This window comes from Budorcas taxicolor, chromosome 7 (assembly GCF_023091745.1).
Source record: "Budorcas taxicolor isolate Tak-1 chromosome 7, Takin1.1, whole genome shotgun sequence".
NCBI lineage: Eukaryota > Metazoa > Chordata > Mammalia > Artiodactyla > Bovidae > Budorcas > Budorcas taxicolor.
The window spans coordinates 100,577,183-100,721,361 of record NC_068916.1 but is presented as its reverse complement, the minus strand read 5'-3'; the positions used below and the strand labels follow the sequence as shown (position 1 = coordinate 100,721,361).

Here is a 144,179-nt window from a genome sequence, read left to right as displayed (position 1 = left end):
AGAAATAGTCTATTTTGAAGCTAAGAGATAGTTTAAGGGTTTGGATGGTCAGTCAGTGTCAGTTTGAAATAATTATTTCTTGTCCTGTGTGAATAAACATTATCGTGGGAATTATGCTAGTGATAAAGGCGTATGAAATGGATGTTTTTACGTAAAGTGGGTAGTTGGTGGATTTATGGATGTTGAGACTAGTTATTATGATGGGTACGGTTAGTAGAATTAGGGTGGTTAGTGTGAGGGAAGGGAATAGGTTTATTACTTTTATTTGGAGTTGCACCAATTTTTTGGTTCCTAAGACCAATGGATAACTACCATCCTTTAAAAGTTTGAAAAAGCGATGTTGTTAGACATGGGAGCATAGAATTAGCAGTTCTTGCACACTTTTTCGGTAAATAAGAAGGTGATAGGCTTCTATTGTTAGATTCACAATCTAATGTTTTTTTAAACTATATTTACAGTATAGGGGTCCTAGGATAATTTTTGGGTTTAGGGATAGAAGCAGTAGTGGCAGTATATGCAGTGATATGAGTGCGTTTTCTCGTGTGAAGGAAGGTGAGATGTTATTGATGTGATGAGTGTATTTGCCCCGTTGTGCTGTGATTAGTATGTAGAGGGAATATAGAGCAGTGATTACCATGTTAAGTCCTATTAGAATAATTGTGATGTTAGATCATGAAAAGGTTGATATTACTACAAATAGTTCTCCGATTAGGTTGATTGTCGGGGGTAGAGCCAGGTTAGTTAGACTTGCTAGGAGTCATCAGGTAGCCATTAGTGGAAGAAGTGTTTGTAGGCCACGGGCTAAGATTATTGTACGGCTGTGAATTCGTTCATAATTGGAGTTTGCTAGGCAGAAAAGTATGGAGGACGTGAGGCCGTGGGCGATTATCAGGGCGGTGGCTCCTATGTAGCTTCAAGGTGTTTGGATAAGGATCCCGACGATGACAAGTGCTATGTGGCTGACAGAGGAGTATGCGATGAGTGATTTCAAGTCCGTTTGACGAAGGCAAATTGAGCTGGTTATGATTATGCCTCATAATGATAACATGATGAATGGGTATGCTATGAAGTCGGTGGTTGGATTTAGGAGTAGTGTAATTCGTAGCATGCCGTATCCTCCTAGTTTTAGTAGGATTGCTGCAAGAACTATGGAGCCTGCAATTGGGGCTTCTACGTGGGCTTTGGGTAGTCAAAGGTGAAGTCCGTATAGTGGTATTTTTACTATAAAGGCTATTATGCATGCTAGTCATATGAAGGTGTTGGATCAGGAGCTGGGTATTGGTTGTACCCAGTATTGAAGGATTAGGAAGTTTAGGGATCCTATTGTGTTTTGAATGTAAATTAGTGCGACTAGTAAGGGTAGGGACCCTGCTAGTGTGTAAAACAAGAAATAGAGACCGGCATTTAGGCGTTCTGTTTGGTTTCCTCATCGGGTAATAATAATGAGTGTGGGGACTAGTGTTACTTCAAATATGATATAAAAGAAGATTAGTTCTGTAGCAGAGAATGTCATAATCAGAAATAGTTGTAGTAGGATTAGTATTGAGATGAAAAGTTTTTTTCGGGCTGGCCTTTCTTTTGATAGGTGGTGTTGGCTAGCTATAAGTGTTAAGGGAAGAAGTCATATGGTTAGGATTAGTAGTGGTGTAGATAAAGAGTCGGAGAAGAAAGTTAATGAGAAGTTGAGGCTGTTATCGCCAAATTGGTTTATAAGGAGTAGGCTCGTAAGGCTAATTAGTAAGCTATGGAGCATGGAGTTAATTCAGATTATGCTATTTTTTGATAGCCAGGTTAGGGGTATAAGTATTATTGTGGAAATAATATATTTTAGCATTGTAGTAGATTAAGGTTTTGTACGTAGTCGGTGCTGTATGTGTTTGACACCATTACTAGTAAGGATAGGCCTAGTGCTGCTTCGCAGGCTGCGAAAACTAGTAGGATGATAGGCATCATACTGGCTAAGGTGAAGTGTGAGTTTAGGATTATTAGGGTAGCTATAACAAATAAGGATAGTATTATTCCTTCTAGACATAGGAGGGAGGATATTAGGTGGGATCGGTATATCAGTAGTCCTGTGAGAGACACTATGAATGCTATTATAATATTTATGTATACGAGGGACATTTGGTAATTATGAGTTTAATCATAATCTAATGAGTCAAAATCATTTATTTTGTCTTAAACTAAGTACCATATTCGGTTCATTCTAGTCCTTTTTGGGTTCACTCATAGGCTAGGCTTACGGCTAGTAGGAAAATTAGGAGAAGGGCTATGGTAAGTATTGTGTTAAGGTTAGTTGTTTGTGAGGCTCATGGTAGTGGTAGGAGTAGTGCAATTTCTAGATCGAAGAGGAGAAATGTGATGGCTACTAGAAAAAATTTTATGGAGAAGGGAAGGCGAGCAGATCCCATGGGGTCAAATCCGCATTCATATGGGCTTGTTTTTTCTGAGTATACGTTCAGTTGGGGGAGTCAGAATGCGATAGTTGACGAGCAACATAGCTAGCGTAAAATTAGTTAGGAGAGTAATTATAAGGTTTATTGTTCTTTTTCGGGCTAGACTGAAACTAACTGATTGGAAGTCAGCCGTACTGATTAATACTAAAAGAACATGAGCCTCATCAATAGATGGAAACATAGAGGAAAAGTCATACTACGTCCACGAAGTGTCAATATCAGGCAGCGGCTTCGAAACCGAAATGGTGACTAGAGGTGAAGTGAAATTTTAGTTGGCGGAAGAAGCAGACAATTAAGAAAGTGGATCCGATAATGACATGGAGGCCGTGGAATCCTGTGGCTACGAAGAAGGTTGAACCGTAAACTCCATCTGAGATTGTAAAGGGTGCTTCATAATATTCTGATGCCTGTAGTAGTGTAAAGTATACACCTAGTGCAATGGTGATGAATAGGGCTTGTAGCATGTGGTTACGATTTCCTTCTATGAGGCTATGGTGAGCTCAGGTAATGGAGACTCCTGAGGCCAGAAGGACAGAGGTATTGAGTAGTGGAACTTCTATGGGATTAAGTGGGTGAATGCCTGTTGGGTGTCAGCAGCCGCCTAGTTGGGGTGTAGGAGCAAGGCTTGAGTGATAGAAGGCTCAGAAGAACCCAGTGAAGAATAAGACTTCGGAGATAATAAAGAGAATCATCCCGTAGCGAAGGCCTTTTTGGACAGCTGGAGTATGGTGGCCTTGAAAGGTACTTTCTCGGATCACATCTCATCGTCATTGATATATTGTAAGTATATTTGTTGTTAGGCCTAGGGTCAGTAGAGTTGTTGAGTTGAAGTGAAATCATATGGTGAGGCCAGATGTTATTAGGAGGGCAGATAGTGCTCCTGTGAGGGGTCAGGGGCTTGGATTTACTATGTGATAAGCATGGGTTTGGTGTGTCATTATGTGTTGCCATGCAGATACAAGCTAACTAGAAGGGTGAATACGTAGGCTTGAATTATAGCTACTGCGAATTCGAGGATCGTTAGTAGGACTAGAATAGTAAATGTAATGAGTGCTGTTGTGGTATTGATGCTTGTTAATGCAAGGGTGGCTCCTCCGATCAAGTGAATTAATAAGTGTCCTGCTGTGATGTTGGCTGTCAATCGTACGGCAAGGGCTACTGGTTGGATGAAGAGGCTGATGGTTTCAATAATCACCAGTGCTGGGATCAGTGGGGTGGGTGTCCCTTGTGGTAAGAAATGGGCGAGTGATGCTTTAGTTTTGTTGCGAAAGCCTGTAATTACGGCTCCCGCTCATAGGGGGATAGCCATGCCTAAATTTATTGACAGTTGTGTAGTTGGTGTAAATGAATGGGGTAGTAAGCCTAATGAATTTGTGGACCCAATAAATAGGATTAGGGACATTAATATTAATGTTCACGTTTGTCCTTTGGTGTTGTGAGTGCTTATTATTTGTTTTGATACAAGTTGAAGTGTTCACTGTTGAAGGGAGATGAGGCGGTTATTGATTAGTCGGTTTGATGTAGGAAATAGTAAGCTAGGGAATAAAACAATGAGAGTAACAAGGGGAAGGCCTAGTATTATAGGGGTAATGAAAGAGGTAAATAGATTTTTGTTCATTTTGTTTCTCAAGGGGTGTCTTGTTTTGGTATTTTTGTTGTTATTAATTCTGGGTTGTAGTAGAAATCGTGTTTTGAGATTTTTAACTGGAGAATAATAAAGAGGACTAAAAATATTGATAGAATTATTGTAAGTCACGTTGATGTGTCTAGTTGTGGCATGTCATCAAGGAGAGTGTTATGCTCTCAGTCTTTAACTTAAAAGGTTAACGCTGGCATAGCTTCTTGATGATTTTATAATATTGATGCAGATCATTTTTCAAAGTATTCTAGTGGGACTAGTTCGAGAACGATTGGTATAAAACTGTGGTTTGATCCGCAGATTTCTGAGCATTGACCGTAAAATAGGCCTGGACGAGTTGACATAAGGGTTGTTTGATTTAAACGACCTGGAATTGCATCTGTTTTTAGTCCTAGAGAAGGAACTGCTCATGAGTGCAGAACGTCTTCAGAAGAGATTAGTATTCGAATTGTTATTTCTATAGGCAATACAACTCGGTTATCTACTTCTAGTAATCGTAGTTCTCCTGGTTTTAATTCTGATGTTGGAATCATATAGGAATCGAAGCTTAAGTCTTCATAGTCTGTGTATTCATAGCTTCAGTATCATTGATGTCCTGTGGTCTTTACTGTGAGAGATGGGTTGTTGATTTCATCTATTATGTATAGAATTGCATAGATGTATAGATGTATAGATATGTTGTTTGAATCACGTTAAATCACAATAAATCACATTTTATTGTGATTAAAAATCACAATAAATCACATTAAATTTTGGCAATTTTCAGTTACCAGAAAAGGAAAGCAACCTGTGTTAGTCATGGCTACTTGATAATACAAAATCTTCATGTCCCTTCAAGATACTTCATGACAATGGCAATTATAATACACATTTCTGTATCCTGTTTTCTTATTTCCCCAGAGAGCAAGATACTTAGGATGAATCATAGAGACTCTGTTCATTATTTACCATCTCCATTAAAGGGTAAAAATAATGTTTTTTTTTTTTTTTTATCACGGTCCTAAATTGCTGTGGTGATCTATGAAAGTAGGTCATTTAATTTAAAATTAACATATTATAACACTTTATAGCACATATAAAACTGCCTAATGATATGTATGAGCTCACGTCTTCTTCTTGAGTCTTGTTTTTTTACTGTTTCTTTAGATTCATTTACATTCTAGTTGTGGCAAAGCACGGGAAATTCCCAGATGTGCTCACCTTTTATACATGAACATGATTTTGTGTGTTGCTGTCTACCTGCCTTATCAGTCTTTGTCTGCCATACACACTCTTGATCTAAGGAAATCCAGTAATACCCCATCCACAGCCCTTGGAGCCTCGCCCTGACCTAACTCCGGTTCCCATTTCCTCCCCCACTGCTCCTTAGGTTATCCTTAGGTTAATTTGGTGAAACCAAGGCACTGAAACATTACAAGGAGTGGGTATATGATGTAGTCAATTCAGGCTGATGAATGTCCATACTCACCTTTTTAATCATTATGTTAACTCATTTAAGGAGCTTCCCTTGTAGCTCAGTCAATAAAGAGTCTGTCTGCAATGCAGGAGACCTGGGTTTGATCCCTGGGTCTGGAAGATCCCCTGGAGGAGGAAATGGCAGCCCAGTACTGCCATTTCCAGGAAATTCTCCAGTACTTTTGCCTGGAGAATCCCATGGACAGAGGAGCCTGGCAACCTATGGTCCATGGAGTCGAAAGAGTCTGACACGACTTAGTGACTAAACCACCACCACCATGGAATGAATAAATAAATGATTATTGAGAATCAGCCCTGATACTATGCTATGACTGACTGAGAGAAAAAAAAGGAGCTAAAGTTAAAAAGAAATCAAAATGGTTTCACTCAAAAAGAAGACAGAGAAGGCAACCCTTTCACATTTCATTAATGGAATGTCTTTGGTCAAAGCCCTTAGAGTAACATGAGGGTATTTTTGTAGAGTAAGTTATATGTGTCTGGGGGAAAATTTTTGATCTTTAAGAATCATAGAATTTGATTTAAACACACACACACACATACATACAATCAACGTTCCAGTATTTCCTGTGAATTCAATATATACATTTAATATTTAATTTTTTCCTTGAGGCAAGAGTCAAATGTAAGGTAACCTACATGCATTTATTTTTTCTCTCACAAAATGTCACTTAATGTTTGTCCTTTGACATTTTAGGAATAAGGTCTTCTGACAATGCTGCTGAATCAGTGTCTACTTTGGATGAAAATTCAGCTGTGTTTAGTGAGGTGTGACACACAGCTATCTGAAAACTGGCATGTGGCTATTTCTGCCTGAATAACACTAACTTTCAAAGCAAACATTTGAAATGGATTGGATAATAATAAAAATTCTAATAAATGCAGGTAAAGACAGATGATGGATTCATGCAGAAAAACAAAACAAAACCCATATTACCCTTAAAAGCAATCCTATAATCTCTGCAGGAGCAGAATTTTTGTCTGAAAATTTATAAGCTTTAGACTCCAAATAGTATCATTCTTAGCATATACCATGGGCTTCCCTGATAGCTCAGTTGGTAAAGAATCTGCCTACAATGCAGGAGACTCCAGTTCAGTTCCTGGGTTGGGAAGATCCCCTGGAGAAGGGATAGGCTACCCACTCCAGTATTCTTGGGCTTCCGTTGTGGCTCAGCTGGTAAAGAATCTGCCTGCAATGTGGGAGACCTGGGTTCGATCCCTGGGTTGGGAAGATTCCTCTGGAGAAGGGAAAGGCTACCCACCTGGAGAATTACATAGACTGTATAGTCCACGGGGTCTCAAAGAGTTAGACTTGACTGAGTGATTTTCACTAGCATATACCACATCCAGGAGAACTTTTCCTGTGCTCATTTAACAATTATCTTTATGAAATTCCAAGTCCAATCTCATTTAGAAGATCATCATTCATTCTCATTTGCTGGCTTCTCTACAGATAATGCTGAATATTTCTATTTTTATCTTAACTCTGCCAGTAACCTGAAGAATCTTTCACTGTCAATTCAAATATATTATTCCCTACCAAGAACTTCATTGCCTCTTCTTTATTCTTTAAATAAGTCACTCTATTTTTGACTCTTCATATTATATATTTTGAGATAAATTGCAAATAAGTGGTCAGAGAAGAATAATTTTACTTAGGTGTAGGTGCTTTTAAAAATAAATCATGTTCATCACCAAATCTGATCTCCTCATTTAAAAGATCATCATTCATTCTCATTTGCTGGCTTCTCCACAGATAATGCTGGATATTCCTATTTTTATCTTAACTCTGCCAGTTACCTGATGCATCTCTCACTGTTGATTCACATATATTATTCCCTACCAAGAACTTCATTGCCTTTTCTTTATTCTTTAAATAAGTCACTCTAATTTTGACTCTTCATGTTATATATCTTGAGATAAATGGCAAATAAGTGGTCAAAGAAGAATAATTTTATTTAGGTGCTTAAAAAAAATTGTCTTCATCAAATACCAAGTCTTTAGAATCATGTCTCTAAATCCTTTGCTTTTAAAACTCAACATATAAGGTTTACTTAGTCTGTTCACCTCACATAAAATCAGCAGGCATGAGAGAGAGCCATGGAAAATTGTCTCCCAACACTCAGGGTTGTTTTCCCACAATGTTCTCCAATGATTCCTTCATTATTTGGCTAATTTGTCCCACTGCAAAGATATACTAGTACTGGCTATACTATACTCACACGTATATTCCTATTTCAGTGTATTCACACTCCTTTTCCCATACATCATGGGTTTGCCCAGGGAAACATGGCAGTAGGTGATAATTCCAAGGATCCTATTAAGGGTTGAATTTTATCCCCTAGCACCAAATTCATACTTTGAAATTCTAGCCCCTGGTACCTCAGGTTATTACCTTATTTGGAAATAGACTCTTTGCGACCTGCCAGGCTGCTCTGTCCATGGAATTCTCCAGGCAAGAATACTGGAGACGGTTGCCATTCCCTTCTCCAGGAGATTTTCCTGACCCAAGGATTGAACCCACATCTCCTGTATGGGCAGATGGATTCTTTATCACTCAGCCACCTGGGAAGCCCTAGAGTCATTGCTGCTGCTGCTAAGTCGTTTCAGTCATGTCCGATTCTGTGCGACCCCATAGACGGCAGCCCACCAGGCTCCCCCGTTCCTGGGATTCTCCAGGCAAGAACACTGGAGTAGGTTGCCATTTCCTTCTCCAATGCATGAAAGTGAAAAGTGAAAGTGAAGTCGCTCAGTCGTGACCGACTCTTTGTGACCCCATGGACTGTAGCCCACCAGGCTCCTCCTCCCATGGGATTCTCCAGGCAAGAGCACTGGAGTGGGGTGCCATTTCCTTCTCCAATGCATGAAAGTGAAAAGTGAAAGTGAAGTTGCTCAGTCGTGTCCGACTCTTCACGACCCCATGGACTGCAGCCCACCAGGCTCCTCCATCCATGGGAATTTCCAGGCAAGAGCACTGGAGTGGGGTGCCATTGCCTTCTCCGAGAGTCACTGCAGATGTGATTAAATAAGAGGAGGTCAGACTGTAGCAGAGTCGGCCTCTAATCCCATGTGACTGGAGCCCTTATAAACATGGGAAACTTGGACACATACGTGCACAAAGGGAGAACACCCTGTGAAAATAAAGGCAGAGATTAAGGTGAGGCTTTTACAAGCCAAGCAATAAGCCGAAGACTATGAGCAAACAATTAGAAGCTAAAAAGAGACATGCAATAGAGTCTCTCACAGCCTCAGAAGAAACCAACTCTACTGACACCTTGGTCTCAGATTTCTGGTCTGCAGAATGCTGACACAGGACATTTCTGTGGCTTACGTCTCCTAGTTTGTGGTCTTTTGTTAAAGAAGCCCTAGAAAACTAATACAAACAGGCCTACACAGACTCTTAGAATGGACAGTTGGTGGAAACCTTAAAGTGGTTCTCCAACTGGGCCCACCCCCAACTTCGTGTTACAATTTGGTGAATCCCTCAAACTCAGCAGAGCCTATACTTATGTTATGGCCTAGCAGCCGGAAAGAATGCCAGTAATCTCCATTGGCCTCTTTAATGTTAGGATTTTAGTGCTGAAGCAACCCTTCAGACCTGTACTGTTAGTATTATTGATGTGCCTCTCCGGGACTCTTGACCAAGCTTCCTTTGCTCTCAGCTCTTGTAAAACCCAGTCTGTCACAGTTCTGCCCACTACCTTCCTTTCTTGTCTTTGATCCACTAGATTGTTCCCAAACCTTGCCTTATTCATACCATCATCATTATCTTTACAGTGAGATATGTAGCCCTGTTTCTAGCTATCTACACATGAACAAGAGAGTGCCCATTGAAAACTGACAAGGTGAAAGAATGGGATTACATTTTTGTTCCTTGACAAAAAGATAAATGGTTACTAATACTCGGGTTCATGTGTGACATACCCTGTGTTTCCAACTTAAATAACATTGAACGAGAAGTTCCATGCCTCTAGAATGATAACAGCACCTTGCGTACATTGAGTTCCAACTGTTTGCATTATGTTCTGCACCAGGCATTTAGCTAAAGATTTCTAGTTGATTCTGATAATGTCCACCATTGTCCTGGTTTACTCAGTATACACAGTTCATTTACAACAGTAATTTTTAATGCACTTAGTTTTAACTCATACCCAGCATGAAGTCAGCCAGGTATTGTTCTCCACATTTTACAGATAAGGAAACTGAGGTTCAGAGATGTCAAATATTTACAGTGCCAAAGTGGGACTTCTGCCTGACAAGATTCATGCCCTGACAACCTGGGATGAAGTTGTAAACATGAAAAGACTACCTCCTCCCCCTCAAAAAGGAAATTTAATGGGCTGAAGAAGGCAATGGCAACCCACTCCAGTACTCTTGCCTGGAAAATCCCATGGATGGGAGAGCCTGGTAGGCTGCAGTCCATGGGGTCGCGAAGAGTCGGACACGACTGAGCAGCTTCACGTTCACTTTTCACTTTCAGGCACTGGAGAAGGAAATGGCAACCCACTCCAGTGTTCTTGCCTGGAGAATCCCAGGGATGGAGGAGCCTGGTGGGCTGCCGTCTATGGGGTCACACAGAGTCGGACACGACTGAAGCGACTTAGGAGCAGCAGCAGCAGCAGCAGAAGTCTCTACTACATTGTTTATAGTCAAAGAGGTTTATTACCATGTTGGACACACTAATGATCAATAGCATCTCACATCTGAAAGTAATAGCATAATGAGCCTGATTCTCTCTGTATTTAACATGCTAAACTCTCAATGACAGTTTCCCCCACTTCAGGGTCAACTTGTTGTGTTTAGTCCCTCTCTCCATCCCCAAGCATGGGTACGGTCCTGGCCTGAACTATCACAAGAGCAGACAGAATGTACAATATAGGCAGTGCTTTCCAGTATGTGGCTCATACTGTTATTATCCTTCTTCTTGTTTCCATTCTCTCTGACAAGTGACTCTTTCCTGGAACTCTAAATGACAGCTGATTTCTACCAAAAAATTCGCAGTCGCCTGCTGCGTTACTACCGAAATGCAACAGAGTGTGGCTAAATCTACTGTCTTTGTGTCTGTGGGAAATGGAGTTTCCTGAAGCTCATAAGGTTAACACTACTCGCGGGAAGATGATTTCCCCAGAGATTATGCTTCAAGATGGAATACCCTCGATTTATGGCACAGTTCCAATCTAGGTTTTGGATTCTTTCTACAGATACCCTCATAGATTTTTGAATCAACACACAAATTTAGAAATTAATGGAGGCATGACTCTGAAGATAACAATTCCAAAAGTCCGCTTGTCTTTTAGTGTCATGCAGAAAAAAATAAATTACTCTCAATGGGAACTTAGTTTAATTTACTGCTCAAATATTCAGTTGTAAGCATTAAGTATACTTTAAATAGATTCTTTCAAAAGTAGTTCATAAAAAATTTGTTGGGAGATGGCTAAGAAAAATTGATAAATCAGATATGACACAAAGTAAAATGGTCACTCACTCCCTATTTGAGGAAAAAAAAAAATAAGAAGAAGCTGATCTATTCCTTTTCTTGTGAGCAAAAGAGAAAAAAAAAAATTCTTCCAAGAATTGCAATAACATAGTTTCAGGAAATCGTATCTCCCAAAGACACTAATTGCACATTTTCTTTATTTTTGCTCTTGAGACAATGGGATGAATGTGAATCAAGAACTGGGGAAGAGAGATACTGATTTGTATTCATGTTTTCCTTCCTGGCAGCTTTTTCTGGTGCCAGCAAGAAGGAAGAGTAAAATAAAGATTTTAGCAAGTAGAAAAACTGTAGGCTCTAAAAATTATTACCAAAGGGTAGTACGAGATAAAGAGAGAAAATTCAACCGAATGATGTAATATTCATGGTTATAAATTTCTATGAATTAAATAAATTGTAATATTAAATTAAGTACACAGTATTAGGCATTTAGAAGGAATAGTCTTTGAGTTCATTAAAAATTTCCTTTACTCTCAGCTAACATTAATTTTTCCTTCCTATTTTTTTTTCTGATATGTGGCTTTAAAGCAAGATGTTGTATACATGTATTTACAGTGTGTATAAGAGATATTCAAGAGAGTGCCCAAGAATGTGGGCTTTAGAGAAAACTTGAATGTAAATCCAGCTATACTAGCTGGTAAGTTTTATGACCTTGGACAACTGATATTACATCTTTTCCTCCAAATGTTCTAATGAGTAAAATGGATTTCTAATAGCACGTACTTCATGGTGTTGTTCTAAGGATAAAATAAGTTAATATGGTGGCCTGAACCAGGTGCATGAACCCTTCAAAGAGTGTGGATGGTCTTAAAGGTATCGCTTTCCTGATCCTGAACTCAACAATGCTCTGCCTGAGAACTTGTGGCTCGAAAAGTGATCCTGTTAGAGTGTCATGTCTATTTTCCTATCTTTTCCCACAACTCTTCTTTATCACATTCCAAAGTAGGTACACTTCTTAGCCATCCAGAATGCTATGGTGCTGCTTTCATTTAATGCCGAAATCCTCCAGGGCCAAATAAAGGGACTACATGAAATAGTGTTGTTATTGTTCAGATAGTGAGTGATGCTAATGAGCGAAATTATGTTTTTTTGAAAGTCTGGTGAGTTCCAGTTCTTTGCTTTCAACAAAATTGAAGGAAGACCTAATAGAGATTTTAGCTGACAGATCATTAGAAATAATTAAGGATGACAAGAACAGGGGATTCTTCTCTTCCTCTCTACCTCTGAACAAATTTCTTAGCTTGTTATGTGTCCTGGGTAACAATTTTAACAAATTTTTAAATAAATATATATATTATTTGCATGCATATGTATACACACACACCTGAATATAATCTATTGCACTGGGGATGGTAGGTATCAAAAGGCTTCATGACCTAACCTCAGAAGACAGAAGGTATCACTGTCGCAGTCACAGCCCATCCAAGGGGAAGATATATAGATCCCAACTCTTGCTGGAGAACTGTCAATATCACATTGTGATGGAGCTTGCTGGGTAGCATGTATTTTTGCAGTTATCACTGAAAAAATATAAACTATCTCATATTAGGAAGGAAAAAATTCTACTATTTTAAAGTTGCATACAGTTTTTTTTTCTTTTTTCTATAAATGGAGAAGCTTGAATTTACCTTTGAGGTCAGCAATCTTTGTTTTAGGGAAGAAATCTAAGCAGTGTAATAGGGCTTTTTCTATGGTAGGCCAATATACCAGTTTGAAGTGAAGGGATATGTTATTAATATAGTAAGCAGTGAAATTACTCTGCATTATCAATAAAAGTTTTTTTTTTTCTTAGAATTGGAACCATATCTCTGAAGTTTGTTTCCTTTTCAGAAAGAAAAATTTCCTATTTTCTCCCTTTTTGAATTCCAGGCAGGAGTGTTGATGCTGCAGGACATTCATATGTCAGAAGCTGAATCAAATGTGATGGGAGACTAGGGACTGAAGGAGAGGCATCCACATGCCCTTGCACTGGGGTGGTCTGACCAGGGGACTCTAAGTAGCAGGAATGTGTAATGTATGGTTTTGAGTTCTTCTTCGATATTTCTGTCTTCTGATATCCAGACTTCAGTGCCATTCAGTTTGTTACATGATATACATCTTTTTTTCCCTTGTGGAATTAAGGGGATGAGCTTGTGTTAGGATAAACAACTTGTCTGATTCACCAAGGTTTAATACCAAAGTCCCATGTCTCAGGAAACTCCTCAGATTCAGGCAAATAGGAATGGTTGGTGGTCCCTCTAACTGGAGTCTATACTTGAAATTACTTGTTGAGAGTGAAGGGTAACAGCTTGGAGAAAGCTGCTTAAAGATCAGTTAGTGGTAACTTTCAGAAAAGGTATACCATATCTTCTTTGCATGAATGGGGCGGAAACTTAGGTAACTAGTAAAATGTTAAGAACAATATCCAAATCTTAAAACCACATAAAAGAGATTACTATTTCTTTGGAGTCATGTTAGGAATTGTCTCGGAGAAGGCAATGGCACCCCACTCCAGTACTCTTGCATGGACAATCCCATGGACAGAGGAGCCTGGTGGGCTGCAGTCCATGGGGTCGCTAGGAGTCGGACACGACTGAGCCACTTCACTTTCACGCACTGGAAGTAAATGGCAATCCACTCCAGTGTTCTTGCCTGGAGAATCCCAGGGACGGGGGAGCCTGGTGGGCTGCCGTCTATGGGGTCGCACAGAGTCGGACATGACTGAAGCGACTTAGCTTAGCTAGCTCAGCTTAGGAATTGTCTAGCTGGTCCATGGAAGTATTATCTAACTCTCTAGGAGTTAATAACTATTTTCACTGCTATTTTAATAGTGATTAGGACATTTTATATCCCTGTAGAAATTGTTGCTGACTTGTAGAAGCTGACACACATGATTTCTTTTTTTGATAGCAATACAAATGAATTTTGTTCAAGAGATGAAATGATTTTTACCTTGTAAAAAGATGAACCTCAGAAGTTGCAGGTTTGTAGCCATGTAGGCTATTTGTATTGAAGTTAGCCCCACTACTTGTACTGTCTTCTCTATAAACCACTATAAATACTGGGATTTTTTTCCAATTCTTTTTGCACTAGCTTCACCATCTTTCTGGTTCCCTCATTAATGAGGTAAAACACACATGGGACTTTATTTGGGTAAGTGATGCTTTTGTTTTTTTTTTAAATTATATTTTGACATTGAAGATTTGTAGAAAGTGTTACTATGACTTAAAGATGTCTTAGAAATTCATGGAGGGAATGAACTTGGTAAAAGCCTGGTTTTCCTACATCCTCTCTCTATCAGGGTTAAGGAGACAATGAATATGAAGAAGAGACCGGGTGTGCCTACAGTGAGGAAGCCCCTCTGTCCGTCCGTCTTCATTGTCGGTCCCCCTGGGCCTTCTCCCCTTTGTGGAGGGTTCCTCCTCTTAGTCCGTGGATTCTGTAAATGTGGTGGGGTGACGGCTGGCAGTTCCTTTACAGCCTTCTAACCAAAATATCTGCAAGTCACATCTTTTCTCTCACCGAGATGGATTTCTACCACATTATGATCCCCAAAGAGTTTCTATTACTTTCCTCAGCCTCGCCAAAGATGCTTTCCCGGGAGGAAGTTGGAGATAGACTCAGAATCAAAATCAGACTACATACACACACATATACGCATATATGCACATTTTATATGTTGTGAGAGTCCTAAGGGGAGGGGGTAAAAAGAAAGAAACCTGGGACCACTCTACAGTTTCTTTTGAAAGAAGTTAATACCAGGAATTGGTTAAATAGGTGATGGAAGGAGTGACAAGCCAAATAGCGGAGAGTGAGGCACTTGATTAGCACCAGCAGGAGGCTGCTTCAGCCCTGGAGGGAGACAAGGAGGCAGCTTTCCTGATGCCCAGGGGCTGGGCTTAAATGGCAGACACTGGATCCATGGGGAAGAGGCAGCTGTTGGCAGAGGAACTGCCGAGGCAGAGAGAGGAGAGAAATGTTGTGGTTTCCTCTTTCCTCCCACCTTCCCACTGGCCAAACCGAACAGAGAGCAGTGGATTAAAAAGCCTGCAGGACCAGCACCCTTGAGAGGAGACAGTTTAGTTACAGTTCAGTTGCTCAGTCCTGTCTGATTCTTTGCGAACCCATGGACTGCAGCACGCCAAGCCTCCCTGTCCATCACCAACTCCCAGAGTTTACTCAAACACATGTCCATTTAGTAAGTGATGCCATCGAACCATCTCATCCTCTGTCATCTCCTTCTCCCGCCTTCAATCTTTCCCAGGATCAGGGTCTTTTCTAGTGATCAGTTCTTCTCATCAGGTGGCCAAAGTATTGGAGTTTCAGCTTCAGCATCAGTCCTTCCAATGAATATTCAGGACTGATGTCCTTTAGGATGGACGGATTGGATCTCCTTGCAGTTCAAGAGACTCTCAAGAGTCTTCTCCAACATCACAGTTCAAAAATATCAGTTCTTTGGCACTCAGCTTTCTTTATAGTCCAACTCTCACATCCATACATGACTACTGGAAAAACCATGGCTTTGACTAGACAGACACTTGTTGGCATAGTAATGTCTCTGCTCTTTAATATGCTGTCTAGGTTGATCATAGCTTTTCTTCCAAGGAACAAGCGTCTTTTAATTTCATGGTTGCAGTCACCATCTGCAGTGATTTTGGAGCTCTGAAACATAAAGTCTGTCACTGTTTCTACTGTTTCCCAATCTATTTGCCATGAAGTGATGGGACCAGATGCCATAATCTTCATTTTCTGAGTGCTGAGTTTTAAGCAAGCTTTTTCACTCTCCTCTTTCACCAAGAGGCTCTTTAGTTCTTCTTCACTTTCTGCCATCAGCGTGGTGTCATCTGTGTATCTGAGGTTATTGATATTTCTCCTGGCAATCTTAATTCCAGCTGTGCTTCATCCAGCTTGGCATTTCACATGATGTACCCTGCATATAATTTAAATAAGCAGGGTGACAATATACAGCTTTGATGTACTCCTTTCCTGATTTAGAACCAATCTGTTGTTCCATGTTTAGTTTTTTTTTTTTTCCCCATGTTTAGTTTTAATTGTTGACCTGAATACAGATTTATCAGGAGGCAGGTCAGGATGTCTGGTATTTCCAACTCTTGAAGAATTTTCCACAGTTCATTGTGATCCGCACAGTCAAAGGCATTGGCATAGTCAATAAAGCAGAAGTAGTTGTTTATCTGGACCTCTTTTGCTTTTTAAATGATCCAACAGATGTTGGCAGTTTCATCTGTTTCCTCTGCCTTTTCTAACCAGCTTGATCATATGGAAGTTCATGGTTCACATATTGCTGAAGCCTGGCTTGGAGAATTTTGAGCATTACTTTACTAGCGTGTGAAATGAGTGCAATTGTGCAGTAGTTTGAACATTCTTTGGCATTGCCTTTCTTTGGGATTGGAATGAAAACTGACCTTTTCCAGTCCTGTGGCCATTGCTGAGTTATCCAAATTTGCTGGCATATTGAATGCAGCACTTTAACAGCATCATCTTTTAAGATTTGAAATAGCTCAACTGGAATTCCATCACCTCCACTAGCTTTATTTGTAGTGCTGCTTCCTAATGCTCACTTGACTTCACATTCCAGGATGTCTGGCTCTAGGGGAGTGATCACACCATCACTGTTATCTGGGTCATGAAGATCTTTTTTGTACAGTTCTTTTGTGTATTCTTGCCACCTCTTCTTAATATTTTCTGCTTCTGTTAGGTCCCTACCATTTCTGTCCTTTATCGAGCCCATCTTTGCATGAAATGTTCCCTTGGTATCTCTAATTTTCTTGACGAGGTCTTTAGTCTTTCCCATTCTATTGTGTTCTTCTACTTCTTTTCATTGATCACTGAGGAAGGCTTTCTAATCTCTCCTTGCTATTCTTTGGAATTCTGCATTCAGGTGGGTATATCTTTCCTTTTCTTCTTTGCCTTTCACTTCTCTTCTTTTCTCAGCTATTTGTAAGGCCTCCTCAGACAACCATTTTGCATTTTTGCATTTCTTTTTCTTGGGAATGGTCTGACCGCTGCCTCCTGTATAATGTCATGCACCTCTGTCCATAGTTCTTCAGGCACTCTGTCTATCATATCTAATCCCTTGAATCTATTTGTCACTTCCACTGTATAATTGTGGAAGGGATTTGATTTAGATCATATCTGAATGGTCAAGTGGTTTTCCTTACTTTCTAAAATTTAAGCCTAAATTTGGCAATAAGGAGTTCATGATCTGAGCCACAGTCAGCTCCCAATCTTGTTTTTGCTGACTGTATAGGGCTTCTACATCTTTGGCTGCAAAGAATATAATCAGTCTGATTTCGGTGTTGACCATCTGGTGATGTCCATGTGTAGAGTCTTCTCTTGTGTTGTTGGAAGAGGGTGTTTGCTATGACCAGTGCGTTCTCTTTGCAAAACTCTATTAGCCGTTGTCCTGATTCATTCTGCACTCCAAGGCCATATTTGCCTGTTACTCCAGGTATTTCTTGACTCCCTACTTTTGTATTCGAGCCCCCTATAATGAAAAGGATATCCTTTTGGGGTGTTAGTTCTAGAAGGTCTTGTAGGTCTTCATAGAACTGTTCAACTTCAGCTTCTTCAGCATTACTGGTCAGGGCATCGACTTGGATTACCGTGATATTGAATGGTTTGCCTTGGAAACAAACAGAGATCATTCTGTCATTTTTGAGACTGCATCCAAGTACCTCATTTCTGACTCTTTTGTTGACTATGATGGCTACTCCATTTCTTCTGAGGGATTCTTGCCCACAGTAGTAGATATAATGGTCATCTGGGTTAAATTCACCCATTTCAGTCCATTTTAGTTCACTGATCCTAAAATGTCAACGTTCACTCTTGCCATCTCCTGTTTGACCACTTCCAATTTGTCTTGATTCATGGACCTAACATTCCAGGTTCCTATGCAATATTGCTCTTTACAGCACTGGACTTTACTTCCATCACCAGTCACATCCATCCCTGGGTATTATTTTTGCTTTGGCTCCATCCCTTCATTCTTTCTGGAGTTATTTCTTCACTGATTTCCAGTAGCATATTGGTCACCTGGACTGGAAGAAACACAAGCTGAAATCAAGAGTGCCGGGAGAAATATCAATAACCTCAGATATGTAGATGACACCACCCTTATGGCAGAAAGTGAAGAGGAACTAAAAAGCCTCTTGATGAAAGTGAAAGAGGAGAGTGAAAAAGTTGGCCTAAAGTTCAACATTCAGAAAACGAAGATCATGGCATCCTGTCCCATCTCTTCATGGGAAATAGATGGGGAAACAGTGGAAACAGTGTCAGACTTTATTTTTTTGGGCTCCAGAATCACTGCAGTTGGTGACTGCAAGCCATGAAATTAAAAGACGCTTACTCCTTGGAAGAAAAGTTATGACCAACCTAGATAGCATATTCAAAAGCAGAGACATTACTTTGCCGACTAAGGTCCGTCTAGTCAAGGCTGTGGTTTTTCCTGTGGTCATGTATGGATGTGAGAGTTGGACTGTGAAGAAGGCTGAGCGCTGAAGAATTGATGCTTTTGAACTGTGGTGTTGGAGAAGACTCTTGAGAGTCCCTTGGACTGCAAGGGGATCCAACCAGTCCATTCTGAGGGAGATCAACCCTGGGATTTCTTTGGAAGGAATGATGCTAAAGCTGAAACTCCAGTACTTTGGCCACCTCATGAGAGGAGTTGACTCATTGGAAAAAAACTCTGATGCTGGGAGGGATTGGGGGCAGGAGGAGAAGGGGACGACAGAGGATGAGATGGCTGGATGGCATCACGGACTCGATGGACGTGAGTCTGATTGAACTTCGGGAGATGGTGATGAACAGGGAGGCCTGGCGTGCTGCGATTCATGGGGTCGCAAGGAGTCGGACTCGACTGAGCGACTGAACTGAACTGAACCGACCTGGCGAGTTCATCTTTTACTGTCCTGTCTTTTTGCCTTTTCATACCTTTCATAGGGTTCTCCAGGCAAGAATACTGAAGTGGTTTGCCATTCCCTTCTCCAGGGGACGTTGTTTTGTCAGAACTCTCCACCGTGACCCACCCATCTTGGGTGGCCTTACATGGCATGGCTAATAGTTTCGTTAAGTTAGACAAGGCTGTAGTCCATGTGATCAGTTTGGTTAGTTTGTTGTGACTGTGATTTTCATTCTGTCTGCCCTCTGATGGAGAAGAATAAGAGGCTTATGGAAGCTTCTTGATAGGAGAGGCTGACTGAGGGGGAAACTGGGTCTTGTTCTGATGGGTGGGGCCATGCTCAGTTTAGTTCAGTTCAGTTCAGTCGCTCAGTCGAGTCTGACTCTTTGCGACCCCATGAATTTCAGCACGCCAGGCCTCCCTGTCCATCACCATCTCCCAGAGTTCACTCAGACTCACGTCCATCGAGTCCATGATACCATCCAGCCATCTCATCCTGGGTCGTCCCCTTCTCCTCCTGCCCCCAATCTCTCCAATCTCTCTCATCAGAGTCTTTTCCAATGAGTCAATTCTTCGCATGAGGTGGCCAAAGTACTGGAGCAGCTTTAGCATCATTCCTTCCAAAGAAATCCCAGGGTTGATCTTCAGAATGGACTGGTTGGATCTCCTTGCAGTCCAAGGGACCCTCAAGAGTCTTCTCCAACACCACAGTTCAAAAGCATCAATTCTTCGGCGCTCAGCCTTCTTCACAATCCACCTCTCACATCCATACATGACCACAGGAAAAACCACAGCCTTGACTAGACGGACCTTAGTCAGCAAAGTAATGTCTCTGATTTTGAATATGCTGTCTAGGTTGGTCATAACTTTTCTTCCAAGGAGTAAGCGTCTTTTAATTTCATGGCTGCAGTCACCAGGGCCATGCTCAGTAAATCTTTAACTCAATTTTCTGTTGATGGGAGGGGATATATTCCCTCCCCCTTATTTGACCTGAGGCCAAACTACAGTGGAGGTAACGAAAATAATGGTGACCTCCTTCAACAGGTCTCATGCACCCACTGTTACACTCAGTGCCCCCAGCCCTGCAGCCAGCCCTCACTGACCCACGCCTCCGCCGGAGACTCTGGACACTCATGGGCAAGTCTTGGTCAGTCTCTTGTGGGGTCACTGCTCTTTTCTCCTGGGTCCTGTTGCACACAAGGTTCTGTTTGTCTCCTCTAAGAGTCTGTTTCCCCAGAACACATATTAGGCCAACAATGCTATGTTTTTTTTCCTTCCAATTTTGTGCTTTTATAATATATTCCAGGACACTGAGTCAGGTGAAAAACTTTCTAGGAATACAAATGTCTGTTTCACTCTGAATTTCTTGAAAATATCTGTATTTGAGGATGGTCAGCTTTGTCAAGCTAAATAGTCACTCTCTCAGATTCTACAGTAACTTCAGTACTTTTACAATAATTCTCGTTTGGCCTCCCAAAGATGATCTTTCTCTATTTATGACTCATCCTTAAATCCCACAGAAGGAAACTTTTTGCCATAGATTTCTCTTCCTCTAATTCAACTGCTGTCCTATTTTATACATTTAAGGGGCTTCCCTGGTGGCTCTGTTGGTAAAGAATCTGCCTGCAATGAAGGAGACCTGGGTTCAACCCCTGGGTTGGGAAGATCCCCTGGAGAAGGGCACGGCTACCCACTCCAGTACTCTTGCCTGGAGAATCCCATGGACAGAGGAGCTGGGCAGGTTACAGTCCATGGGATTGCAAAGAGTTGGACATGACTGTGTGACTAACTTTCACTTTTTCACACATATAAATGCAAATACTGGGTTTTGTGGTACTACTGATTCCACCCTCTTTTGCCTTTGAGTTCTGAATACACTAAAGATGATACAGAAATACAGTAAGGAACAAAATATTAGCTGTACTATTGGAAAAGCCATATTGTAGAGCACAACTGGAACTCGAAAGTGAAATATGCTTCTTGTTCTTCCCACTGAATTGAGCTTCCTATATTGTCATAGGCAGACTGAACGAACACTGCAGGCTACTGAACAGACACCGCAGGTCACTGAACAGACACCGCAGGTCACTGAAAGGACACCGCATGTCACTGAACGGACACCGCAGGTCACTGAATGGACATTGAATGTCACTGAACAGACACTGCAGGTCACTGAAAGGACATCACAGGTCACTGAACGGACACCGCAGGTCACTGAACAGACACTGCATGTCACTGAAAGGACATTGAATGTCACTGAACAGACACTGCAGGTCACTGAAAGGACATCACAGGTCACTGAACGGACACTGCATGTCACTGAACGGACATCGCAGGTCACTGAACAGACACCGCATGTCACTGAAAGGACACCGCAGGTCACTGAACAGACATTGAATGTCACTGAACGGACACCGCAGGTCACTGAACAGACATTGAATGTCACTGAACAGACACCGCATGTCACTGAAAGGACACCGCAGGTCACTGAACGGACACTGCATGTCACTGAACGGACACCGCAGGTCACTGAACGGACATTGAATGTCACTGAACAGACACTGCAGGTCACTGAAAGGACACCACAGGTCACTGAACGGACATTGAATGTCACTGAAAGGACATTGAATGTCACTGAACAGACACCGCAGGTCACTGAAAGGACACCGCAGGTCACTGAAGGGACACCGCATGTCACTGAAAGGACATTGAATGTCACTGAACAGACACCGCAGGTCACTGAAAGGACACCGCAGGTCACTGAACAGACACCGCAGGTCACTGAAAGGACACCGCAGGTCACTGAACGGACACCGCATGTCACTGAAAGGACATTGAATGTCACTGAACAGACACCGCAGGTCACTGAAAGGACACCGCAGGTCACTGAACAGACACCGCAGGTCACTGAAAGGACACCGCAGGTCACTGAACAGACACCGCAGGTCACTGAAAGGACACCGCAGGTCACTGAATGGACACCGCAGGTCACTGAAGGGACGCCGCATGTCACTGAAAGGACATTGAATGTCACTGAACAGACACCGCAGGTCACTGAAAGGACACCGCAGGTCACTGAACAGACACCGCAGGTCACTGAAAGGACACCGCAGGTCACTGAATGGACACCGCAGGTCACTGAAGGGACGCCGCATGTCACTGAAAGGACATTGAATGTCACTGAACAGACACCGCAGGTCACTGAAAGGACACCGCAGGTCACTGAACAGACACCGCAGGTCACTGAAAGGACACCGCAGGTCACTGAACAGACACCGCAGGTAACTGAACGGACACCGCAGGTCACTGAAAGGACACCGCAGGTCACTGAAGGGACACCGCATGTCACTGAAAGGACACCGCATGTCACTGAACGGACACCGCATGTCACTGAACGGACACCGCAGGTCACTGAACAGACACCGCATGTCACTGAAAGGACACCGCAGGTCACTGAGCGGACACTGCATGTCACTGAACGGACACCGCAGGTCACTGAACGGACATTGAATGTCACTGAACAGACACTGCAGGTCACTGAAAGGACACCGCAGGTCACTGAACAGACACCGCAGGTAACTGAACGGACACCGCAGGTCACTGAAAGGACACCGCAGGTCACTGAAGGGACACCGCATGTCACTGAAAGGACATTGAATGTCACTGAACGGACACCGCAGGTCACTGAACGGACACCACAGGTCACTGAACGGACACCGCATGTCACTGAAAGGACATTGAATGTCACTGAACAGACACCGCAGGTCACTGAACGGACACCGCAGGTCACTGAACGGACACCGCAGGTCACTGAACGGACACCGCATGTCACTGAACAGACACCGCAGGTCACTGAAAGGACACTGCAGGTCACTGAACGGACACCACATGTCACTGAACAGACACCGCAGGTCACTGAAAGGACACTGCAGGTCACTGAACGGACACCGCATGTCACTGAACAGACACCGCAGGTCACTGAAAGGACACTGCAGGTCACTGAACGGACACCGCATGTCACTGAAAGGACATTGAATGTCACTGAACAGACACCGCAGGTCACTGAACAGACACCGCAGGTCACTGAACGGACACCGCAGGTCACTGAACGGACACCGCATGTCACTGAAAGGACACTGCATGTCACTGAAAGGACATTGAATGTCACTGAACAGACACCGCAGGTCACTGAACGGACACCGCAGGTCACTGAACAGACACCGCAGGTCACTGAACGGACACCGCAGGTCACTGAAAGGACACCGCAGGTCACTGAAAGGACATTGAATGTCACTGAACAGACACCGCAGGTCACTGAAAGGACACCGCAGGTCACTGAACGGACACCGCAGGTCAGGGTTCTGTACGCTCAGTGTCCTTACCCTACTTTCACCAGTTTGATGAGTCAGTCCTTCTTCAGGGATAGTCAAGTAATGAGGTGACAGGAGTAAGCAGAAGTAATCTCGATGTTTTTTCCTCAGGAATACGAGACCTCTCTTTTTGTAGACATGAGAGAAGGGTGATAGTGATAGATATTTCCTCCCGTCAAATTATCAGCTTCATAAAATGTCAATCAATGAGCTAAAATCTAATTATGGGCCAGTTTGGCCCCATTGCTTATCAGTATGTATGTAATCAATTCCTGCCTTAAAGTTGTGTAAATCAGGTATTCCTGACTAAAAGAATTTTAAAATCTTGAGTCAAAGAGTTAAAATTTTTTCTTTAAAAATGTTTTGCTTTAAAACTCAAGTTTTAAATACAGTGTGTGCTGTTTAAAAGGTTGGCATGGTGTAAACAAAAATATACTGTTTTACCCTGAATATATTCAGCAACTCCAGTTCAGCTCTCATGGAATCCTGGGGGCATGATTAGGAACATTAAATCATTTTGTGAAAGTGACTGAAGATATTTTCCCCAAAGAAAGGTAACTTAAAAATGTGACAGCATGTGGTCTGTTTTAAACATCTAAACCCTTTCTTTTACATTTAATATAAAAATGAAAGTATATGCCCACTAGATGGCAGCAAACTAAATCTTTTAAAACGTGTGCAGATGTGCACACGTTGGGTCCCACTCTTTGTGACCCCATGGACCATAGCCTGCCAGGCTCCTCTGTCCATGGGATTCTCCAGGCAAGAACACTGGGGTGCAGTGCCTCTGATGAAGTTGGGCTTCCCTACGGCTCAGCAGGTAAAGAATCTGTCTGCAATTCAGGAGACATAGGAGCCACGGATTCGATCCCTGGGTCGGGAAGATACCCTGGAGGAGGAAATGGTAACTCATTCCAGTGTTCTTGCCTGAAAAATCCCATGGACAGAGGAGCATGGTGACCTCCAGTCCAAAGGGTCCCTAAGAGTTGGACACGACTGAGTGACTAAGCATGGAAGCATGAGGTAGAGGGCAATGGGAGTCCCTGCTGGCAGTGAAGTTGTCAGGGGAGAAGTAGGCATTTAGACAAGCTCTGACTTGTAAAATGCACTGGTAAATCAGATTAACTCTATCAAATTGTTGGAGAAGGAAATGGCAACCCACTCCAGGATTCTTGCCTGGAGAATCCCATGGACAGAGGAGCCTGGTGGGCTACAGTCCATGGGGTTGGAAAAAGTCAGGCATGACTGATTGACTATCAAACTGTGGTTACAGACTATCTATACTGGTCTCCCAAAGTTAAACTCTTTTTAATACCAATTCCTTTGAACACATATGTTATAAGAAAGTACCACAGACAATGTGAGCCAACTCGCCATAGTCTTCTGAGTTCTGAAAATATGGTCATTGACAATGACAGAGGCTGGCCCAGTTTGCAGATTCTGAGTAATCCTTGCCAAGGTTTACTGTGAATTATTCTAGCACTCCAAACCCTTTTGGGACCCTTCCCTACTTCCCCACTTTAGGTATGCATTCTCTCTTGCTTCAGTTAGACTTATGGAGGTGTTCTTATTGGTACTGGTTGATGAGCTTCAATATATCAATGAGACATGAGATTATCAAACTTATTAAGAAATTATTTTCAAAGTTCCTATATACTGAAATATATTTATTACATAGCAAATTAAATACAACCTGTATAAATATAGAAACAACCAAAAAGAAACATTTAAAAACCAAACCGGTCTGCTCTTCATTACCCTCAAATTTTGAGCTGGATTACATGATGATAAATAAATACAAAAATCTTAAATAAAGATAATATGTGCTGCAACTAAATATGCAGCACTGTATTCAAATAATATATTTCATCTAGTAGAAGATGGGGCTTCCCAGGTGGCTCTAGGGGTAAAGAACCCACCTGCCAATGCAGGAGACACAAGAGACATGGGTTCAATCCCTGGGCCGGGAAGATACCCTGGAGAGGGGCATGGCAACCCACTCCAGTATTCTTGCCTGAATCCCATGGACAGAGGAGCCTGGTGGGCTACAGTCCATAGGGTCACCAAGAGTTGGACATCACTGAAGCAACTTAGCACAGTGCAGTAGAAGATAGTTGTAAATGAAAAACGTACTATATTTGGAATCAGAGACCTAGGTCAAAAATCTATCTTCCTTGGTTATTAACCTTGTATCTTTGACAATATATCTTCAATGGTTGAGAAAAGTAGTACTTAAATAGCACCCACATTTTAAACATTCTTAACAGTATATTGCATTTTTCAGTATACTACATTTTGAAGTATTTTGCATATATTGCATCCTCAGTGTAGAACCTGAGGATGTTATATTTTGTGCAGAATATGTAATAAATTTAATTATATAGACTATGAAAGGCAACATATTGGAAACAAAAAGTAGCGAAAATTCACTACTTTTAACCAGAGAGGAAGCAAGAATCATTTACTAAGCTAAGCAAACGAAGGCAGTTTACTAAAGGAGAACACAGTTCTATTCTCCAAGCCAGGCTTCATCAGTATGTGAACCATGAACTTCCAGATATTCAAGCTTGATTCAGAAAAGGCAGAGGAACAAGGGATCAAATTGCCAACATCCTCTGGATCATTGAAAAAGCAAGAGAACTCCAGAAAAACATCTACTTTTGTTTCATTGATTATGCCAAAGCCTTTGACTATGTGGATCACAAAAACTGTGGAAAATTCTTAAAGAGACAGGAATACCAGACCACATGACCTGCCTTCTGAGAAATCTGAATGCAGGTCAAGAAGCAACAGTTAGAAGTGGACATGGAACAACAGACTGGTTCCAAATCGGAAAAGGAGTACATCAAGGCTGTATATTGTCACCTTGCTTATTTAACTGATATGCAGAGTACATCATGCAAAATGCTGGGTTGGCTAAAGCACAAGCTGGAATCAAGATTGCCAGGAGAAATATCAGTAACCTCAGATATGCAGATGACACCATCCTTATGGCAGAAAGTGAAGAGGAACTAAAGAGCCTTTAGATGAAAGTGAAAGTGGAGAGTGAAAATGTTGGCTTAAAACTCAACATTCAGAAAACTAAGATCATGGCATCCAGTCCCATCAGTTCATGGCAAATAGATGCAGCAACAATGGAAACAGTGACAGACTTTATTTTTCTGGGCTCCAAAATCACTGCAGATGGTGATTGCAGCCATGAAATTAAAAGACACTTGCTCCTTGGAAGAAAAGCTATGACCAACTTAGACAGAGTATTAAAAAGCAGAGACATTACTTTGCCAACAAAGGTCCATCTAGTCAAAGCCATGGTTTTTCCAGTGGTCATGTGTGAATGTGAGAGTTAGACTGGAAAGAAAGCTGAGCGCTGAAGAATTGATGCTTTTGAACTGTGATGTTGGAGAAGACTCTTAAGAGTCCCTTGGACTGCAAGGAGATCCAACCAGTCAGTCCTAAAGATAATCAGTCCTGAATATTCATTGGAAGGACTGATGCTAAAGCTGAAACTCCAATACTTTGGCCATCTGATGCGAAGAACTGAGTCACTGGATAAGACTCTGATGCTGGGAAAGATTGAAGGCAGGAGGAGAAGGGGACAACAGAGAATGAAATGGTTGGATGGCATCACTGATGTGATGCACATGATTTTGAGTAGACTCCCGGAGTTGGTGATGGACAGGGAGGCCTGACGTGCTGCAGTCCATAGGGTCGCAAAGAGTGACTGAGTGACTGAACTGAACACAGTTCTATATCCCTTAATAGTTGAGGTCATTCCTGTATTAAACTATGTTACAGTAATCTGTACCATCATGTATCTGATTTGTGATTCATTTGTCAAAAAGAGTTATATGAATTACTCTTAACAGGTTACTTTAGTGAGTCAGTTCAGTTCAGTTGCTCAGTCTTGTCCGACTCTTTGCGATCCCATGAATTGCAGCATGCCAGGCCTCCCTGTCCATCACCAACTCCTGGAGTCCACCCAAACCCATGTCCATCAAGTCAGTGATGCCATCCAGCCATCTCATCCTCTGTCGTCCCCTTCTCCTCCCGCCCCCAATCCCTCCCAGCATCAGAGTCTTTTCCAATGAGTCAATTCTTCGCATCAGGTGGCCAAAGTATTGGAGTTTCAGCTTTAGTATCAGTCCTTCCAATGAACACCCAGGACTGATCTCCTTTAGAATGGACTGGTTGGATCTCCTTGCAGGGACTCTCAAGAGTCTTCTCCAACACCCCAGTTCAAAACCATCAGTTCTTCTGTGCTCAGCTTTCTTCACAGTCCAACTCTCACATCCATACATGACTAGGAAAAACCATAGCCCTGACTAGACGGACCTTTGCTGGCAAAATAATGTCTTTGCTTCTGAATATGCTATCTAGGTTGGTCATAACTTTCCTTAGTTCTTCCTATATACAAGTTTAGAGATTTTAGCCAAAATAAATCTTAGATGGGGGATATTTACCAGCACATTATAAACATTCATTGTTTTATTCAAGCTGATCTCTTGCAATATCTCAAGGTCTTGGTTTGCTTAATTTATCAGGGGCTGCTTTATTCAGCAGCTGCATTTTAATACCTACATTGAAATTTTATGCAATAGTAACTTGTTAACTTCTAGAAAACATGCAAAAGAATTTTAATATCCATACTTTTCTAGATTCAAAGATAGTTTATTCATATTTAGTATTACTATAACTGGAATATGTTTTATAATTCTTATTTACATTTTCTATGAAATGCTACTAACTCAGCAATCTGTCTTTTGGGAAAATATTCTACGCATGAAGATATTCATTTCAGTACTGTCAGAGCAAAAATTGGAAACAAGCCAATTTCATCAATATGAGAGTGGCTAAATAAATTATATTAAATCCATACAATGAAATTCCTTGTAGATATTGTGCCACCATTAAAACAGAATCAACATGGAGTTTTCAGTATGATATTTACTGAGGTTAAATGTATAAGGCAGGAAAGAGCCACTGTTTCTTCTTAAATACTTGGCTACAGTTCTTGCAACTGGATGACAGTGCCCTCTATTACATAATAAGTGAAGTGAAGTCTCTCAGTCGTGTCTGACTCTTTGCGACCCCATAGACTGTAGCCTACCATGCTCCTCCATCCATGGGATTTTCCAGGCAAAAGTACTGGAATGGATTGCCATTTCCTTCTCCAGAGGACCTTCCCGACCCAGGGATCGAACCCAGGTCTCCTGCATTGTAGGCAGATGCTTTACCATCTGAGCCACAAGGGAAGTCCTCTATTACATAATAAATCTTGTGATTAGACACTTCTCGAATTGAATAAACCCTGAGATTAAAAAAAAGACACAACTAAGTAATTTAGCTTGACTTAAAAAAAACAAATTTGTTTATAAAAATGGAAAAAGCCTCATTTTATGTTAAATTATGAAAGAACACAAAAGCATTGGTTAAATAATGAATAACTAAAAAAAATTATTTTTAATTCTGTGATTTAAATTCTAGCCTTAAAATAACTTATAGACTTAGATTTTCAAACTAAAAATGAACCTCTGTAACTGCACTCCCTGCTATAGCAGCCACCAGCCACATGTGGCTACTGAGTGCTTGGAATGTGGCCAGTACATACTGAGATGTGCTCCAAGTGTAAAATACACACTAAATGCTGAAGAGTTAGTTGGAATAAAAGAATGTAAATTATCTTCTTATAGTTAATGCCTTAAAAATATTGATTACATGCTGAAAGGTCAGTATTTTGAGCATATTTGGTTAAAGGAAATATTATTTTTTATGGTGGTACTATAAAATTCTTTTTTGTACTTTTACAAATCTTTTTAAAAATTTTATTTTTAATTTAAGGATAGTTGCTTTATAGAATTTTGTTTGTTTCTGCTAAACATCAGCATGAGCCAGCCATAGGTACACATATGTCCCCTCCCTCTTGACTAGAAAATTTTTAATTACACATGTGCTGAGATTTTGTTTCTATTGGACAGCACTGCTTTATAACTTTTGTTTCTTAGAGACTTAGAAACTTAAAAGGTCTCATTTCTGGCTAAAGTTAAAAAAGAATCATATATTATTTCTTTTTGACACTCATTTAGACTTAAAAAATTTTGTAATCAGAACACCCACCACAAAAGTTAAGCCATGGGCAGAACTTCCCCCTTGGACTTCCTCTTTCCTTTAGGGTGCAGTTATGCTAATAAATAACACTGGTGCTGTTGCAATGACCTTCTAACACATGTTGTCTTGCACAGTGAAAAGGACATATCTCTTTAAGTCTGCCACCTACTGCTTTCAGTAGTGATGTCCAGATTTACATTCTTAAGGGGGTAAATCATTTTTTTTCCTCCATGGATACTTTAAACATCATTGGTTATTTAAAATATGACTGCATGGTCATATAGTTGTATCTTTGCATAAAGGATGACTCAAATAACCTTGAAGACAAGTCAAAGATCAATAAATCAGCATCAGCAGAAAGGAGATCATCTCTGTCAGTTTCCTTGATAAGGAAGGCATTGCTATCCAAGTCAGTAATGTGATTAATAATCCAGATATATGCAGATATTAAAGGCTAACATGTTATTTCCAGAATCATAGCTGGTCTAATATTTCTAGCTAAAAATGGTTCTTATAAAATCTTCTGTTCATGGAATGAATGCTCTTTTGTTTTCTGCACAGCTTTCCCAGGGTAAATTAATCCAAAGACAATAGTTCTCTGGTTTTATCTTCAGCCCAGTAATACGCTCCATGCCCCTTTAAAGATTTTCTTAACTATTACTAATAGTTTCCACTGGTTTAGTCATTTGCTTCATGTAGCATTCACTTTTAATTAGTTAATTAATCAATTGCTAATCAAATATTAATTAAATTCTCCAAAGTGCTAAGTACTGTGCCCTCAAGATGCTTTTGGCTTAGTGGAGAAAACTATATACAAAAACAACCAGATGTTTTGTTTTGTTTTTGTTGTTGTTTAATAATGTTAACTAATATTTTCTGCATGTTTCTTATGTACCAGGATCTCTGTGCTAAGTAATTTTTTTGATGCGGTCCATTTTTAAAGACTTTATTGAATTTGTTACAATATTGCTTCTGTTTTATGTTTCGGTTTTTTGGCTATGAGGCACATGGGATCTTAGCTCTCCAACCAGGGATTGAACCCGTACCCTGTGCATTGGAAGGCAAAGTCTTAACCACTGGACCTACAGGGAAGTCCCTGAGATGCTTGTTTTAATGGAGATTTATGTGGTCAAACTGAAATGGTAGCATGAACTCTCTGGGAAGTCACAATGAACTGAATAGAGCAGGAACCTGAAGATCAAAGTCATATAAAGTCAGTCAGAAGGCAGCAGTCAGAGCAGGAAGAGCCCCGCAGATCTCAACCTGGAAAAGCACAGACTTCAAATAACTTTTCCACTATGGACTCCTTTATTCCAATTAAATATTACATAGAGTCTCTGCGAGTAAAGCATGTAAATAGATTGCAATACTAGAAAACCTCTTCTATCACTGGGTTTGAAGAGTTCCAAGGAGTTAGGAAGAAGAAGAAATTACAGATGACTACCAAGACTTGTCCCCTGGTGGCTCAGATGGTGAAGAATTTGGCGGCAATCAAGGAGACCGAGGTTTGATCTCTGGGTTGGGAAGATCCCCTGGAGAAAGGAATGGCTACCCACTCCAGTATTCCTGCCTGGAGAATTCCATTCTTTTCTGGAGAGTGACAGCTATAGTCCATGGGGTTGCAAAAGTCGGACACAACTGAGTGACTAACACTTTCAATTTTTTTTTTTCACCAAGACTTGTAACTGAGTGGATGTTGGTACAATTCACAGAGTCAAGGAATACAAAAATATTGGCTTTATAGACTTCTCTTTTCTAGCTCTAGAATTATCATTGGCTGCCAAACCTCTATGAAAGTATTTTAAAGCTACAGGTTCTTGGACACCATTAAGCTCCAGTGTGATCTGCTTCCAAATGTGAAGTTCTTCTGACCCAAACTTAGGTTCGGGCACAGAACTGCTCTTTTCATGTTCCTGCATCATTTTCCGAGAAGCCACTCCAAATAGGAATAGTATTCTTTCCTCTCTTTGGTATTCAAAGAGAGGGAAGCTTCATAAAAAACTCCTTTAGTGTTTGCTTGCGTTCCTCTCTCACTAGGACACAGTGCTGTCTGGTGGGGGTGAGGGAGAAGAAGCCAGGATGTGATTTGAGTAACAGGCCTCCAGCCTTTCTCAAAATCATCCTTGCTCTCTGACCTCAAGTCATTTTCCTTGGACTGATTAGCATGAACATTTTCCAGAAGCCTTCTTTACTGCTTGAATAAAAAGATAATTTAGTGGGATCTTAAAATGGAGTTTCCCAAACAGACTCAAAACAGAATATATCTAAGGCTGTACCTGGTACATCTGTGACAGCTCAGTGTTGTGGAATAAACATGGAAATAGCTTTTATTTTCAACCTTACATGGTAGAGTGAGCATGAGCTTTGAAATCTGACCAAGACATTTTAATCTCGGCACTATTGACATTTAGAGCTTGATAATTATTTGTTGTGGAAGCTGTTCCTATGCATTGTGGGATATTCAGCAGAATCCTACTCCTCACCCTGAACTGTGACAGACAAACATGTCTGTAGACATTGTCAAGTGAACCCCAGGGGCAAAATAGCCCCTTGTCAAGAACCCTTGAAACTACATCAAATACAGAAATACTTCCTCCTGATTCATGTGATATTTTAAGCAAAAGGCTTAACTTTCCTGAGCCAGTATATCTGAAAAACTGAGTGAAATGCTAAATACCTAGCACAGTGATTGATAGATAGTAGGCAGGGAACGAATTTCAGTTCTTTTTGCTTCCTCCTTCTTTTCAGTTTTGAAAATCCAACAAGTTATCCTAGACTCTAGAAATGGAAACATATGCTAACAAAGCAGTTTACCCTTTAAGATCTTAGTGCGGTAAATAATGAGACTTTATTTTAAACTAGAAGTAAATCCTGGCAGTAGGCATTGAAGAAAGAGTTGTGGTAATTTTGTTAACATTTTCTTTTTATATTTTTAAATTTAAATTACTTAAAAATTTTATTTTAATATTTATTTTTAAATTTACAATGTATATATTTTGTAGTTATAATTCATTTTAATTTGTATTGTCACCCCTGATTTTTCACAACAACCATATGAAATAAGTAAGATAGGAAGAATCTCATTTTATAAATAAAGATTCTTGGGTTAAGAAAATTTAAGTGACTTGTCAAAGACAATGTTAATAAGTAAGGAAGACAGATATTGACCTAGGTCTCTGATTTCAAATGTAGTATGTTTTCCATTTATTATAATAACTATTTTCTGTTAAAATATATTAGCTTAAATATATTTTATTTGAATATATTTGCTGCATATTTAGTTCCATCACATTATCTTAATTTAAAGATTTTTATATTTACTTATCATCATGTAACCTAGTTCAAAATTTGAGGGTTATGAAGAGTAGAATGATTTGTTTTTTTAATATTTCTTTTTGATTGTTTTAAAATTTATACAGGTTGAACTTAATTTGCCATGTAATAAAAGTTATGAAAAAAAATCACACAGAAATGTGAAACGGACTTTGTCCAAATGTACAATTCTCTGTACAAACTCATGGACAGGTTTTTTTTTTGAAACCTGTTAGTAAGCCAAGACTTCACAATGAAAACGTGCTCTTAATTGTTGGAAAAGAGCTTTCAAATCACTAGTTAAAAATGTTCCTATCTAAGAAGAAACCAGTCTGTCACTTGCATAATAACAACTTGTGGTATTATTTTTATAATTTACCATTATGACACACTTGAAAGTCTTAGAAGAGGTTTTTGGAATCAAATGAGAAATATTAGGAGACAGAATACTAAGATATTAGGTGAAAAAAAGTTGAAGTTCAAAAAAATACCTTAAGTCAAAATTGTACAACTTTGAAAAGTTATGAAGGATGGAAAATAAAATGGTATTTGTTCTCAAAATAAAGACTGATGAGAAAGGTCTAACTAGTTAACCTCAAAGCTCACTGACACAAGGAAAAGATTGTGCTTTAATTTTAGTTTAAGTGAAGAATTTTAGAATTCCCCTTGTGATACCTTGGGATCTATTGTATTCCTTTTATTAGAGAGGAAAAGGAGAAAGCTCCATAACCAATACTACCTGGGAATTCTAATAAAATAAAGGTAAATTTGACAACTCTTCTGGTAATCTGTGGAGATTACTATACCAAAGATGAAACAGTTTATGAGTCTCTTGATGTTTCTGAAGCTAAATGTCTAGAACTCTCTCTAAGGATGACTGATGTCAAATGAAAAATGATCCAGAACAAGTAGAGGGGGAGAAAGGGAAAGAAGGAGGGAAAAAGAAATAAAGGGACTGGGTGAAGGCAGTTGATCAGTTGAGTTCTAAAGGATATATATTCACTGTTTTCTGTACACTCAGAGTGTTGATGGTATATCTTTATAAGGTAGTGTAAGCATCAACTTCATTCTTAGTATTAAATGTAAGGACAAGTAACATTCTGAAAGCTGATACTTCATATAATTCTGAAAGCTGATACTGACATTCAGGAGCTGTCTACCGACATTTCATTACTTTATCCATCCCTTTCCACTTCATTTTCACTCTCTCAACTAACCTGTGACCAAAACATCAAATCAGTAAGAAGTATGGAGAAAGTTTCTATTGTGTAGTTCTTATAGGGTTATTTTAGGACTTTGATATTTCAGGGTTCACAGTTCATATTTACAACTCGAAGCACAGGAATGAAGACCACAGGAGAGGGAAGAAAGTTTACAGGATGATACGTGTCATAAATAAACATTATTCTTGAGGCTCTTCACCCTCTTTTTCTTAACAGACAAAGGATGAGATGGTTGGATGGCATCACCAACTCAATGGACATGAGTTTGAGTAAACTCCGGGACTTGATGATGGACAGGGAGGCCTGGAGTGCTGCAGTCCATGGGGTCGCAAAGGGTCAAATATGACTGAGCGACTGAACTGAACTGATACCATTTCAAAGGGATCTTTAGAGGTGGCCACATTCTTGCATCAGTGGTTCTCAAACTCTGCCAAAGATGAAACGGTTTGTCTCATCCCTCTTCCCAGGTATGTTACCCTTGGAGTCATTTCACCTGATTGCTTTGGAAATATAGTTCTCTGATAGGCTCAAAAAAGTGATAATTTTAAAAATATTATTTCTAGTTTTCTTTTGGCTTTTTTCTTTTGGTTATTGTCATTGGTAGAGTGGGGGTAACATTCATTACGGCTCTTTGTATTTTTGAGTAGAAGCAAAAGTACTAGCATCATTTATTTTGATCAGTGTTGACTTTTTCCTTCTTTCAGGTAGTGCCCAGTCTGGTACCAAAGCACAATAAAAAGAGTTACCCCTTTCCTACCTCCTGTTTCCTTTACGCTTATTAATGTCATGAAGCAATATGAAGGGAGAATCCTATTTGAGTATGATTGTTGCTGTTCAGTTGCTAAGTCGTGTCTGACTCTTTGCAACCCCATGGACTGCAGCATGCCAGGCCTCCCTGTCCTTCACTATCTCCCAGAGTTTGCTCAAACTGATGTCCAGGGTTGGTGACGCTCTCTAACCATTGTGTCCTCTGCTGTCCTCTTCTCCTTTTGCCTTCTATCTTCCCCAGCATCAGGGTCTTTTCCAGTGCGTCAGCTCTTCACATCAGGTGGCCAAAGTATCGAAACTTCAGCTTCAGCATCAGTCCTTCCAATGAATATTCATCATAGAGATGAAGATGGGAAAACTAGGACATTGCTCCTCTATGGAGTTACACGTATTTGACAAGGTAAGTTTCTTAGTATAGGAAAAATAACATTTCCGTTCACCCATATGCATATAGATCTGTTGAGGAAACCCTGGCCTCAGGTCAGCGGTGGTGTGTGGGCTGCCTTCTTTTTCAGCTCTTCTCAGAGCCCCAGTACCATTAGAGCAGCCCTAGTACCATGCTAGCAGCACAAAATCTTGTTGTTCTGGTGGGTTGTTTTTGATAATACAACATCTAATCCATGGGAGGAATGAAAGTTTAATTTTCTCCTGGAAAGTCATCCTCCCCAAATGTTATGTCCCAAATAACATATTTTTGCCTATGGGGGAAAAAAAAAACAGTAAGAATTTGCATTTTTACATAAAAACACATTTCATATCCTGGTAATATTCTCTTCCCTCTTTTCTCTTCAGAAAAAAATTTTATACCTGGGAAAGTACATTGTCTCTTCATCTTTGCTGGTTTTCATCCATTTGCTAGGTGTTTTTCACATAGAAATTATTGTCCCAGAATCTGTATACCTCATTAAGAACAGAAAGGATTATTATTTTCTTCCCTACATAGGGGGATGGGACCTAGCATGTGATTTATTTTCCAGGTACAAAAACAACCTGCTCTAATGGAAAAGAAAATCCCTCCACCCCCCCCATGTCTTCTGATTCCCCAGTTATTTAACAATGTTCAGATTGTATCTCGGAGAAGACAATGGCACCCCACTCCAGTACTCTTGCCTGGAAAATCCCCTGGATGGAGGAGCCTGGAAGGCTGCAGTCCATGGGGTCGCTAAGAGTCGGACATGACTGAGCGACTTCACTTTCACTTTTCACTTTCCACTTTCATGCATTGGAGAAGGAAATGGCAACCCACTCCAGTGTTCTTTCCTGGAGAATCCCAGGGACTAGGGAGCCTGGTGGGCTGACGTCTATGGGGTCGCACAGAGTCGGACACGACTGAAGTGACTTAGCAGCAGCAGCAGCAGCAGCAGCAGCAGCAGCAGCATCCTTCAATCGTGGTGGATTGAAGGCACTAATGGATCTCTTCCATCCAAGTTTCTCTGGGGGCCCCTGTCCATGCGAGCAGTTATAATAATCTAGCAAAACTGAGGGGACTTCCCTGATGGCTCAGACAGTAAAGAATCGGCCTGCAAAGCAGGAAACTGTGGGTTCGATCCCTGGGTTGGGAAGATCCCCTGGATAAGGAAATGGCTACCCACTCCAGTACGCTTGCCTGGAGAATCCATGGACAGAGGAGCTGGTGGATGGGCTACAGTCCATGGGGTCGCAAAGTCGGACACGACCTAGTTACTCTCTCTCTCTCTCTCTCTGTCACACACACACACATACGCAGTAGGACTAGCGTTCCCTCCACCCCACCCCCTGCCCCACGTGGAAGCAAAGCAGGAAGCAGCCCCGGACGTTCTCCTGGGGCAACTGCCAACCTCCCCGCGGGACGTTTGCCTCCTGCCCAAGGAGAAACGTTCCCCCTGAAGGCTGGGGTTGCAGGCGGCCCTGGTGGCCCACCGGTCCCCGACCTCCAGGCCTGGCAGGCTTATTTCTGGCTGAGACCAGCCACGGCCCCGGCTCAGCGTGATGCAGCGGAGCCTGGTGCAGGTGCAGCCGGAGGTGGCGCAGGCCCAGGAGCAGGTGCAGTCGCAGGCCGAGCAGGGCGCACCCTCCGGGCCACCCGCGGCCAAGGCCAAGAAGGCCGGACTGAGGCGCCCGCACCTCAGGATCTTCCCGGTTAGCCTCCTGAAGCTCGGCGCTTTCAGCAAACAGGGAGGCGGCCAGGCTGGGGCCACGCGGCGCGGCGCCAAAACGGGACTTGGACACCAGAAAGGGACTTTGGAGGGGCCCTGCGGTTGGAGCTGTCTGGTTTTCCCCTGGTGTCAGCGTTTTAACAACGTCCGTTGCTTCCTGATTTTCTTCTGCATTCTGGTGATGGCTCAATGTAAGCGCACCGAGGGGGCTGCGTCGAGGAGAGCGCGTTCTGGCGTGGGCTGAAGGGGGCGCCAGAGGGCCCCCTACACTGAGGAGGCGGACGAGGGGCGAGGCGCCCGGGGAGGGCTGAGGGGGGCGCCAGAGGGCCCCCTACACTGAGGAGGCGGACGAGGGGCGAGGCGCCCGGGGAGGGCTGAGGGGGGCGCCAGAGGGCCCCCTACACTGAGGAGGCGGACGAGGGGCGAGGCGCCCGGGGAGGGCTGAGGGGGGCGCCAGAGGGCCCCCTACACTGAGGAGGCGGACGAGGGGCGAGGCGCCCGGGGAGGGCTGAGGGGGGCGCCAGAGGGCCCCCTGCCCTGAGGAGGCGGACGAGGGGCGAGGCGCCCGGGGAGGGCTGAGGGGGGCGCCAGAGGGCCCCCTGCCCTGAGGAGGCGGACGAGGGGCGAGGTGCCCGGGGAGGGCTGAGGGGGGCGCCAGAGGGCCCCCTGCCCTGAGGAGGCGGACGAGGGGCGAGGCGCCCGGGGAGGGCTGAGGGGGGCGCCAGAGGGCCCCCTACACTGAGGAGGCGGACGAGGGGCGAGGCGCCCGGGGAGGGCTGAGGGGGGCGCCAGAGGGCCCCCTGCCCTGAGGAGGCGGACGAGGGGCGAGGCGCCCGGGGAGGGCTGAGGGGGGCGCCAGAGGGCCCCCTGCCCTGAGGAGGCGGACGAGGGGCGAGAGCCCCAGGAGGGCTGAGGGGGGCGCCAGAGGGCCCCCTACACTGAGGAGGTGGACAAGGGGCGAGAGCCCCAGGAGGGCTGAGGGGGGCGCCAGAGGGCCCCCTGCCCTGAGGAGGTGGACAAGGGGCGAGAGCCCCAGGAGGGCTGAGGGGGGCGCCAGAGAGCAGAGGCCGCTCTACCCTGCGGAAGTGGTGTGGTGGGGAGGCCCGGCTCCATGTGGATGTGCTCGCCAGCGTTCTCCAGGCGCGTCTGGAATCCGCGCAGGTTCACAGGGCCCCGCCCTGGTTTACTTCAGCTCCACTGGCCCCCGGTTTGACCTAATTCTTCCTCATAGTGGGGCCTGGCCACCAGGTAACTTGACGGGATGAGGGTGTTGTTGAGTCATTTCGCCAGGTGTGTTTGGTCACCAACCCAGAGAAGCTCCTTCACTCAAGGTCGAGTCACTTAGAGGATTAAAATAAGGTCAGAAAGAACGTGATCACCAGGTGGTTTCTGCTTCTACCCATGTTTTGAGACGCCCTGACAGAGCCACTTCCCTCCAGGATCTTGTTTCCTCGTGTGTGAATTAAAGAGGTGGTGTGGGACCTCAGACGATATCAGAGAACCCAAACTCTAAGGTGTTTATGTTTGTCCGCACAGCTGGACGAAAAATGTGAATCTGAATGCCTTTAGAGGGTCACGTTGGAGAAAGTGAAAGTGAGGTCGCTCAGTCGTGTCCGACTCTTTGCGACCCCGTGGACTGTAGCCCAACAGGCTCCGCTGTCCATGGGATTCTCCAGGCAAGAACGCTGGAGTGGGTTGCCATTTCCTTCTCCAGGGGATCTTCCCGACCCAGGGATCGAACCCAGGTCTCCTGCATTGCAGGAAATGGCAACCCACTCTAGTATCCTTGCCTGGAAAATGCGTGTACAGAAGCATCTGGCAGGCTACAGCCTTTGGGGTTGCAAAGGGTTGAGTGCGACTTAGCGACTAAACAATAGAGGGGGCATATATTTTCTGCTTGGCCACAACCCTCACCACTCCCATGACATGTAAATTCTTCACGAGCCTTTTTACACTGATGATATTGGAAGCTGCCAAACATGGTCTGTTTTGGCTGTAAAATGCTGTATCTAAATAACATCAGTAAAAAGGATGTATGTGATAAGAACCATATGAGAGGAACAAATATTGATAAATAGTCATCAGTTTGTCTTGAAAAATCATCAAAGACATTTCTTTGGGAAAGAAGAATTTGAATTATGCCTTGACAAATAGGTACAGTAATAGCTGGGGATGTAGAATACTTTTTGAATCAGGAAATGAATGAGTGTTTTGGTAAACAAACAGATACAGGAAAACCTTGCTTCAGAATGGTGAGTGACAAAATTGAGATCTTAACAATATCGAGTGTTTTGATACCTGACCGTTGTGTATCTGTTTACTTAGGTCTTCACTCCTGCAGGTTTGCTATAGTAATTTATTACTTTTAGGAGCCTTTTGGCAGATTCCTTAGAATTTTTAACTACATGATCATTTCATCTGTGAATCAGGACAATTTTACTTCTTTCTTCCCAGTCTGTATGCTTTTTATTTCTTTTTCTTGATTTCTTGCAGTGACTAGGACCTCCAGTACAGTGTTGAATAGAAGTTTTGAAAGAGATATTAATTTATTTTTCCTGATTTTAGGTAGAAATCATTTAGCCTTTCACAATTAAACATATTTACTGCAGATTTTTTGTGGATACTTGTTACCGATTCGCAGATGTTCCCTTTTATTTTTAGTTAGTTGGGAATTTTTTTTTATCATCAATGGTGTTACGTTTTATCAAGTGTTTTCTTCCTGTATCAGTTGAGACCATCATATTCATTTATTTATTCTACTAACATTATATATTGTGCTTTTTGATTTTTGGATGTTTAATCAACCGTGTATTCCTGGGATAAACCCTTATTGCTATCTTATTTTCTTTCTTTTTAATAGATTGCTGGATTCAGTTTGTGAACATTTTGCTAAGAATTTTTTTTTTTAGTGAGGATATTGGTTTGTAGTTTCCTTGGAATGTTTTAGCCTGTCTTTAGTATGAGGTTATACTGGCTTCATTAAATGTGGGTACATTCCTTTCTCTTGTTTTTTCTGAAAGAGTTTATGTAAGATTGGGTGCCTGCATGAACTCTTTCAGAATCAATTTGTCAATTTATTGCCTCTCAGTTCCAAACATCCATTTTGCCTACTCTGTGGAAATGGACCGTGGCCCTCTAATTTTTTTTTTTCCCCCTAGCAGTAAGAGTGTTCAATTTTGGCAGTAGGAGGTACTGGAGAGCCACTGCACAGGAAATATTGCTTCTTGGTTCCAGGGTGTTTGCTTGGTGAGCCTCTGCAGTGTGTACAGCTTTCTCTATCGTCAGGCTCCTGCGTGTTTGCATCTTCTCTGGTATCCCTCTCCTGCAGTACATGGTGGCCAGAAGCCCTCAGTGGCTGGCAGCTCCCTCTGGTATCTCTCATGAAGAGATCTCCCCACCACATAGAAGGAGACCTACCACAAAGTTTTAGAGTATAGATTTCCTGCTAGTTTTGTTAGCATGGCATCACAGTGACTTCTCGGTCATTCAGTAAGCCACGGCTGTGCACTATTCACAAGGTCTGGCTTTTAGCCCTTGAATGCTCTCTCTCAGTCCTAAGGGAAATGACTCTTCCTCATACTGGCTGTTTCTATGTTTAGCATTCTCTTTACTTGTAACTATAATGCCTTGTTTTGCAAATATCCCATTATAGCTAATGATTCTTTATGTTAAACTTTTCTTGTTCAAATTGCTGTATGGTTTCTCTCTTCTGATTGGATTAAGAATAGTATGGAATTGGTATCAGGAGTAGTACCAGAAGATATATACTCATAAAGCTGGGATTTTAGGGTTGGTTTTGTTGGGCCTTTAATCTTGAGTGAAATGCTGAGCTCTTTGACAGTGGAAAATGGCTGGTAATTCTTGGCATGTGGTAGTATCATAATTAATCAAGGTATCCCCTGTGCTTGACTGGGATGAAATGCCAGGTGAAGCATGTACCTTGAAAGCTGAGTGGATGCTACAGTTTACCTTATGATAGTAATGATGACTATAAGGACCCTGGTATTGGATGGAATGTTTTGAGTGCCCTTTGGGAATACCAGACCACCTGACTTGCCTCTTGAGAAACCTGTACTCAGGTCAGGAAGCAACAGTTAGAACTGGACATGGAACAACAGACTGGTTCCAATTAGGAAAAGGAGTACGTGAAGGCTGTATACTGTTGTCACCCTGCTTATTTAACTTCTATGAAGAGTATATCATGGGAAATGTTGGGCTGGAGGAAGCACAAGCTGGAATCAAGATTGCTGGGAGAAATATTAATAACCTCAGATATGCAGATGACACCACCCTTATAGCAGAAAGTGAAGAAGAACAAAAGAGCCTCTTGATGAAAGTGAAAGAGGAGAGTGAAAAACTTGGCTCAACATTCAGAAAACGAAGATCATGGCATCCGGTCCCATCACTTCATGGGAAATAGATGGGGAAACAGTGGAAACAGTGGCTGACTTTATTTTTCTGGGCTCCCAAATCACAGCAGATGGTGATTGCAGCCATGAAATTGAAAGACATTTACTCCTTGGAAGGAAAGTTATGACCAACCTAGATAGCATATTAAAAAGCAGAGACGTTACTTTGTCAACAAAGGTCCATCTGGTCAAGGCTATGGCTTTTTCAGTACTCATGTATAGATGTGAGAGTTGGACTATAAAGCTGAGCGCTGAAGAATTGATGCTTTTGAACTGTGGTGCTGGAGAAGACTCTTGAGAGTCCTTTGGACTGCAATGAGATCCAACCAGTCCATCCTAGAGGAGATCAGTCCTGGGTGTTCATTGGAAGGACTGATGTTGAAGCTGAAGCTCCAATACTTTGGCCACCTGATGTGAAGAGCTGACTCATTTGAAAAGACCCTGATGCTGGGAAAGATTGAAGGCAGGAGGAGAAGGGAACGATAGAGGATTAGATGGTTGGATGGCATCACCGACTCAATGGACATGAGTTTGGGTAAACTCTGGGAGTTGGTGATGGGCAGGGAGGCCTGGCCTGCTGCAGTTCATGGAGTCGCAAAGAGTCGGACATGACTGAGTGACTGAACTGAACTGAACTGAGCTGAAGCACTTGTGAAGGAAAAATGACAGACTTGGGTTTGTTAACTCTCAGCTCAAGTTTTCATCTGAAAATTCGAGGGCTCCCATGAAAGCCCTGAAATAAGCTATCACTTTTTTTAACCACATATTTTTGGAAATCAAACACAAAATTAAATGTATGGGTTAATGAATTGTGATGACAGTTGAATTCAAAATTTTGTCAAGTTTGCCCTGTGTCTTCCCATCTTTAAACATCCTTAAACATGGAACTGGAACTGTGTGTAAATATTTGCGTGGACACATGTTTTCATTTCTCTGGAATTTATACCTAGGAGTGAAATTTCTGGATCATATGCTACATCTGTAGTTAAATTTTTCAGTATGCTGTAGGTTTTGCATATATGTACTTCATTAATTTATGAAGTTCTCCTTCTCTCAAAGGAGTGTTTCATGTGTTTTTGAATTATGTTTTCATCAAGCGTTTTTATTACAGAAAGGTGTTAGATTTTGTCAAATGTTTTTTATGCATTTGTTCATGTGGCCTTTTGTTTTTAAAATTTAGTAAATTACGATGATTCATTTTCATATATTGAATTGAAATTAAGGAGACCTATGAATCTGGACACTTAAACTTGGTGAAATATTGAAAATAATCACAAACAGAGACAATTTATTTGAAGAGCTTTGTTTTGTAAAGTATTCATCAAAGAAAGATTTTCTAAACTGAGTGTTAGGCTGAAATATTTTTGTGCAAAGATATAACTGAAGGTATTCTTTATTTAGTAGTGTTTTCTTTAGCTTGTTAGATACTTACATACTTATAAAGAGTGTTTTCTCAATGAAAATATTATGCTTTGCCATAAAGAGTCATTTGGAGGCCTTAGCCACTTCAAAATTTATTAACTATTATTTTGGACATCTCTAAAACCTCACTCAGCCTAAGTGATTCACTAGAAGGACTCAGAGAAAGATGTTATACTCATGAATATCATTTATTATAGTGAAAGTATACAGATTGAAATTAACAAAGGGAAAAGGCACATGAGACAATGTCCAGAAGAAACCAGGCCAAGCTTCCATTGTCCATTCCCAGTGGAGTCACAGGGACTGCTTAACACTTTCAGCAATAATGTATGACAACACTTGCAAAGAGTTACCAACCAAGGAAGCTCAACCATGTGAACCTGGGTATTCGGGGTTTTTTTTTTTTTTTTTTGAGGGGGGAGGTCTCAGGCATGTAAACATGCAACATCTGTGTGACTGACCTCAGCTACTCAGACTCTATTATCCCACCCCCACACACAACAGAAAAGGCATTCACTGCAAATCATGTTGCTAACATAAACTATCTGACCAAAATGGTACTTTGTGGCCCAAGGCCTCCAGCATATAAAAAGTACTCTTATATGGCAGAATATTCTATGGGCTCAGAGTCCTCTCCTCGGAGCCCTCCAAAGACCAGCCCTGAAGCCAGGCCTTCTTTGAATAACCCAGGCCTTCTGAGTTAACTCTTACTGTAAAGCTATGAAAGCATCTTTGTTGAATAAGTTAATCTTATAAGAACAATTAGAAATAGTTCAGTTTAGTTGCTCAGTTGTGTCCAACTCTTGTGACCCCATGGACTGCAGCAGGCAAGGCCTCCCTGTCCATCACCAACTCCCAGAGTTTATCCAAACTCATGTCCATTGAATCAGTGATGCCATCTAACCATCTCATCCTCTGTCGTCCCATTCTCCTCCTGCCTTCAATCTTTCCCAGCATCAGGGTCTTTTCAAAAGAGTCAGCTCTTCACATCAGGTGGCCAAAGTATTGGAGATTCAGCTTCAACTTCAATCTTCAACCTTTCCAACGAACACCCAGGACTGATCTCCTTTAGGATAGACTGGATGGATCTTCTTGCAGTCCAAGGGACTCCTAAGAGTCTTCTCCAGCACCACAGTTCAAAAGCATCAGTTCTTTGGCACTGATTTCTTTATAGTCCAACCCTCACATCCATGCATGACTACTGAAAAAACCATAGCCTTGACTAGACAGACCTTTGTTGACAAAATAATGTCTCTGCTTTTTAATATGCTGTCTAGGTTGGTCATAACTTTCCTTCCAAGGAGTAAGCGTCTTTTAATTTCATAGCTGCAATCACCATCTGCAGTGATTTTGGAGCGCCCAAAAATAAAGTCAGCCACTGTTTCCACTGTTTCCCCATCTATTTGCCATGAAGTGATGGGACCGGATGCCATGATCTTAGTTTTCTGGATGTTGAGCTTTAAGCCAACTTTTTCACTCTCTTCTTTAACTTCATCAAGAGGCTCTTTAGTTCTTCTTCATTTTCTGCCATAAGGCTGGTGTCATCTGCATATCTGAGGTTATTAATATTTCTCCCAGCAATCTTGATTCCAGCTTGTGCTTCTTCCAGCCCAGCATTTCTCATGATGTACTCTGCATATAAGTTAAATAAGCAGGGTGACAGTATACAGCCTTGACGTACTCCTTTTCCTATTTGGAACCAGTCTGTTGTTCCATGTACACTTCTGACTGTTGCTTCCTGACCTGCATGCAGATTTCTCAAGAGGCAGGTCAAGTGGTCTGGTATTCACATTTCTTTCAGAATTTATGACAGTTTATTGTGATCCACACAGTCAAAGACTTTGGGATAGTCAAAAGCAGAAATAGATGTTTTTCTGGAAAGCACTTGCTTTTTCAATGATCCAGCAGATGTTGGCAATTTGATCTCAGGCTCCTCTGCCTTTTCTAAAACCAGCTTGAACATCTGGGGTTCACAGTTCATGTATTGCTGAAGCCTGGCTTGGAGAATTTGAGCATTACTTTACCTAGCGTGTGAGATGAGTGCAATTATGCAGTAGTTTGAGCATTCTTTGGCATTGCCTTTCTTAGGGATTGAAATGAAAACTGACCTTTTTCAGTCCTGTGGCCACTGATGAGTTTTCCAAATTTGCTGACATATTAAGTGCAGCACTTTCACAGCATCATCTTTTAGGATTTGAAAGAACTCAGCTGGAATTCCATCACCTTCACTAGCTTTGTTCATAGTGATGCTTCCTGTTACTCACTTGACTTCACATTACAGGATGTCTGGCTCTAGGTGAGTGATCACACCATTGTGATTATCTGGGTCATGAAGATCTTTTTTGTACAGTTTTTTTGTGTATTCCTGCCACCTCTTCTTAATATCTTAATATCTTCTGCTTCCTACCATTTCTGTCCTTTATTGAGCCCATATTTGCATGAAATGTTCCCTTGGTATCTCTAATTTTCTTGAAGACATCTCTAGTCTTTCCCAGTCTATTGTTTTCCTCTATTTTTTGCACTGATCTCTGAGGAAGGCTTTCTTATCTCTCCTTGCTATTCTTTGGAACTCTGCACTCACCTGGGTGGTCTATCTTTCCTTTTTTCCTTTTGTCTTTCACTTTTCTTCTTTTCACAGCTATTTGTCAGGCCTCCTCAGACAGTCATTTTGCTTTTTTTGCATTTCTTTTCCATGGGGATGGTCTTGATCCCTTTCTTCTGTACAATGTCACAAACCTTCATCCGTAGTTCATCAGGCACTCTATCAGATCTAGTCCCTTAAATCTATTTCTCACTTCCACTGTATAATCGTAAGGGATTTGATTTAGGTCATACTTGAATGGTCTAGTGGTTTTCCCCACTTTCTTCAATTTAAGTCTGAATTTGGCATAAGGATTTCATCATCTGAGCCACAGTCAACTCCTGGTCTCCTTTTTGCTGACTGTATAGAGTGTCTCCATCTTTGGCTGCAAAAAATATAATCAATATTGTTGGCCATCTGGTGGTGTCCATGTGTAGAGTCTTCTCTTGTGTTGTTGGAAGAGGGTGTTTGCTATGACCATTGCATTCTCTTTGCAAAGTAGCCTTTGCCCTACTTCATTCTGTATTCCAAGGCCAAATTTGCCTCTTACTCCAGGTGTTTCTTGACTTCTTACTTTTGCATTCCAGTCCCCTGTAATGAAAAGGACATCTGTTTTTGGTGTTAGTTCTAAAAGGTCTTGTAGGTCTTCATAGAACTATTCAATTTCAGCTTCTTCAATGTTACTGGTTGGGTCTTAAATTTGGATTACCATGATATTGAATGGTTTACCCTGGAAATGAACAGAGATCAATTCTGTCATTTTTGAGATTGAATCTAAGTACTGTATTTCTGGCTCTTTTGTTGACTATGATGGCTACTCCATTTCCTCTAAGGGATTCTCGCCCACAGTAGTAGATATAATGGTCATCTGAAGTAAATTCACCCATTCCAGTCCATTTTCGTTCAGTTAGAAATAAGATCACATTAAAAACATATTCTTTGGAAAAATTATGAATTGAGGTGGCCAAGAAATCGGTTAAGGTATCTGATGTGTAACGGGAATAATATTCCTTTATCTTGTAAATATCATGATCTATAAAGATATTTGAAAAGGGTTTTTACTAAATTTTTGGCTTCATTAATGTAATAAAACTAGTTTCTCTATAAATGCAAAAATTATATGATTTTTTAATGTAGTACTCCATACCAGGCATTGAGGCAGGAAAAATACAAATAAATCAACCCTCAAAGATAGGAATCCAAAATTGGTTATCTGACTTGACTGGGCTTGAAAGTAATGAAAAAAACAGTATTTGTGCCTGTGGAAAATGGTACATTGGAAGTCAACACATGAAGTGACTTTAGAGTTATTTAAAATGTTGCTGGGGTAAAGTTATTATTAGACTCAAGATTTTGGGAGACCAATAGCTTCTGCAGTTAACTCCTATGGCGGTATTATTGACTACAAGGGTTTTGGGATTGACTGTTTCTCACTTCACTGAAAAAGTTACAGAAAGAAAATGAGAATTTTAGGGCATGAGTAGAAAATGTGTGAGGTTCTGTGATGGTCCTGTGAGAATTTTCCCTTTTTGCCTCATACTGTGTATTTGGAACAATAGCAAGCCTTATCCACACTTGCAGAACTGCAGCATAAGTTGAATTCACAAATTCATGTGATCTCCTGTGTGAGAGTTGGGACAATAATTGGAGGAGAGAGGAACCCTGAGAACTGGGCCAAAAGCATTAGTGTGGATTTCCATGAATCCAACAACTATAATCCCTGAATCCTGAACCTCCTTTCCCAGTATAGGCATCTATTCTTCTATGTCTCAAAAAAGCAATTGCTTGCTTGCAGACACTGAATTTACTTCACCTGAGTTAAGGGAATACTGATTGCTCTCTTGACCCATCCTACCTCTCAATGCTACTAGACTCGTAGCTAGAATCAGATTCTAGCCTTCTTAGAATGACTAACATAAAATCTGTCATGGGAGATAATATCTTATATACCCAAAATTTGCCTGCCACTTCAGCAATGCCTCTAGGGATATGCTGATATATCAGCATATAACTGATAGGCTGCAGGGCTACATCTTCTAAAATGAAGGAAAAGTTTCTTCATTTCTACCATCTACTACTAAGAAAGAACATAATCTTTGGTGAACCTGTGGTTTTTTGAAGGCCAAAGTATGCTACAGTATAATGTTATATGTAGCAGCATAGCCCTGAAAAACAGAGGAGAAAGGAAATCCTTCCAGTGGGCAAAACATTGGAGAGTATGTCTGATTGTCTGTATTGCTTAGATACCATGCTGCCATTGTTAATGGTTTGACCAGTTGGTGACTAGGAAAGTGCTGGGTAAGTAGTATGTGTCTCTGAATGGGCAAAGTTATCCTATTTGAATGGTTCACCAAAAGAAATCCACTGCAGAGGATGCTATCAATAATGAAGTAGATAGATAAACTATTCTGTGAATATTAATCAGCCTCTTTTCCCTGCCATTGTATGTGTTCTCAATGGGCTCATGTTTATAGTGATAATTGCATTTGAGAAAAAGTTTATATGAGAGATGAATGCAAGGATTTATCTTCACCAGAGCTGATCTGACTATTGCATTTTTGAGTGCCTGAATTGCTACCAGGAAAATTCAATACAATCCAGGAAATAACTTAATTCCCTAGAGAAACCAACCAGCTACCTAGAAGCAGGTTGATTATGTTGCTTGTTTAATTTCTCCCTACTGAAATAGATGTTTAGATCTGGGTTCTTTTAGCACCACGGTTCTGCCAGAACAACTATAATTGGAATTGATGAGTGCCTCATGCACCATCATAATCATCTTATGTATTATCACATTGCTTTTAATGAAGGAACTCCTCTTACAGATGTACATCAAGAGGTTCATGTTCATGGAATTCACTGGCCTTACTACACAGCTCATGAACTAGAAACGCTTAGCTTTACATATTGTTATATTGTCCTGTTAAAGACTCAGATGAGACTTCAGCTAGGAGACAGCAATCAAAAGTTTGGGTACTATCCTAAAGAGGGAGGCATATACTTTATGATAGTAACCTACATATGTGTTATATGAGACCTAGAGGAAGAAGAAAGGGTAAATAATGGAAAAAGGAAGTTATGAATATCAACTGTGGTATATTCAGATTTAAATAAAATAGGTAGCAACTGTGCATTTTTCTCTTGTTTTATGTGTGCACACACATAAACATATATACATTTGTGTGTATTTCAATTTTTAAGTTTTTCTCTTCCTCTTTCCCTTACTATTTAACAGAGTAGTATTGTGGAAGAGAACTTTACAAATTTGTCTCTAGGTTGCAAAGTATTCATGACTTAGGGGGGGAACTAATGCCCCAACCCGAGAGATGGACACAGTTACTAACAGGACATTCTTTGCCTTGGCCATTATCCTCCTTGGCCACATCTAAAATGAGAGTTGAAAAAATTCTTTTAGGTACAGAAAAATGTTTATATCTTGTTTCTTGCTAATTTAGGTCCGTTAAACTGTGGTTCTAAGTCCGAGTATGATTTCTTTTGCAGTATAGTTCCCTCACAGTTTTAGTTAGGCCTACATCTTTGCTGACTTATTTACTTACTTATACCACTTATACCTTGCAACTCATTTTTATATTGAAGAAATGCATTCAGGTTTGTGATTGGATTGAAGAAGGGTGAAATGACCTTTCTGGGGAAAGAGTGAGAACATTTTTGTTTGTAAGAATTATTATTGTGGCATATTTGGGAGAAGCATGATTACGTTGCTGTTAATTTGGTATGGAAGTTTAAACATGGAAAGAAGGGTGAAAATGTGTCCTGAGTGTGAGCACATTTCAAGAGGGTGAGCTCTTCAAGTTGTCTGTTGCCCATAAGCTCCACTGTTGCCCTTCTGTTTTCAAGGGGACTGGCAGCCTGTAAACTACATTTACCAGACTTCCTTGACAGTTGGCTTCCACTTAGGTGTTGCCAGTAAGAGGCTGCAGCAGAACATTTGAGAAAGGGACAGGGGGAGCTTTTCTCTTTTTTCTCTCTCTATTCTGGTGATAATTTTGGCAACAGCAGCAGTACTGGGTAAGTGAGGCGCCTGGGTTTATAGTCAGCAGTGAATAGAGCTCCAACAGCCTCAAGAAACTGCAAGAGCTGTGGGAATAGCACGTGACTATGAGGTAGCCAGCTTTCATAGTATTATTAGGTGTGTGGGTCATGGCTTCCTGCAAGAGGCAGTGGTTGCAGTTCCAATAGCAGTAGCAGCAGCAGTAGCTGTTGCCACCCCAGTCACTACTCCAGTTAGTGGCATATATTTCATGAGTTTTGATTAGTAACTTTTTTCTTTTCATTCCAACAAATGTATTACTTTTGTAACCAACCCCTAGATCAATTTCTTTCTGTTTCAAATATTTAGTATGTTTATTTTTCCCAGTTGGATGCTGAGTTATAGAAATGCACCTATATGATACCATTTACTTAATGTTCAAAGAAATAACAAATGATACTCTATATTGTCTAAGGATGTATATATGCATTGTCAAAAAAAGTGTTAAAATGGCTCAGAAATGGTAAACTTCAAATATAGGATATGAATTGTGGCATGAGAGTGAAGAATGTGTTTAGGGAGTACATGTGGAGTTTCAACTATTTTGGTAAAGTTTCATTTCCTATTCTGGATGGGAGATAAAATTATATTCATTAGATTGTTATTTATTGTTTTTTAAATGATTAAAACATAATACATTGAAATAAGAAGGTTTCCCTGTTGGCTCAGACAGTAAAGCGTCTGCCTGCAATGTAGGAGACCTGGGTTTGATTCCTGGGTCAGGAAGATCCCCTGGAGAAGGAAATGGCAATCCACTCCAGCACTCTTGCCTGGAAAATCCCATGGATGGAGGGAAATAAAGATTGAAATAAAGATCAGTACTAAGTGAAATGATTAAAAAGAGCACATTCTTTAGTAAATTACTCATGAATACTGTTTAAAATAGTTACAAAAAAGTTCAATAGCAAATCAGAGAGGTTAGGAGAAGACTCTTGAGTGTCTCTTGGACTGCAAGGAGATCCAACCAGTCCATCCTAAAGGAAATCAGTCCTGGATATTCACTGGAAGGACTGATGCTGAAGCTGAAGCTACAATACTTTGGCTACCTGATGTGAAGAACTGACACATTGGAAAAGACCATGATGCTGGGAAAGATTGGAGGCAGGAGAAGGGGACAACAGAGGATGAGATGGTTGGATGGCATCACTGACTTGATGGACGTGAGTTTAAGCAAGCTCTGGGAGTTGGTGACGGACAGGGAGCCCTGACATGCTGCAGTCCGTGGGGTCACAAACAGTCCAACATGAACTGAACTGAACTTAAGTCTTATTAGTATTTTGGAAAAGAAGTTATTAGGCTTTTATAGATCTTAAGCATTCAGAGTAATTTAAAAGAAACTTAAATCATTGTGAATTGTTTTTTAATGATTATAATGATCTATTATTTTGTCTTTATAAAGATTGTTTAATGCATATTATTTTTTCTTTGTTACATTTTAGGTATTGTGTTTGGTCTTGTAGATCTGAGCACCGACAGTTTTAAGAAGGAAAATAATTTGAACATCATTGAGAATATATTCTTGTCATTGACTTATGATATTTCATCTTGCCTGTTAGTAGTGTTTATAGCATACTATGGAGGAAAAGGAAACATACCAAGATGGATTACCGTTTCCTCCTTTTTAGTAGGATATGGATCACTCTTATTTGCTTTTCCATACTTTAATGTTGAAGATTCTCAAATGAATGTAGAATTTGAAGGTAAGATTTTAAAAGATACTGTCATCCATCAAATCATTATTCATTTAAACCGTTGACTCTAGGAATTTAATGTAAACAGTGATACTTGTCTGTACATTCATTCATCTGTATCTATTTATGTGATCAAGTTTACTTAGCTAATTAATGGTGGCTCCCTAATAACATATATGCCATTCTTCCATCTTTTCATGAACATATATCCTTTCATCTAAGAGAAGGGCCTAGGAAAATGAAAGAATATTTAGGACAATATTTGGGATAATTATTTCGTGAAGTTGTTTTTCTTCTGTCAGTTTTCATATATATTATAAATCTTTTGAGAACTTTTTCTTACGTCTTCTACAATATATTTTAACTGATCCCTTTATTTTGACCTCAACACGTGTATATAAATACAAAGGCAAAGATATACACTTACAGACATACTCAAAAAGTCAGAACTTTTCTAGCTATTTCTACAATTTCAAAAATGGGTGCTGCCTTTTGGCATAGGACTTTGAAAAGATAGGTGGCATCTTTGCTTTTTTAATTTTTTTGATTTATTCCACATTTTTAAAATCTACCCCCAGTAGATAAAAACACTATTTGAAGTTTTAAAGCAATATTTTTGACATTTTTATGTCAGATACTTTCTTATGTATAGGTGTGTAAAAATGTTGAAAAGCATTTACCCATTTGTAATCTTTAGACTGGGCTTAAGCAAGAAATGATGGAAAAGGCATGAAGATATCTTTATGCATGTGTGTGTGTATATATGTGTATATACATGTTTATGATGTTTAAAAGTATATTTATGGTGTGTGTTTATAACATAAAATAGTTCATATTAAATTTAATAATTTATGTGTTGATATTATACTATAATTCATATTATAAATAATATGTATCATATATCACTAATTTATGAAGTATATAATGTTCACATATATTTATAATCTGTATATTTACATAATGTATATAGAATGAATATTTATTAATTTATAGGATATATTTGTAATATATTTATTGTATTTATAGAATGGACAGCTAATTGGACTAGAAGATGACTTATGGAAAGAAGGGAATGGAGAACATTTTGCTTTCATTTTTCCTTTAACCCTGTTCTGGCCAGAAAGGATGAAAAGTTAGGAAGCACTGTTTGAGATATTGAAAATGCTGCTTGATGAGTCCTCAGGAGTAATGAGAGTAGATATAGTATAGTTGTTCTTCCTTTGTCTTCTTTATATTATCTAGATTCTACTTATTTTATTTTCTCTTTGTGATTAGGAACATGAAATTTATCTAACAACATTCATTCAGTGTGTTGACTGGGTAACCCTTTGGTTGGTATTAGAAAAACAGAAATAAAGTAAATGAATGATCTTTGCAAGAAGTGCTCATTTCATCCATCTGTCTATGTAGCTGTTTTGCTCATTTTGTTTAGAAGTTTAGTTTTTACATAACTAATTTTCTGCACTATGCCCACAATTCAGTTTACACATATATATATTTTTAATTTCTTTATCTTCTTTCATCTTATTTTGGGGACAGTCCATCTCTTCCTCTTTTCTGAATATCTCTCCTGTTCTATTTGGTCTGTATTCCCCAGTTACCTGCCGTACTCATCTTCCTGTACGACTGGTCTGAAGCTTGAAGTACCATTTACCACTACCTCCCATTCCCTTTCTCTTCCCCTCTACCCTGTCTCAGTTTTAAGTATTCATAAGAAATTGGTCTTCATCCCCTATGTCCTAATTAACATGTAGAAATCATACTCCACCAAATCCTTGAGAAGTTAAAAACTAATTTTCCCCTCTAGTTTATGGAAGCAGTTGTATCACACTCTGGCCTTTAGTTTCTAAATCTCTACATATAATTGAATACCTACCATATCAGTGGTTTCAGGGCATTGTCAGTTTACTAAGAACTTCCTAAATATCTCTGGTCTTGCTCTCTGATTATATCCACTAGTTCTCCTAGCTCACTCATGCAACCGAGACTTCGGTTCTCTCCTTCCATTGAAACTTTTAGTACATTGCAATCTACTTTCTCCCTTTATCAGGTTCTCCTTGTTGCTACTTTCTTTCATTGGTAGCTTGCTTTGTGTCCCTTAATATGACATGTTAGAGTATTTCAAACACACTCTAATGATTATACTAAGCTCTCTGTCTCATTGTCCTTTCTTGTTCCTGGTCTGGAAAACTTTTGATCAAACCATACACCTCTCTTTTATATCTCTACCTGGTGCTGATGAGTATTTTAGAGAAAAAATATCACACAAGAGGACTGCTTAGTCCCACAGTGAATTTACTACTTTCAACCTCAGTTATATTTTCAAATGGATCTATTCCCCTGACTTTTTTTTGACTCCCTTCTGTAATTCACAACAAAGATTTTCGATTTTCCTCATGTCTTAGTTTGTGCTGCCATAGCAAAAACATCATAGACTGCTGTAACAAAATCATTTCTCACAGCCCTGAAGGCTGAGAGTTCAAGATCCATGTGCCAGCTGATTCATTTCAGGTTATATTCTCATATAACAGAGAGAGAGAAAGCAAGCCCTCATGTGTCCTCTCTTCTTATAAGGGTACCAATCCCACTCATGAGGGTCCTACCTTCATGAGCTACTTACTATTCAAAACCCCTGTCTCCAAATGTCATCACATTGGGGATTCAGTTCAGTTCAGTTCAGTCGCTCAGTTGTGTCCAACTCTTTGCGGCCCAATGAATTGCAGCACACCAGGCCTCCCTGTCCATCACCAACTCCTGGAGTTCACTCAGACTCACGTCCATCGAGTCCGTGATGCCATCCAGCCATCTCATCCTCTGTCGTCCCCTTCTCCTCCTGCCCCCAATCCCTCCCAGCATCAGAGTCTTTTCCAATGAGTCTACTCTTCGCATGAGGTGGCCAAAGTACTGGAGTTTCAGCTTTAGCATCATTCCTTCCAAAGAAATCCCAGGGCTGATCTCCCTCAGAATGGACTAGTTGGATCTCCTTGCAGTCCAAGGGACTCTCAAGAGTCTTAGACAGCAAAGTAATGTCTCTGCTTTTGAATATGCTATCAAGGTTGGTCATAACTTTTCTTCCAAGGAGTAAGCGTCTTTTAATTTCATGGCTGCAATCACCATCTGCAGTGATTTTGGAGCCCCCCCAAATAAAGTGTGACACTGTTTCCCCTGTTCCCCATCTATTTCCCATGAAGTGATGGGACCGGATGCCATTATCTTCGTTTTCTGAATGTTGAGCTTTAAGCCAACTTTTTCACTCTTCTCTTTCACTTACATCAAGAGGCTCTTTAGTTCTTCTTCACTTTCTGCCATAAGGCTGGTGTCATCTGCATATCTGAGGTTATTGGTATTTCTCCCGGCAATCCTGATTCCAGCTTGTGCTTCTTCCAGTCCAGCGTTTCTCATGATGTACTCTGCATAGAAGTTAAATAAGCAGGGTGACAATATACAGCCTTGATGTACTCCTTTTCCTATTTGGAACCAGTCTGTTGTTCCATGTCCAGTTCTAACTGTTGCTTTCTGACCTGCATACAGATTTCTCAAGAGGCAGGTCAGGTGGTCTGGTATTCCCATCTCTCTCAGAATTTTCCACAGTGTATTGTGATCCATACAGTCAAAGGGTTTGGCATAGTCAATAAAGCAGAAATAGATGTTTTTCTGGAACTCTCTTGCTTTTTCCGTGATTCAGCGGATGTTGGCTATTTGATCCTGGTTCCCCTGCCTTTTCTAAAACCAGCTTGAACATCAGGAAGTTGACGGTTCACATACTGTTGAAGCCTGGCTTGGAGAATTTTGAGCATTACTTTACTAGTGTGTGAGATGAGTGCAACTGTTTGGTAGTTTGAGCATTCTTTGGCATTGCCTTTCTTAGGGATTGGAATGAAAACTGACCTTTTCCAGTCCTGTGGCCACTGCTGAGTTTTCCAAATTTGCTGGCATACTAAGTGCAGCACTTTCACAGCATCATCTTTCAGGATTTGAAATAGCTCCACTGGAATTCCATCACCTCCACTAGCTTTGTTCGTAGTGATAGGGTTTCAATATATGAAACTCTAAACATTCAGCCTATAACATCTCACTTAACTCTTACCTTTTGTGTTGGATGGAAAATACTGCCATAGTAGAAATTTTCCTTAAATTTTTTCCCATAGAAACTATAATTTCACCTATAACTTCATATTGGCACTCTTCTTCCTTCCTGTTAAAATGGAAGAGCTGTCCTCCCGCTAAATATCCTGTGCTCTTTTAACTCCATGGGGACTTTATTCCATGGGTGGTCTCCTTGCCCCTCTTTCTGCAACTTCTCCTTCTCTTTTGCTTCTCGTGTATTTGCATTTAAACGTGCTCAGGGTTTTTCCTATTCTTAAACAACTGAAACAACAATAGACATAAGCAACAGTATCCCTTAGCACTACTTACTCATTTTCATTGAAAAATTTGGAAAGAATTCCAGAATGCTTTCTGGCTTTACCTCATATTCTTCACTCAACACACTTTAACATGGCCCTCACTATAAACACTGCAACAGATATATTTTCACCAAACTATAGTAATAATTTGTTATTTAATATAATTAAAAGTTTTATTCATTACATTTCTTGCCTGCCACCCTTCTTGAAATTATAGTCCAATCAAAGGATATTTTTTAAGATGAAGAAGGGTACCAAAAGATTAGTTGTATCCTACTGATGGAAAAACTTGTTTTCAAATGTTGGACGTTTGAATCTCAGGCCAACGATCCTTAGGAGAAGGGAAACAAGTTGAATTTCCTAGGAGAAGCCAAGAGTGGTCAATTAGGGACATATTTGATTATCAAAAGGGTGAAGGGCCTAGTTGAGATTAACAATCATGCATTCAAAGTGAGATTTGCCTCATTGTATGTTTCCCTCCAGCCACATTCAGCTTTAAACGTGTAGGTGTAGAGTAGGGAACAGAGTTTAATTGACTGAAAGGCTGAAATTTTACTAAGGGATTGCATGATATAAAAGAGAACAAAGGTTTTAAAAGTGCTAAGATGACTATGAAAGTAAGGCGATGGAGGTGACATTGAGATAGTGAAACGGAGTGGGCTCAGTGGGTTGATTATAGATCCGGGTGGTTTTTAAGGAGTGTAGCAACTTGGTTGCTAGAAGGAGTGATCTGGAAAGGTGGAAATAGTTTGAGTGTAGGATGCTTGGAATTGCAATTAAGGAAGGTTTGTAGTTATTGTTTCCAAAAGTTTAAAATGAATAGCTAAGGTAAATGGAGTACATGTACAAGGACAGAGTGAAATTCAAGAAACTAAGAGGCTAGGGTGTTGAAAATGTCAGATTGATTGTGATATCACCACTAGTTAATACGTTTATGTAAAATTGAATCATTTGTAGTTTGGATCACAGTTCTAGAAACCTCCTCCCATTTGACATGTGGATACTGGACCAGCTGAAAACTTCCACTTGTGTACTCTTTTGCAGTCTGTACTTTTGCCAGTTTTAAAAAAGCAAGAGAGTTCCAGAAAAACATCTATTTCTGCTTTATTGACTATGCCAAAGCCTCTGACTGTGTGGATCACAATAAACTGTGGAAAATTCTGAAACAGGTGGGAATACGAGACCACCTGACCTGCCTCTTGAGAAACCTGTATGCAGTCAGGAAGCAACAGTTAGAACTGGACATGGAACAGCAGACTGATTCCAAATAGGAAAAGGAGTACATCAAGGCTGTATATTGTCACCCTGCTTATTTAACTTCTATGCAGAGTACATCATGAGAAACGCTGCGCTAGAGGAAGCACAAGCTGGAATCAAGATTGCCAGGAGAAATATCAATAACCTCAGATATGCAGATGACACCACCCTTATGGTATAAAGTGAAGAAGAACTAAAGAGCCTCTTGATGAAAGTGAAAGAGGAGAGTGAAAAAGTTGGCTTCAATCTCAACATTCAGAAAATGAAGATCATGGCGTCCGGTCCCATCACTTCATGGCAAATAGATGGGGAAACTGTGGAAAGAGTGGCTGACTTTATTTTTCTAGGCTACCAAATCACTGCAGATGGTGATTGCAGCCATGAAATTAAAAGATGCTTACTCCTTGGAAGGAAAGTTATGACCAACCTAGACAGCCTATTAAAAAGCAGAGACATTAGTTTGTCAACAAATGTCTGTCTAGTCAAGGCTATGGTTTTTCCTGTGGTCATGTATGGATGTGAGAGTTGGACTGTGAAGAAGACTGAGTGCCGAAGAATTGATGCTTTTGAACTGTGGTGTTGGAGAAGACTCTTGAGAGTCCCTTGGACAGCAAGGAGATCCAACCAGTCCATTCTAAAGGAGATCAGTCCTGGGTGTTCATTGGAAGGATTCATGTTGAAGCTGAAACTCCAATACTTTGGTCATCTGATGCAAAGAGCTGACTCATTTGATAAGACCCTGATGGTGGGAAAGACTGAGGGAAGGAAGAGAAGGGGATGAGAGGATGAGATGGCTGGATAGCATCACTGACTCAATGGACATGGATTTGGGTGGACTCCGGCAGTTGGTGATGGACAGGGAGGCCTGGCGTGCTGCAGTTCATGGGGTCACAAAGAGTTGGACATGCCTGAGCGACTGAACTGAACTGAACTAATATTTTAAGAATATTTTATTATATAGACACATTTGAATCAAAATAGACAATCAGAATGGTTTAATAGCATTGCTTGGATATACCAATCTAACAACAAATGTAATTCCAACAAACATCTGTTGACTATTGAGCTACAGTCATGTGAATTTGAGAAAGCATAAGAAATAGAATGTCACTTCATAGAATTTAAAATATAGTACATTGCTGTATTATGAGTAACTCTAATAGAGAGAAATTTTATTGTATAATGCCTTTTCCTTATGCATGTGTATTCCAGAAGTTAAGGGGTTTAGAATGGAAAACTATATAGTGACATGAAGTTAACTTTAAGATTGCTGAAGAAGTTGATCTACAATTAATCTCAGAAAGTAATCTTTAGTAATTCAGATAACTTAGGACATCAGAAATACTTTTCTTCTGGGGTTGAAACTCAGGGGTACCAGATGCCAGATTTAAGAGGAATATGTGTGTATGTGTGGTTATATATATACACTTATGCACACATAAGTGGGTATACAAATATAATCATGCAATAAAGATTTATATTTGGTTTGTAATATGTGCATCTTTTCCAGTATTCCCACAAATTTTCTTTTATCATTGTTTTTTTCTGAGAACAGAATGATTTACTGTAGAACTACTGCATTAAATATAAATGAGATGTTAACTAAAATTAAAGCATTATGGTAGAAATAGCTTATAAAAGGTAAAACATTTCATAGAATACACTGCATATCTGTTGTATGTTTAACTTTTGACCCATTTAACAAAAATGTAATTATCTTCAAAAGATATTTGCCAAGAAGTGAAGATTGTCAAGCCTTGCTCGAAAACTTCATTCTCATTCCGATCAAACTACATGACTTTCTTCATCCTCGGGCAGAGTGTGCAGGGAATAGCAGCCATACCTCTTTATATCCTTGGAGTAACCTTTATTTACAACAGCGTTGCCACACACTCAGCTGGTATTTATCTAGGCAAGTTCTTTTCCCTTGTAATATGATTTTTATATATTTTCATCCTATCAAACTAGGTTGTAGTTCATTTCTCTAGGAAATAAACAACTCAAATTACTGGATTAAATTGCTTGAATATTTGTATGCTTAAGCTTTGAAGATATAGTGGGATTTGCTGCCATCATGTCCTTAAGGGAATGAAAACATCGTTTTATGCTTCCTCAGAACTAGATTCAGTGCAGTGCTGAAATAATTATTATTGTACTAAGTTCTCTACATATACCAACTCAGTCTTTTTGAAGGGCTTTGACATTTTGAAGTTAATGAATTTATAACAGTTCTTGTTGTAATCTTGTTCATCCTATCAAGGAGAGGAGTGGCATGCTATCTAATTAGCTACAATGTAGAATCCACTTTTATAATATTTCATGCTAGTGTGTCATACAAAAAGTAACCCTGAGTGTATCTCACAATAATCTGTACTCCTTTATATTGTAATAGTTTCTGGTCCCAGTAGATTATCTATTTGTACAGGGTTATCTAACTTTCCTTTTTGAAAAAAATTAGGTTGTTTTTACATACCTGTTGTGAAGGTGACTTAACAAGAAAATAACATTTTACACCAAAATAATAATTTTTCCACCAGAGATAAGGAAAGTCATGTCAATAAACTAAAATAGATGACATTCATATTTATGCTTGCTTTTAGAACAAAATTGCAGCAATTTATTAGTGTTGGCTGATGGTAGCAACAAATCTGTTTGTTTTGCTTTTAGTTTTACGGAATAGCAATTAAAAGCATACATGTATATATTACAGAGAATAGATTACTTTATTATTACCTCCTGCCTCCCTGGCAGCTATAGTGAAGGATGCAAAAATGATGTTTATATTGAAATATCATCTTGCTTTAGTACCACAAATTAAAGTGAAATACTTTTGAATTATATTAAATATATGTATATTTATTTAAATTATATTAAAATATAGATTAAATGTTATAGTGAATTATAAAATTATCTGAATTTCTCTATGTGCGTTGAGTAATATGCATGATTAATTTTATGTGTCAGCTTGGCTAGGTTATGATAACTAGTTCTTTTATCAAACACCAGGCTAGATATTTCTGTGATATGTTTTAGATGTGACCAGTATTTACAGTCAGTACGCTTTGAGTCAAGATTACCCTCAATAATATGGATGAGCCTCATCCAATCAGCTGAAGCCTTGCAGAACAGACAGGTTTCCCAAGGGAGAAACAATTCTGTCTCCAGACTGCAATGTACAAACTCTGTCTGAGTTTTCCCATCCTACTGGCCTGCCCTGTGGATTTAACCTTTTGAACTCAAGACTGTAACATTAACTCTTACCTGAATTTTCAGCCTGAGAGCCTGCCCTACAAATTTGGACTTGTCAGCCCTACAATTTCATGAGCCACTTCCTTGAAATCTCTGTCTCTGTCTCTCTTTCTCTCTCAATATTCTATTTGTTCTGTTTCTTTGGAGACTAACAAAGTATGCAATGAAGCTGTTAGAAGTAACCCATTTCCATTAGATAATTTTTATCATTTTGCAACAAAGCTGGGTTATGTAGTTATTTGATGTTCAGTATTCATTTTATAGGCATTGTGGAAGCTGTAGGAATACTTGGATATTCTTTGGGTTATACTCTAGGAGCACCCCTAATTAAGGTCTCTGTGCTATCTGTGAATAGTACTTTTGAGAAAAGGTAAGCTGTTTTTTTGCCTTTCTTTCTGGTTTACATTGTATAAAATATTTATTGAATAGATACTGTAGCTTATAAATGTATATTTAATTTATAATCATTATATTTTTTAAAGTATATAAATGTGACTAGTATGCACATATATGTACATATAAATACATCTAAATACACTGTGCTGTTTGAAATGTAATTTAAAAAGTGGCTTATGATGAGAGCCTTACTACTAATTCTGCATAGTTTTTTTAATTGTGTTAAAAAACACATAGTATAAAATTTACCATTCTAACCATTTTTAAGTGTATAATATAATAATATTAGCTATATGCATAATATTGTGCAGCTTATCTCTAAAATTTTTTGTCTTGGAAAGCTGAAACTTTATACCCATTATACAATTGGGACCTCTCTGGGAATCCAGTGGTTAAGACTCTGAGCTTTCAGTTCAGGGGGCACAGGTTCAATCCCTGGTCAGAGAATTAAGATTCCACATGCTGTGCAGCACAGCCAAAAACAAAAATCTGAAAAATACAAGTAAGAAATGATGTTCATTATACAACAACATTTCCCTCTTCCCCTCAGCCCCTGTTTACTTTCTGTTTCTAAGAGTTTGACTACTTTAGATACTTTACATAAATGGAATCATGAAGTAATTGTCTTTTTATGACTGGCTTATTTCACTTAGGATAATGTCTTCAAGACTCATCCATGTTGTGACATATAACAGTATTTCCTTCTGTTTTAAGTGAAAGTGAAGTCAATCAGTCATGTCCGACTCTTTGCGACCCCATGGACTGCAGCCTACCAGGCTTCTCTGTTTTAAGGATAAATAGTATTTCATTGTATGTATGAACCACATTTTCTTTATCTATTTGTCAGTTGACCTTTAGGTTACTTCAACATGGATGTGTGAATATCTCTTTGAGATTCTATCTTCAATATTTTGGGGATATATATACCCAGATTATTAGATTGTATGGTATTCCTATTTTTAATTTTTTGAGGAACTTCCATATTGTTTTCCACAGTGGCTGTATCATTTTACATTCCCACTAATAGTGCATAGTGCTTCCAGTTTCTCAATATCTTTGCCAACACTTATTATTTTCTCTTTTTTTAAGTGGCTATCCTAATAGGTGTGTACGAGGTGATATTTTGTTGTGGTTTTGATTTTCATTTTCCTGATGATTAGTGATGTTCAAATACTTGTTGGTCATTTGTATATCTTTTTTGGAGGAATATCTTTTCAAGTCCTTGCACATTTTTAAAATCAGATTTTTGTTCTTATTGAGTTGACATAATTCTTTCTATATTCTGGATATTAGCTTTACTCCAGATAAGTGGTTTGCCTATATTTTCTCCCATTCTGTAGTTTCTCTGTTCACTCTGTTGTTTCCTTTGCTGTCCAGTTTAAGTTCAATGTAGTCCCATTGCTCTAATCTTATTTTTGTTGCCTGTGCTTTTGGTGTCATATCAAAAATTAACTCCCAAAATCAACACCATGAAGATTTTCTCATATATTATCTTCTGGGAGCTTTATTGTTGCAAGTTTTATGTTTAGATATTTAATCCATTTTGAGTTATTTTCATATATATTGTAAGGAAAGGATCTCACTTCATTCTTTTGCACATGAATATTTAGTTTTTCCAGCACCATTTATTCAAGAGGTTATCCTTTCCATGTTGTATATTCTTATTCTTTCTGTAAAATATGATTTGTCTCATATTTATGAGAATATATTACTTGGATCTTTATTCTCTTCCATTGTTCTAGATTCTGGAACCAGTACCATACTTTATACCAGTACCATACTGTTTTGATTACTATAGCTTTATAATATATTTTGAAACCAGGACATATGAAGTCTCTGACTTTGTTTTTTCTTTCTCTGGATTGTTTTGACTATTTGGGGTCTTTTGAGATTCCATATGAAATTTTAGGATTTTTTTCTGATTCTGTGAAAAATTCTGTTGGGGTTTTGATAAGGGATTGCATTGAATCTGTAGGTCACTTTGGGTATTAAGGGCATTTTAGCAATACTGAGTTTCAGATCTATGAGCATGTCTTTCTTCCATTTATTTGTATCTTCTTTAATTCTTTCAGCAATGTTTTGGAGTTTTCAGTGTACAGGTCTTTGCCTTGCATGTTGCTCATTGTTAGTGTATAGAACTACACTTGAGTTGTATTAACTTTGTATCCTGCAACTTTGCTCAATTCATTTATCAGTTCTAACAGTTTTTTTCCTTTGGAGTGTTTAGCACTTTCTCAGAAGTTCATATCATCTTCACACAGAGATAATTTTACCTCTTCCTTCCAATGTGGATGCCTTTTATTTCTTTTTCTTGCCTATTTGTTTTGGTTAGAATTTGAGTATTATGTTGAATAGAAGTGGTAAAAGTAAGTAGATATCTTTACCTTGTTCCAGATATTAGAGGGAGAACTTTCAGTTTTTCACATTTAATACAATATTAGAAGTGGGCTTGGCATATATAGCTTTTATTATGTTGGCATAATTTCCTTCTGTTCATAGTTTGTTGAATGTTTTTTTATAATGAAATGGTGTTAAACTTTGTTGAATGCTTTTTCTGAATCCTTTAAGATGATCATGTTTTTGTCCTTTATTCTGTTAATGTGGTATATCACATTAACTGATAATTATATGTTGAATTTTTCTTGCATGCTGTAATACATATAGCTTCTTTTAATAATACTGGAAAATATTCCAGGTAAAAGGAAACATTTAAATGTGTGAATATAAAGTTCTCTTACTGAAATGAAAAAAAGGATAGCCAGTATATTACAGTGGCTGCTCAACAGTGGCCTTGAAATACAGGAAATCATGCTAGTGAATGTCAGGCTGTTGACCACTTAGCATAGAAGGGATACCCTGAAGTATGCTATGCTTAGTTGCTCAGTTGTGTCCAACACTTTGCAACCCCATTGACTGTAGCCTGCCAGGCTCCTCCGTCCATGGGATTCTCCAGGCAAGAATACTGGAGTGGGTTGCCATACCCTCCTCCAGGGGATCTTCCCAACCCAGGGATTGAACCAGGTCTCCTGTATTTTAGGCAGATACTTTACGTTTTGAGCCACCAGGGAAGCCCAAGAATACTGGAGTGGGTAGCCTTCTTCAGGGGAACTTTCTGACCCAGGAATCAAATGGGGTCTCCTGCACTGCAAGAGGATTCTTTACCAGCTGAGTCACCCAGGAGGTATAAATTTATACTAATTTTTATAGGTATTCAGTTCAGTTCAGTTCAGTCACTCAGTTGTGTCCAACTCTTTGCGACCCCATGACTGCAGCACACCAGGCCTCCCTGACAATCACCAACCCCAGGAGTTTACCCAGACTCATGTCCATTGAATCATGTCATTGATGCCATCCAACCATCTTATCCTCTGATACTAAATTTATACTGAGGTATAGATTTATACTAATGTATGGTTAGAACCTAGAGCAATATAAAAATTATGTAACCAGGAGAATATCTAGATGAACCTCTTGCAACTAGCACATGAAAATTGTATGCATTTTTAAGAGGCTCTTTAGCAGTTGGACAGGGTGACCCATCCTGTCAATGTTAATCAGCCTCTCTCATTTTTTTCTAACTACTCTAAATTCTTCCTCAGTAAGCTCATGTAAAAAGAGCTGGTTAGAGTAATAATGACTTTGCATGAATGCACTACTTGGACTTCTTCACACTAAGGACAATCTGTCAACAAGAATATTTACCAGGATATAATTATTAATACTGCTTATTGTCCAATTCATCAATAGTAGCCGTAAACCGTGAGTTCCAGATATGATACTTTCATCAGAAGACAAGCTTTTATCAGGTTGATTACTTTGTCATCAGGTTGGCCCTCCATTAACCAAGAGATTTATCTTTATAGGGAAAGATACATATCCTGGTTATGTTCTTTGCAGCCAAAGATGTAGAAACTCTACAGACAGTAAAACCAAGACCTGGAACAGACTGTGGCTCAGATCACGAACTCTTTATTGCAAAATTCAGGCTTAAATTGAGGAAAGTGGGGAAAATATCTAGGCTCTTCTGGTGTGAGCTAAATCAAATCCTTTATGATTATACAGTGGAAGTGATGAATAGATTCCAAGGATTAGATCTGGTAGAGAGAGTGCCTGAGAACTATGGATGGAGGTTCATACATTGTATAAGAGCTAGTGACCAAAACCATCCCAAAGAAAAACAAATGCAAGAAGGCAAAGTTGTCTGAGGATGCTTTACAAATAGCTGAGGAAACAAGAGAAGTGAATGGCATGGGCAAAAGAGAAAGATATACCCAACTGAATGCAGTTACAGAGAATAGCAAGGAGAGATAAGAAGGTGTTCTCAAGTGAACAAAGAAATAGAGGAAAACAACAGAATGGAAAGGACTAGAGATCTCTTCAATAAAATTGGAGATATCAAGGGAACATTTCATGCAAGGATGGGCATGGTAAAGGACAGAAGTGGTAAGGCCGTAACAGCAGCAGGAGAGATTAAGAAGAGGTGGCAAGAGCACATAAATGAACTGTACAAAAAAGGTCTTAATGTCCTGGATATCCACCTTGATGTGGTCACTCACCTAGAGACAGACATCCTGCAGTGTAAAGTCAAATAAAGCTAATGGGAGTGATGGAATTTCAGCTGAACTATTTAAAATCCTAAAAGATGATGCTGTTAAAGTGCTGTGCTCAGTACATCAGCAGATTTGGAAAACTCAGCAGTGGTCACAGAACTGGAAAAAGTCAGTTTTCATTCCAATCCCAAAGAAGGTCAATTTCAAAGAATGTTCAAACTACAATTCAATTACAGTCATTTCATGTGCTGGCAAGGTTATGCTCAAAATCCTTCAAGCTAGGCTTCAGCAGTATATGAACTGAGAACTTCCAGATGTACAAGCTGGGTTTCAAAGAGGCAGAGAAACCAGAGATTAAATTGCCAACATTTGTTGGATGATGGAGAAGGCAAGAAACTTGTAGAGAAACATCTGCTTCTGCTTCCTTGACTACACTGAAACCTTTGACTGTGCATATCACAACAAACTGTGGAAAATTCTTAAAGAGATGAAAGTACCAGACCACCTTACCTGCCTCCTGAGAAACCTGTTTACAGGTCAAGAAGCAGCAGTTAGAACTGGCCATGGAACTACTGAATTATTGTCACCATGCTTATTTAACTTCTATGCAGAGTACATCATGTGAAATGGCAGGCTAGATGAATCACAAGCTAGACTCAAGATTGCAGGGAAAAAATATCAACAACTTCAGGCATAGAAATGATACCATTCTAATGGCAGAAAGTGAAGAGGAACTAAAATGTGTTTTGATGAAGGTGGAAGAGAAGAGTGAAAAAGTTGGCTTGAAACAATGTGAAAAAAGCTAAGATCATGGCATCCAGTTCCATCAGTTCAGTTCAGTTCAGTTCAGTCACTCAGTCGTGTCCGACTTTTTGTGACCCCATGAACTGCAGCACGCCAGGGTCTCCCTGTCTATCACCAACTCCTGGAGTTTACCCACACTCATGTCCATTGAGTCAGTGATGCCATCCAACCATCTCATCCTCTGTCATCCCCTTCTCCTCCTGCCCTCAGGAGGAGGGGAGGATCTTTCCCAGCATCGGATGTTTTCAAATGAGTCAGCTCTTCGCATCAGGTGACCAAAGTATTGGAGTTTCAACTTCAACATCAGTCCTTCCAATGAACACCCAGGACTGATCACCTTTAGGATGGACTGCTTGGGTCTCCTTGCAGTCCAAGGGACTCTCAAGAGTCTTCTCCAACACCACAGTTCAGAAGCATAAATTCTTTGGTGCTCAGCTTTCTTTATAGTCCAACTCTCACATCCATACATGACTACTGGAAAAACCTAGCCTTGACTAGATGGACCTTCGTTGACAAACTAATGTCTCTGCTTTTTAATATGCTGTCTAGGTTGGTCATAACTTTCCTTCCAAGGAGCAAGCATCTTTTAATTTCATGGTGGCAATCACCATCTTCATTGATTTTGGAGCCCCCCAAAATAAAGTCAGCTGCTATTTCCACTGTTTCCCCATCTATTTCCCATGAAGTGATGGGGCTGGATACCATGATCTTTGTTTTCTGAATGTTGAGCTTTAAGCCAACTTTCTGACTCTCCTCTTTCACTTTCATCAAGAGGCTTTTTAGTTCTTCTTCACTTTCTGCCATAAGGGTGGTGTCATTTGCATATCTGAGGTTATTGATATTTCAACGAGTAGGCATATTTTAATTTCATGGCTACAGTCAGCATCCACAGTGATTTTGGGGGCCAAGGAAATAAATAAAATCTTTACTGCTCCAGTTTTTCCCCTTCTATTTGCCATTAAGTGATAGAACTGGTTTATTTCTGCTTTATTGACTATGCCAAAGCCTTTGACTGTGTGGATCACCACAAACTGTGAAAAATTCTGAAAGAGATGGGAATACCAGATCACCTGACCTGCCTCTTGAGAAATCTGTATGCAGGTCAAGAAGCAACAGGTGGAACTGGACATGGAACAGACAGGTTCCAAATAGGAAAAGGAGTACGTCAAGGCTGTATATTGTCACCCTGCTTATTTAACTTATATGCAGAGTACATCATGAGAAACACTGGGCTGGAAGAAGCACTAGCTGGAATCAAGATTGCTGGGAGAAATATCAACAACTTCAGATATGCAGATGATTCCACCCTTATGGCAGAAAGTGAAGAAGAACTAACGAGCCTCTTGATGAAAGTGAAAGAGGAGAGTGAAAAAGTTGGCTTAAAACTCAACATTCAGAAAACTAAGATCATGGCCTCTGGTCCTATCACTTCATGGGAAATAGATGGGGAAACAGTGCTAACAGTGTCAGACTTTATTTTGGGGGGCCTCAACATCACTGTAAGTGGTGACTGCAGCCATGAAATTAAAAGATGCTTGTTCTTTGGAAGAAAAGTTATGACCAACCTAGACAGCTTATTAAAAAGCAGAGACATTACTTAGCCAACAGTGATCCATCTAGTCAAATCTATGGTTTTTCCAGTAGTCATGTATGGATGTGAGAGTTGGACTACAAAGAAAGCTGAGTGCCGAAGAAATTATGCTTCTGAACTGTGGTGTTGGAGAAGACTCTTGAGAGTCCCTTGGACTGCAAGGAGATCCAACAGTCCCTCCTAAAGGAAATCAGTCCTTAATATTCTTCGGAAGGACTGATGCTGAAACTGAAGCTCCAAAACTTTGACCACCTGATGTGAAGAACTGACTCATTTGAATAGACCCTGATGCTGGGAAAGATTGAAGGCAGGAGAAGGGGATGGCAGAGGATGAGATGGTTGGATGGTATCACTGACAAAATGGGCATGGGTTTGAGTAAGCTCCAGGAGCTGGTGATGAACAGGGAGGCCTGGAGAGGTACAATACATGGGGCTGCAAAAAGTTAGACATGACTGAGCGACTGAACTGAATGGAACTGAACTTCTTGAAAGGAAAGGTATGACAAATCTAGATATTGTATTTAAAAGGAAGCATCACTTTGCTAATAAATGTCCATGTAGTCCAGGCTATGATTTTTCCAGTAGTCATATACATATGTGAGAGTTGGATTGTAGAGCAGGCTAAATGCCAAAGAATTGATTCTTTTGAATTGTATGATGGTGGATAAAACTCTTGAGAGTCCCTTGGACAGCAAGGAGATCAAACCAATCAACCCTAAAGGAAATTAACCCTGAATATTCATTGGTAGACTGATGACAAAGCTTAAGCTCCAATATTTTGGCCACCAGATGTGAAGAGCTGACTCATTGGAAAAGACCCTGATGCTAGGACAGATTGAAGGCAAAAGGAGAATGGAGCATCAGAGGATGAGATGCTTAGGTAGCATCATCTACTCAATGAACAGGAATTTGAGCAAGCTCCAGGAAATAGTGGAGGACAGAAGAGTCTGTTGTGCTACAATCCATGGGTCACAAAGAGTGGGACACAACTTAGCAACAACAGTAACAACAGCACATATCCTAGGCAAGAATTTTCTTCTCTACTGTCTTTGTCCATTTGGGCAGGTGAAACTCCAATACTTTGGCCAGCTGATGCAAAGAGCTGACTCATTTGAAAAGACCCTGATGCTGGGAAAGATTGAGGGAGGGAGAAGAAGGGGATGACAGAGAATGAGGTGGCTGGATGACATCACCGACTCAATGGACATGGGTTTGGGTGGACTCCAGGAGTTGGTAATGGACAGGGATGCCTGGCGTGCTGCAGTTCACGGGGTTGCAAAGAGATGGACACGACTGAGCGACTGAACCTAACTGAACTGAATAGAAATCTCATACTCTGAGCTTACAGAAACAGAAATTTACTTCTTATATTTCTGTATGCTGACAAGTCCATGATCAAGGTGCTGGCAAATTCAGTGTCTGGTGAGATCCTGCTTCCTGGTTCATAGATACAGCTATTTTCTCCCTGTATCTTTTCCTGGGTGAAGGGGCAAGAAGTCTGTCTGGGGTTTTTAATCACATTCATGCAGACTCTACCATTGTAACCTAATCACTTCCCCAAAGCTCCACTTCCTAGAACCATTAAAAGGAACCTTAACATACGAATTTTCAGGGGACACAAATATTCATTCATAACAATGTTTATTCTACCAACAGTGCCTATGCTATCACTACCATTCATATAGATGCCCTATTCATCCCTGTGGTATCTCATTCCTGTGGTTATCTCTCTAGGCTTTTTCTATACATACAAAGGCAGTATGACAGCATGGTAATTACAAAATTTACTGGTCTTAATCTGCACACCATTTTCCAGAAATATCTGGCTAAATAGAATGGTGTCATAGCTTGGGGCCCTCACCAGGTTTTTAGGTGGAGTTTTTGGATGATATGTAATATCATGCCATTTTCACACAGAAACAGTTTTACTTATTTCTTTCTGATTTGGTTGCTTTTTATTTCTTTCTCTTGCCTAATTGCTGCGGCTAGTTTAGCATCCTTGCCTTTATCTGATTTCAGAAGAAATGTTTTTAGCTTTTCACTGTTCAGTGTGATGTTAGCTGTGTGTTTGTCATGTACGGCCTTTTTAATGTTGAGGTATGTTCCCTCTGTGGACTTCCTCAGTGGCTCATTGGTAAAGAATTCACATGCCAATGCAGTTTGATCTGTGGGTGGGGAGGATCCCCTGTAGAAGGAAATGGTAACCCATTCCAGTATTTTTGCTTGGGAAATCCTATGGACAGAGCAGTCTGGCAGGCTACAGTCCATGGGGTTGCAATAGAGTCAGACACAATTAAGAGACTAAACAACAAAATGTTCCCTGTATACTCAATCCATTGAGTGTCTTTCATCATAAATGGATGTTGGATTTTCTCAAATGCTTTTTCTGCTTTAATTGGCACGATCATATGATTTTTATCCTTCATTTTGTTAATGTGGTGAATCATATTGATTGATTTGCAGATGTTGAATCATCCTTGTATCCTTGGAAGAAATCCCACTTGATCATGGTTGTGATCCTTTTAATATACTGTTTAGTTCAGTTTTCTAGTATTTGGTTGAGTATTTTTGCACTGATGTTCATCACAGATATTGACCTGTAATTTTCTTTACTTGTGGTGTCCTTGTCTGGATTTGATTGATTTAAATTGAACATCAATTTCAGTTTATTTTTGCATATAATATGAGAAAGGGGACACATTTATATTTTTTCCTGAAAGGAATATTTATTTATACTGATAACATTTTTTAGTCAGTCCATGATTTTTAAAATATTAACTTAATTTTTAATATTAAATACCATCTTTATGATAAGTAAAATTTTCTTGTATATATAGATTTTCTTCCTATCTCTGTATCTCTAGTATGTTCCCTGATATATTTTTTTTTATTTCATGCCAATACTAAAGGGTTTCAATAACTAAAGTTTTATTGTATTATTTTCCATATTGTTAAATAAGTCCTCATTCATCAAATAAGGGGCTGTTTTTACAAAATTGCTCTTCCAGATACATTTGATAATTATAGGTTATAATAAAATGTTTTGACTTGTAACAGTTGGATTTGTGTGTCAAATGAGAGTAGTTGCATGGTAATAATTGGAACCAATGCATACAATATAGTTAGAATGCATAGATGGGTTCAAATGTAAAAAGAAAGATTTCCAAAAGATAAAAAGCTATAATTTTATAAATAAAAGAGAGAAAAATAGAAATTTTATGAATGTTATAGTCAACAAGGAAACAGAGCCCAGTGATAATCTGGAGTTGAAACTCCCTGGGCATAACATATCTACATGTATATATCCTTACTGAATTATGGATATCAAATTTGTAACCCTGTGTCATTGCAAGTTGGTATTTGTATCCCTGAATAATGTAGCAATGGATAGGAAGTTGTCCCATTGATGAATAAACTGGGAATATTCTCCATACTCTGTGACAGTCAAAGCCTAAATGCAGGCTACTCACCAGGTTCTGTTGGCAGCAGATCTTGCTGGCATTAGAGTACCACCAAAGCTGTTTCCTGTGGATGTGGACTTTTTCCCACAACAGCTGGTTGGACAGCATCTTAAGTGTGTGTGGAACTGAAGATAATGGCAGCGATGTGGTAATCAGCTTCCCCAAGTCTCCTCCCTAAATGATATAAAATAATGTCATAACATGAAAATCCCTCACAAAAATCATGGCCTGAGCATAATTGGAAACAAAGAATGTTGAAACTACAAAACAACTGTGACTGAAAAGGGGAAAAAAAAATCAACAAAATCCCAGCAGAGGACCCTTCACATTTCCATCTTGCTCTGCCCACTGCAAAGCTTTGTGGTTTGCAAAGATAGACCAAGAAAAACCACAGGGGAGATAGAAGACAAAGGCTATCAAAGCGTGACGAGTTAGGGTTACTAGAAGGCTAAAACATGCTCAATCCGAGAGTTCAGAGAAAGGACTATAAGAAAAAGATTACCAAGAAATGGTAATGAGTCAGATACCCGGATTAAGTGTTAGTTGTGCAATTTAAAGGGCCAAGCTTGTTCTAAAGAATTTGGCACATGGTTTAAATGAGGTAAGAATGATTTAAAAAAATAGATCAGATTTAGAGTGATAGTCTTCTAAATGTGTGACTTCTGTCAGAGAAAGAAGTTTAAAAGGGACAAAGAATTACTGTTCACCACCTGAGCAGACAGGGGAAAAGTGGGGAAAGGAAAAAGTTTAGCATCCTACATGAAAGAAGAGAACCACATAATTGGAGAACTCACAACCACTCAATCTCAGCAAAACAAAGCAATTTAACAAAGACAAATTAACAGAAAATGCTCTTTCTCTCTCTGTTTAATTATGGCTTTGTAATAAACTATGCAAAGTTGAAAATTTTCATTTTCTCTATTAAAGTGTTGGAGACAGTGATGATAAAGAACGTTGGCGGCAGAGTTGGTGGAGTTATTTTGTTATTATTGCAGTTATTGCATGGTCTACATTAATACCATTTTCATGCTTTCCACAGAGTTTACGAGGTGACTATAAAAATATAATTCATTAAATTAAAGGAGAGTATATTCCTCACCCCTACCCTGATCCCCAATTCTCAGAATATAACTGAATTTCATTACTTTCTGTGTACATTTCTTTCTGTGATGGACAAACAGTGACATGTGCTAGTATTATTTGAACAAATAAAGCATGCCACCAAGTAATTATTTTATTTATGTACCAGACTGTCATTAGTACATATTTTTGTTTTTTTGTCATTCCTGTCTAAAAATGCTTCATGCTATCTAAAATTTTCTTGATGAAAGAAGCATATTTAATCTTATTTACCTATCATGATTTATGTTATAAGGTAAATTACTAACTATTAAAAGTCTTTGGGAAACACTGAAATATACATGTAACATTAGAGAAATCAAATAGCTTCCTAATGGTAGTAAATTTAATTGGTACAAAATATTTTTAGTGATACCAAATTTGTATTTTTATATTTTAGGGCTATGCTGTCAAATACTGTAGTCGTTATATGTAGCTATTTAAATTTTAATTTAAATTAAAAATCCATTTACTCAATCATAGGAGCTACATTTTAAAATATTTAATAGCCTCATCATAGCTAATGGCTATGATATTGGAGATATTGGAAAGTACAGATATGGGAAATTTCCCTTATCACAAAGATCTTTAGGACAGTACTGTTTTAGAAGAGCATGTCTTTTAGTTTATTAGCTTGACTTTGAAAGTGAAAGTGAAGTCGCTCAGTTGTGTCCTACCCTTTGGGACCCCATGGACTATAGCCTACCAGGCTCCTCAGTCCATGGAATTTTCCAGGCAAGAGTACTGGAGTGGGTTGCCATTTCCTTCTCCAGGGAATCTTCCCAACCCAAGGATTTAACCTGGGTCTCCTGCATTGCAGGCAGACACTTTACCGTCTGAGCCACCAAGGGCCACCAGCTTGACTTTAGCTTGTTCAAAAATAGTTCACTTACCACTTCAGGACCAATTGGGTATATGTTGGAATGTGTATGAATGCTTATTATATGTGTGTTAGTTATTTGAACATGTTATAAGATTCTTCTCCTTGTTAATGTATAGGCACAGCAAGGATAAAAGCTGGGAAACGTAAACAGCCTCATATTTTGGACAGAGATCAAACAAAAGATCAGGAATTTGGACCTAGTATCAAGGACTTATTTGCTACTTTCAGGGTAAAGTATTTTATATAAACAAGCAAATTAACTTGACATGTACAATATTTTTGTTATGGATTTAAGAAAAGTATAAAGTGTTCAACTTGAATCTGAATGGAACTTTTGAGGTCTTAATTAACCTACTCATTTTCTAGATAATGGAAAATAGGATCCATTTCACCTATGTGGCATCAGTACAAACTTGGTTAGTGTCAAAGACTGATACCAAGTATTTTTCCTTCTTCTATTGCTTTTAACTTTTATATTATAATGAATTTATTTTTTCTCTATATAAATAAATAGGCCATTTAATAAGATGACAGAGGTAGGTATTAGCATTATCTTTTTATTATATTAAAATAACTTAGAAAAGAACTTTAGAAGTTAACAAATACTCTCACAAACAACTTTTTTTTTTTTCATTTAGAAATGTTTATTTCAGAATGGCCTATAGGACCTTACCCAGTTAAAATTCCTGTCAGCCCTTCTCATGGGTCATGACTGAGTTTTGCTTTTATGAACCTACATGTCAAAGCAACAAAACCAACAAACATGTATTCAATTTGCTAATTTTTTTTGAGGATTTATGCATCTATTTTCATCAGAAAATTTGACCCATAGTTTTATTTTTATGTGCTTGTCTTTATCTGATTTGGTATGAGGGTAATGGTGACCTTGCAGAATGAATTAGAGAGTATTCCCTCCAAAATTTTTTGAGATGGCTTGAGAAGGATAAATATTAGCTCTTATCCATATGCTTGGTAGAATTCCCCTATGAGGTTGTCCAGTCCTGGACTTGTTTGCTGGAAATTTTTTCTTACAAATTCAATTTCATTACTAGTGATGGATCTGTTCAGATTGTTTATTTCTTCTTTAGATTCAGTTTTGGAAGATTGTATGTTTCTAGAAATTTATCCATTTGTTATAGATTGTCCATTTGTTGGCCTTTAACTATTTGCTATATTCTCTTACAATTTTTGTATCTCTGTGATATCAGTTGTAATTTTTCCTCTTTAATTTCTTATTTTGTTTATTTGTATCCTCTATCTTTTTTTCTTAGTGAACCTAGCTTAAGGCTTATCTTAAAAAAAAAAACAACAGCTCTTGATTTGGTTGATATCTTCTATTTAGACGGTAGGTTAAGTTGTTGGTTTCTGAGATTTGTTTCTCCAAGCAGGACTGTATTGCTATGAACTCCCCTCTTTGAACTGCTTTTGATGTATCCCATTGATTTTGGAATTTGTCTTTTTAATTTCCATTTTTCTCTGTACCTTTTCTGTTTTCTGCTTTGATTTCTTCACTGGCCCATTGATTTTTTAGTAGCATGTTGTTTTGTCTCCACGTTTCTGCTTTATCCATTTTTTTGCCTATAACTGATTTCTAGTTACATACCACTGTGGTTAGAAAAAGTGCGCAATACGGTTTCTGTCCTCTTAAATTTCTTGAGACTTATTTTGTGGCTGACATATGATCTGACCCGAAAAACACTCTATGTGCACCTGAAAAGAATGTATATCTGCTGTTTGGGGATGCAATGTCCTATGGATGTCTGTTAAGCCAAGTAGTCTAGTGTGTCGTGTAAGACCACCATTTCCATATTGATTTTATGTCTGGATGGTGTGTCAATTGATACAAATGGGGTATTAATGCCCCCTACTATTTTTGTATTCTTGCTAATTTCTCCTTTTATGTCTCCTTTTATGTCGTTAGTGTTTGCTTTGTATATTTAGGTGCTCATATATTCAGTTCAGTTCAGTTGCTCAGTCATGTCTGACTCTTTGCGACCCCATGAATTGCAGGATGCCAGGCCTCCCTGTCCATCACCAACTCCCGGAGTTCACTCAAACTCACGTCCATCGAGTCAGTGATGCCATCCAGCCATCTCATCCTCTGTCGTCCCTTTTTCCTCCTGCCCCCAATCCCTCCCAGCATCAGAGTCTTTCCCAATGAGTCAGCTCTTCGCATCAGGTGGCCAAAGTACTGGAGTTTCAGCTTTAGCATCATTCCTTCCAAAGAACACCCAGGGCTGATCTCTTTTAGAAAGGACTAGTTGAATCTCCTTGCAGTCCAAGGGACTCTCAAGAGTCTTCTCCAACACCACAGTTCAAAACATCAATTCTTCAGCGCTCAGCTTTCTTCACAGTCCAACTCTCATATCCATACATGACTACTGGAAAAACCATAGCTTTGACTATACCGATCTTTGTCAACAAAGTGATGTCTCAGCTTTTTAATATGCTGTCTATGTTTGTCATAGCTTTTCTTCCAAGGAGCAAGCATCTTTTAGTTTCATGCCTGCAGTCACCATCTGCAGTGATCTTGGAGCCCCCCAAAATAAAGTCTTTCAGTGTTTCCATTGTTTCACCATCTGTTTGCCATGAAAGATGGGACCAGATGCCATGATCTTAGTTTTCCGAATTGAGTTTTAAGCCAGATTTTCCACTCTTAACTCTTTCACTTCCATCAAGAGGCTGTTCCACCTAGCTTTCAGCCATAAGGGTGGTGTCATCCGCATATATGAGGTTATTGATATTTCTCCCGGCAATCTTGATTCCAGCTTGAACTTCATCCAGCCTGGCTTTTCACAGGATGTACTCTGCATAGAAGTTAAATAAGCAGGGTGACAATATACAGCCTTGATGTGCTCCTCTCCCAATTTTGAACCAGTTTGTTGTTCCATGTCCAGTTCTAACTGTTGCTTTTTGACATTCATACAGATATTTCAAGAGGCAGGTAAGGTAGTCTGTTATTTCCATCTCTTAAAGAATTTTCCACAGTTTGTTGTGATCCACACAGTCAAAGGCTTTACCATAGCCAGTGAAGCAGAAGTAGATATTTTTCTGAAATTCTCTTGCTTTTTCTGTGATCCAGTGTATGTTGGCAATTTGATCTCTGGTTCCTCTGCCTTTTCTAAATCCAGCTTGTACATCTGGAAGTCCTCAGTTCAATACTGTTTGAGCATTACCTTACTAGCATGTGAAATGAGTTCAGTTGTGCAGTAGTCTGAATATTTTTTGGCCTTGCCCTTCTTGGTGATTGGAATGAAAACTGACTTTTTCAAATTTTTGGCCTTAGCTGAGTTTTCCAAATTTGCTGGCATATTGAGTGCACCACTTTCACAGCATCATTTTTCAGGATTTGAAATAACTCAATGGGTATTCCATCATCTCCACTCGCTTTGCTCATAGTAATGCTTCCTAAGGCCCACTTGACTTCACACTCTAGGATGCCTGGCTCTCGGTGAGTGATCACAACAAAATGGTTATCTGGGTCATTAAGATATTTTCTCTACAGTTCTTCTGTGTATTCTTGCCATCTTTTCTGAATATCTTCTGCTTCTATTAGGTCCATACCATTCCTGTCCTTTATTGAGCCCATCTTTGCATGAAATTTTCCCTTGGTATCTCTAATTTTCTTGAAGAGATCTCTAGGCTTCCCCATTGTATTGTTTTCCTCTATTTCTTTGCACTGGTCACTGAGGAAGGCTTTCTTATCTTCCCTTGCTATTCTGTGAATTCTGCATTCAGATGAATGTATCTTTCCTTTTCTCCTTTGCCTTTTACTTCTCTTCTCTCACTTATTTGTCAGGTCTCCTTAGACAACCATTTTGCCTTGTTTGCATTTTTTTTTCTTGGGAATGGTTTTGATCACTGCTTCCTGTACAATGTCACAAACCTCTGTCCGTAGATAGGCACTCTATCAGATCTAATCCCTTGAATCTATTTCTCACTTCCACTGTATAATCATAAGATATTTGATTTAGGTCATATTTGAATAGCCTGGGCTTCCCTGGTGGCTCAGAGGTTAAAGCGTCTGCCTCCAATGCGGGAGACCCGGGTTTGACCCCTGGGTCGGGAAGATCCCCTGGAGAAGGAAATGGCAACCCACTCCAGTACTCTTGCCTGGAAAATCCCATGGACTGAGAAGCCTGGTAGGCTACAGTCCATGGGGTCGCAAAGAGTCGGACACGACTGGGAGACTTCACTTCAGTTCACTTCACTTCTGAATAGCCTAGTGGTTTACCCTACTTTCTTCATAGCTCAGTCGGTAAAGAATCTGCCTGCAATGCAGTAGACCTGGGTTCCATTCCTGGGTTGGGAAGATCCCCTGGAGAAGGGAAAGGCTTCACACTCCAGTATTCTGGCCTGGAGAATTCCGTTGACTGTATAGTCCATGGGGTCAAAGAATCGGGCATGACTGAGCAACTTTCACTCACTTCACTTCCATTTAAGTCTGAATTTTTCAATAAGGAGTTCATGATCTGAGCCACAATCAGCTACCAGTCTTGCTTTTGCTGACTGTATAGAGCATATCCATCTTTGACTGCAAAGAATATAATCAATCTGATTTCACTATTGACCATCTGGTGGTGTCCATGTGTTGAGTCATCTATTGTGTTGTTGGAAGAGGGTGTTTGCTATGGCCAGGGTGTTCTCTTGGCAAAACTGTTAGCCTTGCTCTGTTTCATTTTGCATCTCAGGGCCAAACTTGCCTGTTACTCCAGGTATCTCTTGATTTCCTACTTTTGCATTCCAGCCCCCTGTGATGAAAAGGACATCTTTTTTTGGTGTTAGTTGTAGAGGTCTTGTAGATCTTCACAGGACCATACAGTTTCAGCTCTTTGGCATTAGTGGTTGGGGCATAGACTTGGATTACTGTAATACTGAATGGTTTGCCTTTGAAATGAACAGAGACCATTCTGTCATGTTTGAGATTGCACCCAAGTACTGCATTTTGGACTCTTTTGTTGACTATGACAGCTACTCCATTTCTTCAAAGGGATTCTTGCCCACAGTAGTAGATATAACGGTCGTCTGAATTAAATTCACCCATTCCAACCTTCTTTAGTTCGCTCATTCCTGAAATGTCAATGTTCACTCTTGTCATCTCCTGTTTGACCACTTCCAAATTACCTTGATTCAAGAATCTAACAAGTTCCTATGCAGTATTGTTCTTTAGAGCATCAGACTTTACATTTACCACCAGACATACCCACAACTGGGCATTGTTTCTGCTTTGGCTCAGCCTCTTCATTCCTTCTGGACCTATTTCTCTGCTCTTCTCCAGTAGTATCATATCTTTTTGCCTTTTCATACTGTTCATGGGGTTCTCAAGGCAAGAATGCTGAAATGGTTTGCCATTTCTTTCTCCAGTGGACCACAGTTTGTCATAACTCTCTACCATGACCCATCCGTCTTGGGTGACCCTATAGGACATGGCTCATAGGCTTATAGTGACCCTATACGACATTACGTTACACGAAGCTGTGATCTATGTGATCATTTTGGTTAGTTTTCTGTGATTGTAGTTTTGATTCTATCTGCCCTCTGATGGATAAGGGTAAGAGGCTTGTGCAAGCTTCTGATGGGAGGGACTGGCTGTGGGGGAAAGTGGGTGTTACTCCGGTGTGCAAGGTCATGCTCTTCCCTGGGTTGGGAAAATCCCCTGCAGAAGGAAGTGGCAACCCACTCTAGTATCCTTGCCTGGAAAATTTCATGGGCAGAGGAGCCTGGCAGGGAAGTCACTGAGTGACTGCGCATGCAAGGGCATGAATAAGTGAAACAAAGAATGTTTATTCTAGTACACAATAAGACCCGATATAAAGCCATAGTGGCTAAAAAAAGAAAAGATACTATTTCCTCAGTACAAATAAACAGGCCAGTGGAACAGAAAACCCAGCTACAGATTAGTGTATATAAGAACTTGTCATATGATAGAGGAGGCACTCCGAAGATAATTGTTCAGTAGGTATGATGACTAACTCGGTTCTTTGTGTGGTAAAATGAAGTTGGCTGTCTACTTCATATTATGCAAAAAGATAATTTCTAGGTTAATAGAATGTGACTATAAAAAATGACAAAGTCAAAGTTTAAACTGAAAGAAACACGTTGCAATATAAGGATATGAAAATAATAGACAAGATTTGTAATAGTGTCAAATATGAACTTATTTATGGATTGATTACATTAAGACATTAATGTAATTTAAATTTCTTAAGTACATTACATTAAGATTTCTGTTCAATGAAGGAAGCTGACAGTATTAAAAGGTGGGTGACAGATATCTAAATCCAACACAAGATTAGTATTTAGAATAAATTAGAGTTCTTGGAAAATCTACAGAAGAATTTCAGGAAGCATATAAACAGCCAGTTCATACTCCCAAGTGAATACTAAATAGCTAAGAAATTATATGAAGAAATGCTCAGTTATATGTTTGAAGTTAGAGAATTATAAAATATAGCACTGTAATAATATGCATTCATCAGAATGGTGAAATTTTGAAAGCCAACTAATATTAAAGTGTTTGTGATTATGTGGGATGTGCCAGTTATCTGTTGCTACATGACAAACCACCCCCAAACTTAGTGGCTTAAAATAATAGAGCATCTGTTTTGATCAACTATAGTGAAATAAGTCTGGGTGATAAAGTCATCTGAAGGCTTGTTCCAGATATTAGCTTTTGATTCTGGCTGTTTGCTAGAATGCCCACACATGACCTCCCCATCTGGCCTGGTTTTTCTCAGAACATGGTAACCAAGTTCCATGGGCAGACTCCTGAGAGTGAGAGTTCCCCACAGAAGTCCTACTGTCAGTTTATGACCCAGTCTCAGAACTTGTGCAACATTACTTGCTTTGTGAGGCAGTCAGTCAGGCCTTTTAAAGTTCAACACCTCTTTCTTGGAGAATGGCGAAGTTCTGGAAAGGGATATGAAATCAGAAATGTTGCTCTGATGAATTTTAAAAAGTATCAGTCGCTACATGAAGAAAATGGGATTCCCTTGTATTAAGGTGGGAGTATAAACTGATAATTTTGGAGAAAAATTTGGAGAAATAATGGCATGAGGTAGACCAAATCCCAGAGCCCTAGTAATCCCTGTCTAGTATATATACTTCCAAAGACGCTCTATCCTATTTCCTTAAGGGTTGCACAAGGATGTTTAATGTCACCTTGTTTGCACCAGTAGGAAGCTCAAGTTGACTTAAGCATTTAACCCTATGGGAGTGGTATTACACTATGTAATGTGTTAAATTTAACCCAGAAGATGAATTTGATAAATACGCAGAAAATGATAGATTTCAGAAATAGTGTTAAGGGATAGAAAAAGAAATTTTAAGTTTATTTAAAAATATACAAATATAAAACATCACTGAACATTCTCAAAGATATATACATATCTAAGAAATACAGAAATCAGTTTGAAAATTAATATTCTAGTTCTAGCAGTCCTAACACACTGCAAGAGTCACAAATAAAAATTATAGGTGGTATGGAGATCAAATAGCAAATAAAAATGGTTCAAACACTACATGTCTTTTATGGTATATTGGTGAATTTTAAGTTTCTGTTTCAATTTTTATATACATATAGTATTGTCAGTTATTGACAAAGGTAAACTTTTTGTGGATCGGTCACTAATATACAGGTGGGTATATCTATTTTTCTTTACCTAATAAAATAAAATAATTCATACATAACTTATTTCTATTTCAGATTCTGATCAAGAATCCAATATTTATGTATCTATCTCTGTCGAGAGCTTCAGAATCTTTAGTTATGATCGGAGCATCTGAATTTTTGCCTATATATATAGAAAATCAGTTTATATTATCACCCAATGAGGCAACTACACTTGCAGGTAGACATTTACACTCATTGTACTCATTGTGAAATTTTTATGTAAAGTTTTCTTTTATGTATTTATGAAATATTTCAACTAAGTGGGAAGTAGAAGGAGCAGTAGTGTTTGCTTAAATTTTAAATATCTGAACACTGGTTGTTCAACTTTTAAAAATATGAACATTTTCCCATCATTGCATCACTAGTTTTTAACATAATAGAAATTTGTAGGACTTCTGCATTTCTCTTTTATCACATTTCTTTTCCTCCCTCTGCAGAGGTAACTTACACCTCTTTTAAAGTTGGAGTTCTTCCTTTTCACACATTTATATATTGTTACCTCTTATGTACCTGTCTACATACAGTCTATTTCTAAAATCTATATATCATTTTGTATGTGCTCTTCTGTTACTTTTATCTGAAATTATGTTCATCAGATTCATATTGATCTCTATTTAAGGCATTTTAACATTGCTATGGGATTCTATTTTATGAATACTGTTTCTTTTTCTATATCATATATATCGACATGAAGTTGCCTCCAACTGTTTCACTTTTCCAAACAATGAAGTAACAAATAGACTCGTATACATGTTCCTTGTGCACATTTGTAAAAGTTGATCTATGTTTAGACATCAAAGAGACCTTGCTATTAAGTACATCAGTTTTATTAGATATTGAGAATTGGTTCTCCAAAAGAGGTTGCAAGTGGAATTAAATGTTTTAAGGTTCTAGCATTAATGGGAAGATGGTGAATGTGATCATTTATTTTATGTTGTAAAAAATCAGGGATACATACTGTAACTTGCAGGTAACCAGTAAGAGAGTAGTAAAGAGTACATTAACTTGAAATATTTTATTAACAATTTAAAAAAATAAGAAAGGAAAATAAAGGAACATAAAACATGTAAGCCAAATAAAAACAAATGTTAATACATGCAAAAGTTTTGACTTTCAGCCCATTGTTTAGTAGATTTTGTGGTAAAGGGCACACCATTGTTGGATTGCACATAGTCCAAAAGCCAAACATGACACAGTTTCAGGGGCCATATGACAGATTTTTCCACAGGTATACCATTTTGTTTGACAATGATTAATATAATTAACAGAGATAGGGACTAGATCATTCAGTTTTTTTTTCATACAGTACTTAATTAAAGCTAATATCAATAAGACTCCAAAGAACAGGATAAGGGCACCTGCAGTATTGGCCTCAATCATGCTAGCAGAGTTTGGATGCAGCCAGCTGACCAATTTTTTTGGTCCTCAGGGTCTACCTTAGACAGCAAGATAACTTTCTGCTTAAGTTTCTGTATTGACTTTTCCACTTAGCCTGAGGTATTCATGCAGGCATAACAGAATGGGTTAGTAATTACATATATTCTACCCGGGCCTGCGAGGATGAAGTTTTGGGCAATGCAGTCATCCGTAACAATGAGGCTCAGTGACTGAGGCTGACCAGAGTGCTTTCCAGGGATGAGCGTCATTGATTATTTCAGCGAAAATTAGGAACAAGTTTTTTTGTACCACCTTTTCTAGTCAGATTACTTGTTGAGAAGTAGAGACAACTGCCCTCAGGGTATGTACATATAGTGTATCAGTAGTCCTTCTGCAAATCTTCCCAGAGTAAGGAAAGTAACTTCATTTGAAAGAAATTCCCACAGTATTCTGAGGGCTATGCGGTCTAGTGGTGGTGTTTCGTTAAACATCTGTTGCTCTTCTATGACCGCCTCCGTGGCTTGACCACACCAATTGCAGTTGACAAGTACGGCTTGTCAAATGGTTAGTGGTGAGTCTGTTTTGGTTCATCTCCAAATGAGAATATCAGTCCATAAAATCAAGTTTTCTGTGAGTCAGGACTTTGTTTATGCCAAGAGATCAGTAATAAGCTAAGTGTTAGTGTTCGTCACTCAGTCGTGTTCGACTCCCTATGACCCCGAGGACTGCAGCCTACCAGGCTCCTCTCCCCACGGAATTCTCCAGACAGGAATACTGGAATGGGTTTCCATTTTCTTCCCCAGAATAAGCTGAGTTGCTTTTAAATGTAGCTGTTTCAGGGAGTCTGTGACTCCTATACAAGCAACAATGCTTCTGAGTGCGGGCTTCCTCCCTTTTTCCAGAGGCTCCAGCACACAAAATCATCAGTCACAGAGCCTTGCAGATGAAATCGGTTTATTAGGTTTGTGGGATAGAGAATCAGAGGTTTAAGTGTCTGCCTGCAATGTGGGAGACCCAGGTTCGATCCTTGGGTCGGGAAGATCCCTTGGAGAAGGAAATGGCAACCCACTCCAGTATTCTTGGGTGGAGAATCCCATGGACAGAAGAGCCTGGTGGGCTACAGTCCACGGGGTTGTAGAGTCAGACACGACTGAGAGACTTGACTTTCACCTCAAAGTATGGAGCATACCACAGCTTGCTGATTAGCATTCAGTGTACGTCTGTGGGTCAGCTAAGAAACCCTAAGTGAATTGTCTACTGTGTTCAATACTCAAAAATCCAAAATCCAATGCTAGACTGGCTCTTGGTTGGGGAAAAGGGAGACAGTTTTTCCTTAACTTCCAGAGGGATAGAGCACTATGATTCTGTCTGCAGAGTGCCCCAAAACTTGATGAGCGGTCTCTGGATTTTGTTAGGCTTGATCAGTCTTCCTTGCTGATGATGGTATAATAACACCAAAGTCAGAGCCATTGAGTCAGGCCTCTCACCCTACAACCAACTGAGTATCTTCTATCATTGAAAGCTTTGGGTATCATAGGTGAAGTGAAGTGAAGTGAAATGAAGTCACTCAGTTGTGTCCGACTCTTTGCGACCCCATGGACTGTAGCCTACCAGGCTTCTCAGTCCATGGGATTTTCCAGGCAAGAGTACTGGAGTGGGTTGCCATTTCCTTCTCCAGGGGATCTTCCCGACCCAGGGATCAAACCTGGGTCTCCCGCATTGGAGGCAGACGCTTTACCCTCTGAGCCGCCAGGGAAGCCCTTGGGTATCGTAGGTAGTGGCAGTCAAAATAAATCTGCCCCTTGTAGTAAATGGGAGAGGAATTTAGGTACTCCTGAGGGAGTACTGCAAATGTATGTTTGTGGCCTTCTAACATGAATGAAAATTAGTCTTCTTTGGGTGCTAGTGGAGTGCAAAAGAAGACTTTAGCAATGTCCAAGACAGTGTATCCAGTGCCATCAGTCTATGCCAAAAATTTAGTGACATCACCACGTACAGGCCATTCAGGGCTGTAGGGACAATGGGATTCAGTTGGTGGTTAATCCACTGTAAACCTCAAGCCCCTGGTAACTTTTTTTCACCGGACGTAGGGTCTGTTGATGAGACACTGCTTCATTTAAGTCCCTAATCTAAGCTGGGACTTTCCTTTCTCCTCCTGGGGTCCTGGGTTGTTCCTGTTGGGCCATACATGAGGAAAAGGATAGCAATTTATGTGTTCCACTGTCGCTCTTAGAATTTAGAAGCATATGCAGTACCAGTGTGCAAAATACAGTCACCGATTCTATACTTTGAAATTGGAACCACAGCATACTATGGAAATATCTGTGAAAATGTAGAACAAAAAGCAGTCAGCACATCTACTTGTAGGCTATATAGCATCAGAGGGTAGTAGAGAATTGCCGCCCAATAAATAAAGTAGTAATTTTTTAAATACAAAAGTTTAAATTTAAATATTTTTTAAATTTAAAATTATTTGGATACAGTTATTGTTTAAATCTGGTACATTTAAATGAAGAAAAATCTTGACCTTTGTGTAACTACATACAAAGATACCAATTCTAGGTAGATTGCAGGTCTCAATGTGTGTGGTAAAACAATAAAGCTTTTTAGAAAGATGTAGGAAAATATCTTCATGCCTTAGAGAAGATAAAGATTTATTAAACAAGACACAAATTACATAAATATGAAGGAAAAATGTGGTATTACATTAAAATTAAGAACTTATGTTCATCAAAGGTCAGCATGAAGGGTGAAAATGCATATGAAACAATCTTTTCAATAGAAATATTCTACAAAGTATTTGGGTCCAGAATATATTAAAAACTATGACAATAAAAAGGTAGATAATCCAATAAAAATGGAAAAAGATTTGAACAAGCATTATATAAAAGATGATACCAGTTGGCCAATATTCATGTGAAAATGGGCTCACCTTCAGTGGTTTTTCAGGGAAATACATATTAAAATCACAAGGCAATACTAGTACCATTCACCAGAATTGCTAAAATGGAAGAGAAAGATATGTTGGGATGAATGTGGAGCAATTGCCATTTTATCCACTCCTGGTGAGAGTGTAAATTGGTTTATCGTTTTATAAATCTGTTTGACAGTGTCATCAAAATCTGAACCTATACAGATCCTCTGACCCAAGAATTCAACTTCTAGTTATATACACAAATTCCTTTCTTAAGAATATATTCAACAGAAATGCAAATGTTTACAAAAAGAACATATACATGAATTTTTAAAGTAGCAGCAAAATTTGTTAATATCACAGTGAGTAAATAAATTGTGTTGTATGCACATACTAGGATACTATTCGGCAGTGATAAGGCATGAACTAGTATTATTATATACAAAAACATGGGTGGATTTTTCAAATATCATGTCCAATAAAAGAAGCTATAATGCATGCATACTTTACAATTCATATTTTATAAAATCTTGTAAGTGCACAAAAAAGCCTCTGGCCTTCTAGTAAATGTTTGATTAATTTTTACCTGGGCATGGTTACAGAGTTAAGTCTGCTTTGGAAATTCATCAGATGTATAATTTCGATTTGTGTATTTTTCTGTACATCAGTATAATATTTACACAAAAAGTTGCTTGGAAGTTCTGTGCTTTGCAATTCAATTTTCAACCTTTTTGTTTCCTTTTAGGGCAGTCCTCAAGGACCCAGTTTTTAATTGTTGAACTTCCAGTGTTCAGTATTTTCTTATTGCCTAGGGTGATGAGCCTGGCAGCCAATACTTTTTCAGTTGAATTGTGTTTTCAGTTTTATGCTCACAGATGTACTTGGCTTTCTCAACTCTATGGTTGTTTCTATGAAGAAACCTAGTGTCCTCTGGCATTGTGGTTAGGGATAGGAATTGGGGATCAAACAGTTTATGTAGACTGCCATCCAAACCTCTTGTTTTTTTTAAGTCTACCTCACTCTTGCTTTCAGTCATATTAGTACCTACCCTTAATTTCTGAGATTATGAGTTGCAATGTGGTTTACTTCTTCTTGACTTCTTTACCTATAGCCTTATTGCTCACCCGCTGATTCACTTCAAGTTCCCACAAATTTCTTAATAAATATTGCCTCTATACTATTTGCACTTTTTGCTTTTCTAATAAATGATTTTGTCTGTAAATTCTACCTTTAAACAAACACTCAAATAATGTTTGCTGCATGACTGTACTCTGTGCTGAGCACTTAAGTGTTAACTCATTTAGTTCTCCTAATAAGTTATGATGGAGGTATCATTACTTATAGATTTTATTTGATAGCACCTCCCTCATACATTTAGATGTAATTTGTATTATTGTTTGGTTCTAAGCATTTTAAATTCTCATCAGCATATTTTTACTTAAGCCATGCTTTGTTGAAAAGAGGGGTTTTTTGTTTGCAGATAAGGCTTTTATTTCTCTTTTTAAATAACTCCTGTTCAAATCAGTTAATATTTTACATATCTTTAATAGTGTTGTAAAGTAAATCTTCATCTCTGAGACAGCTGATTTAAAACACTTTGTTTATAGATTTTTAATTTCCTTGAAATCTAGGCAGTGTTTATATAATTTATTTAATGTGATGTCATTAGGTATAAACATGTTCATGATTTACATTTCATGGTACATATTTTTTGCTATTTATTTTCAAACTTTCCATTCTAAAAAATATCAAATTTCATCATCTTTCTTTCTAATAGTTGTTTTATTCATACATCATTATTGTGATTTCTGACATATTTAATTTTTCATTTTTTAATTGTATATTTTGTTTTTTTGCACTTCTCTTTTGCTTCTTACCCCTTCCCCCATTATTCTCTCTTCTCTCAATGGATTTATGTTTTATTCATTTTATCCTCATCAGTTGGTTTAGGAAATTTTAGCTGCTCATTTGCAGTTCACTAACTCCACTCCTCAGGATTGTGTGTATGTATGTGTGTTTGGTCTAGGTTATTAATTTTATCTTTTTAAAAAATAAACTATAACTATAATTTTTTGGCAAGTAACAGACTCTGTGGCAGCTTTTACAGTTTTCATTTTAGTCTTGATGTTATAAAGTTTTCTTACCTTATTACTTTATATGATTTAATATTTTTACATTTCTCTGTAATTATAGTACACATTTATTCCCAGGACTATTATCACTTTAATTACTTAAATTTATCATAGTTGGCTACAGACTTTCAAATGTTGTTTCTCTGGTATTGATTTTATTGTATTGCTCACAACTGCTGTAAAACATTTTGTAGGACCTCTTATTCTTTTGCTTTTCTAATAAATGATTTTATCTGTAAATTCTACCTTTAAACAAACACTCAAATAATGTTTGCTGCATGACTGTACTCTGTGCTGAGCACTTAAATGTTAACTCATTTAGTTAACAGCTTCCCTGGTGGCTCAGAGGTTAAAGCGTCTGCCTGCAATGCAAGAGACCTGGTTTCGATCCCTGGGTCGGGAAGATCCCCTGGAGAAGGAAATGGCAATCCACTCCAATATTCTTGCCTGGAGAATCCCAGAGGAGCCTGGTGGGCTACAGTCCACGGGGTCCCAAAGAGTTGGACACGACTTCACTTTCACTTAGGCCTGTAGTATCAGCCTCATGCACAAATTTGTATTTCTCTTAAGGTTAAGCTTTGTTATTTATTGTGTCTTTAAATTTTCTCTTGGCTTCTTAGTTAAACTTACGTTTGCTATATGATTAAAGCAGAGGAGATTGTATCAGTGTGTGAATTTTCTGTCCTGTCTTTAGCTGACTATTTTTTGTTGTGGGAGGAGGATAATTACTTTACAATATTGTGTTGGTGTCTGCCATACATCTACTATTTCTAACTGTGTTTTCTCTTCCTCCTTTCTTATAGGACTTGTTTTACTTCCAGGAGGTGCACTAGGCCAGTTTCTGGGAGGTATCATTATTTCCAAGTTACACGTATCTTCTAAAGGCCTTATGAGATTTGTAATAGTTACATCTGTTCTATCCCTTGTACTGCTTGCACTTGTAGTTTTTGTAAACTGTGATCCAATACCATTTGCTGGGATCACTGAAGATTATGGTGGGTAAGTATAATTTTGTACTTTCATATCCAAACCAATCACATATTTGTTAGTCAATAATTATTTACCCAGTAATCCTAATAGGTTCATAACATTTGTGGCATTACTGAACATGTAAAAGAAACATAAAGCATAGTTTCACCTTTCATTGTAAGGGCAGAAATATCATAATGATAGCTTGTGGTGTAACTGCTTGTGCATTCATATAAAGAAAGAGGATATTGAAATAAATCAGAACCTAGAAGTAGAAATCTGTATTAAAGTGAGTAGCAACTAGGTGACCATACTAACTGTATGAAGCGAGGCTTACCTTTGTCTGAATTGGTATGTCAGCCTTCTGGTCAAAGAATGGAACTGAAGGCATCTGAAAGTATGCATGAGCAAGGTCTCCTTTTAGTTAAACCTGCAAAAATTCAAAGAACTGGGCACAGATTGTTTTAATGATGGACCAGGAGGCCTGGCGTGCTGCGATTCATGGGATTGCAGAGTCGGACGTGACTGAGCGACTGAACTGAATTGAACTGAACTGAATGTTAAGGAAGAGAAACAGAGCTGGAATTAGAAACTGAAAGACTAATTAAGTAAAATAAGTAAAGAAAATTAGACTTCTACTTCAACTACATGGCAGACCAGTGCTTCAACTGAGTATATCTAGAAAAGCTGAATTAATATTTTAAAAGATTTGTTTAAAGATATCAGACAGTTGCTTAGGCAAGTAGCGGCCAAAGCACCAAAATCCTGGGGAAAGGCAAACCTTGTGAGGAGAAGCAACCTTCTGCAATTACTGTTTTCCCTGAGTACATTTACTATTTCTGGACATTGGCAAGAAACTGGGAATTCTGGCAAAAGGTCTGGGTAAAAAGCATCTATTAGGTTGGTGCAACAGTAATTATGTTTTGGACCCTAAATTTCAAATCATTATAACTAGACTCAAGTATGTCTTTATTAATCAAAATAGGAACCACTAGCCAACACATTTTTGCCAACAAGGAATAAGTCTGTTTACCCCTGTAACATAAAATTCCATTCTCTGGGACTTGACAAACTCTTGGAAAGCATTTCCTGAGTCCTGCTAGTTGTGGAAGCATTTTCTCTGCAAAAAGTTGTCAAGATGCTTAAAGAAATGGTAGGCATTTCTTTGGTAGGCAAATGGTTGGCAAGAGGACAGGTGAATATGGCAGATGAGGCAAAACATCACAGCTCAATTCATTCAAATTTGAAGCATTGGTTGTGCAAAGTACTGTCAGGCATTGTCATGGAGAATTGGGTCCTTTCTGCTGACCAGTGCCAATGGCAGATGTTGCAGTTTTCAGCCCATCTCATCAATTTGCTGAACATACTTTTCAGGTAAAATGGTTTCGCTGGGATTCGGAAAGCTATAGTAGATCAGACCAGCAGCAGACTACCAGACAGTGACCATGATCTTTTTTTTCTGGTGCAAGTTTGGCTTTGGGAAGTGTTTTGGAGCTTTATCTAGGTCCAGCCACTGAGCTGGTCATCGCTGGTTGTCGTATAAAATGCACTTTTCATTGCACATCAAATCCAATTGAGAAATGGTTTGTTATTGCATAAAATAAGAGAAGATGACACTTCAGAACGACAATATTTTTGATTTGCTGTCAGCTTGTGAGCACCCATTTATTGAGCCTTTCTACCTTTCCAGTTTGCTTCAAATGCCAAACGACCATAGACTGGTCGACGAATTCTTAGGCAACTTCTTATGTAGTGATCCTCTCAGCTGGTCATTGGCAACTTCCAATGGCCGGCCACCGCACTCCTCGTCTTTAAGGCTCTTGCCTCGTTTGCAAAACTTCCTTTACCACCACTGCACTGTACCTTCATTAGCAGCTCCTCAGTCACATGCACTGTTGATGTTGGGAGTTGTTTCTGCTGTTTTATGACCCACTTCGAACTCGAATAAGAATATTGCTTCAAATTTGTTTTTTGTCCAACATCATTTCCATGGTCTAAAGTACATATAAAATAAATAGCTTCATTAGCAAAAGATGTAAAATGAGAGATGCACATTAAAATGATGTATAATATAACCACATTTAGTTAAGAATGTATTCCAATATCAAAGGGCAAAGTTCAACAGTGCTTAACCACAACTACTTTTGCACCAACCTAATAGTAAGATGACCAAAATCTGGCACAAATTTTTGACAGAACTTTGAGCCTAAAGTGACAAAAATTAGGCCCTGGAGTGGGACACGACATCAGTAAGAAGAGATGGAAACAAATAAGATAACGCTCTTTTGGGGTTTCACTCAGCACATTTACCGAGCAGTGAAGCTAAAAGGCCAAGATAAAGTAAAAATAATATAAAAAGCAAAGAAAATTTTCACTGGTCTTGTGATGCTCTATAGATAAGAGTTCAATTTTAGAACGTGCTGTTGGAAAGGAACCATGGTAACCACCGTGTTCTTAACTGATACCTCTGTAAGGTTAAGATCTAGGAGTGAGGGGCTCCCTATAGTACTATAACCAGCCAGGAGGTGGATTTTCTCTAATTGGATTAATTTGGTCAGCCAGCACTGTAGCAGCAGAAAGACTTGACACTCTGAAAGAAAGATAATATCATACAAAGCTGTAAAGTGTTGTAGACAACGGTCTTGCATTAAAAGAAAACACCAGACAGGCGCAAAACCCTGAGACAGAACATATTATAGAATAGACTTATAGGGGATCCAGATATTGACATTATCAAGTGAGAATGTTAAAATAGTAATTATCAGTACAGTGAGACAATGACTGTGAATTTCTCATCAGAAGCTACAGGTTCAAAAGATAGTAGAACAATGTCTTAAGAGTCCTAACAGAAAAGAACTTTCAACACATAATTTATTATCCAGTGAAAATATTCTTCAAGAAAGAAAATGAAAGATAGTTTCAGGTTAAGGATAATTAATAACATTTGTTGTTGTCTCTAAAAGAAATGAGATTTTGGAATTATCAGCCTGGGAACATAAAGTAACTATGAGTAATATTCTACGGGTTCTAATGGAAAAAGTGGACAACATAAAGAAGATCTAGATAATGCAAGTAGAGAAATGGAAACTCTAAGAAAGATATCAAAAGTAAAATCTAGAAAGCCAAAACAGCTCTATAATAACATGACGAGTTCCTGTCATTGATTCATCGGTAAACTGGACGGAACTGAAGAAAGTATTAACGACTTTGAAGACACATCAGTGGAAACTTTTCAAACTGAGAAGCAAAGAGAAAAAAGAATGAAAAAAAAAAAAAAACGGAAATGGAATATCCAAGAACAATGAAGCAACTACGTAACACAAGTATAATGGAAATGCCAGAAAGAGAAGAAGGAGACAAAAGCACCAAAGAAATAGGTGCAGTAGTAATGGCTGAGAATTTTCCATAGTTAATGACAGACACCAAACCATACATTTGGGAAGCTCAGGAACACCAGAATTGATTAATATTACAAAAAAATCTACATGTAGGCATATCACATTCAACCTGCAGAATCAAAAACAATCTTGAAAAAAAGCCAGAGGAAATAAAACTTTACTTATAACCGTGCAAGCAAGAAAGGAATGGAGTGAACTATGTAAAGGATTGAGAAAAAGTGAACCTTGAATGGTATATACGATGAAACTATCTTTCAAAAGTGAAGGAGAAATATTCCCAGATACTCTTAAACAAAATATAAGGGAATTGTCACTGGTAAACCTGCTTTGTAAGAAATGTGTAAAGAATTTCTTCAGAAAAAAATGATATGATTTATTAGATGTATTAATAAATCCATGTAAAATGAAGAGCACTACAGGTGAATATAAATGTTGGTAGACTATGTTCTTTTATTTTTATTATTTTAATTGTTATGATAGGTAATTCTTCAAAATAATCATGGTATTAAGGTATTCAGTGATTATAATTTATGGATAGTGAAATAAATGACAGTAGTCTTATAAAAGGGGAGGGAGGAATTGGGGATACATTTTTACAAAGCACTTGTAATACCAATGAAGTGTTATAATGTTATTTGAAAGTAAACTTAAATAACTTGTAAATGTATATTGGGAATTCTAGGAAAAAAACCATTAAAACATTTTAAAAAATCAATATAAATGCTACACCAACAGATAAGAGAAAATGAAATCTCATACCAAAAACCAGAGAAAGCAAAAAAACGGGAAAGATGAAAACCAGAAAGAACAAATTTTTGTTGTGTAATTCTTCACAGTAGTCTCTTATGACCTTTATATTTGTAATGCATCAGCTGTAATGTCTCTACTTTCATTTATAATTACATCTATTTCATTCCTTTTTTTCTCCTGCAAGTCTAGCTGTAAGTTATTCTATTTTATTTATCTTTATTTTTTTAAAAAACTCAGTTTTATTAATCTTTTCTTTTGGTCTTTTCTATTAATCATTTATTTCTGTTCTGATATTTATTTTCTTTATTGTACCAGTTTTGGACTTATTAGTTTATTCTTTTTCTAGTTTCTTGAAGTATAAATTTAGATTGTTTATTTGAGATCATTCTTTTCTCTTCGTCTAAGGCTTTATTGATATGAATTTCTTAGAATTGCTTTTTTTTACTGAAAACTAGTTGATTTGCAATATTATATTAGTTTCACGGGTACAAAAGAGTGATTCGTATTTTTATAGATTATAATCCTTTTAAGGTTATTATAAAATAATAGCTTATTTCCCTGTGCTGTACAATATATCCTTATTGCTTTTTTATGCATGGTAGTTTGTATCTTTCAATTCTGTACTCTATCTGGCCCCTTCCTCCTTCCTTATCCTCGCTGGTAACCAGTAGTTTGTTCTCTGTATCTTTGAGTCTCTCTGTTTTGTTACATACATTTATTCATTTTTTTTTCAGTACAGTTCAGTTCAGTCTCTCATTTGTGTCTGACTCTTTGTGACCCCATGAACTGCAGCACACCAGGCCCCCCTGTCCATCACCAACTCCCGGAGTTTACCCAAACTCATGTCCATCAAGTCTGTGATGCCATCCAGCCGTCTCATCCTCTGTCGTCCCCTTCTCCTCCTGCCTTCAATCTTTGCCAGCATCAGGGTCTTTCCCAATGAATCAGCTCTTTGCATCAGGTGGCCAAAACATTGGAGTTTCAGCTTCAACATCAGTCCTTCCAATGAACATCCAGGACTGATCTTTAGAATGGACCGTTTGGATCTCCTTGCAGTCCAAGCGACTCTCAAGAGTCTTCTCCAACACCACAGTTCAAAAGCATCAGTTTTTCGGCACTCAGCTTTCTTTATTTTTTAGAGTTCACATGTAAGTGATAACATAGAGTTACTTGTTCTCTGTTTGACTTATTTCACAAAGCATATTACCCTGTAGGTCCACCCATGTTGTTGCAAATGGCAGAATTTCATTCTTTTTTATAACTGAGAAGTAATATTTCATTGTATGTAAATACCACATCTTCTTTATCCATTCATCCTTTGATGGACACTTAGGTTGCTTCCATATTTTGGCAACTGTAAATAATGCTATCAACATTTATTCAGTTCAGTTCAGTTCAGTTCAGTCGCTCAGTCGTGTCCAACTCTTCGTGACCTTGTGCATCGCAGCACGCCAGGCCTCCCTGTCCATCACCAACTCCTGGAGTTCACTCAGACTCATGTCCATCAAGTCAGTGATGCCATCTAACCCAACATTTATTGGGGTGTATGTATTAATATCTTTTCGAATTAGTGTCTTCATTTTCTTTGGATGTATACCCAGGAGTGTAATTGCTGGATCTTGTGGTAGTTCTGCTTTTAGTTTTTTAAAGAACCTTCATACTTTTGCTTTGTCCCATTGGCTTTGGTATGCTTACAATTTTATTTCAGGGTATTTAAAAATTTCTCTTTTGATTTATTCTATGACCAGTTGGTTGTTTAGTGGTATGTTGTTTAATCTTCACGTATTTGTGAATTTTCCAGTCCTCTTCTTGTAAATGATTTCTAGTTTCATACTATTGTAGTTGGAAAAGATGCATGATATAATCTCCAATCTTCTTAAATTTATGAAGACTTGTAACATAACATATGGAGAATTTTTATGTGCACTTGAGAAATATATGTATTCTGTTACTATTGTATGGAATGTCCTGTAAATGTCTGGTGAGTCTTGTATTTCAAACCTATGGCTTAATTTCAGTGTTTCCTTATTGATTTTCTGTCTGAATGTTTTATCCATTGCTGAAAGTAGAATGTCAAAGTCTTCTAGTATTATTGTATTGCCATCTATTTCTCCCTGTAGATCTATTAATATTTGCTTTATATGTTTAGGTGTTTGTGTGTTGGGTGCATAAATATTTACAAGTGTTATATTTCCTTGTTGGCTTGATCCCTTTTTATTGTAAAATGACCTTTTTGTCTTCTTGCAGTCTTTGTCTTAGAGTCTTTTTTGTCTGATATAAGTATAGCTGTCCCAGTTTTATTTTGGTTTCCATTTGTATGTAATATAATTTTCCATCACGTCAGTTTCAGTCTGTGTGTGTCCTTATTCTGAAGTGAGTCTCTAGTATGCACCCTAAATATGGGGCTTTTTTTTTATCCATTCAGATCCCTCATGTCTTTTAATTGGGGAATTAGTTTATTTACATTTATAGTGTTTGTTGATAGGTATGTACTTGCTGCAATTTTGTTAATCACTGCAATTTTGTTAATTGTTTTCTGGCTGTTTTGTAGTTCCTGTGTTTCTTCTTGTTTCTTACTCTTCCTTTGTAATTTGGTGATTTTATTTAGTGCTTAGACTCTTTGCTCTCTTCCTTTTGTGCATTTTCTATAGGTTTTTGTTTTGTGGTTACCATGAGGCTTATAGAAAGCATATTTATGACAGTCTTTTTAAGTTGATAACAACCTAACCCTGAATGCATAATAAAGCTCTACACTTTTACCTTCCCCCTGCATTTTATGTATGTTTTTGATGTCAAAATTGGTATCTTTTACCTTGTATATCTATATTATTGTAGTTATATTTTAATGACTATAATAACTAAATGAACCTTATCTATAACAGTGGTGGTTTAGTCACTAAGTAGTGTCTGACTCTTGTGATACCTCATGGACTGTATAGCCTGCCAGGCTCCTCTGTCCATGGGATTTTCCAGGCAAGAATACTTGAGTGGATTGCCATTTCCTTCTCCAGGGGATCTTCCCGACCCAGGAACCGAATGTTGGTCTCCTGCACTGGAGGCAGATTCTTTACCGACTGAGATATGAGGGAAGCCCATAGCTCTGTATCTATAACAGTAACCTTATCTATAATTATACTGACTAAATAGCCTTATCGCTTAGCCAACCCTGAGTTCTTGGTTGTTCATCAGATCTCTGTGATTGCCTAGATGTCCTTCTTTGTCTGTAGTCACCCCCAGTAGTTAAGGATGGCTGAGATGTGTCAGTGGCCCAAGGGAGAGGGTGGCAGCTGGCACATGGATCAGGCAGATGGGAAGCCGGATCCTTAAGCAGTGGAGAACATATGTAGTTAGGTTGCTTTTAGAGAGAAACTGGGAGATAGGCTTTTTCTGCCTGCTCCCTCTGTGCTAAGCTTGAGTTTATCGCTGCAGGAGGGGTGTTCTTGTGCCTATTAATAACTGCTTTTTTGTTTACAGTCCTGTGAATACAAGGCCCATTGGCTATCACAGCCAAGTGATCCCGGGATCTGTCCCTTCCTTGGGCAGCAGTCAGAAAAGCTGGGATGGGAAATATGTGTGCTTGCTCCTTCCAGGGAGACTGGCCATTTGTACTGGGCTAGAGTGAGAAGTCAAAGGTGGTGTCTGATGTCTTTCCCAGTCTCTGGGAAGATCACAGTCAGCTCCCAGATACCTGAGAATACACAACAGAGAGCACAAGTCTTGTGAAGCCTAAATATTTACTGTCTGGCTCCTCATAGAATGTATTCATTGATCCCTAATCTAAACCTACCTATTTAAAGGCAGTGATTGTCAGATTCTTTAAAAAAGTAAACCTAAGCCAGGCTTCAGCAATATGTGAACTGTGAACTCCCTGATGTTCAAGCTGGTTTTAGAAAAGGCAGAGGAACCAGAGATCAAATTGCCAACATCCACTGGATCATGGAAAAAGCAAGAGAGTTCCAGAAAAACATCTATTTCTGCTTTATTGACTATGCCAAAGCCTTTGACTGTGTGGATCACAATAAACTGTGGAAAATTCTGAAAGAGATGGGAATACCAGACCACCTGACCTGCCTCTTGAGAAATCTGTATGCAGGTCAGGAAGCAACAGTTAGAACTGGACATGGAACAACAGACTGGTTCCAAATAGGAAAAGGAGTGTGTCAAGGCTGTATATTGTCATCCTGCTTATTTAACTTCTATGCAGAGTACATCATGAGAAACGCTGGACTGGAATCAAGATTGCTGGGAGAAATATCAATCACCTCAGATATGCAAATGACACCACCCTTATGGCAGAAAGTGAAGAGGAGCTAAAAAACCTCTTGATGAAAGTGAAAGAGGAGAGCAAAAAAGTTGGCTTAAAGCTCAACATTCAGAAAACGACGATCATGGGATCTGGTCCCATCACTTCATGGGAAATAGATGGGGAAACAATGGAAACAGTGTCAGACTTTATTTTGGGGGGCTCCAAAATCACTGCAGATGGTGACTGCAGCCATGAAATTAAAAGAGGATTACTCCTTGGAAGAAAAGTTCTGACCAACCTAGATAGCATATTCAAAAGCAGAGACATTACTTTGCCGACTAAGGTCCGTCTAGTCAAGGCTATGGTTTTTCCTGTGGTCATGTATGGATGTGAGAGTTGGACTGTGAAGAAGGCTGAGTGCCGAAAAATTGATGCTTTTGAACTGTGGTGTTGGAGAAGACTCTTGAGAGTCCCTTGGACTGCAAAGAGATCCAACCAGTTCATTCTGAAGGAGATCAGCCCTGGGTATTCTTTGGAAGGAATGATGCTAAAGCTGAAGCTCCAGTCCTTTGGCCACCTCATGAGAAGAATTGACTCATTGGAAAAGACTCTGATGCTGGGAGGGATTGAGGGCAGGAGGAGAAGGGGACGACAGAGGATGAGATGGCTGGATGGCATCATGGACTCAATGGACGTGAGTCTGAGTGAACTCTGGGAGCTGGTGATGGACAGGGAGGCCTGGCGTGCTGCGATTCATGGGGTCACAAAGAGTCAGACACGACTGAGCGACTAAACTGAACTAAAGCTAAACTCAGTCTAAATGAAATCTGTAATAAATAATGACGTATATATTGAAAGTCAAAAGATGAAAAAATCATGACATACAAACACTAAACAAAAGAAATCTAAAATAAATATATTAATATCAGGCTTTAGAATCAAGAATAAAGAAGCCTTGATAAAGAAACTGGGATAAAGAAACATTGTAAAATTATAAAATGGTCAATTTACAAAGAGCAAACAATTCTACTTAAATGTGCAGCTAACAACAGAGACTCAAGATCTAAGAGCAAAAAGCTAGTAAAACTGAAAGAAAAAAGATAAATCCAAACATATACTGGAAAACTTTATTACTACTCTCTCAAAGGTGATTAAAAAGTACTGAATAGCACAGTTAGTCAGCTTAAACTAATTTACGCTTATGGAACACTCTGGTCAACAGAAGCAGAATACCTATTCTCTTTGAATGCAAATGCAATATGTACCAAAATAGGCCATATTTTGGGTTATAAGACAGGCCTTTATAGTATAAAAGAACTGAAACTATACAGAGCACTATACCACAGCAGAATCAAACTATCATCAAACAACAATAATGAGACAATCTCTAAACACTTGGAAACCACATAACACACTTCTAAGAACCCACAGATCAAAGAAGTCTGAAGAGAAATTAACAAAATACATTTACCTGAATGAAAATGAAAATACCACATACCGTAATTGTGGGACCAAACTAAAACAGTATTGAGAGGGAAATTTATAGTACTAAATGCATACAATAAAAAATAGGAAATATCTCAATAATCTAAGGTCCCACCCAAGAATTTAAGAGCAAAATAAACTCAAAAGAAGCAGAAGGAAGCAAATAATAATACAAATAGAAATCAATCCAACAAAAAAACACCTTATTCTTTTAAAGATCAATAAAATTGACACATCACTAGCAAGATTAACAAAGAAAAAAAGCAGAAAACATACAATTTACCATTATGAGGAATAAAATAGGCAATAACTATCTTCATAGATATTTAAAGAATAATAAGGGCCTACCAAAAGTAACTCCACGCATATAAATTTGACAAGTAATATGGACTAATTCTTGAAAATGAAAAAAAAAAAAAACCTCGCCCAAAATGAACTAGATAATTTGAATAGTTATAGAAGGAACTATTAAACAAATTGAATCCACCATTTACAAAAGTACCCCTAAAACATATTCTAGCCCAGATGATTTCACTGGAGAATTCTACCAAATATTTAAGGAATTAACAGTGATTCTACACAGTATCTTCTAGAAAGTATAAAAGGAAAGAGTACTTCCTAACTTGATTGATGAGGCTGGTATTGTTCTGAGAGCAAAGCCAAAGACAGTAAAAAAAAAAAAAAAATGGATCACACAGAACAATATCTCTCATAAACTTAGATGCAATAGCATCAACAAAACATTAGCAAGTTAAATGCAACAATATATATTACAAATTTATACAAAAACTATACCTTCCTGGTACCTAATATTCATCCTCTCTCCTGTTTGGGGCTCATTCAGTGTACATGTCGGTCAGGGCCTTGCCTCATCTATCCTTCTTCAGTGGATCTTCCCGACCCAGGAATCAAACCGGGCTCTCCTGCATTGCAGGCAGATTCTCTACCAACTGAGCTATCAGGAAAGCCCCCTAAATCAACCAAAAGGAGATACATACTGGTCTTCTCATTGGCAGGTGTATGAGTTAGGCTCATCTGATTGGACTGCTCCCTCAAGATTTTGATATTTGAGAAAGTAAGAAAAAAGCCCATGGTCAGCCAGAGATTACCTGCAGCACCCAGTGTAAAACTGGATACTGCAGTGCATCAGATCCCGGGGGTGGAGGCACGGGGGACATCTCGCTAAAATCAGTCCTATAATGTACTTTTGCTTGCCTTTTTTGGGTTCTCAATGGTTTTTAGAATCTACTTTTTGAGGCTTCTTACTTATTTCTATGAGCTCTTTGACATACTCTCAATAAATTCATGCACTTTACCCAGAATTAGTTCATGCTGCCTATATTGGTTCAAATACATAGTTTATAAATTAAAAAATGATAGTCTTAAAAATGATTTCAAATATAGCTACTTTTTCAAATTACTAATAATGTAAATTAAGATCCTTTGATTTCCTTATAAATTTATATTTAGCAATTGTTCTGGATTTCCACTTTCAGCCAAGATGGAATAACACATTTCCCCTACTACAAAAGCCAACCAAAATTTTGACAAAAATTGAAACAGTGGTTTACATGACAGAGGACTCGGTCAGTGAAAGACAGTGATACATGAGAGGTAGGAAACATTTAAGGTGAGCCTTATAATTCCTCCAGCTTACTGCCTTAAGAGGGTTTTGAGGTCATGGTACAGGAAGGGGGAACCATACAGATTCTGTCAAACTCCCTGAGTTGAAGCAATGAAGCTGAGAGTCCAGAAAAAATCAGTGCAGCTAGAGTTCAGAGGATAGTATACCAGAAGACACAGCGTATCTACAGAGGATGAAGTATGAAGCGGAGTACTAACTAGCATATATGTGAGTAAAGTGGCTGAGTCTAAGGCTACAAAGGAAAAAAAAATTAAAGCAAGCAGAACCCATCACACACACACTGTTGGGGTTAGTACCTGTTCTGACCAGTTAGACTGGGAAACCTCCAAAATCACAGAGCGTATAGAATACAGAAGGATCTTGCCTCAGTAATGGGTAATAATTAGCTCTGAACTGAGCACTACTTTGGCTCTAACAAATCTTGGAAGCAAGAGCTCAAAAAGGCAAAGTATTTGCCTATAAATTAGCTGCATTCCAGAACAAAGCTTATTTATAAAAATACAAAAATATCTAGTTTCCAAAATAGTGAAATTTACAAGACCTAATAACCCTTGAAAAATTAAAAGAAATTCAAATCAGCAGAAAAATACAACCCATAATGATTAGCAAAATTACGGACCCATAACTGATGTATATGTTAAGATTATCAGAGAAGAATGTTAACACAGTTATTATACCAGTAATCCATATGATAAAAATTCAAGTAGAAGACAACTTAAAACTACAAATAAAAATTCTAACCACTGCAATAATGTAAGAAAAAAATAAACAAAAAGCATGAGAAGCAAAACTCTGTTATCAACACCATTGCCTATGTAGAAAATCCAAAAAACACACTATAATAAAATGAGCTTAGCAAGTTTGTAAGATACTAATCAATCGACAAGAATTTATGTCATTTATATATGCTAGCTACAACTGTAGAAATCAATATTAAAAATAATATTATTAACTCCCATAAGGCTATCAATTGACTTTTCAACAGAAACTCTAGGCCAGAAGGGAGTGGCTTAATGTATTTAAAGTGATGAAAGGGAAAAAATCTAATACTATCCCAAACAGGGCTCTTATTCAGATGTGATGGAGAGATAAAAAGTTAGATAAGCAAATGCTAAAAGAGTTCAGTTCAGTTCAGTTGAGTCGCTCAGTCGTGTCCGACTCTTTGCCACCCCATGAATCGCAGCACGCCAGGCCTGCCTGTCCATCACCAACTCCCGGAGTTCACTCAGACTCATGTCCATCGAGTTCGTGATGCCATCCAGCCATCTCATCCTTGGTTGTCCCCTTCTTCTCCTGCCCCCAAATCCCTCCCAGCATCAGAGTCTTTTCCAATGAGTCAACTCTTCGCATGAGGTGGCCAAAGTACTGGAGTTTCAGCTTTAGCATCATTCCTTCCAAAGAACACCCAGGGCTGATCTCCTTCAGAATGGACTGGTTGGATCTCTCTGCAGTCCAAGGGACTCTCAAGAGTCTTCTCCAACACCACAGTTCAAAAGCATCAATTCTTCAGCGCTCAGCCTTGTTCACAGTCCAACTCTCACATCCATACATGACCACAGGAAAAACCATAGCCTTGACTAGGCGGACCTTAGTCGGCAAAGTAATGTCTCTGCTTTTGAATATGCTATCTAGGTTGGTCATAACTTTTCTTCCAAGGAGTAATCCTCTTTTAATTTCATGGCTGCAGTCACCATCTGCAGCGATTTTGGAGCCCCCCCAAATAAAGTCTGACACTGTTTCTACTGTTTCCACATCTATTTCCCATGAAGTGATAAGACCGGATGCCATGATCTTCGTTTTCTGAATGTTGAGCTTTAGGCCAGCTTTTTCACTCTCCTCTTTCACTTTCATCAAGAGGCTTTTTAGTTCCTCTTCACTTTCTGCCATAAGGGTGGTGTCATCTGCATATCTAAGGTGATTGATATTTCTCCCGACAATCTTGATTCCAGCTTGTAGTTTCTTCCAGTCCAGCGTTCCTCATGATGTACTCTGCATAGAAGTTAAATAAGCAGGGTGACAATATACAGCCTTGATGTACTCCTTTTCCTATTTGGAACCAGTCTGTTGTTCCATGTCCAGTTCTAACTGTTGCTTCCTGACCTGCATACAGATTTCTCAAGAGGCAGGTCAGGTGGTCTGGTATTCCCATCTCTTTCAGAATTTTCCACAGTTTATTGTGATCCACACAGTCAAAGCTTTGGCATAGTCAATAAAGCAGAAATAGATGTTTTTCTGGAACTCTCTTGCTTTTTCCATGATCCAGTGGATGTTGGCAATTTGATCTCTGGTTCCTCTGCCTTTTCTAAAATCAGCTTGAACGTCAGGGACTTCACAGTTCATGTATTGTTGAAACCTGGCTTGGAAAATTTTGAGCATTACTTTATTAGCATGTGAGATGAGTGCAATTGTGTGATAGTTTGAGCATTCTTTGGTGTTGCCTTTCTTTGGGATTGGAATGAAAACTGACCTTTTTCCAGTCCTGTGGCCACTGCTGAGTCTTCCAAATTTGCTGGCATATTGAGTGCAGCACTTTCACAGCATCATCTTTCAGGATTAGAAACAGCTCAATTGGAATTCTATCACCTCCACTAGCTTTGTTTGTAGTGATGCTTTCTAAGGCCCTCTTGACTTCACATTACAAGATGTCTGGCTCTAGATTAGTGATCACATCATCATGACTATCTGGGTCATGAAGATCTTTTTCGTACAGTTCTTCCGTGTATTCTTGCCACCTCTTCTTAATATCTTCTGCTTCTGTTAGGTCCATACCATTTCTGTCCTTTATTGTGCCCATCTTTGCATGAAATGTTCCCTTGGTATCTCTAATTTTCTTGAAGATATCTCTAGTCTTTCCCATTCTGTTGTTTTCCTCTATTTCTTTGCATTGATCGCTGAAGAAGGCTTTCTTATCTCTTCTTGCTATTCGTTGGAACTCTGCATTTAGAGCACCACTAAACTAATTTTATAAAAAATATTAAAAGGACTTCTCTAACTGAAAAAGAAAAGGCCATTACTAGAAATATGAAAATTACAAAAGGAAAAAACTCATTGGTGACAGCAATATGAAGGGAAGATAGTAAATCAACCACATATAAATTAGTAGAAAGACTAAAAGACAAAACTAATAAAATTATATCTGCAACAAATAGTTAAAGGGTACACAAAAAGATGTAATCTAGGTAAAAAACAGGAAACACGGGTGGAGTAAAAATGCAGGGTTATTAAAATGTGTTTGAACTTGAGATAAATAACAAAATAATGATGTGTGGGTCTTTGTGTGTGTGTACCTACCTTATGGTAACTGAAAATCAAAAATCTCTTAGTTACACAGACATACACACAAGAAAGGAATCCAAACATAACACAAAAAATAGTCATCAAATCACAAGGGACGAGAGCAAAAGAAGAGAAAGGAACAAAAAGGACCCACAGAAACAAACCCCCAAAATGAACAAAATGACAGTAAAGTACCTACCTAGTAACAATTTCTTTAAATGTCAATGTTCTAAATACTCTAATGAAAATACATAGAGTGGCTGGAAAGGAGTCAAAACAAGATATAAAAACTACTAGAGCCCATTACTGAATTTGGTAATGTTGCAAGATATAAATTTAATACACAAAAATCTGTTGCATTTCTATACACTAATACCATACTATCAGAAATTTAGAAAACAATCTCCAGCTTCCCAGGTGGTCCAGTAGTTAAGAATCCACCTTGCAATACAGGGGATACTGAGATCCCTGGTCTGGGAAAATCCCACATGCTGTGAGGCAATTAGGCTGTGACCACAGCTACTGAGCCTGTGCACTGAGAGTCCACAAGCCGCAGTTACTGAGGCTCAGAGACCGTGCTCTGCAGTAAAAGAAGCCACTGAAATGAGAAGCCCGCACACTGCAGTGAAGAGTAACCCACACTCACTGCAACTAGAGAAAGCCTGCACACAGCAATGAAGACCCAGCACACCCAAAAACAAATACATTTTTAAAAATTAAAAGGAAAAGAAAACGATCCCATTTTAAATGCATTACAAGAACAGAATACCTAGAAGTAAATCTAAGAAGGTAAAGGACTTGTACGCAGAAGACTATAGTGGACAATGATGAATGAAATAGAAGATGACACACACAGACGGAAAGATAGACCATATTAATGGGTGAAATAATTAATATTGTTAAAATGACCATACTACCCAATGAGAACTTCAGACTCAGTGCAGTCCCTAAAAATATCAATGACATTTTTCAGAGAACTAAAACAACTAATGCTAAAATTTGTAAGGAAACAAAAGACCCTAAGCAGCCAAAATAATCTCATGAAAGAAGAAATCATGCTCCCCTGATTTCAAACTATACTACAGTCATCAAAACATATAGCACAGGCAAAAAACAGACACATAAATCAGTGGAAATAAAACCAATCTTATATGGACAATTAAGCTACAACAATGAAGGTATATACAATGGGGAAAAGACAGCTTCTTCAACAAATGGTATTGGGAAAACTGGACAGCTACATGCAAAAGAATCAAACTGGTCTACTCTCTCATACCACAAACAAAAATAAATTCAATAAATGCAAGAACTGAGATCACAAAAGTACTGGAAGAAAACAAGCAGTACATTCTTTGACTTCAGTCTTAGTGATAGTTTTGAATGAATTCCTCAGGCAAAGAAAACAAATAAAAAATAAACAAATGGGACTATAGCAAACTAAAAATCTTTTGTTCAGTAAAAGAAAGCATCAGCAAAAGATAAAGGCTGTGTACTGAATGGGAGAAGATATTTGCAAAGGATATATCTGATAAGGGATTTATATCCAAAATATACAAAGCATACATACAAGTTTAGTTTCTACTCCTGGGTATTTAGCTGAAGAGAAGAAAAGCACTAATTAGAAAGATATATGCACCTTAGTAATTATTACAGCATTATTTACAATAGCCAAGGTATAGAAACAACCCAAGTGCCTATGAATAGATGAATGTATAAAAAAAGATGTAACACACAAGCAGTGGAATATTAGTCACAAATAATAATGAAATCTTGCCATTTGTAACAACGAAGATGGAAATAGAGGGTATTTAAATATAAGTTAAATATGTCAAAGACAAACACTGTATGATTTCACTTATGTGTGGAATCTATTTAAAAAGTGAATGAACAAACATCACACAACAGAAATAAACACAGAGAACAAACAATTGCTTGCCAGAAAGAAGGGAGTTGAGGGGAGGAATTAAATAGGTGAGGGAGTTTAGGAGGTACAAACTTTTAGTTGCAAAATAAGTGAGTCACGGATATGAAATGCACAGTGTGGGCATTATAGTCAATGACTGTGTAATATCTTTCTGTGGTGATGTACTGTAACTAGACTTAGTGTGATGGTAAGTTTGAAATGTATAGAAAACCACATCACCATGCTGTGTAATAGGAACTAATAGTGTTGTAGACCAATTATACTTCAAAAACCAACCAACCAATCAACTAACTCATAGAAAAATAAATCAAATTTGTTACTAAGGCAGGGGTTTAAGGGAGCAGAAACTGAACGAAGGCAGTGGAAATGTACAAACTACCATTTATATATGAGTACTAGGGATGTACTAGACAAATGCAATTAATACTGCCCCATATTATAGATGAAAGTTGTTAGAGTAAATTCTAAGAGTTCTCATTACAAGGAAATTTTTTTTCTTTATTTAATTTTATGTTGATGATGGATGCTCACTAAACTTATTGTGGTAATCATTTCATGGCATGTGTAAGTCTAATAATTATGCTGTACACCTTAAGTTTATAAAGTGTAAATTAGATCTCAATAAAACTAGAAAAGCATAAAAAATAACATTAACAATACTATTAAGCAAGAAAAAATTCTGTAGAAGAAAAGATCAGTATTCAAAAATCTTTGGTATTTAATACACTACCTACAAACAACTTGAAATTGATATCAAACAACAATACCATTAGCAATAGTATCAAGAAAAAGAAAAATTTAAAGATAAATATGACAGAAAATATAAAAACTCTATACAATGATTGCTGTAAAACATGCTGAGAGAAATTAAAGACCTAAATTTTAAAATGAAGATATATCCAATGTTGGTGGAATAAAAGACTCAATATCTTTAAGATGTTAATCTTCAGATGTTAATACAAAAATTAATGTGTGTATTCGATGTAATCACAACCAAAATCCTAGTGAGCTTCCTTCTTTAGATATTGGAAAAATGACGTTTAAATTCATATAGTTACGCAAAGGACCTAGAAAAACCACAAACAAACAATTCTAAAGAACAAAGATGGAGGACTAACACTATTTGATTTCAAGACATTATAAAGCCACAATAATCAAGAAAGCAGTATTGGTGTAATATAGACAAATAAGTCAGTGGAACAGAATAAAGCCCAAAAGTGCACAAATACATATATAGATAATTGATTTATGATAGAGTGCATATGCAGCTTATGGAACACTTAGATATCTATATTTAAACAAATAAACTTTGATCTGTATATTATACAGTGCTAATAGTTAATTTTAAATGGATTGTAGATGTAAGATATACAATTTCAGGGATATGAGAAAAAATTTATGTGAACTTGTGTTCAGCAAAGATTTCTTAGATATGACACCAAATATGTGATCCATAAAGAAACATATTGATAAATTGGACTTAATTAAAATAAAAAAACACATGCTCTTTGAAAGAGTCCATTAAAGTAATGCAGAGACAGACCATAGACTATGAGAAGATATTTGAAAATTATATGTTTAACAAAGAACTTAATCTGTTGATAATATTAACAACTCTCAATGCTTAATAATAGTTCAGTTCAGTTCAGTCACTCAGTTGTGTCCGACTCTTTGCGACCCCATGAATCGCAGCATGCCAGGCCTGCCTGTCCATCACCAACTCCCGGAGTTCACTCAGACTCACGTCCATCGAGTCTGTGATGCCATCCAGCCGTCTCATCCTTGGTCGTCCCCTTCTCCTCCTGCCCCCAATCCCTCCCAGCATCAGAGTCTTTTCCAATGAGTCAACTCTTCGCATGAGGTGGCCAAAGTACTGCAGTTTCAGCCTTAGCATCATTCCTTCCAAAGAAATCCCAGGGCTGATCTCCTTCAGAATGGACTAGTTGGATCTCCTTGCAGTCCAAGGGACTCCCAAGAGTCTTCTCCAACACCACAGTTCAAAAGCATCAATTCTTCGGCGCTCAGCCTTGTTCACAGTCCAACTCTCACATCCATACACGACCACAGGAAAAACCATAGCCTTGACTAGACGGACCTTAGTCGGCAAAGTAATGTCTCTGCTTTTGAATATGCTATCTAGGTTGGTCATAACTTTTCTTCCAAGGAGTAAGCATCTTTTAATTTCATGGCTGCAGTCACCAACTGCAGTGATTTTGGAGCCCAAAATGGGGAGAAGATTTGAACAGATATTTAACCAAATAATAAATATAGATGGAAAATAAGTGCATGGAAAGATGTCTAGCATCAGTCATTAGGGAAACTCATATTCAGTTCAGTTCAGTTACTCATTTGTGTCTGACTCTTTGTGACCCCGTATACTGTAGCATGCCAGGCCTCCCTGTCCATCACCAACTCCCAGAGTTCACTCAAACCCATGTCCATTGAGTCGGTGATGCCCTCCAACCATCTCATCCCCTTCTCCTCCTGCCTTCAATCTTTCCCAACATCAGGGGCTTTTCAATTGAATCAGCTCTTCGCATCAGGTGCCCAAAGTAGAGTTTCAGCTTCAGCATCAGTCCTTAAAATGAATATTCAGCACTGATTTCCTTTAGGATGGACTGGCTGGATCTCCCGGCAATCCAAGGGACTCTCAAACTATATCTTTGTTAGAATGTCTAAAATTAAAAAGATTCTTCCAAGTGTTGGCAAGAAATATAGGAAACAGTTGAAATCTTATACACTGTTTCTGAGAATATGAAATAACACAATCACTTTGGAAAACTAATTGACAGTTTCTTAAAAAGTTAAATGAACACCTACCATATGACCCCAAAATTCTAGTCCTTGATGTTATTCAAGAGACCATACAAAGACCATGTAAAGACCAACTTCACGAAAGAAGTCAGACAAAGAAAGGGCACATACTGTATGATTCCATTTCATAAAATGCTTTGAAATTGAAAGTAATGAATAGTGTCAGAAAGTAGATCAGCAGATGCCATGGGGTGGAGGAAATATTAACACAAAGGAGCATGAGGGAACCGTTGCAGGTGATGATCATGTTCTTTAACATGATTGCAGTGATGATTTCACAAGTGTATGTGAATTGTATACCTAGTATATGTACAGTTTATTATATATCAGTTATACCTAAATCTATTAAAATTAATAATCATATTTTATTGATCTCATTGATATCTCAATGTGTGTGTTAACATGTATAATACAGTAGTATTATAATTACATTCAATTTCCTTTTTTTTTTGTTTTACAGAACAGGGCAGTTGGGAAACCTGACAGCTCCTTGCAATTCTCGTTGTAAATGCTCAACTGCATTTTATTCTGCTACATGTGGAAGAGATGATATTGCATATTTTTCTCCTTGCTTTGCAGGTTGTACACAGTCTAAAACATTAAAGGCTAGCAAGGTTATTATCTTCTATTATGCTTCTTTCTCTCCATTAAGAAGTGCATCTTATGGATGTTTACATTTTACTCTTGTTCTCTACAAAATCCTTTTTTTTTTCCTTATTTTCCCTTTTCTTAAATTTTTCTTAAATTGTGGATTTATTGGTCACAATTCATAGGACTTATGGAGAACCGTAAGTGAAGTGAAAGTGTTAGTCACTCAGTGGAGTCCGACTCTGTGACACCATGGACTGTAGCCTGCCACGTTCCTCTGTCCATAGGATTCTCCAGACAAGAATACTCAAGATTCCCTTCTCCAGGGGATCTTCCCAACCCAGGGATGGGACCCGGGTCTCCTGCATTGTAGACAGATTCTTTACCATCTGAGCCACCAGGGAAGCCCAGGAATGACTTTGGGATCCATATTTTATTCAGTGTTTCTCTCTCCTCTCTCTTTGCCTAGTCTTTGTGAGGGGAAGAGAAAAACAAAGAACATTTTTCCTCACATATGGACATTATACCATCTTCCCAAGTAGGCAATAAGGTACTTTATTAGTACTTCATTTATTAGTATCTACACCACAATATTCTTTTTTGCTGTTATAAACAGATGATTTTATTACAAGATAATAACGTACCTGACCAACTTTAGTTCCTCATTGTCGTATTTTCTCTGGCCTATGATTTAACAATATATCTTCAGTTTTTATTGAATATTTATATTGAAAAGATTATATACCCTTGAAAAATTTTTTTCTTAAATGTTTAAAATGATTGCTTAAATTTTTTAAATTTAGGATGGTTATTTATAAATATTATATTTTCTAAAAACTGTTACATATTTTAAATGATTTATATATTTTAAAATATATTTAAAATATTTTAAATCATTCAAAATAGGTTACTATGGAAACCTTTAAATGTAGTAGAAAAGCATAATGGACTCCTATGTGTTACTCATCTTCAACAATTTATTAACTTATGGAAAGTCTTATTTTAAATAAACGATTTTTAAGTGTTCACATTGTAACCACGGTATAAAGCAGAACTGTTTGACTTTGTTGTTTTGATGCCATAGGATATTCAAGAGCCAAAAACTCCACTCACTGAAATGCTCTAACCCCTCCTTCTTTTTCTGGGGAATCCCTTTTAGGGATTTGTTTCTATTTCATAAAAATCTTTATATTTAATTTGTCTAAGGAATAATGAATTCTTAAGGAATAATGAAGTAATTCACAAAATAGTGACTCAAACTGTGTGATAACATTTTTTTTTATATCATTGGTATTGACATAATACACTATCATCTGTAAGATAGATAGCTGGTGGGAAGCTGCTGCATAACACAGGGAGCCCAGGCTGATGCTCTGTGATGACATATGATGCCGAATAGAAATGAAAAGAATGAAATATTTTTGACCAAAAATTAGATGTTACAAATTACCCAAGACAAACAATTAGTTTGAAAAGCAATAAAGTCTCTGAAGGAAAACTGACCATAGTAGATGTTATTATTAGTACCATTTGATACAGATGAAGCCAATTAATGGATAAAACATACATTAACTTCAAGTGGGAAAGAACTGATACCAATAAACATAATTTTAACAAAATGAAAATTAAGTAAGAGAAATACCACATATAAAAAAAACTATTGTGTCTAAATTGTGTTAATGGAATTCCTTCTGGAAATTTTTTTTTCAATGAAAATATGTCAGCTTTGAAATAATTCTGATTAAATGTTCATATTCAAAGTATGATAGGGTCAAATGTGTTAGAATTGAGTGCTCTTCAGTTAGATTTATGCAAAAATTTACAAGAGGAGTGGTAGGAAACACTACACCTCTGAAGATTTCTAATTTTCTGTAGAAAATCACAGTTATACCAAAACTGAAAACAGATATCTGCTATTCATGTTGATAATATTCCAAGTGTTTTGCCTCTTTGAGACCCACATGTATTGCTATTATCCATGCTATCAAAGACCTTCAAATATCCTTACATAGGTATGAAAGAAATCTCTAGCTTTTCTTCATGATCTTTTCACTGGGACTAGTTCTTTTCAGCAGCTGATATGGCTTTCATCATAAAATAGCAGTTTCAGGGGGCTTCTTGTAGAGACTGCTCTCATTCAACAGGAGCCTCATTCTAATTATTTATAGAGAAGGGAAGTCAGTATTGTCCAAAGTATTAAGGATTACAAGAAGCCAGGCTTAGGGTCTCTTCCAGTTGAAACACCCCTAGAATATTTTAATTTCATTTACTGATTTGCCTCCTTTGTGTTACTTTTGTCATATATATTTTATTTCCTCATATACTTTTAAGGACACATATCCTTTTTGTTGGGCTTCCCTGGTGGCTCAGCTGGTGAAGAATTCACCTGCAACGCCGGAAATCCCACATCAAAGGGTCGGGAAAATCCCCTGGAGAAGGGATAGGCGACCCACTCCAGTATTCTTGGGTGACATATTCCAGTATTCTTGCAGACATATGTAATTTTGATAAATTATGTAAATTATGGGCTTCCCTGGTGACTCAGATGGTTAAGAATCTGCCTGCAATGCAGGAGACCTGGGTTCGATCCCTGGGTTGGGAAGATCCCCTGGAGGAGGAAATGGCAACCCCCTCCATGGACAGAAGAGCCTGGCAGGCTACAATCTATGGGGTCACAAAGAGTCAGACACAGCACACACCACACCCTTTTTGTTGATGTTTTGTACAGTCAATATGCATTTATATTTGCCCATTTCCTTGCATTTTCATATTTTCATATGAGGTTATTTTCTTTCTTCCTGAAGAACCATATTTTACCTTCCATTTCTGAAAAGAAAAACTGTTTTCATTTGGCATGGAATTCTATATTGGCAACGATCTGTCCCCACTCCCTGCCCCACCCCTACATTTGGAAGATGCCATTATATCGTCTTTATGTCTCGGCTGCTTAGCTGCTTTTAAAATTTTCTCTTTAATTTTTGATTTTCAAGAATTTTACTGTGATGTGCTTGGATGTGGTTTTCAGTATAATAATTTTGCTAGAGTTTCACAGAACGTCTTTAGTTTTTGAATTTTTGTCTATCAGTTGGAAAATTATTGGTAATTGTTTCTCCCTCATTTTCTCCTCTTTTATTGGAGGGGGAAGCACTGTATATTAGCTTAATATTGCTGTGTAACACATTATTACAGCCTTAGTGTCTTTACATAATACTCATTTATTAGCTGACAGGATCAGAAGTCCAGATATGGCATCGCTCAGTCCTCTGCTCAGAGTCTCACAGACTGAAATCAGGGTATTGGCTGAAATATATTCCTTTCTGGAGGCTCTGGGGGAAAAAACCTACTTCCAAGCTCATTCAGATTATAGGCCAAGCCTCCTTTTGTTTGTTAGCTGTCTGCTAAGGGCCGATTTTAGGTCTCAGAGGCCACCCCCCTTCTTTGCTACATGACTCCTTCCACCTTCAAAGCCAGCAAGGGAATCTCCCTTATGACACATGCTCTGAATCTCTGAGTTAGGGAAAGGCCCAGTTGCTTATATACACTACCTGACTGGGTGAGGTTTACCACCTCTTAGCAATGCCATGTAACATAAACTTAGTAAGAGGATTACAATTCACCAGTCTCCATCAACCTAGGGATTATGCAGGTTTATAAAACAGAGGGGTGGAATTCTTAGGTGCCATTTTAGAATTCTGCCTAACACTAGTCTACAAATAGACTTTTCTACTGTGTCCCATCCTTTTTTTTTTTTTGCTTTCTTTCTCTATTTTCCATCTCCTTTTATCTGTTTAGATGTTTCCTATTGGCCCGTCTTCCAGTTGCTAGTTCTGTTTTCTGCAGTGTCTGCTCTGCTGTTAAACCCATTAACTGAGGTGGTAAGTTTACTCGTTGTATTTTTCAGTTCTAACACTGTGTTTTCGCAGAATCCAAACCCCTGGGGAAATTCTACATTCCTTAAGATATTTTATCCATTTACCTTCTATTTTCTGGAAAATGTTAATTATAATGTTTTAAAGTTCTTGTTTTCAGGTCTATTTGTAGTAGCCTACTTATGTTTGTTCCTCTAGTTTTAAGCCAATTATTCTTGTCATTTTGCATACTTTGTAATGATATATGAAATCCTAAACATTATATATAAAAAAATATATCAACATAATTATACAACCATCTATTTCTCTCTTTATTTTGGCTTCATGCATTTTCAAACTCTCTCATTGTGTGCATAACATTAATAATTGTCACAGCTTCTCGATGAATTGTTTATCTTTACAAAATGTTCCTTTCCAACTCTGATAATACTCTTTTTCTTGAAGTTTATTTTGTGTATTAAATAGTCACTGTAGATTTTCTTGCTGTTTTCATGGTGCATCTTATTTCTATCATTTTATTTTCCAATGGTTTGTGTCTTTATGTTTAACGTCTCTCCCATAGCCCGTGGATAATATGCTTTTGCTTTTTTCCACGTTTCTGCTAATGTTTGTCTTTCAACTGGCATTTTTAGACAACTGACAATTATTGTAATTATTGATATTGTAGAGTTAGATCTGTCTTCCTCTTTTATTATTTGGATTGAATATTTTTTTAATGTTTCAGTTTTAATTTAACTTTGCCATTTTGGTTATATCTCTTTGGTTATGACTCCACAGAGCCTAATCTCTTGTAATTCTATCATCTGTTCACTAAACTTTCTTCATATTTTCACTTTTCCTGTTGGTCAGCTTAGGTTCTATGGCCTACAGTTGTTTGTTGTGCTAGATATCTACTTTTCACCTTCTCTACCTACTCGTTGTTCCAGAAGACTGGACGATAAGATGAGAGTTTCTTTGCCCTCTAGCTTCAGACTGGATTATATGCTAGCAAGAAGTCCCAGTAGAAAATCAGAAATATGGGGTAGGAGAAAATAAAGTCATTGGGTTTATTTTCTTGGTTCCCTCTCCGTGCCTTGGACTGACCGCTCTTGCCCTGCAAAGCTTAGTTTCTTTCAGGGAGGCCTTCTCCATATGACTTTCTCCTTCTGGTAACCATTCTTACCCTCAGTTCAGTTCAGTTCAGTCGCTCAGTCGTGTCTGACTTTTTGAGACCCCATGAATTGCAGCACGCCAGGCCTCCCTGTCCATCACCAACTCCCAGAGTTCACTCAAACTCACGTCCATCGAGTCGGTGATGCCATCCAGCCATCTCATCCTCTGTCGTCCCCTTCTCCTGCTGCCCCCAGTCCCTCCCAGCATCAGTCTTTTCCAATGAGTCAACTCTTCTCATGAGGTGGCCAAAGTATTGGAGTTTCAGCTTTAGCATCATTCCTTCCAAAGAACACCCAGGGCTGATCTCCTTTAGAATGGACTGGTTGGAGACTCTTGCAGTCCAAGGGACTCTCAAGAGTCTTCTCCAACACCACAGTTCAGACATCAGTTCTTCAGTGCTCAGCTTTCTTTACAGTCCAACTCTCACATCCATACATGACTACTGGAAAAACCATAGCCTTGACTAGACGGACCTTAGTTGGCAAAGTAATGTCTCTGCTTTTGAATATGCTATCTAGGTTGGTTATAACTTTCCTTCCAAGGAGTAAGCGTCTTTTAATTTCATGGCTGCAGTCACCATCTGCAGTGATTTTGGAGCCCAGAAAAATAAAGTCTGACACTGTTTCCCCATCTATTTCCCATGAAGTGATGGGACCAGATGCCATGATCTTCGTTTTTTGAATGTTGAGCTTTAAGCCAACTTTTTCACTCTTCTCTTTCATTTTCATCAAGAGGCTTTTTAGTTCCTCTTCACTTTCTGCCATAAGGGTGGTGTCATCAGCATGTTAAATCTACTTTTAAAATACATGCTGCCTCTGATTATCTTCATCATTTTCTTTGATACCTGGGCCCCAATCACCACTGACTTGCATCTTATTTCAATAGCCTTTTAACTTTTCTCTGCTTTCACAGTTCAGTAGTATCAATATAGATGCTAAAGTGGTCCTTTTAAATATATCACTTATACATATACCCCTCTAATGATTTCATATTGCTAAGAATATAAACCAAAGTTCTTAATTGTTCTTGCAGTTACCTACCAGTTTCTGTATAAATCCTTTCCTCATTACTCTGATCTTGTTTTCTCTTAGTTTTCTTTATGTCCACTCTGATTCAACCAAATTTTTCACCTTGTTTTCTTTAAACTTGTCAAGCAAGCTCAAGTCCCAAGTCTTTTTAATTTCTATTTTATTTTTCCTACCTGGAATATACTTCTTTCAGATGGCCACAGTGGCTCACTTCCTTACCTTCTTCAAATCTCTGCTTAAATATCGCTATATTGTTGTGGCATTACCCGACCATGCAAAACTCACCCCTACCATCTCTCTGAATTTTCCTTCCTTTATTTTTTTTCTCCATAGTGTTCATCACCATGTGCTCCATTAAAGGTTCTTTTTATATATTAAAAAATCACTTATCTTATGCCAGTAAATTTTCTGCATGAGGGCAGGGATTTCTGTGGTGTGTTTACTTTGTTTTCATAATACCTAGAATGATGTTTCATACAAGGGCATTATAAAAAAAATATGATGGAAAGAATGATTTGCTCTTTGGGTATTTCTATTTTTGTTTAACATATCCAGCAACCACTTAGCAGCTTCCCTAAACAACTGATATGACTTTTGTACCATCATTTTCTGAATCACTGAGGCTCAAGTCATTTTTATTTTCCCTTATTTTTTTACCAGTAACTTAGTTGAATATTTCTACTGAATTTTTAAAAATTATTACTATTAGTATGAGCAAACTCAGGGAGACAGTGAAGGACAGGGAAGCCTGGTGTGCTGCCGTACATAGAGTCACAAAAAGTTGGATGTGACTTAGCGACTGAACAACAAAATTATTTAATTTAGAATCTTTTCAATATATTAGCAAACTGCTTACTAGTTTTTGTATCTCCAGCTCTGTTTAGCTCTTCTTAGAAAATGTCACCTATTCATCTTCCTTGAATTACCAGTACTAAAATAACAACCTGAAGTTTTTATTGGTTCTCATTAGGGACTACATTATGACTTACATTGACTTTAGGTACTTTTGCCTTTGTAAATCTCTTCGTTCACTTAAAACAAAAGAAAGAGAGAGAATTTGATTTAATGTTCAACTGCAATGGTGTAAAGACAAATATGATCCAGGCTTGATACATTATAATATGTTTCTTTATTATGACATTTATTTTTTCTCTGATTTTAAAAGACACTAAAATTAAAATCTCTATTTTGGTCCTGAAAGATTGAGGGCCCTAGGCACACTGTGCCTCCTCTGCCTAACAGATAGCAGCCCTGTCATCATCACATACAGAGTAAAGTCTTATCTTTTCATCACAGTTCTAAAACTGTCTGTAATTGAGTAATTCTCCTTATTTCAAATCCCATCTAAAATTCCATTTTGTTCATTATATTTTCCTTATTCATTCTCAACCCATATCTCTCTCAGTTATTGTACAATTAAATATAACTATTTTTAGTGAAATTTCTTAAATTAATGGACTATTTCCTAAGTAACTATAATTGCATATTCACACGTACACAATTCTTTGTTAGGTAAAATGCCTTGATATTATTTATCATGAGTGTTTAATTTATATATTAACAACAACGACAATTTAATGTAAGTATGTTTACTAATTGGGCTTTCCTGGTGGCTCAGCAGTAAAGAATCTGTCTGCAATGCAGGAGATGTGGGTTCAATCCCTGTATCAGGAAGATCCCCTAGAGGAGGAAATGGCAACCTACTCCAGTATTCTTGCCTGGAAAATCGCATGGACAGAAGAGCCTGGTAGGCTACAGACCATGGGGGTCACGAAGAGTTGGACATAACTTAGTGACTAAAACAACAAATATCAGCAACACAGCAAAAAATATTTACTAATAAAACTGCCTAGTCTCCCTACAGTTAATGATTTAATTTTTATTTTATGACTATAAGAGCTTTTACCTTATGATTATATTTCTAAAGATTGTTTCCTATCTTCATTTTCATAGACATACTACAATTGTTCTTGCATTAAAGAAGGAATAGCAACCTCAGATGATCAGGGTGATTTTATTGATGCAACAAGTGGGACATGTGATCCAAAGTGTTATAAATTACCTTTGTTCATTGCTTTTATCTTTGCTACAATTGTATTTTCTGCTTTTGCTGGTGTACCAAGCATCCTGACCATCCTTCGGTGTGTATATGTTATTCATAATCATTATTCATTTAATACATGTGAAAGACAATTTTAGGAAGCTTTTAGAATATTCCAGTAAATAATTTAAGCTTTTGTTTCAAGGTAGCAACTGCTTGAGGGGGAAATTGTTATATTTTCAAAATTCTTGTATGTGCTTAATCCTCTAATTTATTTGCAGAAGGTATGTAGAAAACAGATTTAGTTTAATTTAAAACTAAACATTAATTTTACATACCTGGAAATTTCATCGATATAGGAAAAATCTTAATTTTAACACATTATTTCAATGTTCATTCACTAGTTATAGATATTTATTGGCTACTTATTTCTATATTAGCCAGTTTGACTATGAGAAATCATCAGTGTCATCAATAAAGGAACAAAATAATAGCTTCTAGAATTTTGGAATTTTAATATATAAGTTGATTATTATTCTAAAATAAACAAACATTTGTTATTCATTTATTCTTCCTGAATATATGAAGTATATTTGATATTTTTATCATAGTAACAGAATAATTGGTCATTATTTTCAATTTTTTTTTTCAAAAGGCTAACATAAATCCTTAGGTCATGAGAAGCAATTTGTTGTCTGCTAGAAAAATAGACTAGAAAACATGAATAAATATATGCCAACGAAAAGTCTAAGTTGGGCATATATGGTCTCTGTCTTTAGTGAACTTTCAGTTTAAATGGTGACAAAACTTGAACATATCTGTAGGAGGGCTTTTAGTTTATTCACCTGTATCTGGTACTGAAACTACAAAGATCTTGTATGGACCTGTCTTTATGTTGCCTAGAGTTTAATAGGAGGAGAAAAACACATTAAAAGGAGTGCAGTGAGTACTCAGAATGCCTTGATTAGAGCTTGTACAGGTTGACCTGGGAACAAAGGAGAAAAAATGGTCATTTTTATCTAGGATGATTTGGAAATGCTTACAGACAATGTGGCACTTGAACTGAGTCATAAAGATGAGTGATTTCTCATAACGCAAGCAAACAGGGGACAGTTCTTAACAGGAAAAATAAGTAGGGAATGTAAAGGCAAAAGTGTGTGAACTATATTGGCAAGGAGTTAGTTACAAGAGTACCATGATTGTGAATTGGACAGGGAGATTTGAGCTTGATAATGGCCTGGTCATGGAAGGCTTTCTTTGCCATGTTAACATGAATGATGTTATTCTGTGTACACCAGAAAGCCATTGAAGAGAGCAGACTTCAGAAGTAAAAGTTATCAAATATGTGTTTGAGATATATTACTTTGAAGATAGTCTGGGTGCTGGAGCTGATGGGGGAAAACTGGAAACAAAGAAAAGAACTTAGGAAACCATTTTAGAATTTATCTCTACTTAAAGAGAGAAAGAATAGATCATAATTGAGAAATATTTAGTTTGGATAAAAGGGCAAGGTTATTAATTTGATGTTCCTGGTATAAAATGTGGAAAAATGTAGTACTACATTACTGCTAGTAAAGTAATGCTCAAAATTCTCCAAGCCAGTCTTCAGCAATATGTGAACCGTGAACTTCCAGATGTTCAAGCTGGATTTAAAAAAGGCAGAGGAACCAGAGATCAAATTGCCAACATCCACTGGATCATGGAAAAAGCAAGAGAGTTCCAGAAAAACATCTATTTCTGCTTTATTGACTATGCCAAAGCCTTTGACTTTGTGGATCACAGTAAACTGTGGAAAATTCTGAAAGAGATGGGAATACCAGACCACCTGACCTGCCTCTTGAGAAACCTATATGCAGGTCGGGAAGCAACAGTTAGAACTGGACATGGAACAATAGACTGGTTCCAAATAGGAAAAGGAGTATGTCAAGGCTGTATATTTTCACCCTGCTTATTTAACTTCTATGCAGAGTACATCATGAGAAACGCTGGGCTGGAAGAAGCACAAGCTGAAATCAAGATCGCCGGGAGAAATATGCAGATGACACCACCCTTATGGCAGAAAATGAAGAGGAACTGAAAAGCTTCTTGATGAAAGTGAAAGAGGAGAGTGAAAAAGTTGGCTTAAACCTCAACATTCAGAAAACTAAGATCATGGCATCCGGTCCCATCACTTCATGGCAGACAGATGGGGAAACAGTGGAAGCAGTGTCAGACTTCATTTTTTGGGGCTCCCAAACCGCTGCAGATAGTGATTGCAGCCATGAAATTAAAGACGCTTACTTCTTGGAAGGAAAGTTATGACCAACCTCGATATCATATTCAAAAGCAGAGATATTACTTTGCCAAAAAAGATCCATCTAGTCAAGCCTATTGTTTTTCTAGTAGTCATGTATGGATGAGAGAGTTGGACTATGAAGAAGGCTGAGCACCGAAGAACTGATGCTTTTGAACTGTGGTGTTGGAGAAGACTCTTGAGAGTCCCTTGGACTGCAAGGAGAACCAACCAGTCCATTCTAGAGGAGATCAGCCCTGGGTGTTCTTTGGAAGGAATGATGCTAAAGCTGAAACTCCAGTACTTTGGCCACCTCATGTGAAGAGTTGACTCTGGAAAAGACTCTGATGCTGGGAGGGATTAGGGGCAGGAGGAGAAGGGGACGTTAGAGGATGAGATGGCTGGATGGCATCACTGACTCGATGGATGTGAGTTTGAGTGAATTCCGGGAGATGGTGATGGACAGGGAGGCCTGGCCTTCTCCAATTCATGGGGTCGCAAAGAGTTGGACACGACTGAGCTACTGAACTGAACTGAACTGAACTGATGTCCAGATACCTAGTCTGGGAACTAAATGAATGATAATACATTAACTGAGATAAGAAATTCAAGAAGAGAAAGCCCAGATTGGTGATAATGATTAAAGTATTGATCATGCCTTATTTAAAGTTCATGTGAAACTAGTGAGCAAATATTCTCAGCAGTGAGATGAGAAAGATGATGTAATTTTCTAGAAGTCTGGTTCTGAATCTTCTCACTTCTGATAACTATACAAAGCAATAAGAAGAATAAAACACATAAATATGCACACACAAACACACATGAGCACGCTTATAATGTTGTTATAGTACAGTTATGGACCAAAAAAAGAGTTGTAATTGCATAGAAATATTACCAAAATTGAAGTAGAACAAGGAATCAGATAGTAGATTCACAAAGATATCACAAAAAGATACAGAAAATGTTGAGAGAGTCTTGGAATTGACAGATCTCAATATCTCCAGCATATATTACTGTTTCTTGGAAGGTGAGAGTTCCACCTTAAGATGAAAGTTCTGGGAGTAAGACCTAGGTAGATAAGTCAGAGCAGATTATTTTTGGAAAGAATGGGAGAAAAGCTTTGCAAAATGCCTGGGAGGTCCAGACAGCAGATCTCAAAAAGTGCCAGCAAAATGTACCTTCTATAAATGAATACATAACCTTGAAAAGCAAGAAATATGAAGAGATCTCAGAAGCTCAGAGCTGGCAATAGAAGTTCTTTTCAAGCAGGCCAGGTTTGTAGGAGTGGAGACGGTGTAAACACACATAGGGATTATATTAAAACCCCTCCTCTATATAAACAGAGAAGATCTCTTCAGTTTTGAAGCTTGGAAACCTGTTGCATGTTCCATTCCCGTAACTTTCTGCCTCTAGTTTAAGAAAATACATCTCATTCAAATATGGTTAAGTAAAAATGGATAAAAAAGGAAGAGTTCCTTCCTACATACCAAATAATTATAGTAAAATAAATTAAAATTATTAAGCATTACTTTGCTATAGACAGTGAAAATGCTCGAGAACAATGTTACCATGAATCCAATAAAAATAAAAGCATAGCTATATGTTAACTGAATGCAGAGCTCCAGAGAATAGCAAGGAGAGATAAGAAAGCCTTCTTAAGTGAACTGTGCAGAGAAAATAGAAGAAAACAGTTGAATGGGAAAGACTAGAGGTCTCTTCAAGAAAATTGGAAATACCAAGGGAACATTTCATGCAAAGATGGGCACAATAAAGGACAAAAACAATATGGACCTATTAGAAACAAAAGATATTAAGAAGAGGTGACAAGAATACATAGAAGAACATTAAAAAAAAAAAAGTCTTAATGACCCAAGTAACCACGATGGTATGGTCACTCACCCAGAGCCAGACATCCTGGAGTGTGAAGTCAAGTGGGCCTTAGGAAGCATTACTGCAAACAAATCTAATGGAGGTGATGGAATTGCAGCTATTTCAAATCTTAAAAGATGATGCTGTAGAAGTTCTGCACTCAATATATCAACAAATTTGGAAAACTGAGCAGTGGTCACAGGATTGGAAAAGGTCAGTTTTCATTCCAATCCCCAAAGAAAGGCAATGCCAAAGAATATTCCAACTCTGATACAGTTGTGCTCATTTCACCTGGAGCAAGGTAATTCTCAAAATCCTTCAAGCTGGACTTCAATAGTACATGAACCAAGAACTTCCAGATATATAAGCTGGATTTAGAAAAGGCAGAGGATGCCAAGAGCTGACTCATGGGAAAAGACCCTGATGCTGGGAAAGATTGAGGGCAGGAGGAGAAGGGGACGACAGAGGATGAGATGGTTGGATGGCATCACTGATCAATGGACATGAGTTTGAGCAAGCTCTGGGAGACAGTGAAGGATAGGGAGGCCAGGCATAGGGGGTTGCAGAGAGTTGGACACGACTGAGCTACTGAACAAAAACAAAAATATGGCCTAGAAGGCAGAGGGTGGAGAATATAAAAAAAGAGTAAGAAATGTATTAGTGAGAAGAGACAAATAGAGAAGGTAGGAAAAGGAGATCCAGTGTGCACAGACAACTAACAAAAATTGGAGAAGTAAACAGGGTAAAGATCAAAAGAAGGAAAACTTGCTGGCTGCCTAATAGATGGGGAGACAAGAGATATTATTATTTCATTTTAGTTTTTCACCCTTATGCTCAGCTTAGTATTAGTCTTAGTTCTAGTATTAATTAAGTATACCAGCTAATGTAAGTGGTTAAATCTATGTAGTTAAATCCAAGTAGTATAACATAAGAAGTTTAAGGTGCTTGATGCCAGTCACCAGACCTTTTATCAAAGTATATCTAGTTATTTGCCTTGCTGTCAGTTCTTAAAGAGTATCTAGTATCTCAACATTGAGATATATTGTGGTAAAATTATTGGGTTTAAAAATGAAGAAAAAGTCCTTTTGTCATCTAAAAAAAAGAGAGAACTCAAAAATGTTTTGAATCAAATTTCTCATCGGTAGCATTCATCTCCTGAAAACTAGCCAAACAAAAGATCCTCAAGGAAAGAAAACATTAACTCATTATTTCATCATCAAAAAACTATTCTACAGTTATAAACAATTTGTATATGGATATATGCAGGAAATATTGATACTATTTTTACAGATATTTTATTGAAGCATAGTACATTTTCAGAAGACCGTGCTAAATTGCCAGTATAGATTGATAGATTTTTACAAAGTGAAGACATCTATGTAACCAGAGTCCAGCTGAAGAAACAGATAATTCAACTATTTCAAAAACTTTGCCTCCACCTCCTTTCTTATCTAAATCCTTAATCCCTAAGATTACCACTTTCTTGACTTCTGCAATGAATAGGTTAATTTATCCTGTTTTTGAAGTTTATGCAGAAACAGGAGGATACAGCATATAGTTATTTGTGTCTGCATCTCGTTACTTAAGACGGGCTTATGAGTCATTCATATAGTTGCAAATAGCAGAAATTCATGTTTATTTCTCTATCGCAGTGCTATCCATTCAGATTTTCTAAAATGATGGAAATGTTCTGTATCTCTAATGTTCACTATAGCCTCTGGCCACATGTGCTATCGTGCATTTGAAACACGGTCAGTGTGAATGAAGCACTGAACTCTAATTTTATTTAATTTTAACTGACTTAAATTTAAGGAGGCACATGTGAGTAATAGTTACCATATTGTACAGAATGGTTTTATAGTAGTCCATTGTGTGAATATACTGAAATTTATTCTTTCTATAGTTAATGTTGTTCCCACTTTAGGCTAATATAATTACTATTTCTATGAATATGCTTTTACTTGTCTTTTGGAAAAAATGAATATATTTCTGTTGACTACATATATAAACAGAATTTATGAATCATAGTATGTTAAGCATTTTAATAAATTTTTAAAGTATTTGCATAAATGCATAAGTTCTTCTAGCAGTCTACTTTTGTGTAACTGTGGATATTTCATTGTAATCTTAATTTCCTTATTCATAGGACTAATATTATTAAACATGTTTTCTTTTATTCATCAGCCATTCAGTTCAGTTCAGTTCAGTTGCTCAGTCGTGTCTGACTCTCTGCGACCCCATGAACCACAGCATGCCAGGCCTCCCTGTCCATCGCCAACTTCCGGAATCCACCCAAACCCATGTTCATGGATTTGGTGATGCCATCCAGCCATCTCAATCCTCTGTTGTCCCCTTCTCCTCCTGCCGCCAATCACTCCCAGCATGAGGGTCTCTTCCAATGAGTCACCTCTTCACATGAGGTGGCCAAAGTATTGGAGTTTCAGCGTTAGCATCAGTTCTTCCAATGAACACCCAGGACTGATCTCCTTTAGGATGGACTGGTTGGATCTCCTTGCAGTCCAAGGGACTTTCAAGAGTCTTCTCCAACACCACAGTTCAAACATCAATTCTTCAGTGCTCAGCTTTCTTCACAGTCCAACTCTCACATCCATACATGACACTGGAAAAACCATAGCATTGACTAGACAGACCTTTGCTGGCAACGTAATGTCTCTGCTTTTGAATATGCTATCTAGGTTGGTCATAACTTCTCTTCCAAGGAGTAAGTGTCTTTTAATTTCATGGCTGTAATCACCATCTGCAGTGATTTTGGAGCCCCCAAAAATAAAGTCAGCTACTGTTTCCACTGTTTCCCCATCTATTTCCCATGAAGTGATGGGACCAGATGCCATGATCTTCATTTTCTGAATGTTGAGCTTTAAGCCAACTTTTTCACTCTCCTCTTTCACTTTCAAGAGGCTTTTTAGTTCTTCTTCACTTTCTGCCATAAGGGTGGTGTCCCCTCCATATCAGGTTATTGATATTTCTCCCAGCAATCTTGATTCCAGCTTGTGTTTCTTCCAGCCCAGTGTTTCTCATGATGTACTCTGCATAGAAGTTAAATAAGCAGGGTGACAATATACAGCCTTGACGTACTCCTTTTCCTATTTGGAACCAGTCTATTGTTCCATGTCCAGTTCTAACTGTTGCTTTCTGACCCGCATAAAGATTTCTCAGGAGGCAGGTCAAGTGGTCTGGTGTTCCCATCTCTTTCAGAATTTTCCACAGTTTGTAGTGATCCATACAGTCAAAGGCTTTGGCATAGTCAATAAAGCAGAAATAGATGTTTTTCTGGAACACTCTTGCTTTTTCCATGATCCAGCGGATGTTGGCAATTTGATCTCTGGTTCCTCTGCCTTTCCCAAATCCAGCTTGAACGTCTGGAAGTTCACAGTTCACGTACTGTTGAAGCCTGGCTTGGAGAATTTTGCTCATTACTTTGTATTTCTAGGTGATTAAAATCACCTAGTCAATGTCCATTAAAAAAAGATGCTGAGATTTGGTTTGGAATGTCTTTGAATCAATTTGGGAGCATTGCTCTACTTACCACACTGAGTCGCTTGATAAATCAGTGAAGTATGATTCCTTCATTTGTTTAAATTTTCATGTATTTCTCCAATAGTGCTTCATAATTTTCTTTTCCAAAGTGGAGGTCTTAAACCTCCTTCAATAGATTCATTCGTAGGTAACTGTCATATTTAGTGTAGCATAGTATGATATACCGGAGAAGGCAATGGCACCCCACTCCAGTACTCTTGCCTGGAAACTCCCATGGATGGAGGAGCCTGGTAGGCTGCAGTCCATGGGGTCGCTGAGAGTTGGACATGACTCAGTGACTTCACTTTCATGCATTGGAGAAGGAAATGGCAACCTACTCCAGTGTTCTTGCCTGGAGAATCCCAGGGATGGCGGAGCCTGGTGGGCTGCCGTCTATGGGGTCGCACAGAGTCGGACATGACTGAAGCGAGTTAGCAGCAGCAGCAGTGTAATATACTTGCTGAACAGTATAATATAATATACTTGTTTATTACTGATTTGAAGGAAATGCAATTTATTCTTGTGCTTTTATCCTGTATCCTGTGACAGCATTCATGTTAATTTCTAATAGTTGGTAGATTACTTCAGATTTTGTATACAGTGTAGAAGAAAATTCACCACAGTAGAACTGCGAAGGATAAAGGCTTTACTTGGGGTCTGAGAATTCCAGTACTGAAGACATTGGTTTGAGCGAGCTGAAATATGTTCCAAGAAGGAGATAAAATGTAGGTGTTTGTAAAGGCAAAACCCACAAGGCTGCAAAGTTGCTTCAGAAGAGTTATGCTCCCTGCTGGCAAGCTGAAGCTATTTTTATCTTTACATGATTGATTGCTAAAGGCTATCACTAGAGGGAGAAAAAGGTTCATTACTGTGACAGGTTGCAGGTTTTTTTGTAGAGTCCTTGGAAAGTGAAAGTCGTTCAGTTCTGTCTGGCTTTTTGTGACCCCATGGACTATACAGTCCATGGAATTCTTCAGGCCAGAATACTGGAGTGGGTAGCCTTTCCCTTCTCCAGGGATCTTCCCAACCGAGGGATCAACCCAGGTCTCCTGCATTGCAAGTGGATATTTTACCAGCTGAGCCACAAGGGAAGCCCCAAGAATACTGGGGTGGGTTGCCATTTCTTCCTCCAGCGGATTTTCCTGACCTAGGGATCGAACCCATGTCTTTTACGTTTCCTTCAGTCAGGCAGATTCTTTAACACTGCACCACCTGCGAAGCTCCATTTTCAAGAATAAGGTTGACCTTTTTTTTTTGAAGTTTGCCGTAGAATTTTCCTTCTTATCAATGTGCTTGTTAGGTTTGGGCATCATTATTAATCTGGTTTTATTATTATGTATTATGTTTTAATCAAATCTTTAGAAGAAATTATTTGTGATGTACCTGGGCCTAGAATTTATTTGTGAGAATATTTTAAATTAAAATTCAAATGTGTGTGTATGTGGCTAATAAATTATTCTTCTTTTATCTTTATAATTTCTATCATTTTGCTTCTGCATTTTTAGTATTTTTATTTTATTCACTTATGTCTTCTGTGTATTGATATATATGCCTTTTCTACCCAAGTATAAATTTAGCTGTATCCCAGAAGTCTTGATTTATATATTTTTTCTCATACTTTCAAGTATGCCTTTCAATGCTGTCTTTCCCTGAGTCTTCATATTATCTTCACTCTGTGAATGTCTGTGTCCAGATTCTCTCTTCTTATAAGAATGCCAGTTCTATTGGATTAGGGCCTACCCAACTGACCTCATTTTTAACTTAATTATCTCTGTAAAACCCTGTCTCTAATTTGATGACATTCTAAAGTACTGTGGGGTAGAATTTCAGCATATAAATTTTGAAGGGAAGTCAGTCCACAGCAGTAACAAACCATCCCAAATTTAATCACTTAGCAACATTTTTTCCTCATATTTCATGGTTCTGTGAGTTGACTGGGCTCAACAGAATAGTTCTTGCTTGAGGTTTCTCTGGAGTTGCTGCTCAGATGACGTATAACATTTGAGTTGTCTGATAGCATGACTGGGCTAGATTTCCCAGATGGCTGATAATTTAGGCTGAATTTTGCTAGGAGCCTAGGTAGGGCTGTTGCCAAGTGGCTTTGCTATGTAACTTAAACGTCTGCTAACAAAGTGCAAGAATTCCAAAAGGGAACACCGCAAGTTTTAGTGTTCTAAGAGACACAGGCATAAGCTACAAATGTAAACTGCAAGGCTCCGTTTGATCCAGGTTGAAAGTCCAAGAATGCCGTTCTTCTGCATTCTGTTTGTCCAAAAAGTCATGTTTCAAAAGGAGAGTGATTAGATTCCACTTCTTGAGATCAGGAGTAACGTGCATGTCTTAGGGGAAAAAAGAATCAATGATAGCCATCTCAAGTAATTATCTACCACAGTATCTTTCATTGGTTTTGGAAAATACTTGTCTTTATCTCTTCACATACTGCTTCTGCTCCGTTCTTAGTCTGCTTACCTTTTGGATATCAGTTACACAAATTGTTAACCTTTCACTATATCCATGTATCTTCTCACTTTTACTTTCAGTTTCATTTGTTTTTATGCTCTGTGCTTCAGCCTAAGTTTTTTCACTGATCTCCAATGTATTAATTATATTTCCACCTGCTTTTTCAGTTATGTACCCTAGGTTACTAATTCTAGCTGTCTCTGTATCTTATTAGCTTTTAAATTCATCCATGAGTTGACTATAATTAGTGTACTTTAATGTTATAGAATTTTATTTCTTTTTAATATAGTTCTCTGATAATATTCTCTACCTTGTCATTTGTTTCCTTGGACTTATTAGTCCCCTAGATTTAAAATATCTGTGAGGTATCTAGTATCTGAATTTTCTGTAGGATTATTAAAGTTCAATTTTTCTCTTGACTCTGTCTCTTAAAACACCTGTACTTACTTTTAACCATATGTGAGATTTTGTGCACCAAAAAATAATAGAGACTCTGAATGTTAATAACTCCAGAAATATTTTACAATAGCTTTATTAAGAAAGGTAGATAGGAACAGTTACCTGTAAACCAAGCAAAAACTTAGCTGATTTGATGATAGGTTTAAGTTTTTGAAGTAGTAGTATCAGTTGCTCAGTCATGTATGACTTTGTGACCCCATGGACTATAGCTCACCAGGCTCCTCTGTCCATGGGATTCTCCAGGCAAGAATCCTGGAGTGTGTTGCCATTTCCTTCTCCACGTAAGTTTTTTAAAGACCTTATCAATTCTGAGAATGATACTAGGGTACAGTCTTTCAGGAGGATTTAATTGAAAGAACGGTATGTTAAAAATAAGATCCTTCACTTTTGGTGAGATTTGAACTCCAGTACTTATCTATCCAGCCACAATAGAACTTCTAAGAGCAATATTACCAGTTCTTTTTTACACTGTATTAGAAATAATAGCCAATACATTTAGCTAAGTGTTTAGTAAGGTAACAGAATATAAAAAAATAACAGATACATTGAACTACACACACACACGAATTCAGTTTAAAAATTTAACATTTATTAACTGAAAAGTGAAAATAAATTAAGGTCTATAGTTTGGTTAACAGCAATGAGCCAATGTCAGTTTCCTAGTTTTAATATTATAATTATGGTTATATAAGATTTCACCATTTACTGATGCTGGATGAGGGTACACAGCATGCTTTGTACTATTAATATTTTTACAACTACCTGTGAGTTTCAAGATAAATAATAATTTCAAAATAAAGCAAAACACACTTGAATGTCACAAAAACTGACTTGAACAATTTGGAAGGGTATATCTCCTATTATTGAATAGGAAGACCTAACACCACCAATATATCAATTCTCCTTAAGTTAATGTGTAATTTTAGTGTGATAATGAAAATACCAATAGAATTATTGAAGTGTAAAACCTGATTTTAAAGTTTTTTTTGGAAAAATAATGAGTGGTTTGGGAATCTAAGACAAAGAGGCACGAATAACAGAGGCTTAACCTTATAAGCTAAAATGCACCATAGAGGCTCAACACTGAAGCAGTATAGTGTTGATTTATGAATAGAATGACATTAAGTTTAGAAATAAATCTCAACCCATGTAGGAATTTAATACAACAAAAGTAAAATTCTAATTAAGTGCATCAAGGAAGTAGATGAGAGCAGGGGTATAAACAAGCATGTCTCTCTAGTATGTGCTCTTTTTATAGTTTTCCAAAGCATATAATTATAATAAAATTCAAAAAAACTTATTTTTAAAAAACACAATAATAGAGTCAAATACCTAAATTGTGAGGTCATGGAAGTGATGCAGGATGAAATACTTAGCAGCAGGCCAGTGCTCTTTCAGAAGATCACTAGCAAAGCTGAGTTAAATGTATTAAAGGCACAAGGTGGCAGAGGACTAGAGGGATCAAAATTCCAGAGAGAGCAGGGCTTTTAGGGATGTAGTAGGGATCTAAAACCGACCCTCAAAGATTTTTAAGGATCAGATCTAAAACTGACTCTTAAAGAACTGATGTTTTTGCCAGTTCTTGATGAGGGGTAGTATTTCCCTGTTGGCTTAGCAGTAAAGAATCTGCCTGCCAATGCAGGAGATGCAGGTTGGATCGCCAGGTCAGGAAGATCCCCTGGAGAAGGAAATGGCAACCCACTCTAATATTCCTACCTGGAAAATCCTGTGGAAAGAGGAGCCTGGTGTGTTACAGCTCAAGGGGTTGCAAAAGTATCGGACATAACTTGGTGACAAAACAATAACAAAGAAAGACAACATTCCTTTTCCTCTGGACAAATTTGACCTGTCTGAAGCTGTGAGGCTTAAGTATAAACAGAGAAGTATGATTTTTCAGTTCTCTCTCCATCAAGGTGCTCATGAAGAAAAATTAGTTCTTCATGTCTTTCCCTTCCATTCCTCATTATTTTAACGTGTATTCTTCTCACCTGAGATAGGTACCATGGATTAAAGCTAGAAGGTGGATGAGCACTTTCAGGGAAAACGGTGAACTGAAAGAGCAATAGAAATGACCAGGTCCCTGCTTCTCTGATGGACTTGGGAGAGTTGTAAGGCCAGAAAAAAAAAGTAGTTTCACTTATAAGTGTTTAATTATAACATTAAAATCTACTGCAAAGAAAATGTAGAAGAATGCCAAGAGAAAATTATGGGACAATCTTAATTAGTCTGGGGATTCAGAGAGGGTATCCTTAAAGAAATCACATTTTAACTAAGTCCTACAAAGTGGGGAGTGAGAATTTCACACAGTGGGAACAATATATGCAAAGACTCTGAGCTCAGTGCAAGAAACAGCTTTGTAAGAGTGTTGTGGATAGAATGTAAGCAAAGAGGATGACAAAGGCAAAAGTTATGAGGTGGTGTGCAATGAGACTGATGAGCCATTGAAGGATCTTAGTGGAGCAATGAAATAATCAAAATTTTACCTTAAAAAAATCACTATGGCTGTATGTAGACAGTGGGCTGAAAGCATTAAAAATGATTTGGGGGAGATAAGTAAGGAAACTTTCATTTTCTTCAGGCCAAAAAAAAAAAAAAAAAACAGGCTTGGAATAGGTTAGTGGAATTAGAGATTAAAATCAGAGATGGGGAAAAAGTTATTTTCAAAAATCACAATATTTTATTATTGATTTGATGAAAGCAAGAAAGGATACTCTTTTTAAAGCATGCCTCATTCTAAATTTTGGGCTTGAAAGCTGCGTGGATGATGATTCTACTTGTGATAGGGGGCATGAGGGGGATGCAACTTTTGTGCAAGATAGGAACTGAAGTCTAGAACTTAAGAAAGATATGGGCTGAAAATATAAATTTAGAAGTTATCAGAGATATTGGAAACTGCCTGTTCCATTTTGGAAGAGTACTAATACATGTTTTGTTTATTCCATGAAATTCTTAAACCATCTTATCATAGCCTTACCTCTTAGACAAAATACCAAAAAAATTTCACTTAACTTCCTTTATATGTCTTTAATGAATCTACTCATAATATCAGTTGAATTATTTTTTATTTAAAAACATCATTACCCTTTAAGAATTGGTAAATTTGTTTTCATTTTCCTAGTAGTAAACTTTTGAGAGAAGAGTATGTAATTTTATCAGGTTGATACAGGTGGAGTTATCTCACTTTTTACAAAAGAGTCATAAAATACTGTCCAAATGCTGAATTTTAATACACTGAGTCATTTTTAGGTGACAATATTGGTCATATTTGTTTATTATTCAAGTTCCAGAACAAGGAAATAAAGGATAAGCATAGGATTTGTTTAAATATCCATTCAAATGTAGCTTTGCTTTTTTTACTTTTGAAAATGTTCAAAGGTTGATTACTTTTTAGTTTAGTTTATTTTCCAAACTACTAATATATGACATTATGCATTATGATTTCTTTTTAAAATTAATATTTGGTTTGACCTATACAAAGTACAGAGATCTTCATTCTTTATATATATTTTTAGAAAGTTATTTTTTCATTTATTTCAACTTTTGAATACTGAGGGTAAAATTTAGATTTCCAACAGAAAAGAGATGGCACTCTCCAATTAGAACAAGTAAGGTTGAATAAAGTGGCTCTTTAAAATGTGGGCAGGGTACAAGGCACCCCAAAGTATACAGCTTCAGGTCTCTTACCACCCCACACCCAAGGGGAGCAAGGGTAGGAAGAGGAGAGGCCTGTAGAGGGGACTGCTTTGCCTAGAGACCTAGTCAGCGTGGGAAACTCTTCAGGGAGGAAACCTGGGGCTGAAGACCTTGACATCACTTTCCTTTCTCACTCTGGAGCACAGCGTTGGCAGAACCCCATCGGTAGCCAGAGGCGAGAGAGTCCCCTGATAAAGTCCATTCAGGTCAGTTTCCCAAGGCAGAGAGCAAGGGAAAGAAAGGTAGAGAATGAATCTCATGGTGACAAAAGGAAGATATCTGAGACAACTGCCCCACAGAATGAAAAATGAGAAGTAGGAAAGGTAGTGCTATTCACTTTTTTCCAGCAAAGACTGGAGCAGAGAGTTTGGGCCATAAATGCTTCCTCCTTGAGAAGTGCAAGAAGTTTTAAAGTTAGTTGGCAAAGGGCAAAATATGGGGAAATGTGAAGAGCTGTAATTAATTCAACCAGACTGAATTCTGTCAACTGGCTAAAGATTCTTAGTCTAATGGATGCATAGGGAAAAAAAAAAAATTACCCCTGAACCTAGAAAGCATTCTCTATAGCTAATAATAATGCTGTTTTGATGATATCATTGCTATTTGCTTGCAGGATTGTGTCTGACAAACAGCGTCCTCTGGCCATGGGTATGACGTTTGTGATTTTGAGAATATGTGGTATGGATTTTTGGCAATCTATTATTAAGCTGAATTGAATTGTTTCTCTTTTGATTTATACGTGTCAACATGTATATATAGAATTTCAAACAAATAATAATGATAAACTGACACAAAACAAGTGAATAGGGGAGATGCTTTACAGAATTTAGGAGACAGTATAAAAAGATAATAATGTAAATCCATCTTGTCATATAAAATGTGTATTAATTTTTTATTCAACTAGAAGAAAATCTTTTTGATCAGAAATATAGTCTTCAAGCTTATACAAATGGTTTGGTAAGCTGAAACAAAGCACATATAAGCACAGAAACTATATTTTACATTCTTGCGTGTTTGAGACGTCATTAACCTAGATTAGTGCTTTAAAATCTTTTCATTACCAAAGATACTGTATCTGATATTTTAAAAGATTTACATACAAAGAGCAAATTGATTTTTCTGATGGTGATGCACTCTGTACTTCAGGCTTTTTTAAAGTGCAAAAACTAGCTTTCAAGTCCACATTAAGCCTATATTAGGAGCTCTGATTCAAGAAGTTGATTTAAAATATTAGTGGGGTAAAGAAACAAGATTAGACTGGGTTGAAGACAAAGACAGACAGTAATAAGGATCAAGAATGTAGAAAAATTTAAGTGTGGCTCTAATGGGGCATCTGAGAAATTCTTAGATCAGTATTCAGGGTTCAAAATAGCTATTTTGATTGAGAAAGATTAGATTAGATTAGATCAGATTAGACAGTGATCCAGTGGATAAAGATAGATTCTGAATGGTAGAGGGAGCATAAGAAAGAGGAAGTGGTAGGAAGCGGACAGTTTCCTACCTCAGAAATGGAGCCAGTGAGGCTGGTGCATTTTTGAATGAGAGAGGGTGGGATAAGGTGGTGATTTTTTAGATATGACTGTCTCTAGCTCTCAGAAAATTTAAGCAGATGATAGATGTTACTTGCTCTACATTTAAAAGATAACTTTGCTGCTGGAGAGAAGTATTTATAAAAGATAAACATGCTTGCTGAAGTCTTAGTCTGGGTTATATTAAATTAGATTCTGGGGGTTGTAATGAAAAAGAGAAATCAAGATATACTTGGAGTTAGTGTTACAAAGATTTATCATGGATTGGAAAAAGCATGGTGGGAAATAGAAAAAAAAAATGAGTTAATAGGCCTCATTTCACTTTGAGCAATTGTAGACAGAGTACCAGCACTCCCTGGGACTGGGAAATCTGGTGATGGGTAGCTTTCTTGATAGGCGTCAAAGTCATGACACATGAGAATTCACAATTTCTTGAGCAAGAAGGTTAGTCATTAGATATGTTAGTTCTGAGAACCCAGATATGTTAGTTCTGAGAATCTAGCTCTAATGTCTTTGGAGTGGTATTTATTTATTTATTTACTTATTCATTTTTTTAAAGATTTCACTCACTTTTATCTAAAAGTGATACTATTTCTGGGAAGATGTTTTCTCTGTGAGTGTACAGAGATTTCCCTCAGGCAGCACACAAGTATGCCTCTAGATTCGGGGTCTTCTGAAGCTAGGGCTGCTACAAACATACTGAAGCATTTACTTTTTCACTTATTTCTCTCAGTATCTCGACACATAACAGATAACACACTGCATTTCAAAACTAATTTTTCAGTCATTGAAAATTTCAGAATTTTAAGTCTTTTGGGAGGTACATTGGATTCACAAAATCAGTATTTAGAATCTCTGTTTTAAATACTTCCTCCTAAACTTTTAATTCAGAAATTAACAAAAATGTTGAGATGTCAACTAAATCAGGGGTGCTCAACCCTTAAGGCATGGACCAGTACTGTTTGGTGGCCTGTTAGGAACCGGGCCACACAGCAGGAGATGAGGGGCAGGTAAGCAAGCGAAATTTCTTTTGTATTTGCAGTTATACTCCATTGCTCGCATGACCACCTGAGCTCTGCCTCCTGTGAGATCAGTGGTGGCGTAGGAAATGTCATGTGCTTGAGTCATACCCCACCCCCTGCCGCCATCTGTGGGAGGACTGTCTTTCCCGAAACTGGTCCCTGATGCCAAAAAGGTTGAGGACCACTGAACTAAATAAGAGTATGCATACCATTCTAAGAAGATGAGAATCTGCTAGGTTTTTTTTTTTAATATCTACAAGAATAAGGATTTTCAAAAACACACAATTGTGCTTCCAGTTTTTAACAATCCTATTAAAAAATAAATTCTTAGATAATTTAAAATGGTATGTTTAGAGTGATGATGACTAAGTATGTAAGTTTAAGTTTGGGATAAAAATCATTCTGATTCCAGCCTACAGTGTTTTCATGGAGAATTTATCATCATTGCATTTTTGATAGGGACTCTACCTGGACCAGTACTTTTTAAAATAATAAAAGAAACTTCTTGCATCTTTCGGGATACTGAGCGCTGTGGAAGCACTGGAAATTGTTGGATCTATTACAAGACAAAAATGGCCTACCTATCGGTAGCAGTATGTAAGTGATATCTATTGAAGAATGTCAAGAAGTAAAATTGTTTTCTTAAAACTTATGGCTGTTTGGAGTAAGGCATAGTCATAATAAACTAAGAACAAGTGTATACTTTAATTATTAAACTTTATGTTATTATATACAAAATATTTTAGAAACTAAATTACTATGGAATATATGTATTTGAAATGCTGCATCACATATAAAGTTGTTTTCTGTTAATCTAATGCAATTAAACATCCAGTCCCTCTGTAGGACAGGGCAGATGTAGAACACTGCCATTGTTACAGAAAGTTCTATGCACACCACTATTCCAGGGCAAAACTTATTCAAGAGGGATCCAGGAACCCTGGGAACCCACATTAAACTTTGTGTATTTTTGAAATCCTAAAATTCTGTTTGTACAGCCATGAATCTGCTATAGAGGAAGACTGTGGCATTCATCAGATCCTCAAAAGTTTTATCACTCAAAAAAGTTAGGAAATATGTATTTTATCAGTCTGCCAGTTCTCCTTGGTAGCAAGGAAATTCATCAAGCAACTTCATCAAGTTTGAGTTTTTTGGTAAAATTTTTATAGAAAATATAAAGAAAGAGCACATGTTATAAATGTATAGCTGAACACATTTTTATAAAGTGAGCATATGTATCATTAGCACTCAAATTAAGAAACACAGTATATTAGAATTAATACATGAATTTAGTAAAGTTGCTTAGTATACAATCAATACACAGAAATCATGTGCACAACCAAATACAGAAAGAATCTAAAAAATACAGTAACATTAAAAAATCAAGTACCAAGAAAAATTTTGTTGCAAGTTTTACAAAACCTCTACATGGACAAATATAAAATTTATTTGAGGGAAATCATAACCTGAATAAATGAAACAAATGTATCATTCTTACAGATAGGAAGATTTAAAAGTGCCACCTCTCCTAAATTAATTTATAGCCTTGGTGTGGTCACAGAATCCCAGAAGGAAATTTTTTAATTGACAAGGGAATTGAAATTCATATGGGAAGCTGAAGTGCTAAGATCTATCCAAAGAATCTTAAAGAAGAAACAAAATTGAAAGGTATATGCCACCAGATATCAAAACCTACTATCAACTTGTAATAATCAATACAAAAGGGTATTAGTGTGAGTGTCCACACATTAACCAATAGAACAGAGTAGAGAACCCAGAAATAAACCCACACTTGCACACTCATCTGATAATGACAAAGGAGACACTAGGGGCGTAAAAAGGTGGCTTTAAAGTAAAGGGTAATAGATTACTTTATATCTCCATATCTGAAAAAATGTATCTTGATCCCTACCTTATGCTATATACAAAAATCACTTCTAGATGCACTGAAGATCTAAGTGTGAGAGATTAACAGTAGAATATATTCACAACCTTGAAGTAGGAAAAGACTGCATAAAGAAGGATACAAAAAGCACAGTTAGCCTACAATTAACATAGGTGTTCATATGGCAAGGTCTTGGGTGTTCCATGTGATGGCTTTTGATAATTGGGTGCACCTGTGCAAGCTGCATCCAAAAAAACTATAGAAATTTATCCTATGCCCTTTTCGAGTCAATTTTCCTTCTCCACAAATAAACCCTTTTCATATTTCTACTACAATACATTGGTTTAGCCTGTTCTAGAAATTATGCAGATGGAATAGAATATATGCTGGGGGCGGGGCAGATTTCACCTGTCTTGCTTAATATTACACTTTGGGGAGATTCATCCATGTTACTCTATGCAGTAGTTTGTGCTTTTTAAAAATTTCTGAATACCACTTCATTTTTGAATATGCTATAGTTTATTCATGCTCTTATTAATGGATATTTAAACTGTTTGCCATGTTCAGCTGTTATAAATAAATGTTTGAAATGTATCATTACAAATGATATAGAGTCACTAATGTTTCCTGTTTTATCTTTGAAACCACTATAACTGATATTGTTGCTGTGAAATATTTTTACTTTAACGGGGTTATTTGCATCCAAATTTCAAGTACTTTGATATAATGCTTGTACTTTTATGAAACTTGAAAAATGAAAATGAATTTAAAAACTTAAACATGGTCAATTAGTTTTTCTAAAATGTTTCTGTTGGTATTTAGAAAATTATATATATTTCAAAAAGAGTAAAGTTGCATGAAATGCCTTTGAAAGGTTCCAGTTTCCACTGATAATTAGTTTTGAAAGTAGAAATGTATTTTTATGTTTTAGAGTTAATACATTCTGTGAAATAGTAATACACTATTGCATTTTTCTTGGGCTATACATTTAAGAAATCTAAAAGGTTTTACAAACATTTAAACAAATTTTCCTTTAAGTAACTTGATATAAGTTTATGACATTAATTACATTCTACAATTGGAAAATTGGTAACTTTAGAGATGAAATATGTTCACCTTTTCTTTGGTAAATATCTTTCTTTCCATAAACATTTTGCTCTACATAATTTGATGCATCTGATGACTGTATTTTTTTTTTTTTCAAATTCAGGTTTTACTTGCAAAGTAGCTACTATTTTCTTCAATGCTGTTGCATTGGGCCTATATGGAAATCTACCACAGGAAAACAGCGATGTCTTGCCTACAGTTGTGAAGAATCCAAGAGTTAAAAAAAATGAAAGAAAAGAATCAACATTATGTAAGAATTACACATTTGTCAATCTATCAATGGGATATTATTAGATATTAATAAAATTTAAAATAATTTAATATAACTACATGTTTAATAAGTTCATGTGATCTTATAAGTTTATTATTTTGAGCATAAAATAATAATATAGTCTGTGTTTTGCACTTTTAAAAGATATCACACATATTTAATACTTTCAATAGAAAGGTCATACTTTGAAAGAAAAAGATGAAGTGGAAGTAGAAATACACATAAGTTAATTGTGACTGCAGTGATGTCTTATATATTCATTATTGGTCTTTGGTTATGTAGGATTGGGCTTCCCTGGTGGCTCAGATAGTAAGGAATCTGCCTGCAATGAGGGAGTTGTTGTTCAGTGTCTAAATCATGTCTGACTCTGTGACCCCATGGACTGCAGCACGGCAGGTTTCCCTGTCCCATCTCCCGGAGCTTGCTCAAACTCATGTCCATTGAGTTGGTGATGCCATCCAACCATCTCGTCCTCTGTCATCCCCTTCTCCTCTTGCCCTCAGTCTTTGCCAGAAATGAGACCCCAGTTCAATCCCTGGGTTGGGAACATCCCCTTGAGAAGGAAATGGCAACCCCCTCCAGTAATGTTGCCTAGAGAATTCCGTGAACAGAGGAGCCTGGAGGGCTACACTCCATGGGGTCGCAAAGAGTCAGAGACAACTGAGCAACTAACACTTTCGCTTTTTTATGTAGAATTATTTAGGTTTCATATAGTTTATTCTTGCTACTTTTCATCTGGGCTGTGCATATTTATAAATAATTTTCAAAATAAGACTAGATGTGCCAATCCAGTTTGTATAATAAATATTTACATGAAAGTCATATTTGCTCTCCAAAAGGAGACATGTCAAACTATTTAAAAATTAACATTTTTCCTTTATTTGGTAATGGAAAGGTTTTCTCAGAAAATTTATCCAGTCAATTGGCCAGTGTACAATACATATTTTCACACTTCTTTGCTATTAGTAGACATGAAATTCAATATGGTCATATACTTCTCTGTTTTATTTAATATCTTGACTTGAATTTTATTGGTAAAGACTACTGATACTCAGTTGATATCCATATTTGTGTTTTTATATTTAATTTTATGATTAATCATAATCATTTCACTTAAATAAATATTCAAATCTGAATGCAGAAAATGTGCCAACCATTTGTGGAGTTTTTCTTAAGCTTAAATGTGTTTCAATAGAAAAATGTTGATATAATTATTTCATATGTGATTTAATACCTATCCAAATTATATAGCAATTTTCCAACTATTAAAAAATAAAGCTGTTATGAAACAAAATCTTCTCTACAATGTTTCTTTTGTTCTCTTGGGAGAATGAACAACTGGCAAAATCTCTCCTTTGTTATTCATATTAGCCAGTGACCCTGTGTGTAAGGGCAAACATGGCCCTATTCATGGTCTTGGCTGGCAGAAGGAAATGTGAAGCAGGGAGTGTTCATATCTTCCTATATGTTTTTCTACCTAGCTTTAACATGCATTTATGAAAATCTATAAACTTGCCTTTATGTGAAACTTGACTGTTCTCTGTTTGAACCAACAGGATGGTAGAATATCTGAGGATCAGAATGTGAAAACAGAAGTTTTTCCTTTAAAGATTCCACAAGATCTGTTGCTGTGCTACATTCAGAAAAGGAAAATCACATGTGATGTTTGCAAAAGTAGTAGAAATGTACTCTGTAGGGATTTGTATTTTCATAATAAAGTACATTCTTATAAAGTGTTTCTCTTATGTTTTTAATGTATGCAGGATTTTAAACGCCAATGTACAGTATAGGTTTTCCTAGAATTACAGGTTAATAATTGCAGGGTATTTATATTCTTAGTATTCTATTGTCTAAAAATATTATTTGAAAATTTATGCAATGAGGAGATAAGATAAAACAATAATATCCTGATCCATTTTGAAGGAACTTGTAGTATGTTTCTGTGTTTATGTGTAAATATCTATATATGTATTTTTTGCATAAGTATAGTAAAAGTATAGTAAAGATTATAACAATTGGGAGAGTAGTGTTAAGACTTCAATTTGCATATAATATTCTGCTGCAATGGAACATGTGTTTCTATGCCGCAAACTAGTTCACAGAGGACTGATAGAGAAAATATAACCCCAAAGTCACTGGTTAACACCAGTTTAGCAGCTTTTGAAACAATCAGTGGAAGCTTCTCAATGTTAATGAGAAAACCTTAGTCTTAGCAAAAAAGGCCAGCTAAAAATCCTATTGAAATACCTTTCTTTGTAATCAGTTTTGAGTATTTTAACGCCATCAAGGATCAGTACGCTTTCTAGAGTGTTACTGTATCCAGTGAAGCTGCAACTGCAGATGAAGAAGCTGCAACTGCAGATGAAGAAGCTGCAACTGCAGATGAAGAAGCTGCAAAGACATTTTTAAATACCAGATTTTAAATTTAAATTTTTGATGAAACGGTTTTCTATTGACAGTTGGTGCCCTCAAGGAACTACTTCTCAAAGGAAGGAGGTGAGCCCCAACCTTAAAACTTAAAGAATTGATTGACCGTGATGCAGGGTGAAAATGCTACAGAGATTTAGCTAAGCTAAAATTCATTAAGATTGTGATTATTTTTGTTAGGGCTGTGGTTACAAAGTTGCATAGGTTTTTGAATGGTTCACTTCTACAGTATTTTCTCCATCAGCCTAATTATTTTGGGTGCTTGATTTTGCCTGAAGGGATATTTTTAAGCAAAGCCTACTTAATATTGGGCTTCTGTAGTGACTCAGTGGTAAAGGAGCCACCTGCCAATACAGGAGATGCAAGAGACAAGTTTCTATCCCTGCAGAAGGGAACGGCAACCCACTCCAGTATTTGTGCCTGGGAAATCCCATGGACAGAGGAGCCTGGCAGGCTACAGTCCATGGGATCAAAAGAGTTGGACACAACTTAGTGACTAAACAACAATACCTGGTATTTCAGCAGAGTGCTTATGTTTTAGAATTGATAAGAGTTTATTTGTGCTCTTGAAGTTGCATTTTCACCAAAGTCTTAATACCTATGACTATCCTGCCTCTTCAATCTTTTTCTTCTCTGGATTCTTATGTAAACTAGATTGATGCTTTCTTGATTTAACATTTAGCCTTTAACCTTACATATATAGTCTAGAAAAGTATCAAGTTTTGGTTTATTAACAGAACATTTTCCTTTTAAGCACTAAGAGTTTATTCCCCTTTTCCCCCAGCTTTAAGATATAATTGACACACAGTACTGTATAAGGTTGGGCTCCAGGTGGCGAAGTGGTAAAGAAATTGCCTGCCAAGGCAGGAAACACATAGGATGGCCTGCAGTAGGAAATGGCAACCCATTCCAGTATTCTTGCCTGGAGAATTCCATGACCAGAGGAGCCTGGCAGGCAATAGTCCAGGGGATCACAAAGAGTCAGACACAGCTGGGCACAGCACACACTGTGTAAGGTTAAGGTGTGGAGTGTGATGCCTTGAGTCGCACATATGGTGTAGTGGTTACCACAGTAAGTTTACCACAGTCACATTCGTCATCTAATACAGATAAGAAAGAGGAAGGAAGGAAGAAAAACAAAGAAAGAGCCAACGTTTCCTTCTCATGCTGAGAACTCTTAGGATCTTCCCTCTTAACTCTCAGTGACACAGTGCTAACTATAGTCATCATGCGGTGTACATCCCCAGTACTTTTATATCTTACGACTGGAGGTTTGTGTCTTTGACCATCCTAATTGCCCCTGATCAAATCAGATCCTTTTTCTATGACTTTGGTTTGTTTCAAATCCTGGAAAAGTGCTAACATAAAATAGTTGCCTTTCTCTTTGTGACTTATTTCACTAAGCATAATATTCTCTGGGTCTATTCATGTTTTTGCAAATGACAGAATTCTTTTTTAGGTCTTGAGTGATCCCTCATGGTATATATATGTATGTACATACATACACATACTCTTTATCCATTTATCTGTTGATACAAACCTAGTTTGCTTCTATATCTTAAAAAAATAGTATAGTTATTTTATTTTTTATTTATTATGGCATTCAGGACCTTGTTCCCTGGCCAAGGATTGAGCCTGGGCCCCCTTCATTGGAAGCTCAGAGTCTTAACATTGGACCACTGGGGAAGCCCCTGCTTCCATATCTTCGTTGTTGTAAACAGTACTGCTATGAACACTGGGTGAAGGTATCTTTTTGAATTAGTGATTTGTTGTTTTGTTTTTTTCCTTTGGATATATATCAAGAAGAGTTATTGAATTACATGGTAGTTCTATGTTTAGTTTTCCTGAGAAACCAACATACTGTCTTCCCAGGGTCTGCCCCCCTTTGCATTCTAACAGTGTGTTAAGAGTTCCCATTTATCCACACCCTGACCAGCATTTGTTCTTTGTAGACTTTTTGATGATAGCCATTCTGACACGTGCAAGGTGATATCTCACTGTGGTTTCGGTTTTCGGTTTTCATCTTTCTGGTGATTAGTGATACTGAGCATCTTTTCATGTGCCGTTAAGCCATCCATGTCTTCTTTGGAAAAGATGTGTATTCAGGTCTTGTGCCCATTTTTTAATTGGGTTGTTTGGTTTTTTGGTATTGAGTTGTATGAAATGATTGTACATTTTGGATATCAACCCCTTATTGGCCATATCATTTGGAAGTATTTTTCTCACTTGGTAGGCTGTCAACGGTTTTCTTTGCTGTGAAAAACCTTTCATATTTAATTAGGTAAGACTATTTTATTTTTGCTTCCGTTTCTTTGGCCTCAGGAGACAGACTCAAAAGAATACTGCTATGATTTATGTCAAAGAGTGTTCTGCATGTTTTCTTCTAGGAGTTTTTTGTTTGTTTGTTTTGTTTTCAGGCTTACACTTAGGTCTTTAACTCATTTGAATTTACTTTTGTATATGGTGTGGGAAAATGTTCGAATATTATTTTATGTGTTGATGGCAAGTTTTCCCAGCACCATTTACAAAGAGGCTATCTTTTATCCATTGTATATGACATGCCTCCTTTGTCATAGACGAGCTGTAAGTGTTTGGGCTTGTTTCTGGGCTCTGTATTCTGTTCCATTGTACTTTCTGTTTGTGTCAGTCCCATACGATTTTGATTACTGTATCTTTGTGATATAGCTTGAAGTCAGGGAACATGATACCTCCAGTTTTGTTATTTTTTTTCAAGATTATTTTGGCTATTCTGGATAATTTTGTGGTTCCATATAAATTTTAGGATTGTGTGTTCTAGTTCTGTGGAAATTATGATGGGTATTCTGATAGGGATCACATTAAATTTATAGATTGCTTTAGGTAGTATGGGCATCTTCACAATATTAAATCTCCTTAAAGGGAACCCTCTTGCACTGTTGGTGGGAAGGTAAACTGATACAACCACTATAGAACTACCATATGACCCAGGAATCCCACTACTGGGCATATACCCTGAGAAAATCATAATTGAAAATTGAGTCATTTTGTATGCATCAAAATTAAAAATTTAAAAAACAGAACAAGATCTCTTGTTGAGGATTTGGGAAAACAGAGTTTCTCTGGTGGAAGTGTAAAAATGTAGAAGCATTGTGAACAGTTATCTGCTTTATGTTCTAAGTTGAAAGTGTATACCATGTAACTCAAAAATTCCATTCCTAGGAGTATAAATCTTAGAAAACCCTTACATATGTTCAGAAAGAGACATACTAGGAAATGTTCATAGAAGTAATGGTTTGTATGAGGAAATAGGGGAACAATAAAAAGTGTAATCAGTAAGATAACATAAATGCATTATGTGATATTTTTATAATGGGAACCAATCACTATTAAACAGTGAAACTGAGGTGGAGCTGTCAAAATGAATGTCTTAAAAATAAAATTATGAACAAAATGCCAAATTTCAACTTATGTATATAAATGTGTATAACATGCAATATTTTATTATTTATGGTTGTATATGGATCACAACAAACTGTGAACAATTCTTAGAGATGGGAATACCAGACCACCTTACCTGTCTCCTGAGAATACTGTATGCAAGACAAAGTGAAACAGTTAGAACTGTATATGGAACAATGGACTGATTCAAAATTAGGAAAGGGGTACGTCAAGGCTGTATATTGTCACCCTGCTTATTTAACTTATATGCAGAGTACATCATGAGAAACGCTGGGCTGGATGACTCACAAGCTGAAATCAAGATTTCTGGGAAAAATATCAATAACCTCAGATATGCAGATGACACCACCCTTATGGCAGAAAGTGAAGAGGAACTAAAAAGCCTCTTGATGAAAGTGAAAGGAGAGTGAAAAAGCTGGCTTCAAACCCAACATTCAGAAAACTAAAATCATGGCATCCGTTTCCATCACTTCATGGCAAATAGATGGGGAAACAGTGACAGATTTTATTTTCTTGGGCTCCAAAATCACTGTGGACAGTGACTATGGTCATGAAATGAAGAGAAACTTGCTTCTTGTTAGAAAAACTAAGACAAACCTAGACAGTGTATTAGAAAGTAGAGACATCACTTTGCCAACAAAGGTCCGTCTAGTCAAAGCTATGGTTTTTCCAGTGGTCATGTATGGATGTGAGAGTTGGACTGTGAAGAAGGCTGAGCACCGCAGAATTGATGCTTTTGAACTGTGGTGTTGGAGAAGACTCTTGGGGGTCCCTTGGACTGCAAGAAGATCCAACCAGTCCATCCTAAAGGAAATCAGTCTTGAATATTCGTTGGAAGGAAGGACTGATGCTGAAGCTGAAATGCCAATACTTTGGCCACCGTATGTGAAAAGCCAAATTCATTGGAAAAGACCCTGAAAGGATTGAAGAAAGGAGGAGAAAGACTGAAGGCAAGAAGAGAAGGGAGTGGCAGAGGATGAGATGGTTGGACGACATCACCAGCTCAATGGACATGAGTTTGCAAAAACTCTGGGAGATAGTGAAGCCTGGCTGGCGTGCTGCAGTCCTTGGAGTCGCAAAGAGTCGGACACGACTGAGCGACTGAAGTGAACTGAACTGATTAAATATGGTCATTTGGGATTCCAAAATGCATAATGGTCAGGGGTCGCATGTAAAAAATCAGAAAATTATTAATATAAGGAAGACAGCAACTCCTTTGTACCTACGGATGACAACAAACTAAAGTTTTTTCAATGCATCTCAGGAGCAGCCTGGTATTTCTAAAAGAGTGAACTGTTTCAGGACTTCTCACTCATTTATTTTATTCAATGTTTTGATAATTTTCTCTGTGACGGGTAAGTATTTTTCTACTATTTTTTTGAACTTTGGTTTCTTTTGGTAGACACCAGCATTGGCATTTCTGAGTACAAACCTTTGCCCCTTTCTCTTGGAACCACTCATCCACTAACCCCTAGTAGAAATTTCCAAGCTTCATTTTACATAGACTCTCCTGTAAGTTTTTTTTCTTTTCAATTTTTTTTCCCCCAAACAAACAAGTAATTTATCATATCACCTGTGCTATTTGAATTTACTTACACTGCCTTACTTGTCTGTTGTAGCCCCTACCTCCCAGTAGTGTTCAATCTGCTAAGGTCTGGGGTCAGTAACCTTGCTCTGCCAAGTCCTAGAGGGTAAAAGTTTTGGGTTTGCTTACAATACATAAGCAAATGAGCATGGCTATGTTCTAATAAAAGTTTATGGACACTGAAATTTGAATTTAATATACTTTTCATGTGCCACAAAATCTGCTTCTTTTGATTTCTTTTAAGCCATTAAAAAAATGTGAAAACCATTCTTAGGCTGTACAATAACAAGAAACAGGAGGTCCACAGTTAGTTACTCTCTCAAGCAGCTACACTAATTTATATTCCCGCCACCAACAGTGCACAAGGGCTTCCTTTTCTTCACATCCTCATCAACACTATCTCGTCTTTTTAATAATAGCCATTCTGACTGGTGTGAGGTGATATTTTATTGTTGTTTTGATTTACATTTCCCTGATAATTAGTGACCTTTTGATGTAATTGTTGGCCATTTAAATATCTTCTTGGAAAAATGTCTATTAATGTCTTGCCATTTTTTAATTGGATTGTTCAATTTTTTTTTGGCCTTTGACTTGTATAAGTTC

At 38.1% G+C, this 144,179-nt stretch overlaps 1 protein-coding gene and 1 pseudogene across 1 annotated transcript; both read left to right on the top strand.

Moving 5' to 3' along the window:
* The window catches only part of LOC128051079 (60S ribosomal protein L7-like), a 16,724-nt pseudogene extending 15,739 nt beyond the window's left edge, over positions 1 to 985 (top strand).
* Positions 986 to 36,705: 35,720 nt separating this feature from the next.
* Positions 36,706 to 138,535, top strand: SLCO6A1 (solute carrier organic anion transporter family member 6A1). Its single transcript, XM_052643558.1, has 15 exons — positions 36,706 to 37,063; positions 50,775 to 51,035; positions 58,416 to 58,601; positions 60,203 to 60,292; positions 71,264 to 71,276; positions 71,680 to 71,789; positions 72,859 to 72,971; positions 80,448 to 80,592; positions 87,641 to 87,836; positions 107,805 to 107,958; positions 115,935 to 116,122; positions 130,926 to 130,990; positions 133,323 to 133,460; positions 135,959 to 136,105; positions 138,390 to 138,535. Exons 1-15 carry the CDS (start codon positions 36,706 to 36,708, stop codon positions 138,533 to 138,535), a joined length of 2,310 nt encoding a protein of 769 aa, XP_052499518.1.
* The last annotated feature ends 5,644 nt before the right edge of the window (positions 138,536 to 144,179 follow it).

Coding starts and splice junctions, on each gene's coding strand:
- SLCO6A1 (XM_052643558.1), top strand. CDS start 36,706: ATGCAGCGGAGCCTGGTGCAGGTGCAGCCGGAGGTGGCGCAGGCCCAG. Junction 130,991..133,322: donor TGTGATTTTGAGAATATGTG/GTATGGATTTTT, acceptor CATTTTTGATAG/GGACTCTACCTGGACCAGTA. Junction 136,106..138,389: donor AAGAAAAGAATCAACATTAT/GTAAGAATTACA, acceptor CTTTGTAATCAG/TTTTGAGTATTTTAACGCCA.